This window comes from Cucurbita maxima, unplaced genomic scaffold (genome assembly GCF_002738345.1).
Source record: "Cucurbita maxima cultivar Rimu unplaced genomic scaffold, Cmax_1.0 Cma_Scf00030, whole genome shotgun sequence".
Classification (NCBI taxonomy): Eukaryota; Viridiplantae; Streptophyta; class Magnoliopsida; order Cucurbitales; family Cucurbitaceae; genus Cucurbita; species Cucurbita maxima.
Window position 1 is genome coordinate 1,678,048 of NW_019272046.1, and position 135,958 is coordinate 1,814,005.

Genomic DNA, 135,958 nt, shown 5'->3' on the forward strand with positions numbered 1-135,958 from the left:
GCAGCATACTTTTATTCAGTCTACATGGTATTAAGATCTGCAACCTCAAGTGATTTTAAGGCCACAGACTTCTTTGAGACCAGTTCAATGCTTATATCATTCATCCTTCTCGGGAAATATCTTGAGGTCTTGGCTAAGGGAAAAACATCAGAGGCTATTATGAAGCTTATGAAGTTGGTGCCTGAAACAGCAACCTTGCTTACTTTTGATAATGATGGAAACGTCATTAGGGAAGAAGAAATTGATAGTCGGTTGATACAAAAGAATGATGTAATTAAAGTCATTCCAGGGGCAAAGGTTGCTTCCGATGGAGTTGTTGTTTGGGGACAAAGTCATGTCAGTGAAAGCATGATTACTGGGGAAGCCAAGCCAGTGGCAAAGAGAACGGATGATACGGTGATTGGAGGCACCTTGAATGAGAATGGTGTACTACATGTGAGGGCAACACACGTTGGATCTGAAAGCGCCCTTTCACAGATTGTGCGACTTGTTGAATCGGCTCAGATGGCCAAAGCTCCAGTTCAGAAAATTGCAGATCGTATCTCTAAGTTTTTTGTGCCAATGGTATGCAAGTCTTGCTCCAACTTTTCTTAATGATTTAATGCATTTTCATAGTTTCAATTAGGAAAACCTGCAAGATCTGATCATTGTCTGCGGTTATAGCTTGTGGATTTTGTAGTTTTCCTTTGAAACCATATATGTAAAACAGCGAGTTCAATTCTGATTTCTCTGCAGGTTATAGTCCTTTCATTGACAACATGGCTCGTCTGGTTTCTTACTGGGAAGTATGGTGGCTACCCAAAGTCCTGGATACCTTCTTCCATGGATAGCTGTGAGCTTGCTCTCCAGTTTGGCATTTCAGTTATGGTCATAGCATGCCCTTGTGCTTTGGGCCTGGCAACTCCAACTGCAGTCATGGTTGCAACAGGAGTTGGAGCCTCAAAAGGTGTTTTAATTAAAGGTGGCCAAGCATTAGAGAGTGCTCACAAGGTTATTAAATATTCCAGTCCTGCTTTAACTCTCTTTTGATATATTTTTTCCTTTTTCATTACTGCTTTGAAAATTCTGATTCATTTTGGCTTAATAAAATTGTGCCAAAGATGGGAGGACATGATTCATCATACAAATTTTGGCCAAATTTTGTAACGGCAAAGCCCGCCCACCGCTAGCGGATATTGTTCTCTTTAGGCTTTCATTTTGGGCTTCCCTCGAGGCTTTTAAAATGCGTCTGGTAGGGAGAGGTTTCTATACCTTATAAAGAATGTTTCGTTCTATTCCCCAATTGACATGGGAACTCACAATTCATTTCCCTTCGGGGCCCAGTGTCCTTCCTCGCACTCATTCCCTTCTCTATCGAAGAAGGACCCCCCCAATCCACCCTTCTTTGAGGCCCAACGTCCTTGTTAGCACATTGTCTTGTGTCCACCCGCCTTTGGGGTTCAACCTCCTTGCTGACACATAGTTCGGTGTCTGACTTCGATACCATTTATAATGACCCAAGCCCACTACTAACAAATATTGTTCTTTTTTGGGTTTTCCCTTTCGGGCTTCCTCTCAAAGTTTTTAAAATGCGTCGGTTACAAAAAGGTTTCTACACCCTCATAAAAAATGTTTCGTTCTCCTCCTCAACCGACATGGGATCTCACAAGTTATGAATAATGAATAGGTATGTCCTCTTCCTAGTTTCCATCTTTTCCCAGTAACACAATATAGGCTTAACAGAATGATTTAGTTAGCTTATTTACGTTCTACAAACTCATGAACGTTGATAGTCTTGAGGCCATTTTTCTTCTATGTTCTCTCGAGTATTTTAATATAATGCTGTGAATAATAATAAATTGTAGGTGAATTGCATTGTGTTCGACAAAACTGGAACTCTTACAGTCGGGAAGCCAGTTGTGGTGAACACAAAGCTACTAAAAAATATGGTTCTGAAAGAATTCTATGAACTAGTTGCCGCAACTGAGGTCGACTTGGTTACTTAAAATCTTCCTTCTACCAACGGAAACTATGTCAGAGATTGCATAACTCCACAACTTCTTTATTCTGCATTTGAATCAGGTAAACAGCGAGCATCCATTGGCCAAAGCCATTGTTGAATATGCTAAAAAGTTCAAAGAAGAGGACGATAACCAAACATGGCCTGAAGCACTAGATTTTATTTCCATTACTGGACATGGAGTAAAGGCCATCGTTCAAAACAAAGAAGTAGTTGCAGGCAACAAGAGTCTTATGTTAGATCAGAACATTTTCATACCCGTTGAAGCTGAAGAAATATTAAAAGAAATCGAAGAAATGGCTCAAACTGGAATTTTGGTATCCATTGATCGGAAATTGACCGGGGTTCTTGCCATATCCGATGCACTGAAACCAAGTGCTCGCGATGTCATTTCCATACTCGAAGCCATGAAAGTTAAATCCATCATGGTGACAGGTGATAATTGGGGGACAGCGAAGTCCATAGCCAATGAGGTTGGGATTGATGACATAATTGCATTAGCTAAACCCGACATGAAAGCTGAGGAAGTGAAGAGACTACAGGTACCTACGCTTTCTCCAACAGAAACTTAGTATAAATTATAACCACTTTATATTTGGGTACAACCAGATTCCCTTTTTGCCTTGAAAGTTGAAACTTAGTTGATAGAAGTATGAATTTGTTTATGTAACCGTCCAAGTCCACCGTTAACAAATATTGTCCGCTTTGGCCCGTTACGTATAGTCATTAGCCTCACAGTTTTAAAATGCTTCTATTAGGGACAGGTTTCCACACCCTTATAAGAAATGTTTCTTTCCTCTCTCCAACCGATGTGGGACCTCACAATCCACCCCCCTTAGGAGCTGATCCTCGCTGGCACACCACTCAGTGCCTGACTCTGATACCATTTGTAACCGTCCAAGCCCACCGCTAACAAATATTTTTCGCTTTGGCCCGTTATGTATCACCGTCAATCTCACGATTAAAAGACGTCTATTAGGGAGAGGATTCTACGCCTTTATAAGTAATGTTTCGTTCCTTTCTTCAACCGATGTGAGATCTCATAGTTTAACTAGGTAGATATTTGTTTGGAATATAAGAAATAAGATGCCTATAATATTGAAACTTTGTTGATAGAACGATAAGGCTTGTGGCTTGGTATAATTGAATCAATGCTTGTTTGGAATATAAGATGCTTACATGTAGTAAATAATATTGGTCAAGATTTTGCCACCCACACATCAATTAGAGAGGAGAGAGAGGGGAATGATGCCAATGAGTATGCTAGGTTCTGGTCGTGGAGGGGTGAATTGTAAGATCCCACATTGATTGAGAAGGAGAACGAAACATTCTTTATAAGGGTTTGGAAACTTCTCCTTAGTAGAAGCATTTTAAAAACCTTGAGGAGAGTTCGAAAGAGAAAGTTGAAAGAAGACAATATGTGCTAACGGTGGACTTGGCTGTTACAATGCAAATTGTATGGCTGATTATAGATGATTCTCCCCCACATTTGAGTTTCAATTATAAACTAGCACCAAAGTTTTGCACAAATTTAATAGTATTAATGCTGATTTTCTCCCTTTCTAACACCTTTACTAAGCATGGTTTTGAATTTTGACATCTAGTCTTTGGGTCGTACGGTGGCAATGGTAGGAGACGGGATCAACGACTCGCCAGCGCTTGTGGCTGCAGATGTTGGAATGGCAATTGGTGCAGGCACAGACATTGCAATTGAGGCAGCTGACATAGTCTTGATGAAAAGCAACTTGGAGGATGTCATAACCGCCATCGACCTTTCAAGAAAAACGTTCTCCAGGATCCGTCTGAACTACATTTGGGCACTTGGTTACAATCTCCTCAGCATCCCTATCGCAGCCGGAGTCCTTTTCCCGTCGACTCAGTTTCGGCTACCACCATGGATTGCAGGAGCAGCAATGGCAGCCTCTTCTGTTAGTGTTGTTTGTAGTTCTCTCCTGCTCAAGTATTACAAAAGGCCCAAGAAGCTTGATACCCTTGAGATACAAGGCATTAGAGTTGTGTGATTGAGGTTAAAGGTGAGTAAATCTTCTTGTTTTCTCCCCTTTTCCATGGCTTGCATGAATTGGTGCATGAATTTGTGGTATTCGTATTAGTTTGTGAGATATAATGGATGTTGCTTTGTAGATACCATCGTGAATAGTATGATCAATTGCAAAATAATTGTAGCATTGTAGAATTGTCAATGCCATTCAATGGTTAATTTTGGGTTTTCCTAGGTCTTGCTTCATCTCTCCCGTTCATGATTCTTGGCTGTTGATTTTGATTTCCGAGATATAGCATAGTCTCTGAATTTTTCAATTTTATCTCCGAAGAATTGTTCTATTTAAGATGTCTCAGAATAAGATGCTTGAGAATAAGATATCACATGTTGAATTTTTAATATTCCTATTGAATTTTTCAGTTTTATTTCTTTGAGTATGTCTAGGAATAAGATACTTAAAATACGAGGTCAAAAATAACTATAAATAATATAAAAAAATAATTATAAATAATATTTATGTTGAATTTATTAATTTTATCTCTTTTATATCTGAAAATAGGATACTTTTCAGAATATGACGTCAAACATAGCTATAAATAATATTTATGTTTGAGAGTATATTTAATTCACTAAAATAATAAATAAATATAATAAAAGTTTAATTTTAATTGAATAATTGATTATGATTTTAGTAAATAAGTTCGTTAATTGATACATCGATAAAAATGAATTAAATAAATATATTGTTATTTAATTAATCATAATTGATTATAAATTTAATTTTGATTCTAAATAACTCAGTTTTAAAATTATGATATATAAATAACGAATGAACTCATCCAAATCAGTCCCATTAAATAATTAATTGGTTAAATAGTAATAAGTAAATAGTCATAATGGTTGAAAATAATTTTTTAAACGTAATTTAACTCATCCTAATAAAGTAATTAAATATATTTAAGATACTTGTAGCTAATTAATTAATCATTTTAGTTCATAATTAATTCCACTCATTAAATAAGCTTTTATGGTATAAATGAATTAAATATACAATTATATAAATTATTGGTTTATTTATTCTAATTAATTAAGTATATTATAAAAATACATTTAATATGTACTAAGACTTCCTCTTACTCAGCCATCGAAACAGAAGCGGGTTCCTCAGCTATCGAAAGAGAAAGTATATTATCGAAAGTAAAGTATGAGCGTTTATATTTAAAAGTGGACGGTATTATACAATTGTTGAACTATGTTGTCTCTGTTAAGTGGTAAAGAAGTCGCGAATCTAGAATGTGTAATTATAGTATGATGTTTTTGACGTATGCATTACAAGATAGCTTCCTTTTTTAACTTCCTCGCCCCAATTTTTTCTAGCGTCAGGTGCACTCTCTCTTATTGGTTGAGCGGCCTCAACCTTCTGTTTTAATAAGATGTAAATATAGAAGTGGAACAGTAATAATAGAGATATATACAGGTTGTGTTAGGTTGGGTTAGTGACCCGAACAACCTAAATAGAGTTCACAACTTAACCCTCTATTTTCGAGCTAGGTCGGGTTGAGTTGTCGGTTTTTTTTTTAGTACTAAAAAATACTATTTATTTACAATATATGTTACATTAATTACTAAAATCTCGTAAAAATCAAATATCAAACATACACGACTCACAACTAATTACTAGTGTCGGTTATAAAAGTCAAATATTTTTAATTTTCATATTAATCTTAAGAGTAGGGTAGGGTCGTAACGCTATTTTTGAATTGATCAGGTTGACCGAACCAAAAAATGTCAACCTACTAATCGACTCGAATAATTAAAATATAATGTAACATGAATTGGGTTGTATAGTTTGAAGGGTCAGGTTATAAGATCATACGATGGTAAATAATAAACAAGAAAATAAAAAGGGAAATAAATAGGTTGGCGGGAATGTCCGAGGAAAAGAAAATGCGCACAGAATTCAAAAGCGTACGGAGGCCCAGGCCCAAACACTCACGAACTCCCTCCGCTTGGGCGAAGCGCGGCTGCTTGGCGCGGACGCCATCGGAGCTCTCGAAGACGCCCACATGACAAACCACGGAAGATGAAATTTCAAAGAAATTCAAATCCATAGACTGCCACAGTCTATTCGCAAGTTCAGCCAATTCCCCTAGCGATTATGGCCGCTCCATCCTCCGTTTCCATGACCCTTATTCTTTTTGTTTACTTCTCGTTTCTCCTTCTCGGCCATGCCGCTCATGACTCCGCCTTCAAGAGTATCTCTCTTACCCCTCTTAGTTTCAATGTTCGTTTTATTCTTTTTCAACTTCCTTACGAGATTTTGATGTTTATGGCTGGTTTTCTAGTTGTGGGGGAGGGTATTTCGCTTGTGCTTGTTGGTAATGCTTGATTTTGCGATTGGTTTGCTTTTTTATCCTTCTGGGGGCTTTCTCTTTGAGTTGGGATTTTGAATTGATGCCGGATTTGGGTTTGGTGTTTTTAGTGATTTGAATGTGGATTAGGGTTTGTATTTGCAGTTCGGTTCCTTAATTTTTTTTTTTTTCTTGTTTTGATTGAGTCGATTCGATTGTTGGCAGTTCTTTTAGAGACTAAAGATCGAGGGAAAACAAAGAATTAGTTGTTAGGGTCTATAAGTATGTCAATCGTACGTTATTTTCCTCAATGTGCCGTGGTTTAATCATCAAGACGTCTCTTTCTATGGCAATTTTTCAAAGTGCAGCGAGTGTATTATGTAATTTTACTTAAAAATGACGTGTATGCGAAGTGGGGATTGTCGATATAATGACAATATTTCCTCTAATTGTTATTTTGTGCAAATCGTATCTATTACGTGTTTGCTGATTTAAGGTTCTGATTTGGTATGAAATGGTTTGTGTAGTACAGTTTGATTAATGAAAATCCTGTGCGATAAATATATTGGGTTTATGGCCTTTTGTTGCACTTCTTTAGTTAATGTCAATGGATGTTATCTCAACGTTTCACTGGATAGGTATTGACCTCGGGCACCCAGCTGAAGATGTCTTTCCATCTTCACTTTCTGGAGCCAGTGATATGCAATGTGATCGTGTTTGGATTTCTGGTCTGTCAAGATTAAAACTTGGAAGTTTTGCCAGTGCTTTTCGAGTCACTGCAGTTCCATCTGTTGTTATTCCTGAAAGACAACATGCAAAAATTCAGGTTTGTTTTCACTGGTAAGTGGAGCATAGTCTGATATTCATTACTCACTAGCTTCTTCTAAACCAAACAATACATGAGTTTGGATGCTTCTTACAGTTTTCATTGTCCATGAGCGAGTCTCACGGGATATGTTTCTAAGTCTTTTTGAAACATTGAGTATTAATGCAACTACTAGTGAAAAAATGGAATCTTTTTCTTGTATGCAAACGCTTCTCCAAGACAACACTTCTAATACTTTTCTTCCTAAACCATGCAGGAACAATTCACTTGGATTGTGTCAGTGTGGAGATGATGAGTGGAAAACTTTTCAAAAGGGATTATGGAGCTCTACCATGTCTCCGTATGAAATCAGATATGTTGACGTTAAAGTTCTTAATGTCTCACCTCTAAGTGGTCCTGTCACAATTGCGATTGAAGAAGGTGTTTGTCGCATTGGCTTTTGATCCTCCTCAGTCTTAAGTTAGTCTAGTTTTATGTTAATTTGTTTTCCAACTTCTTGCAGAGTTTCAACAGTGGCGTCTTCTGTGTCTAGCATTGGGATTTATGTTGCTTCTTCTTGCTCCTGTTATCAGCAGCTGGGTTCCTTTTTACTACAGTAGTTCGATGGCCATTGGAATCTTCCTTGTTGTCTTGATTATTCTTTTTCAGGTACTAAAGATTAACAATCATTTTTAAACTCCTAGTATATGCAGGTAGTTTGTTTTAGTGTTTTGTTGTATATTAATTTTTTTTTATGGGAATTTTAGGTAGGGGTAGTGCAAAAAGTAATTGTTTGGCTTTAGAGAAAGATACATTTTTAGTCCCTGAGGTTTGGGTTTGGTTGTATTTGAGTCCATGAGTTTTCAAACTCAACAAATATACCTCTGAGTAAGGTTTGGTTGTATGTGCATATGTGTGCTTGTTTTCTAAATGAATTCTTGATTCTGCCTCTGCAGTTAGTTTCCTCTTTATGTGAATTTACATATTGAATGCACTCGTACTTGATTAACCACTCAAATTTAGTTTATTCATTTCTATATACTCCTTACCTTATGTAATATAATTACGAAGTTTAACATTGGTTGAGGAATTTTAAGACATGGTTGAGATTTATTTTTCAAAGATAACTGCACACAAGTAGTAAATACATTAGGAAGAGAGTGGACAATTTCACCCTACAAGATTTGGATAATGCAAAGTTCACAAGCAAGTATTCATAGATTATAATGATGCAAAGTCTGGGGTCATTTCATATGTTTGTCAATTTGATGGTTGATGAACCCTTCATGCTTGTATCTTATTTAGAAGCTTATATTACTTTCTTCCACTCACGGGTTTGTTAATTTTGTAGGGAATGAAGTTGTTGCCAACTGGAAGGAAGAATGTCTTTTATCTAGCTGTATATGGATCGGTGGTGAGTATGGCATTAAAATTTTGTCCCCTTATTTCAATTAAAGCATTCCTTGACAGTTGTCTCATCGTCTTTTCCAGCTTGGAGCAGGATCCTATCTTGCTCACCACTTTGCAATGTTTGTAAATTCGATTCTTCTCAGTTTCGGACTGAAAGAAGAGATGCATAATCCAGTAAGTCTAAGCTCCTCTTGCTCTTTTTATTACATTTCAAGTGAGATTCTTAACTTTACCTTGTAGAGAGAATGCTTAGAATATATTGGAGTTCCGTTCATCATATCTATATGGTTCTTGTTTTCTTTTCTTTTAAGCTATCATACTTATTATTATTTTTCTATTACGATCTTGTAGTGTTTGAAACCTTGAATCTATTATATAGCAAAAAAGGTATGTGGCACTTGTCTTGGTTCTCATTTTTAGAGGGATCATCTATTCATTTCTATAGAGGGAAAAGAATTGACAGACATTATATCTATCCAATCATATGCATGAGCTAGAAAAAATTGATCTGGGGTTAATATGAATGAACTCCCTTTTGGTCAAAGCCTTATTTCATTGAGATAAAATTTCCTGGATCTTGTATGTATGGCCTCACTGGATGCAGTAAGGAAGCTTCTTGGGGAAGACTTCTATTCATTCTTATTGGAAGGAGCCTTTGCATCTAGGGATAGATGAATTTCCTTTCCAAGGTTATTTTGTATGATTTTGATGCTTCTGTTTCTCCTTTGGGGAATTTCCCCCGTCAAGAGTAGGATGTTAGATATAAGATTGGTCGTGAATGCTGTCTCCAATGACATGGATGTCCTGGCCGTTGCAAGGAGGTTGGCCCCTGGCATGCCCTCAGCATTATTTTAGAAGTTGAGGGTGATATCATTTATTTCTAGTTTTTCCTCAGTTTTACTCTCCTTGTGTTTGAATGTGATTCAAAGGGCAATTTCTCAAGCATATTGTTTCATTTTGTTCAGTTTTTCAGATCCTTGGTTGGGTTGCTTTATTTATCCTTTGTCCTTTAGTGTTCTTTTGTGTAGTATGTATCCTTTAAGCATTAGTCTCTTCTCTTTTTATCACTAAAATGCTTTGTTTCTGGTTTAAAAAAAATGAAAAGAAAAAAGGAATGAGATGCTGCAACACACAAAAGAATGAAAGCGTTTCATTAAATCCATGATCAGCGACCATGATTCCAATCACAGTTTTCTTTTCTTTCTATAGATGTATGCGCTAATTCTTGATCCTTCTTTCTCATATTCTTAAGGTTGCCATCTTTTTACTTCTGGGGATTGTTCTTTCTGGAGCTGCATTGGGGTACTGGATCGTCAGGAAGTTTGTGATCTCAGAGGATGGAGATGTTGATGGTGGTGTGGCCCAGTTTGTAAAATGGGCAATGCGGATTATTGGAGCCACATCTATCTTTCAGGTGTGTCATGCTTATTTTTCCCCCTTTTTTGATAAGATGCTTTTGTGTCTTTGGATATGTGCCATTTTAAAACTTTGAATTATGTAGTTTTCTTTCATTAAATTATTGTGAAGTTGAGTTTTGGTGTACACTTTCCAAATATTTTGTTATGATTGTAGTTCTTTTCATCGGTTCCAGTTGGAGTAACTTCTACAATGCTTGAGTCACTTATCTGCAGTTTAAGTAATTAACTGTTATGTATCTTGAAACTTGAAAATAAAATAGTCAAGTGCTTCTGTGGTTCATTTATTTTACAGAGTTCTCCTGATGCTCCTTTAGCACTTGGCGCCTTTGTTTGTTGTTGGGCGGCCTGCTATCTTATCTCATCTCTGAAGCAGAGTTATACAATGTAAGTCATTTCCTGAAGTGCTGTAGTTTGGTGTGAGTTCAATATAACTTGCCTTTCTACTTCCTTAACATATTTGAAGCAAATATTTTTCAATTAAAGAAGTTTTATTTTTCTGCAACAATCTTAGTAAGTTTTGAACTCTGCTGCATCTATAACAATTAAAAGCTATCAGTGGCGTTATACGTAAGTCATTTTCTGAAGTGACGTGATTCGGTGCGAGTTCTATATTACTTGTCTTTTGTACTTCCTTGACATGTTTAAAGCAAATATTTTTCAATTAAAGAAGTATTCTTTTTCACCAACAATATTAGTATTTTTCTAGTCTGCTGCATCTATGACGATTATACGCTTTCACTTGTCATGCAAAACATTTAAATGTTGGATTTCATCCTAAATGTCATGCAAAACAAGCATGTCTGATGGATCTTGGGAACATTTCATCTCCTTTTGTGCCTTTTATCTTTTCATTAACAGTGGCTTCTTATCACTTCCCTAAAGAACAGGTTAAGTGTGTTCTGCTTTAGTCTAGTAGCTATTGGCAAAGGCTTCGTTAACTCATCTATTTGTACCAATGGTACTGTTTTCCTTATCTATTCATACTCTTGTATTAGTTGCCCTTGTCTGGTTCCCTTCTACCCAGCCTCTAGGTTGTTCTTTCTTTTGTGTGTGTTATGAAATATGGTGTCTGATATTATAAAAATCTACTGCTCAGGCCATCAGACCGCCTAAATTTCTTTCATGTTTGGTAGGAATCGATCATATTCTGAATCTGGCGGCCCTTGGCAAAGGCAGAATAATCAAATTATTGGAAACCGGACTCGTCCTGAATTCCTCAGCCGATCAAGCCCTCAAGACAGGAGATGGAGAGTTTCTGATAGCCACAGACCAGGATGGTCGAATTCACCTGTTCATGGTGCTGTTTGCTTTCATCGCCTCGTCCGTTTTTTTGTACATACGAGTCTTTCATACTCCCAATTGAGGTTCTGCCTCTTACCATTTTCATTGTTTGACGTGTTAATTGCAGCAGGTTTAATTTCACCATCCTCTGGAATGCAAAATCAGGACTACTACTCATCGTTCCACAAGACCCGCAATCGAAAGAAGTTCACGAAGAAAGCGTGGGACGATTTCACTAGAGATTCAACCCGACACGCGTTGGCAGAGTGGGCATCGTCCCCTGAATTCACGGATTGGATCATGGAGCACGCGGATAGAATTCAACTGCTCCCAAGTGAGAGTTCAGATGAAACTGTTGACAGTGAATCTCATTCAACCAACGAGAATGTTGTTGGTAGTGGCAGTAGGTTCAGCTTTCTAAACTGGTATGACTAGGTATCTGTATCTGTATCTGCTAACATAGATAAAGGATAGGATCTAGATTAGGTTCTTTCGAAATTTGATTCGTTGGTTGAACTGGGCGAATTTTCCGAACCCAAGTCTAACAGCTAGAGGTGTCTCATAGATGAGAAGTCGACTTAATCCGACGCTCCATCAGTATGTGACTTGTAGCGTGTCTTGTCGAACAATTTATTTGTCTCGAGTTCTTTGAATTGGACATGACATGCAATTGAGTCGATCCAAGATGCAACCACAACTGAACGTGTTATATGATTCGGGATGATCCATGATTCAGCGCAGTCTACAACTCTGGCTCGACGTGGGAAGGAGGCTCATTCGACACCTCAACATAACTGATGATATTACATTTTTTAGGCATGGAGGTTGAAGTTACATACATTCCAAGTTGAGTTTCGTTACTGTCTGAATATATGGCGACGGATGATGTGTCTCCTCTGATGCCTTTAGGATAGCTGTCATTTTCAAGATATTCACATTGTTATCTTTGTTCCCTTTTAATATCTATTGTTTATAATCTCAAGCAGATTGTTTTGTTGAGACATTTGAAATTTTTATGGGAATGTAAATTTATGAAACTTGGAATATATATAGTTGAAAAGAAAGACATAAACTTCAAAATGTTCTCGTAAATTACGGGTAATACTATATATATATTTAAGCATTGATTTCGAAATCAAAAGTTTCATGGGCTCGAAGAATTAGAATAATCTAGACTATCCAACTCAAACCATAAATGTTAGGTCTAAGAGGGTTTATATGCACTCGAAAACTTGAACTACTCAATTTGGGTTAGAATTTTTTCGATTAATTAAAAAAAAAAAACAAAAAATTTGAGGGCAGATTGACATATTTGATATTAATGTAACCTGTGCAGGATCAACAAGACAACTCAACTTTAAAGTATTCATATGTTATTACATGTTTCAAAAATATTCATGAACTTTTCAAAGTAATATTAAAAGTTTGGAGATAATCAATGAAGCGTGGATAGACGGGTTTCAATCATATATTGATGAAAATAAATTAATTTTTTTTTAGGAACGTAAATAATGTTAATCCTACTCTTAAAACTCATAACCATTTTTTAAACATAGTACTAAAGAATAATAATGAAACTTTTTAAAATTTAAATGTATTTTTGAAACGGGTATGGGTAAAAACCTTTTATAAAAATTTAGAATTTTTTTTTATTAATTTCTGAAAAAAATTAAAATGATATATTTATATAGTAAGGGATTGATTGAAATTGCTTTTCCGTTCCCAGAAAGAGAGAGATAGTGAAGATTGAAAGCGAAGCGATCAGTCATTTTCGAAATCAAAATCCTTCTCTCCTCTCCCATTTCAGTTTGTTCTTCAAAATCTCCGGCGGAAGCTTAACAACTCCATTCCCTTTGCCCCATGCAGCCTTCAGATTTTCTCCTTTTCAGGTTCGTCCTCTGATTCCCCACCTAGGGTTTTAATTCCACCTTCAATCCCATGAGCATCTCTTTTGCGCTGCCATAACAAGATGCACTCGCCCAACAAGAGCCCTTTAGCTTCTCCGACCAGCTCCCGCTCTGTTACTGAGACTGTTAATGGCTCCCATAACTTTGTGATCAAGGGTTATTCTCTCGCCAAGGGGATCGGCGTGGGAAAGCATATTGCCAGCGAGAATTTTACCGTCGGAGGTTATCAGTGGGCCATATACTTCTATCCTGACGGCAAGAATCCTGAGGATAATTCGGCTTATGTGTCAGTGTTTATTGCCTTGGCGAGCGAGGGCACTGATGTGCGTGCCTTGTTTGAACTGACTTTGGTGGACCAGAGTGGTGATGGTAAGCACAAGGTGCATAGTCATTTCGATCGCTCCCTCGAGAGTGGGCCTTATACGCTCAAGTACAGAGGTAGCATGTGGTAAGAGTTCTCTTTGTGAATGCTTGAATTGTTTTCCTTTTTGTTTCCTGCGAATGAATTTAGAACCATGGCTGGCGGTTAGTCTCACGATGCTAGTGCAGTTTTCATTCTTTTTTATATCTTTAGGGGATGATTAACAAGTAAGAAATGGATGTTTTAGATTTTCAGATTGGGAGTATATGGGTAATGATTTTCCCCCTCTTTTATCTCAATATTGATAGCTAAGTGAAGCAATTAGGTTTTTCAACAATTATGATTATTATGTCACATACAGATGTTGTCAAATCACAATGATGAACTGGATAATTGATGGACCCATGGGATGTGCCTTGTTGCATACCCTGCAGTCTATGTGGTAAAGCACCTATCAAATCAACAAAACTATGTTTTTCTTACAAGAAAGAAAGAATTCATTTAACTGATGAAAAGAAACAAATGCTCAAAGATACAATCTCAGTGAGAAAAATAACAAGCAAACTAAGGAGGAGTTATAAAGAGTTACCAATTCATACAAATGTCTAATAAAGAAAAGTAAAAAAAAAATGGTATAGGAAGAGAACACCATTGTGATCCTTTTCATCTAGCTGCCACAAGCCGATTAAATCAATAATTTTACTTGTTTTAAAAACTCATTCGATTGCATTCCATCTACGTTTCATAATTAATGGCTTTAACTGCATTTACTCATAACAAATTATCTCTTGGAGGTAAGGATGATCCAAGAACGGGAAGAATATTGCTCTTAGAGCTATTTGAGAATACGTATCCAAAATTAAATATCCTTATCTATTGCTTTGGATGAAGGTTGGGATAAACCCTGTGCTGTCTTGTCAGTCTTAACTTTAATTCAGGGCTTGCTCAAGTTGCTGTTACTCAAGTTCTTTTTGTGATTTCTTCAATACCTCCACATCAATTATGAATGAATTGAAGTATTTCTTTTGACCAAAGGTTGCTATCATTTAGTCATTATCATGATTGGCTAGATTAGTGTGGTGGAGCTGATTCATTCTAAAGGTTCTTTGGAAGTGGTTTGGTAGGTAGTATTAGTTGCAGCAATCGATCATTTCGGGAGGGTTGGTGGCTCTTTGGTGAAGGGTGGGGCTTGGTCGATCTTTGTATGCTTCACAGGGGTATTCAGAGATGAGGGAGACAAAAGTAAACCAGCCAATATTGCCCCCTCCTGACAGGATAAGAAGTCTACTTCTTCCTCTTTTATTGCCTAGTTGTGATGGCCTCATGCCACAAAACGTTAGGTTTCTGTGCCTCAATTATTTAGCTAACAAAGCCACATTCCGATGTCTCATGTTCTAATCCCCAAACCCTGAACTCCAATGGCCATGAGACCATTGCCTATTTAACTTATTGAGACCCTCTCCCCCATCACCTTTCCCAAAAGAAATCCCATCAGGAAGACTGATTCTTATGTCGTAGGTTGTGAGTAGGGGTATTATTGCCTTTTTACTTCACCTGATCGATGTGTGGCTTCATTATTCAAAGTTACATGTAGGACCGAAAGCCCAACAATTTTAGGGTTTCATCTAGAGCTAGTCAAATGCCTATAAAAGACTTCTTATTCTTTGTATTTTTTAAAACTTAATTTTAATAAAAAAAATCATTTTGCTGTGAGCATCACATCCCCATTTCAAACTCTTGCTTTAAGAATTACATACTCAGAACATTCAAGTTTGGTTGATCCATCGACTTGTGGTGTGCTCTAATCCTAGGCAAGGAACTAGTTTTTCAATCTTGGATAGTTGGTTCTCATGATAATTCACAACTATTCTTCCCCCTGGGGTTAAAACCAAAATGATTTGTAGTTTTTGGTGGTAAGTTAACAGTCCTAGTCACTCTTGGGTGTTTGCTTCTATTCATCAATGGATTCACATCAGTTTTTCCAAAGATCTTCCTCGTGCATTTTAAGGCCCTAATGATGTGTTCTTTTCAAGTAATTGTTGCATCAAGGACAAGGCTATAGATTTTGACTCATTTTTAGATCATTCAACTTACATTGCTCTATCTTGGTGTAAATTCTCCCCTTATTTTAGCGATTATAGTCTTACATCTCTTATAGCCCAATGGAAATGTTTTTTGTAATTCCTTTCGCATGGTTTGCCTTGTTTTTTTAATTTCATCTCATCAATGCGAAATCCTTGTTTCTTTGAAAGTAAACATTTGAGCATTTTGACCACATCCTTCGGAAATATTCTTTCTCCCAAAAAATTGGAAGCTGGCACTTGGGGTTGCCTTGGCTCTTCAGTTCACAGGCTACAATGGATGAGGCCCTTGTCCCTCGTTGTGATTGAGGTAGATTTTTTTGGTGTCTCAGATTCTTATGAATGTGGTGTATTTGGTCAAAGAGAGGAAATTTTTTACAGGTGTAGAGGGGTCTTGGGATGTGGAGTTTGGCTTATTTCAATGCCTCTTTGTGGGCGTTTCTGACTTGTTATTTTTGTAATATTTCTTTTTCTAGTTAACAACTTGAGTTCCCTACTACTAGCTTGTTGTCGTCTTATTCATTTGGTGGCTTGTTTATTTGTCTAGCTTAGTTTTTGTCGGTGTTCTTTCAAACTCATTATGAAAATGGGCTTCCTATTAGCTACTTTAAAGAATTGGAAGCATTTGATATATATGTGTGCAGGTTAGATATTGGTGGTTTGTTGGAAGAAAGTAATTCTGTGGTTTCTCCATATTGGATTCCATCAGAATTGATTAACCACCCTTTTATCTGGTTTTTTTTTTTTTTTTCTAAAGTTGTGGACCAAGTTTTCCCCCCTTCCTATTTAAAGAGTATTGGCTTTTCTAAAGGATTTTTATTATTTGTTGACTGGGGTATAAGGGCGTTGGGATGGGTCTGTTTTTGGTCATAATCAATACCAGAATGACCTATTATTTAAAAAAAAAAAAACTGGAAAAAAGATGTTGAAATTAATTTTTATGAAAATCAAAAAACTGGAAGTACTCACTCTGGAAGTGAGATGGCTGACTGGATTCTATTATGCTTGACAAGTCTTTGACATTTGTTCAAATATGCATCCAAATTGTTCAACAACAATATAATAAGCTTTTATTGTGCTTTATAAGTATCCCATCCATGTCCAACAAGTGTCGTAGTGCTTGATTAGTGTTTGGACTTTAGTTTTATTGGTTATTCACAAACTCTGACATCTTTAACCTATGAGGCTACCAAATGACTAAGTGATTCTTTGACATTTTTGCTCTCGTTGCTGCCTAATATTATGGTGACTGGTGACAAGTTGATTGTATGGGTGGTGAATTCTAGCATATGAACTGCAACTAGCTTTTTTGTTTTCATATTCCAGCCCTTGAGCATCTTAAAAGAAAGTGACTTGACTAGTTATTTAATTTTCTCCATGTACAATTTTACTTGAATAGGATCTGTTTTATGGGTTTTACACTGTTTCCTGAGTTGTAAAGTCTTTAATCTTCTACATAAGCTTCTTCTTCACTTGTCTCTTGGTAACCCTCTTCTTGCTATTGATTTGTGATAACATGCATGACCTTTATAGCCTGAAGTCTGAAATCAAATTTTGAGGTGGCATAAATACATTAAAGATTTTGTGTTTGTGTCGGGCTTTTCACCTTTTCCTTTCTTTCAGTGGAATTGTATGCAAGCTTGTTTTATGGTTTATGTAGTATTAATTATAAATTAATGTATTTTTTGCTTTGGTTTTAGGGGCTACAAGCGCTTCTTCAGAAGGACTTCACTTGAAACATCGGTTTTCCTGAAGGATGATTGCTTGAAAATAAATTGCACTGTTGGTGTTGTTGTGTCTGGAATAGACAGCTCAAGACTACACTCCATTCATGTCCCTGAATCTGATATTGGAGATCATTTTGGCACATTGCTGGAAAATGAGGAGGGTTCAGATGTCACCTTCATTGTCTCTGGGGAAAAGTTTTGTGCTCACAAGCTAGTATTGGCTGCTCGTTCTCCTGTTTTCGAGAATGATTTTGTCAACATGATGGAAGAGGATAATGATGAAATTCTTATAACAGAAATGGAACCTAGGGTTTTTAAGGTGGAGTCTCTAAAGAACTAGTACTTTGTAACTTCCAATATTTAATCTGTTTAACTTGTAGTACGTCCAATTTGCTTCCCACCTGCTGACAGTTTCTTGCATTTCGTCTAAGCAGGCTTTGCTGCATTTCATTTATAGGGATACTCTCCCAGAAGATGATGAATTCTTGGAAGCAAGCTCATCTTCAGTTCCGTCCCTATCTGATTCATTGCCTGCAAAATTGTTGGCTGCTGCTGATAAATATGATTTGCCGAGACTCAGATTGATGTGTGAATCTGTACTCTGCAAGGACATATCCGTGAACTCTGTATCCCATATTCTGGCCCTTGCTGACCTCTATCATGCTGCTGATTTGAAGTCTGTTTGCCTAAAATTTACTGCAGAAAACCTAGTCGGTATGTTTTTTTAGTTGTTTTTCATTGTAGAATTACCATTCTATGGATAGCAATTTCAGCAGCTATTCATATTCCATATCACGGAGTAGAATTATAACATTGTTCTTTCCGGTAACCTTCCTTACATTTGACATGCCTAATATACATATGTTCAGGTGATCTGGTTGAAATTTGTGTATGTCAGCATTTGTCTCTATGAACTAGTCTGCTGAATATTTGTCTTTTAGGTGACATGGGCGACATTTTACGTCTCTAATTCCAGGATTGTGCCAGTGTGCTCAGCTGTTTTATCTTTGTCACATCTTACAATCAGTTGAAGACACTTGTGATTGTTGGTGTGCATCTTCTTGAATAAAATACTACAGATGGTTGCTTGATGAATGAAACCACAGTTTTTTTTTTGTTTGTGTTTTTCTACTTTCTAGAACTCGTTAATAATATAGGATTTGAACTGATGATTGGATTTTAGAATGCAGTGTTGTCCGCCTAAATTTTTGCCTTTTATGTAAGGAAATCACAGGTTACTGCTGGATTTTTGCTTCATAATTAGACTAAGAATCTCAAGAAATTAGGATCTTTGTTCTTTTTCCATGCTAAGACTTAGATTTGTGGATAAACTATTTTCCAAAAGCAAGTATTATAGGCTCCCAGTCCATTATACATACTCCCGGAGGAAGAATTGCAAACATAATCTAGGGTAGTCACATGGCTGTCATATAATTAGAGACTTTATGTAGATAGGGCCATCAGGCTGGTGCGCTATGTGTGGTCTGGGATGCTTACTATGTAATTCTGTTAGACTGTTATCATAATTAGGGAACATCCAAAGACATGGCAGTTTTTGGCAAAGGCGGGTGCGCTATGTGTGGTCGGGGAGAGTTCTTGGGCTTCTCAAACGCGGGATAGGGCTGTAATCTGTTCTTCTTTCAGTTAAGATAGTGGATACCATTATGGCTGTGCTCTTTTCATACTACATGCCCATGATATGCATTGTTTGGAGATATCTTTTTTTCTTTCTTGGATGTCTACAAAGTCTCTTTTTCCATTTCTCATTGTCCAAAGGTTTGATGCAGCCGTAATGCAATCTGATGGGTTTGAGTTTCTCAAAGAAAACTGCCCGCTGCTGCAGTCAGAGCTTTTGAAGACTGTTGCCGGGTGCGAGGATGAGGAGCTTAGCGGAGGAGGAAAGAGTCGAAGCGTGTGGGCGCAATTCTCCGACGGCGGGGATACAAACGACAGGAGCATGAGGCAACAGACATGGGAAAACGGAGAAAGGAGTCGAAGCCTGTGGGTGCAGCATTCTGACGGTGGCGACGCCTGCATCCGGAGTCCAAGGCGAGAAGGCTAACGCATAATTGGTAACTTACTATCGTGGTCTGTATAATAACATTTTATGAAATGATCTCCAGAACTACCGAGTAAAAGAGAATATGTGTAGCCATAGAGAATGTAAAGGGAAATCATCATTGCTCTTGTTACCTGTTGTATGTTGAATCAGAAGATTGGCATTTGTGCTTTTGACTAAATTGGTTTAGCAAGATGTCATAATCTTTGTAATGGAATGTTTGCCTTGACTGAATAAAGCTTTCTTATTCAGGACAAAATTCTTGTTGTTGTGAAATCTACACTTTTTTTGTTTTATTGTCATGTTGTGAAGTTGTAGATCTGACGTTTACGCTATGACGTTGTGAGAACGATGTTAAAAACAATTTTTTTTTTTAAGGCTTTTTCGAGAAACTTTAGTTTAAATGTGTCGATTCATAAAATGCATGGCAATATTTCGCATGAAGATATTGTTGTTGATGATATGGCGACAAGTAAAGACAGTGTGCAAGTATATGTTGCTTCTTGTCTACGAGAGAAAATGTTAAGTGAAAAAGAGGGTGAGAAAGAAATATTGAAAGAAACGTTATTGGCCACTAACCACTCGCTCTTTGGCTGCTCGGGCTCCATGTTTTAAGTTCGTTATTTGAACAATCTCATCTCATCTGCTCCACTAGGAACCTTTTCTCTTCTTTAATCTTATTTACAGCGTTGCTCTTGAACTCTGTATAGATCAAGCTGCTTGTTGTAATGGCTTGGGTGACTCGCACCTTGGATGATGGGGCTTAGCTAACCATAGCCAATTCTTCGTTGTACCAAAAGAGAGATTTGATTTAAATGATGAGGTACAAAATAACGAGAGCACTTAAACTAAATGTATTTACTTTTTCTGTTGAATTATTGCAAGAGATAAAAATGCTCATTGAGAAGCAGGATTCAATGATTGATTCAAATAAAAGCCAATGTTGAACTCGGTGGGAAATAAAAGATCAATGGCCTATACACGAAGCGACGCCCCTTTTTCACTTCTACATCCATCCATGACCTAAAGACAAAAGTGAGGAGCTCGAGAAGATCAAGACTACGATATACAAATAATTTCAAGTTCGCATTACAAAGAAATCGTTTAGATTCAAGAACGAATTCTCTTGAAGAGAGGAAGAACGATACAAACTAAGGCGTCTTAATATGCCACAAGAACTTCAAGGTGGATGACGACTACATATTGTTCTAAGATGACAACAAAACATAATTGCATTTGACGAATTCAATTGCAATTCATGTTCATTAAAGACAAGTCAAGTTTTTTTTTGTGGAATCACTATCCCAAGCCCACTGCTAGCCGATATTGTCCGTTTTTGCCCACTACGTATAGCCATCAGCCTCACGGTTTTTAAAATGCATTTGTTAGGGAGAATTTTTCACATATTTATAAAGAATGATTCGTTATCCTCTCCAACCGATATAGGATCTCATATAAAGCATACTGCAACAATCTGTCACAATAGGATACATTAATCAAGTTGATGTTTCAAATCATTTTGAACTTAAACGAACACTATTTTTCCAAAACAAAATCGAACAATTCCAATAAGAAAAGTAAAACAAAAACATCAAAAGTAAACAAATAAATTATGCATAAGAACCAATGTCTTGTGAACTTGAACGTTCCTTAGTGAATACGTATCGAATTTACCGAATAAATAGGAAGATCAAACCCTACAACTATTTATCTCATTGGTGAATCGAGATAACGCACATGAGATGCAACTCATGTTTTTGGAGCCGTTCAACTTGTTCTCTATATCAATAGTTATAATCTCCGATTTTACCGTAAAACGTGTTATATATTTTTCTAAAAGTTTTAAAAGTAATAGATTCACTCACTTATATATTCTCCCTTTTCATCAATGATTATGTTTCAAACACAATTTAATTATTGTTTTATCCAATCCATTAATCACAAATCTCAATAAGCCAAATAATATTTTTCTATTAAAATTATTATTATTATTATTTAATCCGTTTTGATAAATAAAAAAACACCTCTAAAATATAATAGTTATAGTCTACCACCAGTAAATATTGTCTATTTTGGTCCGCAATTTATCGTCATTAATAAAGAATGTTTCATTCGATCTTACAGTTCACCCCCTTGAAATTCTACCGTCCTCGCTAGCACACTGATCAGTGTCTAGTTTTGATACCATTTGTAACTGTTTAAAATGGAACGAAACATTATTTATAAATTAAATTAAATTATTTAGTTGTACAAAATAATTTATAATATTATTTAGATAATAATTTGAAGCTGAATAAAAAAATAAAATAGAAAAGATAAGGTGTAATTTTCAAGGGAGGTATGCATAATTTGAGATTCCCAAAGCATAAAGTCCCTATTTTTTTTATAAATTATTTTTCATATAATCATAACTCATAAAGTGTTATATTTAATGGTTTTGATTTACCATTGGACCAAATTTCCCACTACTTTTTCTACCTAAAATATTACCCATTGGTTCGTGTATCTCATTTCAACCAAACTATAATCAGATTCAATAATCTCGAACTATCTGCTCTTGACTTAACTTAGCATTTGAGGGTGGTAAAGATCGATATTCGAAGCTTCGACCCTAAGAAAAAGTATATCTTTTAGCAATTGAGTTATACTCATGTTGGTTCATAAAATTAACGAGTTTTGAAAGTTTTTTACTGTTAAAATTCATAGACGAATTCGATTGAATATATGGTAAAAAATGCAGAGCTTATGTAAGTTCGAGGTTAAAAATTTGAATTATGTTCGATATTTTTTAATATATTTAATTTTTAAGTTGTTTTTTTTTCTATAAAAAAAAATTATATTTTAAGAAAAACATCTCCTTAATCTCGGGAATGGGTCCCATGTTCTTTTTCTCTCTCTCAAATTATTATTATTATTATTATTTTTTGTAATTTAGTCGAGAGGGACTAGAAGCTAGATGATGCCATGTGGACTCCACAACATCCACATCTTTTAATCACAGCCGTTCATCTTGATTACATCTTCCAATCAGATGGTAGACTGGTGCCTGGGTCCCACCAATAATTAAATTTTATCTGTATATGCATGGGCAATTAAAAAAAAAAAAATAGAAAAAGGGCAGAAAATCTTTAGAAAATAATTAAATATATTCCATATTAAATTTATTATCAAAATATCTAAAGAAAACATAATAGAAGGATGATAACTTATGGTTAAACGGATCACGACTCCACAATGATATGATATTGTCCATTTTGAGTATAAACTCTCATGATTTTGCTTTGGACTCCCCAAAAAGTCTCCTCTGTATGGAGAGAGTATTCGTTTATTATAAACCTATGATCATTCTCTAAATTAGTAGATGTGGGACTTTTATCAACAGAGTTGAGTTCATTATTTGATACGAGTTCAACGTGTAAAAATATTCCATAACTTATTCTAGTAAACTTATAAATCCGCTAATATAAATTAAATATTTTTTGAAATTAAATAATTTGATAGATAAAAAAATTTAAAAATTAAAATTTATCCATAGGGATAATTTAATGGGAAATTTCATTTTCTCAACCAAATAAAGAAAAAAAAGAAAAAGAAAAAGGCTGACACACCGACCCGCCATCCTTGGAAGGCGGCAAGTTGGATTCCCGTTCCACATTGTTGACAATCTCTGCCCCATCTACCCGCGGGCAGCAGATCAACCAATGGGCCGTCAGCATCCGAGTGGGGGCCTCCTCCACACGCAACATTAATTTTTCATGATTCAAATTCAGTACAATTGAATCGATTTCCTTGAATCCGCAGCCACCACACAAGGAAAGGGTCACCCTTCTTCTTATATTCTCAAATTTTGTTCAATCTGGGAGACCAACACAGAAATAGAGAAGAGGAGGGGTGTTTTTTTCTATCGGAATCTGCCCGCTCCCCGCTTTAATCCAAGAAAAACCAGTGGGAATTTCTTCTGGGGTTTCTTTTTTCCCAATTTGGGAATGCGGGTAGGTTTGGGTTTAGCTTATTTCAACAAATATGTATTGAGTTATTGGCTCTAGCGCCCACACTTCGTGGATAATTATTGTAATCTTAAGCTTGGGTTGAAAAACAGCAACGAAAAAAGAGAAGAAAAACGGATTTTCTGGATGGGTTTCTTGGGTGATTCTATAGAGGAAAGTGGAAGGGGTGGAAGGAGTTCAAGGGTTGGTTTCAAAGCATTGATAAGGAGGAAACAGGTTGATTCTGCCCATTCTTCATCCTCATCAGGGCATCATCAGTTAGCCAGAGAGTTATCTATTCCTCATCTTATTTCAATTGGTACCCATGTTGTTCTTTGTTCTTGTTTTTTGTTCTTTTAATTTTGTTTTGATTTTGGTAGCCATGTCCTCTAACTCCTAGAAACCTTTATTCTGTCTGTGTTTGATGTTGCTCTTGTTGGTATTAGTTCTTGGGATTAAGTTTTTATACTGTTAGTTGTCTCTCTGAAGTTGATGGTGAAGATTGTTTGGTTTTTCCTACTATTTGCCACTCCCCAAAATCTGATGAATATTGATCTTCTGGTAGTTCAGCTGTTCTTGTGCGGATCTCAAGTATATGGGCCTCTTAGCCCGTCTGATATGACCCACGATCGAAATATATCGAAACAAATAAAGGAAAAAAAAGAATTTGAGGGAAGAAAGCTTCTGAACAGAGGAACTTTAAGCACTTAGCTTTTTAATTCTCTTGTTGTTGTGAAAAGAGCATACATCTCTTGTGTATTTACTGTGGAGAAAGCATGACTAGTTTTCCTAAACTTTCTCTTGGAGTTAAAATCGCTAACAATTCTCCTAGATAAATCGTTAACTATTTCCTAAACTTATTCGAGTTAATAACTATTTTTACCGAGTCAAGTTTAATGACTCATAATTTCTGTGTAGGGGTTGGTGCTACTATTGGAGCTGGAGTGTATATTCTTGTTGGAACTGTTGCCAGAGAGCATTCAGGACCAACCCTTGCCATCTCCTTCCTTATTGCTGGAATAGCTGCAGCTCTTTCCGCATTTTGCTATGCGGAGCTTGCAAGTCGTTGCCCGTCTGCTGGAAGTGCGTATCACTATTCATACATATGTGTTGGAGAAGGGTAATTTCATGTGACTTTACTTTGCAGATTATGATTGTTAATGTTAAGTCATTTTTCTGGATTGTGAGTCGAGTGCTTGATTGAGGTTTCGAAGCAGAGAAGTATGTCGTATCACAGTGGAAATGGCTATCAATTTGTTTGTCATTTTTTTTTGGGGACCTGGATGTGTATATTGTATGATGAACTTTCTTGAAACTGATGGGAAATCGCTGATTTTGAATTTCATTGCCCCATCCAGAAAACTTGTTTGCAACTAGACCGATAACTATCGATGTAGTTTAGGATTTTTTTTTATTATACGACTATGTAGTTAATCTTCACATCACGTTTCACCTACCTGTTAGTGATTTTCCATTGCTATTGCTTTTCAGTGTTGCTTGGTTGATTGGTTGGGCTTTGATACTGGAATATACGCTTGGTGGCTCGACTGTTGCACGTGGAATATCTCCAAATTTGGTATTGTCGCCTTCTAACTTTTCACTTGAATTCAATAATAAAATTGAAACAAACTCTTTTTTGTGTCAAGTCATGTGAGATCCCACGTCGTTGGAGAGGGGAACAGAACATTCCTTATAAAGGTGTGGAAGTCTCTCCCCAGTAGATGCGTTTTAAAACTGTGAGACTGTTACATGACGGGCCAAAGCGAACAATAATTGTTAGTGGTGGGTTTGGGCTGTTACAAATGGTATAAGAGCCAGACACCGGACGGTGTGCCAGAGAAGACGTTGGGCCCCAAGGGGGGTGGATTGTGATATCCCACATCGGTTGGAGAGGGGAATGAAGCATTTCTTATAGGGTGTGGAAACCTCTCCCGAGTAGACGCGTTTTAAAACCTTGAGACTGTCACGTAACGTACCGAAGCGAACAATATTTACTAGTAGTGGTTTTGGACTTGGACTGTTACTAGTCATGTTATAGTGCCATGATTTAGAGACAACTTTGAAACTCTGACCCCTTGGTAGTTCTCACTTTATCTGTTTTATCCTTTCACTCCGACAGGCCATGTTGTTTGGTGGAAATGATCATTTGCCTTCCTTTCTAGCTCGGCAAACACTACCTGGACTCAATATTGTTGTTGATCCATGTGCAGCTATCTTAGTTTTGATTGTCACTGCACTTTTATGTATGGGAATCAAGGAGGTATACTAGTGTTTTTTTTCAGAATAATTTCTATCTCATGTATGATAAATAGATATTGTTGTTATTAATTTGTTAATTGTCTTACAGAGTATTGCGGCACAAGCTGTTGTGACAGGTGTAAATATATGTGCATTGATGTTTGTCATTGTTGCTGGCTCGTATATCGGTTTCAAGACGGGATGGGTTGGATATGAACTTCCTACAGGGTACTTCAAATTTTTTACTCTGTACTTTGTTCCTCTATAATTTAGTGTCATCTATGATGTGTATTTATGAATGTCAACTCTGCAACATAACAGGTATTTTCCCTATGGAGTTGATGGGATGCTTGCCGGGTCTGCTACCGTCTTCTTCGCCTATATTGGTTTTGATTCCGTGGCGAGTACTGCTGAAGAGGTAAGCATATTGTGCCAGCATCTGTTATCTCAGGAACTTCTTGAAAAGTAAATTAGAGATCTCCTAATGAAGACCATGTTCTTCCCTGTTCTTTCTTCTTAATTTACTTCTTTAATCCATACAAAAATAACAAATCAATTTGATGAATCTAAATCATTTGTAATTGACACATGGGTAAGATTTATGTGAGATCCCACATCGGTTGGGAAGGAGAACGAAGCATTCTTTATTAGTTGTGGCCTCTCCCTAGCAGACACGTTTTAAAAACCTTGAGGGTAAGCCCGAAAGGGAAAGTCCAAAGAAGACAATATCTGCTAGCGGAAGGCTTGGACTATTACAAATGGTATCAGAGCAAGACACCGAGCGATGTGCCAGCAAGGAGGCTGAACCCCGAAGGAGGTGGACACGAGGCGGTGTGCCAGCAAGGAGGCTGAACCCCGAAGGAGGTGGACACGAGGCGGTGTGCCAGCAAGGAGGATGGGTCCCAAAGGGGGGTGGATTGAGGGGTCCCACATCGATTGGAGAAGGGAACGAGTGCCAACGAGGACGCTAGGCCCTGAAGGGGGGTGGATTGTGAGATCCCACATTAGTTGGGGAAGAGAACGAAACATTTTTTATAAGGGTGTGGAAACCTCTCCCTAGAATACGTGTTTTAAGAACCTTGAGGGTAAGCCCTAAAGAGAAAGCCCAAAGAAGACAATATCTGCTAGCGGTGGGCTTGGGTTGTTACAATTTATGTTCCTTTTCTATTCAATCAACTAATTTCATTTAAGCATACATGAATGTTTATCAACAAATATGCAACAAAGATACTAATTTGTGGCAGCATTGACTTACTATGATTATTTTCAATAGGTGAAAAATCCTCAACGAGATTTGCCACTGGGGATCGCATCTTCATTATCGCTATGCTGTGCCCTGTATATGATGGTCTCGATCGTCATTGTTGGTCTCGTGCCTTATTATGAGATGGATCCTGATACCCCCATTTCCTCTGCATTCTCTCAGCATGGAATGCATTGGGCAGCGTAAGTGTGTACTCGTACGCTTTCATTTTCGAGTTATAGGGGGCGTACCACAAGTTGTGTTGTCCGTAGTTTCCGGGGTAAATTGGGTAGATTGTCTCAGCTGATGATGTTATCTTTATGCTTCCAGGTATGTGGTGAGTGCTGGAGCTGTTACTGCACTCTGCTCAACATTGCTGGGTTCTATTCTCCCTCAGGTACCTATATGAGCTCTTTGAGGTGTCTCTTAACCAGCTCAAAGTTACTTGCTTGCAGTTTTGTTCTATCACCAAATAATCTTGATTGTTCGTGTAGATTACATTTTACGCTTTGCGTCGATGATACAAGGAATAAGACCCCTTGGATGTTATGAATGTTGGAACTCTTATTTGCCTTTCAATTTCTTGGCTCATTGCTCATTGTAGAATATGTATTTTTGTTTATTAATTAGCTTAGATGTTGCGTTGCTTTTTTGGTATATATGAATCCTAATCAAGAAAAAACGTTCTTCTTCTCTCTCTTTCTTTGTGAGATCCCACATCGGTTTGGGAGGAGAACAAAACATTCTTTATAAGGGTGTGGAAACCTCTCCCTAGTAGACGCGTTTTAAAAACCTTGAGGGAAAGCCCAAAGAAGACATTATTTGCTAGCGGTGGGCTTGGGCTGTTACAAATGATATCAGAGCCAGACACTGAGCGATATGCCAGCGAAGAGGCTAAGCTCCGGAGGAGGGTGGACACGAGGCAGTGTGCTAGCAAGGATGCTAGGCTCCGAAGGGAGGTGGATTGTGGGATTCCACATCGATTGGAGAAGGGAATGAGTGCCAGTGAGGATGCTGGGCCCTAAAGGGGGTGGATTGTGGGATTCCACATTGGTTGGGGAGGAGAACGAAGCATTCTTTATAAGAGTGTGGAAACCTCTTCCTAGCATCTTCCTAGCAGACACATTAAAAACCTTGAGGGAAAACCCGAAAGAGGATAATATTTGCTAGGCTTGAGCTCGAGCTTGGGCTTGGGCGGTTACATTTTCTTTCTAACATTTTGCATCTTCTTATACATGAATTCTGTTCTTGACAAGTCTTCTTGGCTTTCCAGCCCCGAATCTTGATGGCAATGGCGAGAGATGGGTTGCTGCCATCTTTCTTCTCGGATGTTAATAAACATACTCAAGTTCCTGTCAAGAGCACCATAGCAAGTGGTGTTGGTGCTGCAAGCCTGGCCTTTTTCATGGATGTTTCAGAGTTAGCAGGAATGGTAAGTTGACTCTATCTAGTTTTTCTCTAGTTTTATAGAATTGATGTTAAAGGTGAAAACGTTCGGTCAAGATGTTCGTAGCCAAAAGAAACCTTCCAATTCAATCTGAGATTTTTTGCTATCTTAAGTCGTCTCACCAAGTTCGACAATGTTCCAATTCGCCGCATCTATCTTTTCCTATTAGCATTGTATATTACGTTTATACCTTGTTGTGTATGCTCGTGAGTAATGTACATTTTGATGTTCTTATTCTCATAAACGTCTTTATTTCATAGAGTTTAGTTATTAAGACGATGAACATGTGATACACAATTGAATTTGACATCTTGATTGGATTGTGAGATTCCACATCGGTTGGAGAGGCGAATGAAACATTCTCTATAAGGATGTGGAAACCTCTCCCTAGCAGACATGTTTTAAAAACCTTGAGGGGAAACCCAAAAAGAAAAGCCTAAAGAGGACAATATCTGCTAGCAGTGGAGCTATCAATTCTTTTTCGTATTGTTTTGATTATGTGGGAGAATTGGTTGAACATGTTTTTCTCTTTGTACAGGTGAGTGTTGGTACCCTTCTTGCATTTACCACAGTGGCTGTATCAGTGTTGATTCTCAGATACATTCCACCCAATGAGGTGCCATTGCCACCATCTCTTCAGGACTCGGTCGACCCACTGTCCCTATCGTACCGTAGGAGTGCCGATGATGTTGATGAAAAAGACCCCGAGATCAGTTCTGCTAAGGACAGTTCTAGACCCTTGCTCGAGAAAGCGGATTCATCAGTTGACATCCCCATGATTGGGAGCTATCTAGCTCGACGTGGCTGTAAGTTTCATAGTCACTCTTACGCATTTTGCTTGTTACAATGAGGTTGATCCACTGTGTTCTTGTGTTTAATTGCTGCAGACGTTCTAAACGAGAAGAATCGACGAAAAGTTGCGGGGTGGATCATCTTGTTAACATGTATAGGGGCTCTACTTCTTACATATGCAGCTACAAACTTGAGGCTTCCAAGGTTCGTTGTTATTACGACTTCTATTTTCTTCGAGTAAGGCGTAGAGATTACTGTTTGTTAACATCTGCAAATGTCTGCTGAATGATTTTGAAACCTATGGAGAAAAGAAGAGCAATGATCCAAATAAGAATAGTAACAACTCAAGCCCATGACAGACATTATCTGTTAGTGATGAGCTTGGACTGTTATAAATAGTATTAGAACCAGACACTGGGCGATGCGCCAGTGAAGGGCTGAGCTCTGAAGGGGGTGGGTGGACATGAAGCGGTATGCCAGCAAAAACGCTGGGCCCCAAAGGGGGTGGATTGGGGAGTCCCACATCGATTGGAGAAGGGAGTGAGTGCTAGCGAGGACGCTGGGTCCTGAAGGGGGTGGATTGAGAGATCCCAAATCGGTTGAGGAGGAAAACGAAGCATTGTTTATAAGGGTGTGGAAACCTCTTCCTAGCAAACACATATTAAAAAGCTTGAGTGGTAGCCCGAAAGGGAAAGCCCAAAGAGGATAATATCTGCTAGCGGTGGGCTTGGGCAGCTTCTAAGATTCACGTTCTTGACATGTTTTTTAGTGGTGGAACTCGTATAATTACGTTAAAACGTTTCTGTTCGTCTTTTAATTGTTTTTGCTCGATGTGTTCGATGTTTCCACCAGCTATGTTCGATACTCAGTTAGCGGAATCGGTATATTGCTTCTGTTATCTGCTTTGGTCGTGCTCTCGTGTATCGACCAAGATGATGCAAGGCACAGCTTTGGGCACTCAGGAGGTGAGACATTACTCTTTCTCTCTCGCTCGCTCGACTCCCGTTTTTGTATTTGCCATTTACTTATTCTTGGCGCTCAAATATCTCGATAACCGATTTAGGATCGAACTACCTATCCTTAAATATAATTGTAGAGACTGCTAACCGAACTCGCCCTCTACCAGGTTAATTAGTTTTTAGTTTCTAGCATCATTGATTCCAAGGAAAGATAGAACAACCCCTGCATATTCTTGTGTTCGAGTCCTACGATAACGAACTTACGCTTGCCTTGTACTGATTTTCGAGTCATATCGTTTCGAGATTCGAGTCTAGAGATGAACAGTGTATATTCTTGGTTAATGTATGAAAACACTGATCCATTGCATTTTCTCCTATTGTCTTCTCAGGTTTCACCTGTCCATTTGTTCCTCTGATACCAATCGTGTGTATTGTCATCAACACCTATTTGCTCATCAATCTCAGGCAACGACCCTTTCATCTTTGCTTGTTCGTTTACATTAATTCGTAGTGTTACTTTCCTTTCTCGATATCGAATCGTAGATATAACTTAACATTCACCCGAATGCTCTCATGTTCATTTCTCTTACCCCAAAATAATGATCCCTTTCTCGTATCCTTTCAGTGCTGGTACATGGGCTCGTGTGTCAATATGGCTACTTATTGGAGTGATCGTTTACGCAGTCTACGGTCGAACCCACAGCTCTCTACGAGATGTAATCTATGTGCCAGCCGCCCGTGCCGAGAAGAGAAACAAGTACTCGAGGGAGGTGGTAGCATGAATCAGTTGGTACAAAGAGTAGAAGGCAAAAACTTTGGTACATTGCTTAGGACTATATTTTTATCCATGGAGATTAATCTATCTCCTTGTAATATAGGGTTGGTTATTGAATTTCCTTCAAACCAAATAATGTAAATATAAAGCACATTTCAATTTTATTTGTCGGTTATTATTCAGTTATCGAGATTTCGGTTTATTTAGTCCTCGAGATTTCAAAAGGAATACCTTATTTTACGAGGTTTAAAAATTAAGTTGACCATCATTGACCAATAAAAAAATCGATGATATTAATGAGGTAGATAATATATGAATTTTTTTAATAGATGTGACCTTTTAAGAACGTCATTAGAGATGTCCACTGGGAAGGGATGGGAAGCCTTATGAGCCTTCCCGTCTTCGCTACCTATTTCATTTCACATTTATTTTTTTTACAGAAATTAGAGAGAATATTAAAAAAAAAAAAAAAAAAAATTGATGGAGGAATTTTTAGAAATAAATGTTTGAAAAAAAAAATCAAATTGAGTTTATTATTAAATTGAAAATAATTTAAAAAATATTGAAAAAATTTGTTTTCACATGTTTTTTTTAATAAAAAAAATTAAAAATTAGAAAATTTGTAAAATAGTATTTATTGATTTAATAAGAAAAATTGTAAAATAGTATTTATTGAAAAAGTTTATTTATGGAAATAAATTAATTTAAGAATATTATACTCAAAAAAATATATTGGTAGGTAATAATGAATCTTCCTTTTCTAAAAGTATTAAATAAATATTTGTTTTATTAATTTCAGTTTGAAAAATACTCGTAAAATTAAAATATCTGTAGATAATTGATGAGGTGTCGATGGACGGTATTGGTTCGGTAAAAGTTCTTTATATAAGTAAAACCATACTTTTAATATTTTATGGGTATTTTTTAAATATAATAGTAATGATCAATTATTTTTAAAAAGAGTATTAATCGAACTTTTAAATTTAAATATATTTCGAAGAATATATATATAAGAGAAGAGGTGGAAATTCTATAAAGGCATACAAGAATAAAAACAAATTAACAATGGTCTCAATGAGTTCTAAAAGTTTTAGAGCTTGTGTTCTTATTCTCTTAGCGTTTCATTTTACTATCCTCATAATACATGCTACAAGAATTGGTGTGTTCGACGGAGATCTGAAGCTTACGGGCTTCGAGAAAGGATCGTAGGTCAACTTTGGGATGCGAGTACCTATTCCTCCCTCTCAGCGAAATCCCACGACAATGTTCCCAATTCCGCTGCTACCACCCTCGTTCACCCTTTCAAAAAATGAATCAAAGCTCGAGTTTGAAAGTACCTTTTCCTCCATCATCGAATTTCCCATCTCCTCCCTTTCCACCTTCAAATCACTCAATCGAAGCTTAACTATGGAGTTAAAGGAGTAACTATTCCTCCTTCAGGCCCGAATCCGACCACATCAGACCCTCCTCCATCACCTCCTTCTGGATCGAGTAAAAGAGCATCGAATTCACGTACTCCTCCTTTACCCTCTTCGTTCACTATTATAATATAAGTGTAAAGGTATAAATACTCTATATATTTAAATATAATTATTATACTTGGAAAATTTTATTGGAATACTTACTAATATATTTGAGATAATTAGGAAATATTAGAAAAATTATAATTTAAATTATTAAAATAAGGATGATTTCTTAAATTTTTTAAAATAATTAAAAAAAATTATCTTTATTCTATTAATAAATAATTCAGATAATTAAGGAATATTTAATACCAATTTTTTTCAACAATACTTTGAACCTTATATGGTTTAAATTTTAAACTCATTTCTTTATAAAATATATTTTAAAATTTTAAAAATTCATTTTTTTATAAGATATATTTTAAAATTTTAGGAGTATTTTTTAAATATAATAATATTTTTTAATTTTTTAACGAAAATATTGATTGAAAATGAACATTAGAATTAAAAAAAAAAAATGCTATATAAAAGAAAGCCATGGAAGAACGAAGAAACAGCAACAATGGTGAGAATGAGTTCTAAAACACTCTCGAAAGCTTGTGTTCTTATTCTCTTACTGTTTCATTTTATTGCTCTCATGATACACGCTACAAGAACTGGTGTGTCTCGAAGGAGATTTGAAACTGGTTGGTTCTAAGAAAGGATCGTAGGTCAACTTCGAGATACGAGTACCTATTTCTCCGTCTCAGTGAAATCCCACAACAACGTTCTCAATTCCACCGCTACCACCCTCATCCACTATTTCAAAAAATGAATCAAAGCCCAACTTTGGAATGTATCCGAAAGTACCTATTCCACTATCTTGGCCGAGTCCAAGGACACCGGATTCCCCATCTCCTCCTCCTCCACCACCTTCATTCTAGTAGCGACGAACACAATGTTTTTTTAAATAACGGAACGTTAGATATATACTCTTAAAGAACTTTCGTCCTTGAAAGTTTCGAACTCTTATACTAATTCGGGGTATTTTTCTCTTATTTCATTCTCACGCTCCCATGTGACTTTCTCAATGTGATGGTTTCGCCACAACACCTTAATGAACCCATGAGATGAAAACATGAGTTCCTCGTTATGAATCGAATGATATATACATATATGTATGTAGATACATTTATATCTATTTCTACATACTCACAGTCGCTACTAACGTCTTATGGTCATCTCTTATGTGTAAATATAACTCTTAAAAGAAAATATCATCTATAGTATAAATGACTTAGACTAACCTATATTCTATTAAATGCAATTACACACCAACCTATACTAAACTATGGTATTAAATGCAATTCAATCTATACTAACCTATACTATTAAATGCAAATATAATTCAACATGTACCAACCTATACTATCAAATTTAAATACAATTCAACCTATACTAATCTATACTATTAAATTTGAAATGCAAATCTATCCTATGAATGTGCCATGATCCCGGAGTTTTGCGATACCTCCGTCAACTTTACAGGAGCGCCTTGTCTTTATCTGAAAAATGTAGTAGCATGAGACTTGAGTATTTTGAGAATACTCAGTAAGTGACCCCCTATCGGAGTTATGCAACAAGAACATGCGAATGCAATGACGAGACCTATCATATCGGTTTATTTTCCTACGGTACTATCCTAACGGGCCAGCATGGACTCACCAGTCGGTTCGCACTACCTCAGAAGGGATTGCAGCTCAATTTCGAGATGTACCTAAAACGAGTACCTAATCCTCTGTCTGAGCGAAATTCCAGCTCATCGTACTCACATCCGCCGCCACCACCCTCGTCTACCATTTTAGAAAATGAATAAAAAATCAACTTTGAGATGTATCCAAAAGGAGTAACTATTCCTCCATTTGGGCTGAATCCCTCCGAGAAGGGATTGCAGCTCAACTTCAGGATGCCCTGGAACGAGTACCTATTCCTCCGTTTGAGTGGAATCCTAGATCATTGTACTTGCCTCCGTTGCCACCACCCTCGTCCACTATTTTAGAAAATGAATCAAAATTCAATTTTATGATGTATTCGAAAGAGTACCTATTCCTCAATCTTAGCTGAATCCCTCTAAGAAGGGATCGCAACTCAACTCTAGGATGCTTATGGAACAAAGTACTTGTTCCTCCATCTGAGCGGAATCCTAGGTCATTGTACTCACCTTTGCCGCCACCACCCTCGTCCACCATTTTAAAAAATGAATCAAAACTCAACTTTGGGATGTATCCGAAATGAGTACCTATTCCTACATTTAGGTCAATTCCCACCTACAAAGGGTTGCAGCTCAACTTCGAGATGCACCTGGAACGTGTACATGTTCCTCCGTCTAAGCGAAATCTTAGATCATCGTACTTACCTTCATTGCCACCACCCTCGTCCACCATTTTAGAAAATGAAACAAAACTCAACTTTGGGATTTATCTGAAAGAGTATCTATTCCTCCATCTTGGCCGAATCCCTCCGAGAATGGATCGTAACTCAACTTCGAGATGCATCTAGAACAAGTACTTGTTCCTCCATCTGAGCGGAATTCCAGGTCATCGTACTCACCTCCGTCCCCACCCTCGTCCACCATTTTAGAAAACTAATCGAAACTCAACTTTGGGATGTATTCGAAAGGAGTACCTATTCCTCCATCTAGGCCGAATCCCTTCGAGAAGGGATCGCAACTCAACTTCGAGATGCACCTAGATTGAGTACTTGTTCCTCCGTCTAACCGGAATACCAAATCATTGTACTTGTTTCTCGAGAAGGAATTGCAGCTCAACTCCAGGATATACTTGGAACGAGTACTTGTTTCTTCGTCTAAGCAGAATCCTGGATCATCGTACTCACCTCCACCGTTGTAATGAACCTAAATTTTTACTTATCTAGAGTCGCTACCGTCATCATCATCTATACTCATATGCGAAATTAAACATTTAAAACTTCATTTTAAAACACTTTCTTCATCATTGTACTCACCTCAAGAAAAGAATAATTTATTTATTGATCTATTTATGTTATTCTCATTTTAATTATATTACAACATTTTTTTTGCACTTAAAATATTTTTTAAGACCGGCAAATTATACCAAATATAAAGTAAGCTTAAAAAGAAGTCTAAAAAATATTTATTATACTCTAACTGGAGGTAAACGGTTAATATTTTGAAAATTACTTTTACCATTAATACCACCTTTACAAAATACTTATAAATTTTTAAAAATAATATTAAAAATTTTGGAGATAATATATGAAATGTAATAAATGGATTTTGTATTTATTGACGGTAATAATATTTTGAATTTTTTTTTTATATTAAAGATAAAGGAAGAAATCTACTTTTTAAATTTGATGAATATATTTTAAATATACTTATTTTATTTTAAGAATATTTTTTTTTAACATTATTGTATTTTTTAAATATTATTAAAATTTTAAAGATTTTTTTTTAAAGGAAACTACAACCATTTTCATCCAATAAAGTATGGAATTGAATAAGAAAATAAATCATTGAATTATCCTATTTGCGTTCCATTTTTCTACCCTGAGGGCACACGCTACAAGGACTAATGTGTTGAATGGGGATCTGAAACTCACTGGCTTAGAGGAGGGAACACAGCTCAACTTCGGGATGCACTTCCAACGAGCACCTGGTCCTCCGTCTGGGTTGAATCCTGGGTCATCGTTCTCACCTCCGCTGCCACCACTCGAGAAAGAATCGCAGCTCAACTTTAGAATGCACTTAGAACGAGTACTTGTTCCTCCGTCTGGGCGAAACCCTGGGCCATCGTACTCACCTCCACCACCACCATTCGAGAAGGGATCGTAGCTCAACTCTGGGATGCATCTAGAATGAATACTTGTTCCTCCGTCTGAGCGGAATCCTGGGACATCATACTCACCCCTACCACCATTCGTTTACTATTATAGCATAAGATTAAAACTACATACTCTATTATAATAGTCGCGCAAAAATGCTATCAAATGTTCTCATCAATAAATAGTCTTGGAGATTTAATAACGTTGGCTATCATGAACTAGGAAGAACTATATCGTATACATTATTTCTTGTGATGTGTTTTAGCTAAATTATAATAGTGTCGTATAATAGTATGATGACGTTATTTAATGACGATATGATGATGGTGATGATGGTGATGATGATGACGACGACTTATGATGTTATGATAATGTAGTCGATGATGATGATGATATAGTGATGATGATGTATGATGTTATTTGATGATGATATGATGACATACATGATAATGATGACATAGTAATGATGATGTATGTTAATATGATGATGTATAATTGTATGATGATGAGATGGATTAGCATGACATTATTCGATATCAAGATGATGTGCATGTATTGAATGTCATGATGTATTCTAAGTAGACACAATCGTAAGTAAATGTAATAGCGAAAAATAAATAAATAAATAAACAATAATAATAAAATAAAATAAAAAAGATTTGGAAGAATCAAATTAAAATACTCCTAGCAAATCAAATGAAAGAAAAAGGAAAAACGGGATAAGCCCGGTAATACTGTCAACAAAATATATTATTAAACTATAGTATCTAATAAATGGTACGTTTAGTAATCATTGTATTGTTAGACATATTTATATCTCAAGAAATCTTAAACCTAAATTCAAAGATTAAGAAATGGTTAAATACTCGATAAAATTTAGGAACTAGAATTTCGGAAAGAATTTGGTGAACATTTTTAATAGGGTGAAGCGCCTTGGCATAACTGAGAACGAATTCGAGGGACGAAAGCAAGCTAATTTGGAGTTAGATAGAACTTCAGCTAAGGTCATCCAAGTAAGTGGTCTTACTATCGATATGGTTATATTTGATGTTGACATATGTCTCATGGTTCTGCACGTGTCATATATATTGATATGTGTGAATTGTTTATGAATCGATATGATTATGGTATAATATGTATATGTTACGAAACATGAATTGTATGATAATACTTACGGTACGATGCGTTCAATGATATGTTGAGATAGAATACGATACGGTTAAGTATAGAAAACGCTATTGTTATGATAGATTGATAAAACGATACAAGAAAGTTATGTGCAAAAAACGTTTTGGCTATGATAGTTTGGTAAAACAATATGATAAGGTTATGTATAGAAAACGTTATTGTTATGATAGTTTGATAAGACGATAAGATAAAGTTATATATAGGAAATGTTATAGTTATGATAGATATAAAACAATACGATAAGGTTATGTATAGAAAACGTTATAGTTATGATAGATTAATAAAACGATACGATAAGGTTATGTATAGAAAACGTTATAGTTATTGTTAAGGATATTTAGTAATAAATTATAGTTTACCATATATATTATATTTGATATTTTATTATAAGGCAAATATCTAATATTTGTTTTATTATCATAGGTATCTTTCCATTTATTGTTATTTCCATTTATTACTATTTCCATATCCTTGTAATTCATTTGATTATAAATAAGATAACTTTCACACCATTTAGGTGTGGTGGATTAATCAAACATTCACATGGTATCAGAGCCCTCTCGGTTTAACAAGCCCGATCCTTTCTTTTCAATGGCTTTTGAATCCTCTAATCTTCTTCTCCACCACCCCTGCTGGTTTTGACGCCGCAGGGGCAGTCTTCATGGCTGCCGTAGTCGGAGCCGATTGATTACTCTTCGGTTCCACCCTATTGACCTCCAAATCACCTTTCGTCATACTCTGTACATACAACCTCACCTTTTCCAACCCAATCGGTTTTCCCCTTGGCCAATATAGTCTCTCTCATTTTCTTCCCAATCAACTTTCATCCTTTACATAAACCCTAACCTAAACCTATCAACCTTTTGCAGAGATTTACCTTCGGAATCTGGATGCCGCACTGGCCTATTCGCCAACCAAGTTGCCGCCGCCATTCCTGCCAAAATTGGCTTCTTCGCCCGATGAGGCGACTCTTCCGACTGCCCTTCTCGCCAAAATTGGCTCCTTCGCCCAATGTGGCGACTCTTCCGGCTTCAACATTGTCTTTGTCCCTTACTCTAGGTTTCCCCTTCTACTTTTTGGGGTTATAAATATTCTCACCAGAGCCAAGGCAGCATCGTCGCTAAGCGACAATCCTTCTTCATGGGTTAGACATATTCTCGCCGAAGCCAAGGCATCATCGCCGCTGAGCGGCGATCCCTCTGCAAATTTTTGATGGCCAAGAACCGGGTTGTTAGCATCTTCATGAAAAGTGTTTCTCAACCTCTTTGAATTTTTAGATTCAAGCTTCACGTTCGTTTAATCCGACGCTTAGCTTGCGGTGGGGTGTTAAGGATATATAGTAATAAATTATAGTTTACCATATATATTATATTTGATATTTTATTATAAGGCAAATATCTAATATTTGCTTTATTATCATAGGTATCTTTCCATTTATTGTTATTTCCATTTATTACTATTTCCATATCCTTGTAATTCATTTGATTATAAATAAGATAACTTTCACACCATTTAGGTGTGGTGGATTAATCAAACATTCACAGTTATAATAAATTGATAAAATGATACAAGAAGATTATGTATATAAAACATTATTGTTATGATAGTTTGACAAAACGATACGATAAGATTATGTATTGAAAACGTTATAGTTATAAAATATTTGATAAAACGATACGATGAGGTTATATATAGAAAACGTTATGATTATGATAGACTGATAAAATGATATGATAAGTTATGAATAGGAAACGATATGGTCATGATCGATTGATGAAACGATATGGTTAGGTTGGATAGAAAAGGATAGGATTAGGATATATTGATATAACGTATGCTATAAAGATGATGGTCATACCTCGCATGACAATCAGGGGTCGGCTGACATTCGAACGTCACTACGGAAAGCTAGCTCGACTATGATAGGTCTAAGGGGGTGTGAACTGCATGTGTGGATCATGCGTAGGGAAGTACTGTACATCCAATGTAGTACGGACTGGAGGCACCCCTATGATGATTTTCAAACATGTCTAAGTCCATGACAATGTTTTAAGATAAAGTTTATGTTTTATGGTAAAATTTTAAATGTTTAATTCCGCATATGAGTATAGATAATGACACGGTTTACTAAGAAAATTTGAAAATATAACATTTTTATTATAAAATTAAGAAGGCGGTAACCGCTTTCATCTAAATAAACCTTTTAATTCTAAAAAAACAACCCCACAATTTAATGGCTAATAAATTAAGAAAATGGAAACTAAATTAAGAAGCACATGTTATATATAAAGGAAGTCATGTAAGAAGGAAAATTACAGCAAAAATGGTCTCAATCAATTCTAAAACGCTTTTAGGAGCTTGTGTTCTTATCCTCTTAGCGTTTCATTTTCTTGCCTCCATGACACACGCTACAAGAATTGGTGTGTTCAACGGGGATCTGAAATTTGCCAGCTTTGAAAAGGTATCGCAACTCAACTTTGAGATGTACCACCTAGAACGGGTACCTGTTCCTCCGTCTGGGCGAAATCCTAGGTCATGGTACTCACCTCCGCCGCCACCACCACTCGAGAAGGGATTCCAGCTCAACTCTAGAATGCAGTTGGAACGAGTACCTGTTCCTCCATCTGGGCGGAATCCCAGATCATCGTTTTTACCTCCGCCACTACCACCCAAGAAGGGATTGCAGCTCAACTCCGAGATGCACCTGGAACGAGTACCTGTTCCTCCGTCTGGGCGGAATCCTAGATCATCGTTCTTACCTCCGCCACTACCACCCAAGAAGGGATTGCAGCTCAACTCCAAGATGCACCTGGAACGAGTACCTGTTCCTCCGTCTGGGCGGAATCTTAGATCATCGTTCTTACCTCCACCACTACCACCCAAGAAGGGATTGCAGCTCAACTCCGAGATGCACCTGGAACGAGTACCTATTCCTCCGTCTGGGCGGAATCCTAGATCATCGTTCTTACCTCCGCCACTACCACCCAAGAAGGGATTGCAGCTCAACTCCGAGATGCATCTGGAACGAGTACCTGTTCCTCCGTCTGGGCAGAATCCTAGATCATCGTTCGTACCTCCGCCACTACCACCCAAGAAGGGATTGCAACTCAACTCCAAGATGCACCTGGAACGAGTACCTGTTCCTCCGTCTGAGCGGAATCCCAGGTCATCGTACTCACCTTTGCCACCACCACTCAAAAAGGGATTGCAACTCAAATACGGGATGCACCTAGAACGAGCACCTGTTCCTCCATCTGGGCAGAATCCCAGATCATCGTTCTTACCTCCGCCGTTACCACCCAAGAAGGGATTGCAGCTCAACTATGGGATGCACCTGGAATGAGTACCTGTTCCTCCATCAAAACGGAATTCCAGGTCATGGTTCTCACCTCCGCCGCCATCGTCTTTGTAAACTCTATTACAATAGAATTGCACAAAAATGCTATCAAATGTTTTCATCAATAAAAAGTCTCTCAACAATGAATAACTAAGGGTTGCCAGTTGAGTTTGATTGTTAGCTTAAACTAATCATTTAATTTAGCGTAGTACGAAGTTGAACACGTAAGAGTTGGGTTGAGCAAGGAGTTTAGAAATAAAGCGGTAATAGCGCAAAAAAATATATAATAAATAAATAAAAATAATTATAAACCATTTATGTTTAAATAATAATAATAATAAATAAATAAATAAGATTACGTACAAAAAAATAAAAAATTTACTCACTCCCCTCCACTGACCTCTCTTCCTATCTCATATTTGAGCGTTACAAGAAATCAAGTTAGAATTAGATAAAGAAAATTGGCCAAAAATACATAAGAACCCTATGAACCAATTTAAAAAATAAAATAGAATAAATAAAATAAAGGAGAGGAGGTGTCGGGCCGAGACAAGATTGTCATTTTAAAGGTGTTTTCAAAACACGTAAGTTCATAGCTGTGTTTTAACATATTTTATGCTAGAATTGAAATAGATTTGAATTCCTCTAACGAATACTCCTATTTAGAAGTTCATGATGATGGTCGGGACAGGTTAAAGAGAACTATCGCTCGCTAATAAGATGAAATACAAGTGCAACGCTTAAGTAATATTTAGAGTTTACATATTAAATTCTAAAGGATTCTCTAAATCCAAACATATATGGTATAGTCTGTCTGTTAAGGATATTTAGTAATAAATTATAGTTTATCATATATATTATATTTGATATTTTATTATAAGGCAAATATCTAATATTTGATTTATTATCATAGGTATCTTTCCATTTATTGTTATTTCCATTTATTACTATTTCCATATTCTTGTAATTCATTTGATTATAAATAAGATAACTTTCATACCAAGTGTGGTGAATTAATCAAACATTCACATGGTATCAGAGCCCTTTCGGTTTAACAACCCTCATCCTTTTTTTTCAATGGCTTTTGAATCCTCTAATCTTCTTCTCCACCACCCCTGTTGGTTTTGACGCCGCAGGGGCAGTCTTCATGGCTGCCGTAGTCGGAGCCGATTGATTACTCTTTGGCTCCACCCTATTGACCTCCAAATCACCTTTCGTCATACTCTGTACATACAACCTCACCTTTTCCAACCAAATCGGTTTTCCCCTTGGCCAATATAGTCTCTCTCATTTTCTTCCCAATCAACCTTCATCCTTCACATAAACCCTAACCTAAACCTATCAACCTTTTGCATTTTCTTCCCAATCAACCTTCATCCTTCACATAAACCCTAACCTAAACCTATCAACCTTTTGGAGAGATTTACCTTCGAAACCTGGGTGCCACACTAGCCTATTCGCCAACCAAGTTCCCGCCGCCCTTCCTGCCAAAATTGGCTTCTTCGCCCGATGAGGCGACTCTTCCAACTGCCCTTCTCGCCAAAATTGGCTCCTTCGCCCAATGTGGCGACTCTTCCGGCTTCAACATTGTCTTTGTCCCTTGCTCTAGGTTTCCCCTTCTACTTCTTGGGGTTAGAAATATTCTCACCAGAGCCAAGGCAGCATCATCGCTAAGCGACAATCCCTCTTCATGGGTTAGACATATTCTCGCCGAAGCCAAGGCAGCATCGCCGCTGAGCGGCGATCCCTCTGCAAATTTTTGATGGCCAAGAACCGGGTTGTTAGCATCTTCATGAAAAGTGTTTCTCAACCTCTTTGAATTTTTCAGATTCAAGGTTCACGTTCGTTTAAATCCGACTCTTTTCATTTATTGTTATTTTCATTTATTACTATTTTCATATCCTTGTAATTTATTTGATTATAAATAAGATAACTTTCACACTATTTAGGTGTGGTGAATTAATCAAACGTTCACACTGTCCAACAAAAAAAAAATTTGTAGCATGATTAAGACATCTTATTTTATAACACTCCATTTAAAAAATTTTAATTTAGTCCTTCGAAATTTAACATTTTTCAATTATACCCCGTTAACATATCTGCATTAGAATTGAATAATAAATTATTATAAATTTAATAATTCATTTCAAGGATAAAATGTATCATTTTAAAATTTAGGGACTAAAAAAAAACTAAACTCGAAGTCAAGGGTAAAAATGTAATTTTTGAAACTGAAGTATTAAATAGAAAAATACTAAGTTTTTTTTTTCTCTTTCGCTCGAGTATTAGTAGAACACATAATTAAAAAAATTTAAAATTAGGAGATCAAATTTTTATCTTTTGGTCCTTGAACTTTCATAAAATAACAATTTAGACTCTAAACATAAATATAATAACGATTTAATCCCTATCGTAAAAATTATTATTAAGATTATAAATCAATAAATTGGTTAGTGAGCCGATGTATTTATAAGCTACAAAGTTTAAATCATTGAAAAATAAAAATCTACATTTAATTTATCGTTAAAAAAAATTTAAAATACAAGAGCTGAATTTTATTATTAAAGTCCGTGGATTAAATGATTATAAAATTAAAATTACATTGATTAAATTGTTGTCAAATTTTTAGTTTATTATTATCCAATTTGACATCTGCAATTCGTTAACAACAAGAGAAATTACACAATCTCCAAGCTCACCCGAAGTAAGCAATTATATTGGCGATTTCTTCGAGAAAATCTTCGATTCGAGCTTCAATTTTCGTTTTCGCGCTTGGTTAGGAGACCAATTTGATTGGAGATTCCCATCTTTCGTGCGCAATGGATTCTGCTACATTAGCCGTGTCATCGTCCGTCATTGTGCGTAGTTCGTCGCTAAAATCGTTTTCGAGTAGAAGTATTCAAGCAGAGTTGTGGTTTGAAAGGAGAAAGTTCTCCAAGATCTTCGCGGTCTATCCTAATGGCTCTGCTTCTAGGGTTGGTACTTTTGAAATTGGTTATGTGATTCTCTTTTTCTTTTCTTTTTTTTTTTTTTTTTTTTTTTTTTTNTTTTTTTTTTTTTTTTTTTTTTTTTTTTTTTTTTTTTTTTTTTGGGAAATTACTTGAAAGTTATTTATTCAATGAATGAATCTGGGGCTGAGTTCATTGCAGTGGAATTTATTATTCATCCATTTTCGTGCATTTGGCTTGGTTGTTTGATGCATATGTAGTATTATTATAATTGGCTCCTTTAAGCTGTGTTTTTCTGATAGAGGCTGAGCATCTTGGTTATAAGTTATTGATCTGTTGGTTATTTTTATTCTGTGGTATAATTCCTTAGCATGAAACTTCTGGACGTAGTTGATTGAAACTTGCAAGAACATTTGTTTTTTATTTTTGATAAGTAGTCCTTTGCCTTCGGAGACATTCGATAAAACTGGAGTGATTTTTTGAAAGTAAAACAATCATTTGTGACAAATTCCCTAGTAAGATTATGTCAATCTGACGTTCTCTTTAATGAAATTTTCTGCAATCAATATTTAATTTCATGAGCATTTGGCAAGGGTAACTTGTGAGATCCCACATTGATTGGAGGAACGAGTACCAGCAGGGCTACGAAGGGGGTGGACTGTGAGATCTCGCATCGGTTGGAGAGGGGATCAAAGTATTTTTATAAGGGTGTGAAAACCTCTCCCTAGCAAACGAGTTTTAAAAACCTTCTGGGGAAGCCCGAAAGGGTAAGCCCAAAGAGGACAATATTTGTTAGCGGTGAGCTTGGGCTGTTACAAATGGTATTAGAGCCAGACACCAGACAGTGAGCCAGCAAGGACTCTGAGCCCCAAAGGGGGTGGACACCGAGCAATGTGCAAGCGAGGACGCTGGGCCTCAAAGGAGGGTGGATTGTGAGATCGCACATCGATTGAAGAGGGAAAAGAGTACCAACAAGGATGCTGGGTCCCAAAGGATGGTGGATTGTGAGATCCCACATCGGTTGGAGAGGGTAACGAAACATTTTTTATAAGGATGTGAAAATCTCTCCCTAGCAAATGCATTTTAGAAACCTTGAGGGAAAACCCGAAAGGGAAATCCCAAAGAGGACAATATTTATTAGCAGTGGGATCGGGCTGTTACATAACTAGACGTCAAACATAAACTCTTTAAATGATTTGCCATTTCTGTCATATGCTGGTCTACATATTTGTAATTGTTTATTGAATCATATGCTTCCAAGTGTATAGTTCTGCATTCATAGTTGCCATAGATTATGGATTTGAGAGTATTGTCAAAATTTCTGGATGTGGCAGGGGGATTCTTCAGGTGCAGATGTTCATAGACGAAGAAGTACTTCTGAAACTCTGTTTTGCTATGATAAGGCTATCCCAGAGGAAAGAATCGAGACGCCAGTTGGAATATCTCTGGCCGAGAAAATGATTGGAGATAATCCTCGATGCACCGAATGCCATGCTAAAGGTGCTGTTCTTTGCACAACTTGCTCCGGTTCGGGTTTGTATGTTGACTCAATATTGGAGAGCCAGGGAATCATTGTGAAAGTTCGTTGCCTGGGTAAATTACATTCCTTATTGAACTATTAGTATTAGCATTACTTTGAATGATTTTGACCTTATCCGATTGTTACATACCTATGTTGGACAATGTATTGTGTTTATTATGTTGAACTTATGCTCTTTTGACTCTCATGGATGTGATGTTTAACTTCAAACGCAGAAAAGAAGAAAATGGGATATGGATATTGTATCTTCCTGTAATCGTTTCGATATATTTTGTTTTCGTAAAAACAAATCGATGCTGGGAAGCTTTCAAAATGATTAGCCATGCTTTTTATGACGTACATTTGATTCAAATATACTTATTGATGAAGGAATTTTTTGTGTTCCATCTCTGTTAGTTGTCTGTATGTTTAGTTATCACAATACTTACTGAAAAGTTTCTGTCCCAACTCTGTAATCATCGTCTTGTAGGTTGTGGTGGAACTGGCAATACCATGTGTTCGGAATGCGGTGGGCTTGGTCACCTGGAATCTAAATGAGTCGCAAAGACTCCTTTCCAATGAATTCTTCTTGAACTATCCCCAGCTCTAATATTTGGACTTTGATCATGCAATGATGAGATATATATTAATCTTGCAATTTAGCAAAGATCTATAGTGTACATTTTTCATTTTAGGCAGTTTGTGGGATGTCCTTATCGAAGTTTGGCAAAATTGTTCTTGATTCAGTTCAAATCATTTCCAGTGTTCCCTTCCCACAGCATTTGTACTTGTAAGTCGAATCGACAAGCCTTTTTTCGAACTAAAAGTTATGGAATGCATGAATTATGAAGTCAGAAATATATGTTCTTCTTTTAGTAGGTATGAAGTTTTATTATGTGCCTGAACAAAAGTTCTTCCCTGAACTTTTTATTGAACTCTTGAACAAAATCCGAAAGAATACAAGATTTGCAGGGAAAGAGAAGAAAAGAAGATCAAAACTGCGATTTTTGTTTCAGTAGATTCCTCGGAAGACATTTATTTTTATCATGCCAGATTTGAGGAATGGTCTAAATCTGCTTCTTTACTTGTTTTCAAGTTTATGGTTTGATTAACTTTGCAATCTCCGCCGAAGGTCTCGAATCTGCTCTGGCACGGTGGAGTCGAACCGAGGATGCTGGGGATTGTCTGCATAAGCCACATAGTAGGCAGAAATACATGCTTGTGGCCACGCCATTCCTATCCGGCACTGCAATTACAGAAGCCATGAACATTGTCATCCAGAAGTAAAATTGCTCTCAGGTATTCGTTAACTTCAATTAAAGTTTAGAATAGTTCTTTTTTTTTTTTTTTTTTTTCCTATAATATCTTAGCTCATTACCAGACAATAGCCTATCAGGAAGGCATATATTGCTAATTCTGTTGCATAGCTCTTGTGTATTACGAGTGCCCAGATGCCACTTATAATGCTGCAGATTGCACCACCAGAAAGCCCGCAGAGAAAGCAGAAAGACACGGTGAGATCGGAGTTTATAACAATTTCCAAATCCGCCCTCTTGAATGCCTCCCAGGTATCATATGAAGCCTCCACTATCCCTTTATTGTAGACACCAACATGGACGAAACCCCACCGGTTTCCACGGCTTCTCAGCATTGAAGCGATCGCCGAGTAGCAGTGTGCACAAGAGAAAAGGAACTCATCTTGTTCTCCTGCTGCCAATCTCATGGCACGGGCAGATCCCTGAATGAAGCTGATAAGGGGGTTGATGGCAGAGCCAAGAGCAATAGTTCCAATCAAATGCTTCATTGTTCTGTAGAAAGCTTCTCGTATGTCATTTTCGCGTCCCCAAGCTAAATTCAAGTACTTTATGCGTGAGATTGTTACTTGCACTATGTTCTTAATGACCTGCAGAGTCCAGGTTAGGCTCAACAGTATCGCTGCTATGAACAATGCTTTAAATCCAGACTTGATAGCAATTGCTCCACCAATGCCGATGACCAAGAAAGAGGCGTAAAGAATGCCAATGACGATCGATCCAATGACCAAGATTTGAGTGTGCGACGGAGGGTATTTAGTAGAAACTGATAAAAGTTGAATCGCATAGTTCAACCGATGATTGATCCAACAGAGATATACCGACAGGCACAGGGAAAAAACTACGAGGATCACTCCTGCTGCTAAACCACCAGCAGATCCAACAATGACAAAGAAAATGCCAGAAGCGAGTAATAGCACGGGGCTGAACCATAAGGCTGTCTTGAAGGCCATTGAAGGGGAGAAGCCAGTGAAGGCCTGCCATGAAAAGGCAATGATTCCAGAGCTGCCAATAGAAGCCAACAATGGCGGATACCACTTCTCTGGGAGAAAATGATGGGTTTTAGAAGCCGACTGAAGTCCCCGAACTGTCAAAACAATCACCAACACAGCAACCAGGCATAAATGGACGTTGAAAACTATGCTAGAAAGCCACCTGAAAATTTTCCATCCCACTGTAGGCTCTATCGAAAGATTCGGTTCTTGAATCTGCAGCAACAGCCAACAAGATTCATTCAAATACATGTAAGTCAACCTCCATACTACATAGATTTTGACATGAATATGAAAATGAAATGCTTTCTTGATGGTGAAAAGAATGATAACAATACCCTGATGGGGGTTGAAGACGAAACTCTTCTTTCTTGAACTTGTTGGGAGTTGTTCTGCAATGCACTTTGTGGTGTGCTGATTTCCATTATTTCGTTGCAGGGAGTTGTTCTGTTATGTTCTTGAAGTTCTTTAATTTGGATTGGTTGAGGAGAAAGTTTCTTGGAAATTCTTGGCTTTCAAGATTCAACCTCAACCAAATTCAATGCTCTGAGATTTAAACTTTCATAGTCTTCTTCTTAAGCTAGTCATTGTATTCTCATGTATTTGTGTGGAAATTATGGTGTAGGTTTATGTCATGCTGATGCGGCGTGATGACGTGGCTGCACGAGGTAATGGTGACGTGGAGCACAGGAGGTCTTCCTGGTTTGTCTTTGCCCTTTTGTTACTGTTCTTGTGATCCACCTCTCTTCATAAAGGAAAAAGGGACTCTGCTTTCTGTGATCTTTTTGTTGTTTTTTGTTCTTGTTTTCAATGAACTCAAAGTTGAACAAGTTATAACTAAAACCTTTTCTTTTCTTGTTCGTTTATTTGAGGTAGCTTGTGAGATAAGATTAGAGAGCTGTGAGGGAGAAACTATGACTGCCAAATCCACAAACGCCAAGTGGCAGTCAGATAGGTGGATTTGCCCTTGAGCGTTTTCTCATGCTATGTCCTAGATATTAATGATAGACCTTCCCCCCAAAAGGGAAATTGAATTGTCGGGTTAAAATATATGTCTTAATCAGTTGAGTTATATAATTTATTTGGACAAATTTAACGTATTTTAGTTCGAGATAAATTAACTTCGATTTTCTTACAAGAATCCCTAACTAAATGCTATAATTCCATATTTACCGACATTTCGTAGAGAAAGAAGGAATTGGAAAATATATGCAAATTTATGAGGTAAGCTTAGCCGTGAGAGAAGGAATTTTCTTGGTTTATAGTGAAGCTCGAGTAGGTAGCCACTCCCTTATTAGGGAATCGTACATGAGACTTCTGCACATCATAAGGCTCCTTTCGATATTACATATCAAGGGGACGTTGACTTAATATTTTTGCCAAATAAATTATGGCTAAGTTAGCGTGATATGGTAGACAATGAGATATATTCGTAAATATGTTGGTCGTCTTATTATTTTATTGGTTAGATAAATAACGTTACTAAATAGAAATATACTTTTCTTTTTGGAAAATATTTTATTATTTTATTTTAAAAAGTCGTTTTCTTGAGTATTTATATAAATGGAAAATATTTTAAAAGGAGAGATTCCATTTAGTCAACCAAACCAAAGATATTATTATTATTGGAAGAATTAGTCAATATTAAATCAACAATTTGATTTTAAATATGCTTGACGTGTAATTATAGATAAATATATTTTTATTTATTTAACGTTAGTTGCCATTTATATGTAAATAAATAATTTATCATTTTAATATATTAAATTGGAAGCTTTTAAGCTTTTAAAATTTACTCTTATAAAGTCAAATATTTGTTTTAAATTAATTCATAGAAAGTTGACTCGTCATTAAATTATTATTTTATTGAAGTACTTAGACAATTAGCATACCATTTGATAGAAATCTTGTCTACGAGGAGGCTGAACTATTCCATTCCTATTGTAGGAGAAGTGGCTCTAGTCTATCTTCAATCAAGTCAGATAGATTCACTCTCACCCTCCTTCGATACACATAATCCATTTTGACCATGGAATCAGATCGTTTTCAGATCGATCACAGATTCTCGTCCTTTTGAGTTTTTTAGAAGAGTTGTTATTTGACGAGCATCGTTCAATAATGAACATGTAATTCACCTTTTTCAAACAATTCTTCAACCTAGGACTTAGGATGACATCACGAAGTATGTAGTCCGTGTTATTAGCGACAAGATCAAGTTGAAGACTTGGGTTAGAATAAAGGCAAGTCACGTAGAGTCACAATCAAGTGAACATGCATGTATGGAAAACAAAAACCCTAATTTTCACATAACTTCAAGATGAATAGAGGTTTTTTTTAAGTCCGTTGAGAGCTAAGGTTTTTTATTTACAAATTTTTCTATTTTTAAACTTACAAACGTTTTAATGGTGTTGATCAAATCTCTGGTGGAGTGATTCGAATTACGAGTTTTGTTTACACATTATTTTAATCATCAAGATTCAAGATAATCCGTTCTAAAACTTTTCATTGGATTGATTATCCATTCTAATCCGTTCTAAATTAGTAAGAAAATATACCAAATAATTTTTTAAAAAAATTATATTTGTAAAAATTAGATCTTGAGGTAACATAAATGGGCCAATTTCTTGTGGAATTGAGGCCCATTTAAATTTAAAGTTCCGAAAGTTGGGCCAGAATTGCAGTTTTGAAGCACAAATGGGCCCATTATTAAATCTCTTATAAAAGCAAGTGAGACCTACATGGTTGATTATTATTTAGTTAAAAGTGTCTTTGAACCCTAACTGAGTCGAGCTCAGGTTAAAACAAATTGTTACCGGTAAATTTGAATTAAGGTGGAAAATATTATATTATTGTGGAGAGTCGTAATTCCTAATACTATTAAAAATATTATAATAAATTTAATAACTAAACATTTAAATTATTTTTTTAAAATAAACTTATAGTAAAATAAATGTTAAATATGAATAAAAGTGATTAAAATAATTTTGCCAAACATTTGAATTTATTTTTAAAATTTAGAAAATCTTAAATTAAGCTTTATTTTAATTTCATATGAATTAATAAATATTTTTAAAAAGCAAGTTTTGAAGTCTATTAATTATTTAGAAAATAGGTTTTTTCTTTTTCCAGCAACGGTCACTCTTCGTGGTCGGCGCCGGGCGGTGTATACTGCTGTAAAGATAGCACCATCCAACGGTAACCTTCTCCACCCCATTTTAAAATCATGATAAATAAACAAATAATAATTATTATTATTATTAAGGATAATCAATAAAAATACATTTCTATTTATCTCAAAAATACTTTTAAATTTTAAAATATAATTAGTTGGAATAAAAATGGTTAATACTCTATTCCAAAAATAATATTATTAACTTTTATCAAAATATTTCAAAAATACTTTTTGGCTTCGAAAAGTATTACAAAAATACTTTAAAATAATTTAAAGATATTAATGAAATAAAATTTGAGTGATATTTTTAAAACAAAATTTCATTTAAAATTAATAATTAAGATATTTTTTAGATTTTGATTTAAAGCTTTTGTAGCCAATTATTTACCACTATTTTGAGTTTTGGTGAAATTTTGATTTCCATGGAAGAATAAACAAACTAATTAATATAATTAATAAACCAGTAACCAATACATAATCATAATTAACCCCCCAAAAAAGAGGTTAAACGACAAATAATAATCGACTAACAACATCATCAGATAATCTGATCGGAAAGCGACGGCAGCCGTCGGAAAAAGTTAGCCGGAACCGACGGCATGTCGTCGCGAAACCTGGGATGGCGGAGGTAATATAATCCAAAGCCCAACAAAAACACCTTAAACGGCACCGCATAGAATAACAGCGATGCCGCCAAGCACAACACCACAAAAATCCCTGTGGCTCTCGGGTCCCTCCAGTTAAACAGCGCCTCCAATCGTTCCCCTTGCGCCGCCACGTCACCCAGCAGCACCTGGGCCCTACCACCCAGCGCCCTCAGCCTGTCGTATCTGATCCGAATTTGGTCCCCAGATCGTGTGGTGGGGAATCCATCGAACTCCTCGTCGAGCTCATCGGCGCTGACGAAGTCCACGTACGACAATCTGGGGTCCATGTTGTGTGAATGCCGGTGCCGGTAACGGAAACGGAGCGTGAGAATTAGAAACGCGTACATGAAGACGGTGGGGAGGATGAGATTGGGGCACAGCACGACGGCGATGAGGAGCACGTGGACGAGGATGGAGGTCGGAGGGTGGATCCACGTGCGAATCCCGTCGAACCAGCGGGCTAGAGAGACGGCGCGTGAGAGACAACCGACGACGCGGAACCAATTGGCTTTGCTTCTTCGCATGCTCCACACGTGTGTGTCCGAGTCGAGCATGTACTGAACCACTTCCTGACCCATGGCCGGTTCGGACCGGGAAAGCCGGGTAGTTACGATTCTCATGGCGGTGTGGCGGAGGATGTCTTGTTGGGCCGGACCCAATGGGCGGATGTAGTGCATTCTTGGGAGCATTGGGGTTGAATAGGACTGGATTAGACTTAGCCACGAGGAGCAGGTGAACCGGACGGCGATTTCGAGGTCTCCCATTTTCTTGGCGCCGGTCGGGAGTAACACCGTAAGGGAGTATGAGGTTGAGTACACCTGATTAGCGTCCAGTGTCGACAGTCGGATTCGGACCTTACCGATCCGTAGGTCTTTTCCGGGTTGTTTCAAACCGGCGTCGTTTTCACGGTTGTATCTGCCGTTATCGAAGACGCCGATCGTGAGGACGGTGCAAGGGTCGTAGACGTCCCACGTGTACTGCTCGTTCCAGCGTGGATTAAAGCGGTCGAGGATTGTGCGGGTTCGGACCCACTTCGGTCCGTATTTGGCGACCACGTAAGCGTCGATAGTGCCACGTGTACCGTCTTTTGTTTTCACTGGGAGGAGATTTGTGGCGCCGCGGATTCCGACTTCGAGGAGTCCGATCGGTGGTTTCGTCAGCTGTTTTGCGGCGGCTCTGACGTCGCTGATCACGTGTGCGGCTTCGTCAAGCACGTGATATCCGCCTTCTAAGCAGATTCGGAGGTGGATTCTCCCGGTGTAAGGGTGGTTTTCGTCTCCAACAAGATTGAACCATCGGGATTTTGTGTCCGTCCAATCGTCGGTCCTTTTCTCGATGCTTGCCATCTGGATTTTCGCCTGGCCCACTGACTGTCCGTTTGTCAGATCTTCTACGGTCACAACCAAAAACGGCTCAAACGGCTCGGCTGCTACGAACACCAAATCCTCGTTCCATGTTGGATTAGCCGAGCCGGGTGAAGCCGAGCCGACTGAGGTTCTTCCCGTTTTGAAAACTTGTGGCCCAAGCTGACCTTTGACATAAAGCTCGAGGTTCCTAGCCTTAGGCTCGGACTTCGAAGCAAACTGCAAATCCTGGGTTTGGATGACCGTTAATCTCAAGTACCACAGCTTCGGAGAGAGGTAAACTTTGGCTCGGGTCTCCGGAATCAACCCCCCGGAGTCCGACTGCCAAGCTTCTTGAAACGCCTCGTCGGCCTGAGTCCCCAACCAAACGGCGAGCATGACGTCATTTCCCGGTGACTTCTCCGATTCTAGAGAGTACCACTGCGGAGCCAGAGGACTGTCCGGTGGGACTCTTTTCGGAACCTCCTGCAGATCAAACGACACCGTTCCCAAACAATTTTCGGTTAACTGATCTTCGTTCTCTTTCTTCTCCTCCGCCCAAACGGAAACTTCCAGAGACGTTGAGTTCAATCCTTCTTTGTCGAATGCGAACACTTGATCCCAATCTTTCTCGCTCTGGCTCTTCGTTTTGATACTGTGAGTTCCGATCACAAGCTTTGCGTAAATGGAGGATCCACCTTCTGTAGATTCACGTTTTGCTTTAACGACGCGTACGTAGAGGAACGGCATTCGATCGACAAGATCGTACGCGCTGCGGCTTCGATCATTCGACAGAGAGCGAAGTTCGAGACCTTTTACGCTTAGATCGCCTCTTTTTTCCGCTTCCGATTTCGCCTTCTGCATCTTCATTGGCTTTTCCGTATGTGCAATTGGCGGATTCTCCACTTCTGCAGGCTTCTCTGGTTCAACAGCAGGGGATTCCTCTGGTTTCGAATTTTCCGGCGGATTTTCACTAGACTTCTCCTCTTCTTTTGGTTCTTCCTTCGGCTTCTCTTCTTCTTTCTTCTCCTCCTCCTTGACTTCCGCTACTTTTCCCTCCTGATTCTCCGGTGGCTTCTCCTCGGCTACTGAAGTAACAGCCTCCGGTTTCTGATCAGATTCAGAAACACCACCAGCAGGTGGATCTTCATCGATATAATAAATTTTTAGCCCTAACTCTCCCTTGATCTGAGAGAACACGCTACGTTTCTCTAAAGGATAATAAACAAGCGTTTCAGATCCAGATTTCGCAAAAGTACTTCCGGCGAGTTTAACCTTACCGAGAAACGTGCTTCTCTTCCCCATCTTCTTATCGTTGTACAAATTGACCTCCAAAATCTCCGACTCCATAGTCTCCGTGTCGTGAACAAGAAACTCATGCTTCTCGTCCCACTGTGGATTCAGATCTCGGAATTTAGTCTTCGTCCGCCTCCGCTGCCCGTCGAAATCCACAATCGCGTAAGCACTAGCCGTTCCTTGACCGTCTTTCGGCATCAAGTTCTTGGCGTTACAGATCTCGACGAAGAGCTTTCGAACGCAATTCTCCGCCATTTTTAACCTCGAACGGATCTGAAACTTCTCGATTCAAGAACAGAGAAAGAAATTTAGAGAGATCAATGAAATTTTGGAAGAGATTCTTTCACTACTTTTTTTCTTCAATACCCAGTGACTTCGCAAAATGGAAAATGAAAGAGTAAAGCCCCCTCTCAAGGGTTTTTAAAAGAAGGGGGGAAAGTTGAGAGGGCGCCTGGGGCCACGTCATGAGTGACACGTAAGACAAATTGCCACGTGGAAGATCATGAAGATTGTGGAGTCCACACAATGAATCGTTACAACGGGGATCGTACCAATTTTCCTTCCTCGCTCATAATGCGACTTTTTGACTGGACTTCTCATTTATGATTACGGTTAAAATTTCCATTCTAATCTCTTTTTTCGTGTATTTTAATCCAACGGATAAAAATAAAATTTTGATTATAAATTTGTTTTTATGTTATAAAAATTTACCATTTAATCCTCGCTATAAAAATTTACAATTTATAGGTCTCGAACGATTCAGACTACTCTAACCCTTAGTAATAAGGGTTAAATTGAGCTGTAATTTTTTTTTCGATTTGGATTAAATTGAAATTCGGTTCGGTTTGCAGATTGACTCTTTTATCGGGTTAATCCGACCCACCAACAAAATAGAGTTCACAATCCAGTCTTACACTTATTTCGAATATGAAAAATAAATTTAATTAAAAAAAAATAGTAAAATAAGAGGGAGGTAAATTAATAATTAAAAGTTTGTTGGTCCAACGTCTCTATGGCTCTGACTTCCTTGTTGCCGGTCTAAATTTAAACGTATTTAAATAAAATAAAATAAAATAATAAATAAATATAAAAGTGAGTTAAAAGTTAAAACTACTCGAAAAGGGAATCTTTTTTTTTTTTTTTTTGGTTTTATCTTAATATTTAATTTAATCTGATTTTTTTTATTTTTTTATTTCGGCTAGACGAAGATTTTGTCAGATGATTTTTTACATTAAAATAATAATAATAAAAAGTTAAAACATTTTATTTTTTTAAAACATAATTTTTAATTTATTAGGACGAATGGATTTATGAATACGTAAAGACTACATTCAAATGAGATGGTTAGAATATGTAAGGTACAATTTTATCTCGAGTGACTGAATCGTAAAAACTTTAAAATTATGTGTGTTTGACTCCTTTGCTCCGAAGATTGAAAAAGGGAGCTAAAAAAAATCCCGATTATAATTCCTTTTTTTACAATCAAGTGGCTCGAATACAATGAAAGAAAATCGAGAAAAAGATTGTCCGCAAACATCTTTCTTTTCACGAGGGTTGAGCTCCTAAACTGAATAATGAATGATTCAATGTGGGTTCAGTATTCGGTTGCAATAATGTTTTTTCAAAAGATGAGTAGTTTAAAACTAGGGCTCTTCGATCTCTGCCCTCAAGATCAATTGTGTCAGCGGACTCTTTCTCGTCCCTCCTCATAAAGAGGGTTCGTACTGTCTCCCGATTTATGGAAGAACCAACTTGCACATTTAAAAGCGACGAAAAGTTTACATTTTGAACTATACTCGAGTTGACTCAGTTTTGTATTTTATTTTTTTAATAATAGATTATAATATAAAATGCAAGTGGTTGTCTTTTTTGTGGTTGTTTGTGAAGTGTTTGGGATGTTTTCTTTTTCTGCCAAAATGAACGTTGCACTGTTAGGTCTGAGTCAGCGCCCCCTCATGAACGTTGGGACCTAATTACTTCCCTTAACATTAATGCACCACGTGTCACTCTGCCTCTCACGTGCCAAAAAAAGCTACTCATCGCACGTGCCATGACTGTGCCTATGCTTGTCTTTCTTCCTGTCGACATTACTCTTCATTGAAATTAGCATCTTAGATTTTCAATCATATCCTTGCATTTTTAAATAAATAATTTTGAAAGAAAATTAAAATACATTTCTTGTAAATCATTAATATTTTTAAAAATAGGATCGAGATTAATCTTTAAATTGTATTTTACAATTTTTTTTTTTAAAAAAAAGGGGTTAGAGACGTCGGTAGAGTCTGCCTAAAAAAGTAAAGGTCGAGCTCTAGGCCGAGTTGGTGGCATACTGAGCGCTTTGTCCTACTCCTACGCCTACCATGAACGACGAATCGTCATGTAGCTGTTGAAGTAATCTAATCGATAAACCAACTCTCAAGAAATGACTTAATTTTCTTCTTGAGAATAAATATAATGTTTGAACAAGTTTCGATTATAAGGAGAGGTGGAAGAAAAGTCTCGGGATTGATTTAGGAGTTTTTGTGCGAGCCAATTGATGCAGACAGTGCATAAAAATGTCTTATCTAGATTGGAACTACATAGTCTCACAATTCCATTGTTTGATTAATTATTTTATTTCCAACAGAAGGAGCGTGAGACTTTCTTGAGGAACCACATCTTTCCAACCCAGTTCATCCGACTTTTGAGAATAAATATTAGACCGATTTCTAGATTAATTATTTTACCTCACTGCTTGCATGCATATGAAATGATTCTGCTAGGGTCATGCCCTAACAATATAAGTTTGTATGCAAGGTCACTCCTTGTATATATATGATGTGATATCCTACTTGGGTCGTGCCCTGAACAGTATGAAAATATTATACGGCACAGTTGTTCTCCTACAGTTAGAATTACCAGTTTAAGATTCATAAATGAAACGATTACAAGGTTACACCTTACCTTCATTTATGAATGATTAAGATACGCTCATATGGACTAGCTAATGTGGTACCAATGATTGAAATAAGCTTAAAAGAGGTAGATATTGTGAATTCAAATATTGAAATAAGCTCAGATGAACTATGTAATTTGAACCCGACCCATTAAGCTAAAAGAAACTAAAAATGTAAACCACTCAAAGGAGTTAGGTCATATCAGGTCATGATCTAACAAAGAATGTCGTCAGTGATTTTTCACTCGAGCTAAGAATGTTGCCCAACATACTTCTGTAGAAAAGTAGGGAAGTTCATATGATTAAAGTATTGGACAAATTCGAACTATCCAACTCAAATACTATAAAGATTGAGCTGAGTTAGATTTTCTGTCAAGTCTGTTTAACCCAACTAACTCAAAAATAGGGTTACAATCCAACCAAACTCTATCAATTATTCTGAACATTAATAATGTTTGACAGGTAACGGAGGTTAATAATAGTTGTTAATGTAACATGTATTATGAATAAATATAATTTTTTTAAAAAGTAATTAGAAAAAAAATTAATCCAACAACGAAACCAAATTGAATGTTTCGAAAATTAAAAATTTGGGACGATATTTTTTGGTCGGGTCAACCTATCTAACCTGAGAATAGGGTTACAACTCAATTCAATTGTATCAATTATTACGAAGATTAATAATATTTAATATTTATAATTGATGATATAAATATTATTTTTTTTATAATGATATAAAAAAAAAAGTTAATTTTATTAGACTGAGCCTATAACAAGGTCTAAGAGAAGTGGCCATGGCACCGCCACGATGTCCTTTTTGCCGCGAACCTAACTTTCTTCCCAGAAGCCAGAGTTTCGATTCCATTCCATGGAAGCTCCTCGACTCCAGCATTTCCTGAAGAAGAAGCGATTCCCATCGTCGTCAATTCCATTTCTTGAAGGATTCATCTCCCGCCGCTGTAATTGTGAACGGAGAGAATAATCGGCCATGGATGTTCGCGATCACTACAAGGTACTGGGCTTGAACAGAAGCGCGACGAAGGAAGAAGTCAAGGAGGCATTCAGGAAGCTGGCGAAGGAATTTCACCCTGATAAGCACTCCCAATCGCCGAAGGCCGTTAGGGACTCCGCTACTTTGAGATTCAAACAGGTTTCGGAAGCGTATGAGATTCTTGGCGATGATTGTAAGCGTGCTGATTATAATATTCGATCTCGTTGTGCTTCTGGTCCATATGTTAATCAACATTATTACTCTTCGTATAATTCCTATGCTAATGCGAGTGGACCTCGATATGGATATGGTTCTTCCTCTGGATTTGCCTCTCGCTCTGGTTCTAATGTCGATGGCTTGTTCACGAATTTTCATATGCTGCTCCGGTTTCTCACCACGCGTGCGTTTCTTCTCAATTTGGCTTTCGCCGGGTATTCATTCGTTACCCTAATATTTTCTTCCAATACGATTTATGTTTTGAATTCTGATAGCAACTTGCTTCGACGCTTACTTTCGCTAGAGAAATGCTCCTCTTTCCATGTCTAAATTTCCGTTTCGGAAACAAGTGTATATCTGTTGAAAGAAAGCGTAAATGTATCTGCACTTCTGCAATCCTGAATCTTGATTTTGCATCCGTTTTTCCAATTAGTTGATTGGATATATTTGTCACCGTTGATTGGCTCTTCACTTTTTCAATTCAAGCTTTTGGATTATATCCTGGTGCTTCTTCATCTACGCTGTTTTCAGCCCAAAATTTATTCCCCGATTCTCCACTTAAGCTTCAGTGTTCGTTATAATTTAGTATGTGAATTTGCTCGATGATGATACTGCAATACTTCATGTAAAACCATTAATTCTTTTAAACGTTTTTGAATTCTTGTATCATTTTTACCCTTCCAGAGATCATATAAACTCCTTCTAAATAGTTGATACCTTAACTAAATTATACACAGAATAGTGTGTATTTGATGGACAACATGTGAATATTCTTAGCTAAACCCCTTGGTTCAATAGTAGCAAGAATTTCTTGGAACATTTGATTTGTGGGGAGGATTTTTGTTCCCTGGATAAGGTTGACAAACCAGTTCTTACTGTCATATGAATCTTCTTTTTCTCCCGAAACAATTGAATCTGAAAGTTGCCCCAAGTAGAAATTTGAGATTGGACAAAAGGTTGGCTGCTCACTAGAGAGGAACGGGACTGAAAACAAAACAAACCAGGGGAACCAAAAATTGGACAATTCTTGAACCGTGACTGAACGTTTCAAAAATTACATTTTTAGCTTTCAAAATTTGGCTTGATTTTTGGTATATGTAAAATGTAGATAATTAAAGAAACGAACTTATTAGTGGAAGTAGTGTTTATAAGCTTAATTTTCAAAACCAAATAAATATAGTTATCAGACGGACCTTATACTATTTTATTTTCTTGCATTAGACATGGTCGTTGGTTTCATAGTCAAGCTGTGAATATGAACTCTGCTGTATGATTTGGTTATTATATGTAAAATTGAGAATAATATATGAGTTTGAGTTTATCTTGGAGCCTTCTTCAACCCCAATTATTCTCTTCCAATGTTTACAATGTCTGAGTTTATTGAGCCTGGGCTCTCTGACTGGGAATTATTACATATTTGTGCAGTGTTTTAGTTGGTGGCATTTTTGCAATTGACACAAGCGGGGAGGCCTTGTGGAAGATGCACAATTCTGGGGTATGTAATTATTTGTTCTCTTCCCACCCTCGCTCCCAATTTACCCCTACCAAAATGGCACATTTCCAGTGATGAAATATCCTGCTCTTTTGCAGATTTTGCGAATCATACTTGTATGTTCTTATTAATAGTTTTGAGCATAGTTATGACTTTGGTCTCTGAACTTTCATACTTGTCTTGACCTTTACGTTTTCAAATATTATGTTTTATTCTCTAAACCTTGCATAAAAAACTTGAATCATACTTGTATGTTATTATTAATAGTTTGTCCCTGAATTTTCATACTTGTCTTGGCCAATATTATGTTTTATTCTCTAAACCTTGCATAAAAAACTCAAATCATACATGTATGCTTATTAATAGTTTTGAGCATAGTTGCGACTTTGGTTCCTGAATTTTCATACTTGTCTTGGCCTTTGTGTTTTCAAATATTATGTTTTATTCTCTAAACCTTGCATAAAAAACTTGAATCGTACTTCAATCATACTTGTATTTCTTATTAATAGTTTTGAGCATTGTTACGACTTTGGTCCTGAATTTTCATACTTGTCTTGGCCTTTACGCTTTCAAATATTATGTTTTATTCTCCAAACCTTGCATAAAAAACTCGAATCATACTTGTATGTTCTTATTAATAGTTTTGAGCATAGCTACGTCTTTGGTCCCTGAATTTTCATAATTGTCTTGACCTTTACGTTTTCAAATATTATGTTTATTCTCTAAACCTTGCATAAAAAACTTGAATCATACTTGTATGTTCTTATTAATAGTTTTGAGCATAGTTACGACTTTGGTCCATGAACTTTCATACTTGTCTTGGCCTTTACACTTTCAAATATTATGTTTTATTCTCTATAACTTGCATAAAAAACTCGAATCATACTTGTATGTTCTTATTAATAGTTTTGAGCATAGCTACGATTTTGGTCCCTGAATTTTCATGCTTGTCTTGGCCTGTACGTTTTCAAATATTATGTTTTATTCTCTAAACCTTGCATAAAAAACTCGAATCATACTTGTATGTTCTTATTAATAGTTTTGAGCATAGTTACGACTTTGGTCCCTGAATTTTCATGCTTTTCTTGGCATTTGCGTTTTCAAATATTATGTTTTATTCCCTAGACCTTGCATAAAAAACTAGCCTTCGTCATTGAACTTTTGATCCTTTGACAAAAAACTTAATTAATTTGGAAACTTAGACACTTGACCTACTATGAGGATTTGAACAATTGTCCATGTAGACACATGTTGATGAGATAATAAAAAGTGTGCCATTGTCCGAATGATTCGTGGAGTAAAACATAATGTTTAAAAGCTTATAAACCAAAATAGAATAAGCACAAATATGTTATTAGTAGACTCTTAAACCGTATAGGCGTTTAAAATTACTTTTAAAACAAAGTATATTATTCATAGATTTTACAAACCGTGACAGAGAACCACGTCAATTAGGGAGAAGAATGAAGCATTCTTTATAAGGGTGTGGAAATCTCTCCCTAGCAGCCACGTTTTAAAAATCTTGAGGGGAAGCCCGAAAAGGAAAACCCAAAGAGAACAATATCAACTAGCGATGAATTTGTGCCGTTACATAACGACTAACTGCTGCGAACTATTCAAGCAATGTTTGTGTTTATTGAATGCTTTCTGTGACTGGAAATGTTTGTTTTCCTTACAGAAATCGTTTGAAGAAGCCATGGCATCAATCGATAAAGCCAAAACACAAGAAGATGCTTAAAGGGCTTGCATTGGAAAGTCATTTCCCTACCACCGGATGGCGTTTTCATGTCTTCTTCCTGTGGGGATCACATTTCTCAATGTAAGTGAAGTTGAAACTGACTGGACTGTACAAAGAATCGGAGAGCTGCATGAAATGTACATATACTAATCTTTTTCTTAACCCCTCCTGCTTCATGTCATTATAGATATATAGATTTTATGAAACTTTTTTTAAGTGTTATCTGCATTTTCATGCGCCTCATGGGGCGCAGTGTTGTCTGGTGTGACAAATTTCGCCACGAATTCGAGCATACTCTAGTGGATAAGGTATCGATTACGATGTATTGCAAGGTAGGGGTTGTATTTTAGAAGAAAAATAAAAACTGTGTTCATTATGGTCTTATATAACGACAATTATTTAAATATGTTTGCATGGTCGGAAAAGCCAAAGGATCTAACGTATCAGTTACTTGAAATGTGTTTGGATAACGTCTTTTTTTTTTGGATTGGGGGATAGGGAGGAGAAGCAGAATGATATTTCTGTAGGATTTGTGTATTAAAAGATGGGCTTTTTGGGACTATTATTGTCTGTCATTTTCAATTTTGTCTCTATTTTTTTTCTTTAAAAAATTATTCTAATTTTCTCTTCATGTATTAATTCTTTTAATCAAACTATACTTTGGAAAAAATGGGTTTATGAGATATTTCATCTAGCCTTGTGTTTTCTTATTTAAAAAAAAAAATTGCAAATATTGAAGATTATTTGATTTTTTCTTTTTTTTTTTTGTTGAATTTTTCGTTTATTTAATCATTTTTCAAAAACGAGTTTCTATCTTTTCTGAGAAATATTTGATTTGGTTTTTATTAGTCAAATTGTAAAAACAAAATATATATATATATATATATATATATATATATATTTGAATAATAAAATTAACAAAATAAGGAAATTTATAAGGCTTCATTTTTAAATCTAAAAGATAAAAAATTAAATATTTATCAAACGAGTTCTTATATAATATATCACAATGGTTTTGGTTTTGTATACGATATATACACGAATGCGTGTATATATTCCGTAAAAATATGTTAGGGATTGGTAAAAATTACTTCGAAATATATTGTTAATTAATTAATTAACAAAATTAACTTTAGTGATTTTACCCTTTTAGACCTGAATTTGTTCTATTTCCCTTTTTCTTTCTTTTTAAACTATACATTAATTACAAAATAATTTTAGGGATACATAAGTAATTTCAAGCCAATTCTGGACTTCAAAATTGAAATTTTTTATACAATATGGTCGTTTATGTAAATTGATTAAATTAGAAGTTTCAAAAATTTTATTATAGTGTCATAATTGTGTTGTTAAAGAGTTTTTTTAATTCTCGACTCCAACCTTTTTGGAGTAAAAAATAATAATAATAATAATAAATAAATTACTTTGGTAGTTATTTAAATTCTAAATTAATAAATATATTATAAACTTTATATTAATATTCCTAAACTTTTAAATTTTTTCAATAATACTCTATTTAACTTTAAACAAAAACAAAATTAACACTCAAAACAAAAAATGCATTAAAAGTTAAAAAATATCCTTATAATTAATATGGTATTTAAAAAATATTCATGAAATTTTAAAATTAGCATCAACACCTCTGCCTTAAGTTAAGTATTTTTTAGTTTTTTTTTAAAATTTATTATTTTAAGTTGATGAATGAATAAAAATCGACAAAAAAAAAAAATTGCTATTTTTTTTTTATCAAGTAGTTCATCGCCTTAATGATCAATGACACGTTCATTATTATCAATAGTTCATAGCACTAAGGATCAACCTAACATGGAAATCAATCAACAACTAATTAGGATAAACGAATGCAACAATTATTTTTCGAACGATCTCAAACAGAATCTATTGCTCTACAAGCCCTCCCTATGATTTCCATGGTCTTCGTTGCATCCGCCGTCAACCGTACATGGGAGCCTTAGACCTGAAAATATAGGTAACACGTGGCTTAAATATTTTACAAAATAACTAGTAAGTTGCCCCACTGTTGGGGTTAGGCATGCAATACACATTCATGACACATATGCAGGTCACATACAACACGCAAAAGCACAAACACAAGCACAAAAGAGAAAAAAAGAACGTGAGGGGGACCTGTCTTCCATTCCTTTACATGGCCTTATGCCCTTGTTTATTTGGGCAGGTGGATGTATTGTACTTCTCCACACATGGTCCATGTATGTAACCGTGGGCCCACCAGGCAGGTTCGCATGCAAACCCCCTGGGCCTGCCTTGGTCGGGTATGCATGACATACGTTATTGGACACCACGAAAAAGGAGGGGTCTGCTTGATATCATAGCGAGCATAATATTGAACGTATGCGTCCGTACCATCATTAACATAACGAGGAAGTAACCCTATGCACATGACACACAACATGCATGAGGTCCCTAAAACTTACCTCCATGGCATTATGCATACAACGTTCCATCCCCTCGCCGCATTACATAGCATGACTTGGTTAAACATCACGTAAATATATCGTAGTACGCCAGTCATCACATTCATGGCATGCAAAGTTCTCATTACAATCATGACATGTCAATCAATTTCATGACATGTCAATCAATTTCATGAGTTCAGGGTAACAATTCATGACAAAAAACATCACATACACACAACAAGAAAACACATGGCAAAGCATACATCAACAACACACATGGTGCATGCAAGGGCCACAGGGCACGCACCGTCATAAATAAATAACTAACGCTAACAGTAAGGTTACTTACCTCCCTGACCTTGACCGAAGTCACTCGCGATATGCTAACTCCAACGCCTAACTACTCCCTATAAAACCACATTATACACTTAGAGCCCCTTCACAGTTAACTTTATGCCCAACCATCAAGATAAGCTCCTATCATAACCTGTTTCTATCAAAGTGGAGTTATACTGACCAGATGGCCGGAACAAGGGTGGGAATGGCTCAGGAAGGGTTGAAAACCTAGGAGCCGAGCCGAGCCGCCGACGGAGCCGACAAGTCGAGAAGGTCACTGGCGACGCTCGGCTTCTGGACGAGGGCTGGTGTCGCTGTTCTTGGGCCGGGATTGATAACGGCCCAGCGTCGGTGTCTGAGCGCGGGCTGCAAGGCACGGGCCGTACGCTGGCTGAGGCGAACTCACGGGACAGTGGAAGAACCGACCCGCGATCCGCCGCTCCGTCTTCCTCACCCGAGGGTCCCGACGAACCCTAATCGCGGAAACAGACTGCTGTCGCCTTTGAGACCGCCGCCGTCCGGTTGTCCTTAACGGTGCGTCTGTCCCTCTTGTTAAGAATACCCCGGTGCTGGTTCGTTCCCACCTAAGAAGCCGCATTTAACTAACAAGCCGCACAGATGGGTTTTTATTGTTTTAGCTTATTGGATTTACGCTGATTTTTGCTTTTCTTGTTCAGCTAAGCAGACCAGTATAACTTATACCGTCACAACTCTATTTTCACGCACTCTCTTCATTATGACATCAGAGGGATCTGAATCAAAGGTATGAATGTTCTTCAACCTCCCTCTCTGAAAAATGTTTCAGGATATTATGAGATGTTTGTGTAAATAAAATGTTCAGAAACTAGAGGATTGTAAGGATAACGACGTGCAGTAAGGGCTAGGCATAGTAGTTTAAAGTAGAAGATGGGTCAATGGAGCCATGTTTGTAAGGTTAGGCATAGGTTGAGTCTCTTTCTTATATTGAGCCCAAAAACGCAATTCTGCCTCTAGTCCATATTCTTGCAATTCACTTCAAATCAACTAGAGGAGAGTGGCTACAATTTCTCAAGCCATTGTAGAATAAGTTGATTTCCAGGGTGAAGTAAAAAGCCTATATGGGTATAAACAAGGCGGTGAATGACATGGAGCATGAAACATGGGTAATTTGACATATTTTATGTATGTTAGAAGAAAGAAAGGGGCGCGAAGGTAGCAGTTGAATGGTTAGTTTGTTGGACAAGCGTAACTCGACACTTACGCCCATGGAAGTAATGTGTGCTTGAGTATTGAAAGAAGGTAGTGAGATTCTTATTGTTGGTAGGGGCGATGGATAGTCGGAACCTTTGACCATTGTAGACAACGGTGATCTTCCTAATAATGAGTTTGTTGTAATTTTTTATGCTTAGTATTACTCCCGTTGGATTTGTGGCTGTCCACTTGCTTTAGTCTTTATTACGTGCAGTACAAATTTTTTGCGGTAGTCTAACAAAATTTCATGAATCAAGAGTCTTAAGGGAAATTATTTCTAGTATAATTGGAAATTAACAAAATTTCCAATTATACTAGAAATAATTAATTTCCTGTTTGAGAATTTATGATTAAGGTCTAAAGTTTCTTTGGTTTGGACATTTGGTAAGTTTAATATGGTATTCCTTCCCTCTCCAATTCATTTTATAATTGTATCTCTATGTAATTAATGCCGATTGGATTGGGTTTTCTGAGCTCTGGGATCACTTTCCTCTCTTTTTTATATTTGTCTTGTCTATATCAGTGAGAAGTTACGACCTTACTCGAACATGATTTATTCTATAGGTTGTAAACATCGTTGAGAAGTTTTTTTTTTTTTTTTTTCTTTTCTTAATAGACTATTCTTAATCTGTGGAATATATGACTACTTGGATAAGGATCCAAGAGCCTTTTACACTATATTCAATACTCATGGTTAACTAATGATTGTTGTTGGATTGATACCTTTAGTAAGTTTTTCTTTGAAGGAAGAAGGAAGTCCGGGATTGCCGCTTCCCTTTATCTCTTAGTGTGGCACATTGTGTGTTACATTGTGTGTTACAACCTATTTATGCATGTAACGTCCATGTTCAGGATAAAACAGCCAGTAATAAACTTTTGGATGATTTGAAGTACAATGTTGAAGTGGCAGAAAACGTTGCTAAAGAGGCGCAGGTGTGATATCATCTATAGTTTTCACATCACATCACATCTCATCTCATCTACCTCTCCCTCTCTCAATGAAGTTTAAATTTGAATTTCCTCTGTGATTTAACACTAAATCCAATTATTTCCTGTTAGCGTTTGCCAATATCGGAGGCAACACCATTGTATGAGCAACTGCTGACGGTGTATCCCACTGCTGTGAGTTTCTTACATATTTCAATATCTTTTTTTTGTCTATTGTCACTTAGAGTATCTCCATTTTGAAACTTAAATCTTGCTTATTGTTGAGCTTGTGAGCAGCAATAGAGTAACTATTTCATAGGCTTAGTTAATGCTGGTTAGTACTTCTCATATTTTGCATATGATGATTATTCTGTTGACATTTTGTATTCCTTTAAAAATTCAAGGAACAACGAATTATTGATAATTAAATAGATTTGAGAGTAATCAACTTTAATATCAACAATTGTAACTTGCAACAATACCAAATTACTAATTTTGCTTCTATCGGAATAATTATTTTTGAAACCAAGAATGGTGTATACGACAGAGTGGGGCAAGGTTGGGTATCCACTTCCTCTAAATTCAAATAAGAATCTATTATAATGAAGATCTCTAACTGGCTTGAATTAGGAAAAGGAAATAATTTTAAGAAGGATCTAGACAAGGACTGCCATATGGCAGGAAGGAAGTACACTAACTCTTCATTTTCTATTGCCTGCCTAGCGACTCAGCACGTAAGCATCTTTGCCCATCGTGCTTTGGAATGATTGCAAATTGGTAGGTTGTAATAGGGGAAAGAAGTTTTAAAGGATCACTATAGGATGATGGATGACAGAGAATGTTTCTTACCATAGTCTTAGATAGAAATTGGTTAGTATGGTCAAGACGTTGTAGTTTAAAAGGATATTTATAGACTTCATAATGTGGATAGAATCATGGAACATGAACATCGTTGATTTAGTTTTGCCTGTCTCTAAGTTTGGATTGAAGAAGTGAGTACTATGTCATATTAATGAAAAGCTCATGATTTTCCTGTTATTGAGGATGCATAAATCTACCAATACTATGGTTCATGTTCTTTGTGTCTGTCTATGCGTATATGTTTTCCTACTTGATTACCTCATCTATTAGTTTCTCAGCTTATTGTCTCACACATGCACGGGTAAAAGTAGTTTTTTCTTTTTAGTTGGATGTAGCTTTATATATTTTAGATTCTATCTTTATACTATCCACTTTTCTTCAGGCTAAATATTGGAAGCAATATGTGGAGGCACACATGATTATTAATAATGATGATGCTACAAAACAGATATTTAGTCGGTGCTTATTGACCTGTCTTCACATTCCTCTTTGGTATGATCTTTGTTTCACCTATTAGTTATTTATGCATGATCCACAAGAACCTCACCTACAGGCAACATATAAAGTGTTACATTACTTGAAAGGGACTTTAGGAAAAAGAATCTTATTTAAAATAGAACAATTTCCTTGGCACCGATGCTGACTATGCTAAATTAATAGTAAACAGAAGATCTATGATGGGGCATTGTACTTTTGTCAGAGGTAATTTAGTGACATGAAATGGTAAAAAGAAAAATGTGGTGGCTAGATCATATGTTGAATCGGAGTTTCGTGCTATTGCGCAAGAGCCATGTGAGCTCTTATGATTGAAGAAAATTCTTGATGATTTATAGATTAAGGGAAAAGGTTCAATATAGTTGTATTGCAACAACAAATCATCTCTTACCATTGCACATAATCCTATCCAATATGATAGGACAAAGAATATTGAAATTGATCAACATTTTATCAATGAGAAATTGGAGAATGGAATAGTATATATTAGTTATGTATCCTCACAACATCAATTGGGAGATTTACTAACGAAAGGACTTTATTAGCTCAATGTTTCATGAGTTCGGATTCAAGCTGGGAATGGATGATATCTATTCCTACACTTGAGGGGGAGTGTTCAAGGAATAACCTTAATTTAAAGAATATTTGTGTAAGTCCTAGCCTTAATTTAAGGAATATTTATGTAATCCCATTAAATAAGATAATTAGTTAACCTCTCTTTTTTTCTGTAGTGTTACCTAATATCTAGGATCTATTTTTCTGTATTGTTACCTAGTATTTAAGGATTTAGTTAGCCTTTCTAGATGAGTAAGGCACTTATATTTAAGGGAGTAATAATAATTTACACTTGCAACACATCCAAAATTTTATTGAGAAGCCTGAAGGTAAATTTAAAAAATTTGGAATTTTAGGCGACGGCTATTCTTAAAATTGGCCTTTTGTTGTTTTCAGAGCTGCTTTTGAGAACCATTTTTGGTGACTGATAAACGTAATGCTTATTGTGCACGTGAAATTGTTATGTAATCTCACAATTTCACAAGGGCAAACTATGAAAAAATGAAAAAAAAAAAACCAAAAATGGTTTTCTAAGTATGTTTTTCACTGAATTTTTGGCTACATTTTTAACCATGCTGTCATGGTCAAATTTTTCTGAAAGAGTATACAGCATGTTTATCTTTGCACGTGTTGACGCTGTTAATAGTCTGGAACTGATTGTGTTAATTTTTTTTATCTAAAGGAACTAACTGTCCTGGGTAATTGTTCTGGTTAATTTTATCTATATACTATGGTTAATTAAAAATATATGGATTTTGGATGGACAAATGCTATACTTAGATAGCTAAATATCATAAATAACTGTGCCGATTTGTTTAATTGTTTATTACTGTGGGTTTAAGTTGCCTGTTTTGTCCCCATAAATCCATTTAAACAGTTAAACGGTACATACGCATGATTTAGATTTTAATCATTTTTACTGAGTGAAGTTTGGTAGCTTGAATACATTGGTGTTCCTTTTTTCATGTTCATGGCCTTTTTAGTGGAAAGACCTTTTGTTTCTGTCAGCTTCCTTTTAGTGGCTAAATTGAAGAATTTACTTCTGCTACTTTCGTTATTCAGGCGTTGCTACATCCGATTCATTAAGAAGGTCAATGAAAGGAAAGGAATGGAAGGCCAGGAGGAAACCAGAAAAGCTTTTGATTTTATGCTTAGTTATCTTGGTGATCATCTACACTTGATATTTTTTTTACCTTCTCTTTAAAGCTCTGCTGGTTTCACATTATGCTTTCAATTATATCTTAGTTCTCTAACAGAACCCAGTAGAACCAAATAGAACTAGAATATTGTTGAAATGTAAAAAGTAAAACAGAACAAAAACCTAAAAGTAATTTGAGGTTAATGGACCTTACATCTTGAAATCACTCGAGCCTTAACCTGTCGAACAATTGCCAACTTTCCTCTTCTCCCGCTCACTCTATTTATAATCAACTCCTAATGAGAATAATTGATGGACAATGGTAAATTTAAGTTTATATCAATACTTAACTCTCCTCTTCACTTGTGAGTTCAGAAATTAATTGAATATTAATTGGGGAGGAAATGATTATAGGGTTCAAACATGTGACCTATTTGGATACCAAAACGAACTTCTACTATTTCTTCCTTATTTAAATACAATATTAAAAAACTAACCAAAAAAGTAAAACTGATAATATAATAAAAACCCGTCAAACTTTAGGCCTCAAATATTATAAATTAAACAGAAAAAGATAATTTTTGAGTTGATAGTTAAGAATGTCCTAACTTTGACATTAATTTTAACCATTACGAATGCGTCAGATTATAACTGTAACTACTGCATTTGCTACTAGGTGTTGACATATCATCTGGCCCCGTGTGGATGGAATACATTGCCTTCTTGAAGTCACTTCCGGTTTGTTGGACTCTTTATATCATATATTTCTTATCACCTTTTAATAATGAGTTTGGTGGTTCGTTAATATTATAGATAATCGTTGTTCAGTTCGTGCCACCATTATAGGCTCTAAGCTCACAGGAGGAGTCACAGCGTATGACTGCTATGCGGAAGGTCTACCAGAGAGCTATTATCACTCCTACCCATCACATTGAGCAACTATGGAGGGATTATGAAAATTTTGAGAATTCTGTCAGCCGTCAACTGGCAAGTAACCTTCATCTTTGGTTTTAGTCATGTTTTCTTTCGTTGATCTCAGCAGCAAATGTGCTGGATTCATGGACTTATGTTCCAGATGAATGAAAAACTAACTACATTCGCGCATGTGTATGTTAAATCTATATATATATATATGTATGTATGTATGTATATGTATGTATATGTATGTATGTATGTATGTATGTTTTCTTTGTGTAATAAAGACAATTGGTGTTATTTTCTGGAGCAGGCAAAGGGACTAATATCTGAATATCAACCAAAATTTAATAGTGCTCGGGCAGTCTATAGGGAGAGGAAGAAGTACGTGGATGAGATTGATGACAACATGCTTGCTGTACCACCAACTGGCTCCCCGAAGGCAATTTTTTTCCTCCTTTCTATGATATGTGATTGGTGGCCATATATTTCTGTTGTTCAAGCATGTGACTGATACATGTGATTGTGCGTTTAAGGAAGCTGTAACTATCTTATTTTCTTATTGGGGAGTTTTCCTATCTCTTCGTGGCTCCTTTTTTCTTGTATTAGTACAATAGTCTAAAATTTAATGTCATCATTGCCCTGAAAAGCTTTGCATCATATCTCGTTAGCTAACTCTTCTTTGAAAGACTAAATTCGAAGCCTTTTCAAGATCCCTGCATATTTTCCAAAATTTTTGTGGAATCATGTCTGCCCTTCTCGTACATAAAAACTTTTACAGTCTAAATGCACGTAACTTATGATGCTTGATTGTTAGATACTAGATATTCCCCTCAGAGAATTTCAAATACATGGTAAATTGATTATGTTGTTTGTGATCATTGGGTGGTAATGTAGTGTTAAAAGTATTGCTTACTTCGCTTTGTTCTTTGGAAATCGGTGACACATACACTGGCAAGGCTGTATTATTGAAGCATCCTACTATGAGATAATCCAAGTGTTTAAAATTTGATCTCACAGGAAGAGCTGCAATGGATGTCATGGAAAAGGCTAATAGCATTTGAAAAGTAAGAATCTACCATGGGTGTCAGTTACTTTGGTTTGCATTGAAAATATTTTGTCACTCTTTTATTTGTGTCGTTTGGGATGTACCATACTGTTAAGATATATTTATGCACTATTTATATTCTGTTATATATTGATTCTGTTTTAGGCTGTTTGTGCTCTGCTATAGCTTTATTCTCTAGTATATTTGTATTTGTGTGAACCTATGAATGATATAGAGATGTACATGTAAGTGTACAAGGTTAACCTAAGTAGGAAAATGTAAAAAGAAAATAAAAGACAACCCAACTAATATTTTTATTAAATTACAATTGTATTAATATAAGAATTCCAACACTTCCCTGAAGTTAGAGCATATACATTTATCATGCCCAACTTGTTAGAGAGGTCATCTTTTTGTGCTCCATTTAATGTCTTTTTGAAGATATTCTATGGATACAAAACCTTATTGTATCATTTCATCTACAAAATGACAGTCGACCTCAAAATTCAGAGGAAATCCCCAGAGGATACACCAAACCTTATTAACATTTTGTGTCTAAATGTATCTTCTGGTATTGTTGTTGATCTATTGCACTGGGATCTTGAATTATAATTTCTCTTACATATTTGATCTAATTTCAGAGGAAATCCCCAGAGGATAGACAGTACATCATCGAACAAGCGGATTATATTCACATACGAGCAGGTAGCTAATGATTCAAAATTATTATGATGCATATGGGTACTAAATTTGTATACTGATTTATGGGTTATCAAAGACATTCATCAATAGTGATTCTGTGGTTCAGTTCGTTGATTTTGCAGTATTTATTGTTTCTTTAACATTATTGAAATGGGGTCTCGCTAAAGGCAATATCCGATCCACTTCCCATCATATCAATAGCCATTTTCATGGCCAATCCTCAGTTAGCTGAGTCTGCTTCATAATTTCTTCTAGCCTAACCGGTTTCTACTCACCTCTTCAGCCCTAATTGTAGGGTCAAGCCCATTCAAAAACGTATTTTCTAGAACATCCTCCGACAGTTCTGCAACGGCGTTGAGTATGTCTGAAATTTCATCTGAAATTCAGCCACGATTCCTTCTTGCATAATTGACAAAAATCTCACGAATAAACTTCCCTTTTGTGATGGCCAGAATCTAGCAAACCACATGGTTTTTAGATCCTCCCAGGACTTAAACTTCCTTCAATTATTGACCAAGGGTACCAGTCAACTACGTGCTGCTCAAAATTAAGGATCGATACTATGATTTTATTTCTATCACTCAATTGGTGCATTTCAAAATATCTCTCAGTCTGGAATAACTAGGAATCAGGATTAATCCTAGAGAAAATTGACATCTCTAACTTCTTGAACTTAATTCACTCGCTGTTGCCTTCTTCCTTCTTCGAATGAGATGATTCCCCTTCCTTAGCGACTCTGCCGAAGAAATGCTGCAGGTGTTTTCCCATGCTCTAAACCGCTTCTTTAATCTCTCCTATTTCTTTCTCAATACCTTTCATCCTTTCTTCAATCAGTTCCTAGGCCATTTTTTGTGTTTGCCTCAAGATGATCTAATACCACTATGTTAGGCATCTAACAGAAAATCACTCGTAAAACGCATACAAAATAAACAAACAAGATAATAAAGAGGAAACCAACAGTGTTCTATTTATAGTTCAATAAATAGTGGGTTATGCAACTGATTGGATTGATATGACAAGGAAAAACAGTCACCAAGAACATTCCCAGCTATTTGAGAGAGCTGGTCTTCTCCTCCTCAAGACTGAAACAGTCTACAAAATTCTACACTAACTGTTACATGTCAGACCCCTAATAACCATCCACCCCCCAACCCAGTGCAACAGAATGCACAATCCCTGTTGTCCCACTCTTAACTGTTTCTCATCTTTTTCCCATTTTACCGTTTCTTGACTATGTATGTATAATGGAGGCCTCACACACTCATTCGCAAAGGGGTCAGTTATGCTAGTTTAGCAAGTCTTCAGGTCAGAGGTTTCCGGAAGCATCCCATATTGCAAACGAAAAAAAGAAAAAAAAGGTAGAGAGAATGATCCAACCTAGTTTTAGTATAAGCACTTTATGTGCTTCTAGCGTAAGCTGCTCTTTGTTTGATGTTATCCGTACTCTTCAGATATATATTCATCTTGGCATAACCATTTATTGATAATGTTCAAATGATTGATTTCTTCTTTCTACTTGGATCTTTTCAGTGTCTTATGTACCTGTACCATTATCCTGATGTATGGTATGATTATGCTATGTGGCATGCAAATAATGGATCAATAGATGCTGCAATTAAAGTATTTCAGCGAGCTTTGAAGGCTCTTCCTGGTAAGTTAATTATTTTTCTTTTCTATAGATATTTTTTTCCCATTGCCTTCTTGTTTATTATTTAATAAAAAACTGGGTTTACTCATATAACAAGGTAGTGTTTTTCAAGCATATATGTTAGTTTCTTGCTTTCTTTCTTCTTCTCTGCATATATGGTGTACATCAAACTAGTCATCTCGTGAAGTGTATTAGTATTTTCTTAATGGATTATCTCAAGTAGCTCGAACATTTTGATTTTGTTTCCTGTATTTATACTCCTAGTTTCATTTCTCCTCTTTACTCCTCCAATCACCTTTTCTCTTATTTTACATACAGGCTCAGATATGCTCAAATATGCTTATGCAGAGCTAGAAGAATCTCGTGGATCACTTCAGGCATTGAATCTTGGTTTCCTTGAACATTTTGTATATCAAGTTTGTCTATTTGTTTAACTCTAAATTCTTTATTGTAGTCGGCAAAGAAGATATATGAAAGCATTTTGGGCGATGGGATTAATGCGACTGCACTGACACATATTCAAGTGAGTTTGACATTTTTGCTTGTGAATGCTTCCACATACGTGCATGGTGTCATGATCATACATGTCTAAGGCGTATTGCTCATGGTCGCATGCTTACACAACCTATTTAGTCATATTTTCATTGTATGTTTTAACTTTCATATGTTTATTTCATTTTCTTATGCTTTTGTAACCTTATGATTCTTTGCAATTTTTGATGTGCAAGCTTATCATGAACAATTTGCCTCATAATGTACTATAACGGGGTATGACTAGTTGTAAACCCTTTCTTACTTGGTTGTATGCTTTCAATGTTGTCCCTTGTTGCGAGCATATAACATTTGAGAAACTTTCTAAACTATATTCCAAAACTTTCTCTAACCTCATTTCTTAAAATTATTTTTCTAAACCCGGATGGAGGTTACAAAATAGGGCTGTTATGCCATTAGTGATCCAGATTCGAGTTAGTTGACTTGATTATAGGAAAAGAAAGGGCCACACGATAGTTGACTCCTAAAATTGGAATCAGTAATCATGCATGTGACCAAGTAGTTAGGAAAGTCCCATGTTGGCAGATTGAATGAGACCAAGTAGTTAGGAAAGTCCCATGTTGACAGATTAAATGAGATCAGAGAGTAAATGTTCTATTTGAGAGAAGTCTTTGACAGCGTTCAGTATTTGAAATCTCGCTTGGATGAGATTGCTGTTAAAGTCGATAAGATTGACACAATTGCTAGCTTTAGATGAGATGCTCATCCAGGAGTTGATGATGAGGGTCAAGACCCTGAAAGCCGAAGCTGTGAGACCAGGTAGCTTTGAGCTTGGGGACAGCTTGAGTGCTCTAGCCTAGATGTAATAGTGTGTGGAAGAGTTAGGCAACTCCCGAAATGCAATAGTTTGGATGGTCACAAACCTTTCTGAAGATTTTAGAGTTGCCCCGATGCTGTGAGGACAAAGGCGAATCTATCATGAGAGCGGTGGGAAATCAAGTTCGACTAGGTGTGGTCCAGTTCAACTAAGTGAAACTGCTTGAACCTAAGCCCTCTTGTAGGGCTCGTGATGCCAAAACATTGGAGAATTTCATTTTTTATTTGGAACAATACTTAGAGGGTCACAAGAGTACAATTACGGAGGAATCAAAAGTTACCTTAGCAACACACCGAACTATGGTGGAGGTCTTGGTATGTCGACATTCAAAATTGATACATGAGAAGGACTTAAGCAAGAATTGTGTTCTTTGTTTTTCCCAATGAATGTTGAAATTTTGGCAAGAAGCAAATTACAAGAGTTGGAACACATTGGAAAAATTCAAGAACAAGGGTAGTTTGTTGGGTTAATGCTAAAAATTTGAGATGTCAAAAATAGAAGAGATCCTCGCTAAGCCACGATGTGGGTTCAGAAACTTTTTGTGAAGTGGAAAGGGATCTCTGATGCTTTGATTAGTTGGGAGCAAGTCAAAGATCTGAAATCAATTGCAATCTAGCTCACAGAGTTGTCATGCTTGTCCAAATTGTGTTGCCCATGGCCACATGTCCATGACAACCCGTTTACTCATATTTTCATTGTATGTCTTTATTTTTGTATGTTCATTTCATTTTCTTAATACTTTTGTAAGCGTTTGACTTCTCACCATTTATGATGTGCATGCCTTTTAGGCAATTAGCCTCACAATGTACTATAGGGGTATGCCTACTTGCCAATCATTTATACTCAAGTACTATCAATGTTGCCATTGAACCTTATTTCTTGCTAGCTTATAATATTTTCTTTCTAAAATGATTTCCAAAACTTTATCTTACCTGATTTTCTAAAACCACTCTCTAAAATGGGGGTGGAGGTTGCAAGATAGAGCTGTTGTGCTACTGGCAATCCGAATTCGAGTTGGCTGCATGCTCGAAGGTGATAATAAGTATCACACAATCTCTTTGTGAGACATTCTATTGCGAGACGTGGCTTTGAATAGATGGTTCACACTTCACGAGGACTTGCAAAATGTTGAATGCTTTAGATGCATGGTTTTGTGGGAAAATGAAAATCATATTATGTTCCCTTTTTTCGTGGAATATGAAAGTCTAAACCTATTTAAAGTGGCAAATCTTTAGTGTTTGAGGGAATGAATTCCAGCTTTGAAATGTTTGTACGAGTATACTATTAATGTTATGGATCATGTTGGATTTTAGGTTGGGGTGGGATCTTATTATTAAACAAGGATTTCAAAAGTTCTGATCTCCTGTCACTAGCAGAAACGGGAAAGAAATCAAATTATTTCATTTTCAGCACCCAGACTTTTTTGCTCTATGGTTTGCTATGCATATGTATTGTATGCCTTGCTATTGAGGATTCTATGGGAAGTATACCTGACTTGTTGCTTGTGATGCAGTTTATCCGTTTCCTTAGAAGAAACGAAGGAGTTGAGGCTGCTCGCAAGCACTTTTTGGATGCTCGCAAGTTCCCAAATTGCACATATCATGTTTATGTTGCTTATGCTATGATGGCCTTTTGTCTCGACAAGGATCCCAAGGTCTCTCTCTTTCCACTTTGGTAATGCTATTCTAGATCTGATCAGTTACTCTACTTAAGATAAGGAATTGAATGTCGTTCTTACACTTCTAAAGTTGCCATTTGTGCTAAAAGCAATGTAGTTGCTTCTATTTTCATGTGAGGTCAAGATGTGGATTATATGCTCTTAATGCTCTGCTCATCGATGTTTTGAATAAACCAATTTATTTTTGCTCCTATGGCCATGATTAATTAAAGACGTGTTGCATTTAACTAAGCAAGAATATGTGCATCATCTTATTTACTTGTCTTCAACGATGCTGCAGATTGCACACAATATTTTTGAAGATGGAATGAAACGGTTTATGAATGAAGCCACGTATATTCTTGAGTGAGTTTGTCCATCTCTGATATTTAGAACTGTGAACTGTCACTAAGTCCAGACCTTATGGTGACAATTATTAAGAATTTCAACGAGTTAACTATTTTTATCTGCATTTCTTGAGAGTACCAATACATTTTTCAGAGTACCCTTTGTCCTTCTTCAATAAAGCTATAAGGCTGTAACTCTTTGGTGGTATGGTATCTGCTTGATTTAGGAGTTTGGAAGGTTAGAAATAGGATTATATCTAGTGGGGATAGAACAGTCTTCTAAAAACTCTAAAAATGTTCCAGCAGGGCGCTTTTCCTGAGGTATTCTTCAAAATCCCACCATTTTCTAATCAAATTTTTGGAAAATCTCTGGTTTCTTTGATTCTATTATCTTTTTTTGAATAATATTTTATTTTATTTCTTATATAAAAGAATTGTAAACATTTTTGCATTTTATGCCTGAAAAAAAAGCTTCACCCTTTTTTTCTTAAGTCATAAAACTATTGCGCTTTTGAAAAGAACTACTAGGATCGGAGAGATATTGAGGATGTGGGATAGCTTAATTTGGTGGGTCTCGATTGGCTGCCAACAACCAGAACTTAATATCCTGTATTTTGTTTACAGATCAGCATAACTTTTAATCCTCTCTTTTATGTCTTACAAAAAATTGGTGCCAATTGATATGTGTGTAATTTGACAGATATGCAGATTTCCTTGCTCGATTGAATGATGACAGGAATATTCGGGCTTTATTTGAGCGCGCTTTAAGTACCTTGCCTCTAGAGGAATCCACTGAGGTAGCTGAAATTTGTGTGTTAGTTTTATTTATACTTCCGATAGCTTGCCACGTTACAAAAGATCAACATTTTAGCCTCAACAAAGTGATAGTGCTTTTTCTACTGTGCTGTATAGTAATTTGTTATCCAAAATGAGCAACAATGGATTTAAGTTTCCTTGTTTTCTTTGCTTAGCCACCTTGTCTCATTGTCCAGTTTTATAGCAAACTCATATTGGTACATTAACCTTTGAACATGTCGTTGGTACATCAAATTGTGTGGTGCATATCGATTTCTTAACATAATGCTGATGCCTTGGGTTACGACTTAAGTTATTTCTCCTTGTTTCCTATATAAAAAAATTATTTTATTGACTCTTGTAGTCTTTAACTGTACCATTGAAAAGCAGTAGAGTTTGTAGCCGATGCATATGTATTAACATGCTTTAAGTTGTTTTTCTAGTCCTAATTTTACATTGTACGTTCACACCCTTGATCATGGTTGCAGTCCCAAAACCGTTCTCTTTTTTAAAGAACTCAAGTATTTGTTATTATTTTAAATTTACTGACTCCTTTTTTGGCTGCTAATTCATGGGTAAATTTGAAAATTTCATCCAAATTATGAGATTTTTTTCTCTCTATACAGTTTTTTTTTCTCATAATACTTATTATGCATTTTCATTATTGATTGTTGCGGTAAGAATGGCCTTAATTTAAGAAATATTTGTGTAATTCATGTCCTTAAGTGAAGAGATATTTGTGTAATCTCAAGGGAAGTAGTTGACCTTAATTTTTTGAATGTTTATTTATTATCTAAGGATTTAGTTAGATTTATTTTCATGTATTGTTATCCGGTATTTAGGATTTATTTAGTCTTTTTGTATTATAAAAGGAATATGTACCTCTCTAAGTTATTCTACTTGTTCTTATCTCCAGGTTTGGAAACGGTTTGTCCATTTTGAGCAAACTTATGGAGACCTAGCTAGCATGCTGAAGGTACTACTTTTATTTTCTTGTTTGTTTTTTTTTTTCTCTATAGAAGTGAATTAGTCTGTTCATGGAGACCTAGAGAGCAATAAGATGTCTTTTTAGGATATTTCTCGACCACAAAGGGGTATAAATGTTACAACCCTACATCTAGGAATTCTTACACTTTACTTAAGCTGACATTCACCAAACATAAACCGTTCTTCTTTAAGACCTCCCTTCAGGGGGAAGCATAGAGATTGAAGAGGGTCCTTAGGAAACTATTGAATCTTAGACACACTAAATAACTAGCCCACATAACAAATTATTGAGTCTATGCTTGCTACTAATTCTAATTATGTGCTTACCCCTACTATTGTAGAATATGAGTCTACCCCTACTCGAGTAGAGTTACCAACTCAACCATATGCTCCACCTACATTGCCTAATTCGTTGTTCTCTCAAGTATATGCTAGAAGGAAAGACATTTTAGAACTGATACAAGTCAAAACATCCGTTCATATTCTTCAGTCATTGATAAACAATTGACTTTACTCAAAATGAGGATGTGTTAAGTTTCATTGTGAGTCTAAATTCAATTGCCATATCTGACACTATTTCTGAAATTTTATCCAAAAGAGAATGGCAGGATGCTATGTGAGAAGAAATGCAGTCTCTAGAAAGGAATAACATGTGGGAGGTTGTGGATAGACCAAAAGAAAAAAGTATAGTTTTGTGTACGTGGCTTTCACAATAAAGTACAAGGTCGATGGAATGTTGGAAAGGTATAAGGTAAGGTTAGTAGCTTAGGGATACAGTCAAACCTACAGTATAGATTACCAAGAGACATTTAGTTGTGAGGATGAGCCCCATAAGAATATTATAAGGTAAAGTTAGTAGCTATGGGATACAGTCAAACTTACGTTATAGATTACAAGGAGACATTTAGTTGCGAAACGGGAAAATGCCATAAGAATGGATACCAAACTCCAAATTGGTTGAGGGGAAAAGCTTAGAATATGGATTTGAATGGAACAGTGAAGGCCTTCCTTTCCATCCATCGTGAAAGGTTGGATTTGTGAGGATTCCGATGAGTTGCTGGTTATCTCGCAAATTCAACCACTGGGTCGGTGAGCAGGTCAACATTCGACCCGAGGCCACTTTCTATTTGGTGTACTCTCACCCAGGCTTTTTGTATTTAAAAGTTAGTACTTGGTTCAAATTTATGCAAAGTGGGAAATTTAAAAGAAAATTAACTTTGACATGGGGAGAATATCTCATCTCCCATTTTTCTTTTCTCCTATTTATTAATACATTTTCTTGTTACCTATATATTTATATATATACAAAGCCAATAGGGTCTACCTGACAAGAAAACAAAGGATAGGCACTAATATTTGAAGTATTAATGTTTCAAGGAAAGTATTTCTTTAACGGAAACAAATATCTCACCATTTACAACCTTGGTAGTTGAACCATGTATTGAATTTCATTTGTGATCACTTTTAGACGGTGCCAAGCTTTGTGAGAGAAAATGAATTGTTGTTTTTATCATCACCTCATATGAACAATGAGAATGTTGTTGTCCCACCTCTTCATATATTTGTAACCTTGTATAGGTTGAGAAAAGAAGAAAGGAGGCTCTTTCTCAAATGGGTGAAGATGGAGCGTCAACACTGGAAAGTTCATTGCAAGATATTGTATCCCGGTATAGTTTTATGGATCTCTGGCCATGCACATCTAGTGATCTGGATAATTTGGCCAGACAAGAGGTAATCACAATTCAGTTCATTGCAGTTTGTATGATTTGCTAGAGATGCCTTTGATCATAAAAGCAGGCCCTGTTGGGAGTGTGTTATCTCCCTTTATCAGACCCGTTTGTTTATTACACTGCAAAAACATGGATAGTACATGTTGAATATAAACTTTATTCCTTGTAAGCTTTTTATATGACTGGCTCTACTTCCATTCCTTCAGTGGCTCGCTAAGAACATGAGTAAGAACTCAGAAAAATCTATTCTGCCTAGTGGAGCTGGTTTTTTAGGTAATTGAAATGTTCTTTGTAAAAATATTTTGGTCATCTCTGTTTCTGCTGGGTAAGCTCTGTTCTTTTTGGTTCAGATACTGGTTCTGCTGGTCTTCTGAGTCATTCAAATCCATCTACAAAGGTTGTTTATCCAGATACCTCTCAGATGGTTATTTATGACCCAAGCCAAAAATTAGGTACTTGCGAAACTCTGTTTTCTTATCCTGAATGTTAAGCAATATGGATCTAATCTAGTTCTATTATAATCTATCTTATATGACTGCCTTAATTGGTGGTTTCATATTTTCGGAGTCGGATGATTTATTTATTTATTTTAGTACCAACCATTTCATTCTTATAAATTAGTCTGACTAATCTTATATAATATTTAGTAGTTCCCAAAATATTTTGGATTGTGATAAAAAATTTGTTTGGTATCTATTTGTAATCCATCTAACACTAACACTTAAGAGAGTTATTCAATAGGGAGAAGGTTATTAGCTGCTTGGATTGATAATAACATGAGCAATGATGACACTCCCAGCTTTTTGAGAGAGCTGATTCTCTCGTTTTAGAAAATTTGTCCACATAATGCCCTACCTCACTGCAAACCCTTTCTAAACCTCCCATGCCCTGCCTTTCCGTACAAACGGACAATATCAAAGGGTCAGCACCTCGACCATTTTTCTTTCTAAAATAAAATGAGTATGGACAACTGGAGGCCTCACTAAAATTTCTAAACCAGTTTTACCTACGACTCTTGGAAAGAACATTATCAGTTTATCATCGCTAGTAATTCTATAAAATATCCTTTTGTGACCGTCTTTTGTCTTAACGATATTAAGTGCCAAGTACTGGGACTCTACTAGTTCCCTGCTCATTTTTTGATGGAATGGTTATTAATAATAATAATTTTTTATTGTTATGTTACGAGGAACTATAAGGAAAAAAATGAGTGAAAATGGCCCAAATTGAATACTTCGCAGTTAGGTAAGTAGAAGTCAGAGTCAGATATTCTTAGTTTGGTGATACCATTAGATAAACTTGGGAAAATTCATTTAATCATATGCCTTACAGAGGTTTGACATAGTAAGCGTATATCTATATCTATATATATATATAATATTAAGTTGAGCTGATGAACATGTTTGGCGGATTAAGACATTAGGTATGTAATGAATGATGTTTACTGAAATACTAGAACACTCCGTGAAAAAAATATTTTTCGTTGGATTTTATGAGTAACTCCAAATATCCTGCTAAAAATAGGCAATTCCATGTTCAAACGTCAATACCAATTGATTATTTGATTTGATTTTACCAAACTTGCTCTTCATTTGGTGGTGGTGACAGGAATTCTTCCAACTGCAACAGCTTCAGGACTTCCTGCTAATCCTATCACCTTATCAAATCCTGCTTCCGTTGTGAGTGGAGGACCAACTAATGTATTTGACGAAATACTAAAAGCAACACCAGCTGCATTAATAGCATTTCTTGCTAACTTACCTGCCGTTGATGGTAACCTTTCTTATTATGTCTTCTTTTGAAGGCAATTAAATGCTTCAAGATTGTTTAATTGTGAATGATTGTTTCAAGTCTTTTATTTTTATTTTACTATTATTATTATTTGTGAAATAAGAAAAAAGAGATAGGCAGTGTTCACTCGAACGTTAATAGCCTTATTTTATGAACTCTTTCTACAAGAGGCTGGGAACTTGGTGGTCTAATCATCCAGGCATGTCATGATATCTACTGTTATTTCCTGATTTCTGTTCATGTCAGTTACCTGTTGCGTACTATACCGGCCGGTGATCTTTGCATTTTTGGCATGTTCATACTTGAACTGCATCTTAAACAATAACCACCGTTGATCTCCTGAAATTTTCAGGTCCGACCCCAGATGTTGATATTGTACTATCAGTTTGTCTAGAGAGTGACATACCTACAGTTCCTTCGGTCAAATCAGGGGCAACACCAGCACAAGGCTCGGCTGGTCCTGTTCCTACCACTAGTGATTCTTGTACAAGCAAGTCTCATGCATTTTCAAATTCCTCCCTAAAGCATACCAGAGATAGACAATCAGCAAAGAGAAAAGATTATGACAGTATGTCCTTTATTTTCTCTGTTTACAGTTTCCGTTGGTTTATGCTACCCTTAACCTTTACATAACATGCTTATTTGAGCAAATATTATCTATTCGGTACAACGTGGCTGAAATCCCTTTATAGGCCATGACATTCTACTTTTCGTCAAACCATTCACTTTCTGTTACCTTTTATCGTGTCAAATTGTTCTAACATTTGTAATTTAACTTAATTCGATTATCAAAATAATGTGATCAATTATGTCTCTTCTAAGTGATTGGACTGTTAGACTATTTTAGGATTAGCTAGCAGTTACCATATTTTTCTATTAGGTTCCTACAGTTTGAAACTGTCAGATATATAAATGAATTTGTATCGAATTCCAGTGGATGCATTAACGATTGATGATGTATTAAACTAGCACTCATGATATGGCTAGCATAATCTTTTGTATTGGATTCTATTAAACTAGCACTCATAGATATAGTGAATTTAGTCATTAGCTTCAAAAACATGATTAGTATTCAAATAAATAAAAAATGAAACAGTAATACCAGCATAGGAATTCGTTGTTCTGATATTATCTCAAATCACTATTAAAGATCGAAAAGTTAGGTGAATTTTCTCACATTTTTAGGCTTTCCCTCAAGGTTTTTATAAAACACGTCTGCTAGGGAGAGGTTTTCACATCCTTATAAAATGTGTTTCATTCTACTCCAACCGATGTGGGATCTCACTGACTAATTTGATCAAACAATGTATATATATTTTTTTTAATCTAACACTTCCTTTAGACTATTCTTTTATTCCATTTGAATTGTGAAGTTTACCTATTGTGTTAGTTGGGTTTGGATTTGGGCCGAGTTCGAGTCTCCCTTTTCCATATTTTACATAATCTTTTGTTAAGATTAGCATTGATCTTGTTATAACTAGACGTGGTGTTTGTTGATTGGTTGATAGGACAAGAGGATAATGAAAGTACAACAGTCCAGAGTCAGCCATTGCCTAAAGATTTCTTCAGGATAAGGCAAATCCAGAAAGCTCGAGGTGCTACTTCTTCCCAAACAGGTTCTGCTTCCTATGGTAGTGCTATTTCTGGTGATCTATCTGGTAGCACTGGTTGAGTTCATATAATTTTATTTTTAAATATTTGCATTTAGTTGATAATAGATACTCTAATATTCCATTAAAGTTATGTTTTAGAGAAGCTAGAAGAATCATCAATTGGCTTCACCATCTTATGCTTGCTACATTCATAGCTTCTATAATTATTCTTTTCCTGAGAAAGCCCTGTGTTTAGAATGATGAATGCACTGGAGTTGATTTTAGATTAGAGTTCATAGAAGTTTTCTTCTTTTTTCCCTTTTACGTCTCGTATTCGACCGTTCTATGCGTTAATTTCTTGCTAGACAAGGTTTTCATGAAGCCAAAAGCTAGAATTTTATTTACAAGAGTGGATAGTTCTGGGGTCGGCATTCTACAAATTACTTTGTTCATTAAGCACGATGGCATTATTGTTTTTGCTCGAAGGTCGAGTTCGGCTTGAAGACGTTCCTCATTGTGTGAGAACATGCAATAGAAATTCGTCATGTTTATTACTCGAAAAATGTTGGTGTTTGAACCAAACTGAACAATGTAATATCTAGTTCGAAAATAATTTGAATGGTTTGAGTCTTAACTTACTTTCATGTATTGAAGTGGTTTGAATGTCGGATCCCTTTATTGGAGTGGCTTGTTTGTATTTTGGATAAATAGGATTTTTAAAAAATAATTAAAAAGAAAAAGAAATAGATTGTAAACTTTATTCGGGTTGTTCATATTACTAACTCAACCAACCCAAAATTTAGTGTACGCTCACTACACGATCTCATCTCACTTTCTTTGGTTGAATATGGAAAAATTTTGAGCCTTTCGGTTTCGAGTACGGGTTTAGAATGCTTAGGTCTGTGTAGTTTGGTTACGAGTTTTGGTTTCAGTTTTGTTTATCGATATGAAAATTTTCTTTTACCATCTTCTGTTAGGAGTGTATACGAGTTGGGTTAGGTTGGTGATCGAGTAACCTAAATAGAGTTTCCAACCCTCTATTTTCGGGTACATTGGGTTATCGGGTTGAATCTTATTTCTCCCCGTGATACATGTTACATTGATAAGTTCAAATATTAAATATTTACCGAACACAATGCATAACTAACCTCGATTACAAACATTAAATATATTTAATCTTTTTAAAATTAGAGTTGGGTGTATACTCATTTTTTGGTTAGTCGAGTTGACCCGACCAAAATAAGTCAACTCGTAAGCTGAAACACAATTTTTTAAAAATTCAATCCAATCCAACTCAACTTTTGTGCTTTGAGTTGGATAGTTTGAGTTGGTTCGGTAATTAAGTCATATGAATACCTCTATTTTCTCCAAAGATTTGTTTGTCAATATAAACATAACGTAATATTACGATTAAAATATATCAAGTTAGAAATTTTAATTTCTCTTGAAAAATTAGAATTCAATGGGTACACTCCAATGTCTTTAGCGCAACTAAAAAAAAAAAAAAGGCTTAAATGAAAGGAGCGCCCTCTCTCGGCTGGATGTTGGTCCAGCCTACTACAAGAATCCCGTGTTTCATTATTCATATTTCCTGTCTTGGGAATAGTTGAGATATTCATTATGAATCGCCCTACCTATAGTAGCATCCACCTTTTTTTCGGTAGTTCAAAACTAGAATTGGCACAATATCGTAAAAAAAAAAAAAAAAAAAAGATTAGGCCTCAATTTCTAGTCGTGGTTAAGTCGACCCATTGAACTTGCTAAACTTGCCTTAGCCAGATCGATTTGGACCTAAGCCAACGACAAATGGATGATCTTTGTAATTAATATTAGTGATGCATTATGACTGGTAAATATTTTATATTTGAATTTAATGACATTTTAATTATTAATATAACATTGAAGTATGATTTTCTTAAAATAATTAAAAAATAAAAAAAACTCAGCTCAACCCAACCGAATTTTAATTGTTAATGTAACATGTACTAGATTAAGTTTGGTCGGGTTGCGAACTCCATTATATTTAGATGGTTCTTAAAGATTCTCGAGCTCAACTCTTAAAAAAAAAATAAAAAAACGTATTTTAATGGAAAATAAATAGAGTAAAAAGAAAAAGAAAATTTGGTTTTTAATGGAAAATAACCAAATGGACAAATAATATCAACTCTGTCTCTCTGTTTTTCTCTAATCCTAATGGCGGAGTTGGCTTTGCTGACAATTTCCATCAAAACAGAAAGCGGCAAAAGCCCAGCAGCGCCATAGCCATACCGCATTCTATCTGGTTTCTTCTCCAATTTCGTTTTCTCTTTCCGATTCCTCGTTTCAGGTATTGGATTAATCTTAGTTTTTCGTTTGATTTCAGAATCGGGGTTCGCCTTGTCTGTTCTTACGTTTTTTTTAGCTTGATTTTGTTAATTTTGTGCTTTTCGCTTAATCTGGCAGATATTATTGATTGCGATAGAAGCGTGCGATAACGGGGAGATAGATATGGAAATTGGTTTTCGTGTTAGGAAATTTGTAGCCGTTTCGATTAGAATTTACTGCCGATCAGTTCGTAATTATCCATTTCTCTTTGGTTTGCTGTGTCTTTTGATTCTTCTGTATAGATCATGCCCTTTTTTGTTTTCCATTTTGGTGTCTGCGTCCCCTGTTTTGATTTGCACGGCTGTTCTTCTTGGAACTCTTCTGAGTTTTGGGAAACCTAATATTCCTGAAATCGAAACGGAGGAGGTAGCTTCTTTGAAATCTGGAATTTTGGATAATGCTACTGTTCTTACTAAGGAGGATGATAGTTTTACTGTAGAGAGACTTGATGGAATTAAAGTAGGGAATTCTTATGTGGAAAGTTCTGAAGAAGATAGGAAAACAAGTAAGCTTGATGAACATGCTGATTTTCTTGACTTTGTTCCGGTGATCCACGAGCGCGATTTCGAAATTCAATTCGAGAGGGGAGGAGTTGAGGAGTTCGAGAAGAACGGAGTTGAGGAATTCGGGAAGAACGAAGTTGAGGAGTTCGGGAAGAAAGAAGTTGAGGAGTTAAAGAAGGGTGAAGAGAGGGAATTGCCTATTGGCTTGGAGTTGGAGGAGAGGAGAGAAATTTTCAAAAGGGATTTCGATATTAAAAGTTCGGCAACAGATGGTGAAAAAGCTGTTGAGGACCAGCTTTTGGCGGCCGAAAGCTTAAGAAATGAGATTATTGAAGTCGAAGATCGTAACATCTCAAGAGAACCTGTTCATACAAGAGATAATCTGAACTTATCACTCAATGATAAAGATGATAGTGATGAAAATGATTATGGTTCTTCGGGTTCTGAGTCTGATAGAGCGGAAAGTTCCTCACCCGATGCCTCAATGGCTGATATCATACCGTTGCTGGATGAGTTACACCCGCTCTTGGACTTGGAAACTCTGCTACCTGCACAACGGTCGAATGAGGAGTCTGATGCTTCTTCAGAACAGTCTCGTAAAAGTGACGGTGAATGTGTGATATCGGATGATGAGGCTGAAAACCAGGGAGAAGAAGGCAGTGCTGTTGAGCATGACGATAATGACGACGACGACGACGAGGGGATGGATGAAGAGAAGGAGGATGAGAGCAAATCCGCTATCAAGTGGACTGAGGATGATCAAAAGAATCTTATGGATTTGGGAAGTTTAGAGCTAGAAAGGAATCAGCGTTTGGAGAATCTCATAGCAAGGAGAAAAGCAAGAAACAATGTGAGAATGTTGGCTGTGAAGAATTTGATAGACTTGGATGGTTTCGATATTCCTGTAAACGTACCACCCATATCTACAGCTAAACGCAACCCGTTCGATCTCCCTTATGATTCATATAACAATATAGGATTACAACCAATTCCGGGGTCTGCTCCATCCATTTTGTTGCCAAGACGTAACCCGTTCGATCTCCCATATGACCCTAACGATGAAAAACCAGACCTCAAGAGTGACGAATTTGAACATAAAGATATATTCCGAAGACATGAAAGTTTCACCGTGGGTGATTCAAGCTTTGCAGTTCCCAAGCTAGAGCAGCAAAATATTAGATGGAAACCGTATTTCATACCTGAAAAAACAGCTGCCGAAGGAACGAGCTACGCTCGATTAGAAAGACAATTCAGTGAAGTCAGTGAATCAAAATTGAGTTCTGTTTCTGATACTGAATCAATGAGTTCCATTGCAGATCAGGATGACAAGAAGCCTGATGAATCACAATCTTTTCTGGAAACAGCAGCAGTTTCCTACCTTGACCCAATGGCCAGTGAACTTGGAAACGGGTCGTGGGAGGATATCAGCTCTGAAGATTACATACAAGAACATAGAGATGTTCATCATGAAGTGATCGAGATAACTTTGGGATCTACCGAGAGTCGTTTCAAAAGCCAATCTGGATCATCGGAAACTGGAGCTGCAGATACCCCAGTGGAGATTAATGCTACTGAAATTCACTCCAAAAGTGTATTAATTGAAACAGATTACAGCAGCAATTCTAGTCTGTCTTCATTATTAGATGAAGTAAATGAAACACCATCTCAGGCAAAAAAAGATGAGGCGAGACTGAGTAGCTCTCGTGTAAAGGAATCTAGTGTCGAGACTACTAGCACATCATTGCCGACTGCCCTTGAAGAAGATGCAAACTTCAAGATTGCCTGTGACGTGCTGGATGACAATCACAATAAGGAGTCTCTTTATGATTCGAGCCCTTCAGCGGAAGGCAAGTTCTCTTTTTTGCCTATTTCTTCTGATGTGTATGAAGAAATTCCCTGTTTTGCTGATGCACGTGGCCCCTTTTCAGGTAAGGACTCCGAGGTACCTTCCGAAATCGAACAGGATGCCACTTCCAGTTTGAAAGATATGCATGATGCCTCCTCAGAGTTACATGCAGTTGATAAAAATGAACAAGAGTCGAGAGAAGATTCCGAAGTTACCGTTCATTTGGCTACCAACACAACGAGTCATGTGGACCTCGATCACTTGGTTGGGATGGCAGATCCGATAGCTACTTCTCGTGACCATTTGCCTACCAATGCAACTATTCTTGTATCGCAGGAACAAAGTAAACCTACAGCGATGGAAGAACAAGTCTTATTGATATCATCAAGTTCAACATTACCATCTGAATTGGAGCAAGTGAAGGAGTGTTCAATGAATGAGAAAGAAGATGTTAGGTTTGAACAGGATTTTGTTCGGGCCTTGAGTGTCGAATCACACAAAGAGAGTGCCCTGCAAGATCTGGATATTAAAATTGCCTCTTCAGGTTCTAGTTCTCCGAATGTGACTCGTGAAGTTATGTCGTCTGTTACTCAATTCGAGCAGTCGTGGTCAGACAAGCCAATGGTTGAACCTGTTATTGGTCACAGCGATGGTTTTGAGGTAATCAATTGCATACTTTTTTTTAAGTTGGCAGTTCTCTTCTTTCGATTACGACAATCATCTTGAAAAGTTCCAAACATATGAAAGAATTATTATATTTGCTGCGGCCTGTGGATAATCCTGTTTGCATGGTCTGGTGTTCATTAGATCAAACATACCAACTGCAACTTTCCATTTTAGCTTAATAACGACCCAAGCCCACCGCTAGCAAGTATTGTCCTCTTTAGGCTTTCCCTTCTGGGCTTCCCCTCAAGGTTTTAAAATGCATTTACTAGGGAGAGGTTTCCACATTCTTATAAAAAATGTTTCGTTCCCCCCTCCAACCAATGTGGGATCTTACAATCCACCCCCCTTCGGGGTCCAGTGTCCTCACCGGTACTCATTCCCTTCTCCAATTGATGTGGGACCCCCCAATCCACCCTCCTTCGGGGTCAGTGTTCTCGCTAGTACACTGCCTCGTGTCCACCCCCTTTCAGGATTCATCCTACTCGCTGGCACATCGCCTGGTGTATGACTATTCTTCTAGGATTTATAAGGAAAGATAATTGTAATATGAATTTAGTGATTTAAAATGACGATATCAAGCTGATATTTTGCAGGAACGAGGTTCTTTATCGACGGATTCTGCTGCTGAAGTAAACTCTGAAAACGTAGCACCAAAAGTTCATCAAGACATTTCAACAGCTCTGTCTCTTGTAGCATCTGATTCCTCATCATCTTCATCCGACCACGCCTTCAGACCACCCTATGCTGCAAGGGATAAAAAAGATGGCATTGTTGATCAAGTTGTATTTGAGGATCATGGGGAGGTCACAAAGCATTTGGACTATCCAACAGAAGTATATGATTCTCATTTTTCGGAAAAGACAATTAGGGAAGAGGTCGATGAAATAGCAGATATTGATGAAGGGTTGCTATTAGAATTGGACGAAGTTGGGGATTTCAGCGTCAAAGAAGTCGGAGAACCAGTCCATAATGAAAAGGTAATACCAGAGGAAGCTCAAGCAGAGAGACCAACCGAAGCTAAATCAGATATACCAATTCTCGAAGCAAGAACTCTTGATGATATCAACTTCGCTTTTAGGCAACTCCATGAAGGAGTAGACATGGAGGACGTCGTTCTTCCCAGTGCAATAGAAAGCCAAGTCGAGAAAGGAGCGATATCCGAAACAAGCTCAAATTTGGAAGTCGTTGAAGCAAGATCTCTTGGAGATATTCATGTTCCTTTGGCACAAGTATCAGAGAATAACATAGTTGAATCAAGTTCTAGTTCCGAACCCGCAGAAACTGAACCGAATTCTAGTTCCAATCCTACCGAAACTAAATCGGATGCACCAGTATTTGAAGGAGTAGATGTGGAGGACGTTGTTCTTCCCAGTGCAGTTGAAAACCAAGCTAAAAACGAAGCCAAACCCGAAACGAGTTCAGATTTGGAAGCCGTCAAAGCAAAATCTCCGGGAGACAATCATGTTGCATTGATGCAAGCCTCAGGGAAAACCATGAGTGAACTTCCAACAAGTTCTATGTCAAATGAACCATCAAAGGAATCCGAACGAGCCCGAGCAGATTCTATTATTGCAAATGCCCCACCAAGCACGACGGATGCCAAAAAACCGAAGTCGATGCCGGTAACCCAGTAGATCGAAACGTGACTGCTACCAAAACCAAAGACTAGAAGGAAGGCAAAGTCTGGATTGAGGTAATTGGGGGGGGTTTCTTATTTCAGGATTTTTCATTTTTCTTGTTTGGATTCGTTTTCCAGTTTGGTTGCCTTATCCTGTTGTGTTTTTGCTGTGCAATGTTTTGAAAGTTAGTTGTGGCTTGAGTTCTTGAAATTTTACAAGTTTCCTTTGAGAATTTGAAGTTTGAGGGAGAAAAAAAGGTGGTTTTTTCCTTTCTTTTATCCTTTGTTTAAATCTGTACGTAAAAGTTTTGTTGAATTCTTTTATGAATTGTTTGAATTTGATGTTTATTGAGTATCCTGAGTTAGCCATGGAATTCCATGGATATCATCACATTCTCTGGTAATGAATATGTAACGGATTGAAGAAGAAAAAAAAAGTCGAGAAAACGGCACTCACAGGAAATCTCGAGATGAAAGAAAGGAAAAACAGAAAGGACATTGTGTGAACAAGTACCAGAGAATCACTCTTACCTTTTTCTGTAGTCGATGACCAAGTTTTTTTTTGCAATTTTATATAGGTTAGATACATGTTGAGAATCATTTAAACTAAACATGATCGATCTTGTTTGTAGAGAGATTCAGATCTCAAACAAACGTTCTTACTTTAAGAGATTCGATCAAAAGGTGCTCAAAATCTCTTACCGTAAGATATTCGATTAACAAGGTGCTCTGAATTTCTTACCTTAAGATATTCGATCAACAAGGTACTCTATCTACTCTGAATCTCTTACCTTAAGATATTCAAGATACTCTGCTCTGAATCTTACTGTTCCTATTCCTTATTAACCTATTTTCTTGCATAAAAATTAAAAAATTAACTTTAAAGAGATTTTAATTCTTTTTAAAATTTTTATTGATAGTATAAAAATTAAATTTAAACTTTTGAAAATATATAAAATAAAATAAAATAAGGTAATAAAAGTAGAAAGGGTAAAGTGGTATTTTTAACCTTTGTAATTTCAGCTCGAAAGGCAAAGAAAAAAAGTGTAAACGTGACTAAAATATAATGGGCCGAACAGTTATGGCCCATACGGGTTAGATCCCTGAACAAGCTACCGATCAGGTACGGTCAATCTCACGTTTTAAATCATACCAGATCCCGACACGTCGTACACTCATTACTTTTTTGTCGCTTGTGAGGGTGGGGCCCGCCAATTATGCTTCGGGAAACATATTCCAACCGTCCGATTGCGTCCCAGTATTAAGTCATCCAACGGCTGTGAGAAATCCAAACAAAATAAAATAAAATAAATAAAACCCGAAAAATATTTTTGCTTGGGATAGAAAAGCTCGAACTCAAAAAAAAAATAAAAAGAAAAAAAAAATGAAAAAAAATGAAAAGAACTCTGTCTAGGACAAAAAGAGGGACTCTCCGCATGTTCAAACGGAGGGTTTTTGGAGATTTGCAGCACGTAAAAACCTCCGCGAATTAGGTAAGATTTTGAGATTTGTTTCATCTTGTGGGCTCTAGATTCTCGTTTCTTGTTTTCCTTTGATCTTTGAATTGTTTCGCATTTTTGGCTTTGATCTGACCGAATTTCCATGTTTTCTCTGTTTCAAAAGTAGGGTTTTCACTATCTTCTGGTTTCATTCTGATTTTGGGTTTCTTGGATCACCTTTTTCTTCTGTTTTTGTGTTTCTTTTTGCTTGTTTGTTAGGAAGAAGAGCATTGACTGGAATAAAAGAAAGTGGAGCTGTTTCTTGATTTCTCTTTTTTGCGTTTTTATTTTTCTTTTTCTCTTGTTAGTGTCAAGTAGCTAAAAGCTTGCTTGTTCCTTTTGGTTTATTGTTGAAGGAAAAATACGAGGAAATCCCAGCTGTAAAGGGGTTTCAAAATGATTCTGACCGTTTGGAGCTGAAGAATAATTACAAAAATTTTGTGGGCTAAGAGCTTGGCTACGCTACAGAAGAATTTATCTAAAGGTTTTGGCCTTGTTTTTCAAGTTAAAACCTGCCAAGAACCGTTTGGAACTTCTCCTTAGCTGATTGATCAGAGTCAAGTCAACCCAAAAATACTGATTTTCACTTGAATGTTGCGGGAACCTTTTTCTCCTCTTGTATTCGATATAGATTGATTTGAGATCGTTTATTCAAACTCAGCTTCTTCTATATTAATTCTCTCGCATTGGTAAGTAAATAAGCTATACAATTGTTGAGTAATACAACCTTCTTTCAAAAAAGTAATTTTCGTTACTCTAGTGGGACTGGGCTTGCCTATCTTCTATTTGCTGCATAGTAATTGTTTATTGGGGGTTTTCAGATTTCAAGCTATTTAATTATGCTCATCGACTACAGGGAGGATATTTTGGGAGAATGATATCCAGAAAGCTTTTGATTGGGAATTGTTCCTTTTAGTTTGTATTTTTGGAACTACTGTACAGAGAGTTTTACTGTGGAAGCTTCTGTTTTTAAGAGATTTTATTTCTGTAGCTTGAGAGAGTTTCAATGGAACAACCTCTAGGTCAGGATTCGATTCCTGTTGCTGGGTCATTAGACAAATCTAAGGTATTGAATGTAAGACCATTGCGTCAACTAGTTCCGGTATTCCCATCAGCGTCAAATGTGTCATCTTTTTCAACTCCTCAAGGTGCTGCCCCATTTGTATGTGCTGGGCCTTCTGGTCCTTTTCCACCGGGGGTTGCTCCATTCTATCCCTTCTTCTTTTCACCAAATGAACAAAGTCAACAAACACCGGGTGGAACAACAAATACTAATGCATCTTTTGGCCTTAATAGTCCTATATCAACTGCCGTTCCTATATCTTCATTCAGGACACCAACTGAGGGTACTTCAGCACAAAATACTGGCTCCTCTAGAAAAAATTCCAGACGTCGTGCCCAGTTACAAGATGGATATAGTGATGGTCAAAATGATAATTCTCAATATTATGGCATAGGCGCTAATGATGGACAAGATTCCAGTAAAGCAGGGAGGAAGAATAAGTCGAAGAAGAAGACAAGGAATGGTCAGGACATTAATTTTATGTCAGATGTTGATATTGATGCAATGCTTAATGATATGGTTTCAACATACAACCTTTCGGTGTTAGATTCAAATAGACAAGCTCATGGTAGCATTGAAGCAGTTTCATGTGTACTCATGGTATTTGATCTGCTAAGGAGGAAGATTTCGCAAGTTGAAGAGTCAAAGGAATCAACTCCTGGAAATATAAGGCGTCCAGATCTTAAAGCAGGTGCATTTCTGATGACCAAAGGGGTTCGAACAAATAGCAATAAAAGAGTTGGAACTGTTCCTGGTGTGGAAATTGGTGATATCTTCTTTTTCAGGATGGAATTGTGCCTGGTTGGGTTGCATGCTCCATCCATGGCTGGGATTGATTACATGGGTTTAAAGGTCAGTCAAGATGAAGAACCAGTTGCAGTAAGCATTGTCTCATCTGGTGGGTATGAGGATGATACAAATGATGCAGATGTGTTAATCTACAGTGGCCAGGGTGGAGTGAACAGAAAGGATAAGGAATCAACAGATCAAAAGCTTGAAAGGGGTAATCTTGCACTAGAGAAGAGCTTGCATCGTGGAAATGAGGTTAGAGTAGTTCGAGGGGTAAGAGATTTTAGTAACCCAACAGGGAAGATCTATGTTTATGATGGTCTTTATAAAATCCAAGAGTCTTGGGTAGAGAAAGGGAAATCTGGCTGCAATGTATTTAAATACAAACTAGTGCGATTACCTGGACAGCGGGAAGCATTCTTGACTTGGAAATTAGTCCAACAATGGAAGGATGGGAATGCATCCCGAATTGGGGTTATAATACCAGATCTGGCTTCTGGCGCAGAAAGTCTTCCTGTTTCACTTGTGAATGATGTTGACGATGAGAAGGGCCCTGCATATTTTACGTATTATGCTGGTCTCAAATATTTAAAACCTGTATGCTCTACAGAGCCTTCAGCTGGCTGTAACTGTATTGGTGGATGCCTTCCAGGCAATCTCAATTGCCCTTGCATGCAGAAAAATGGTGGATATCTCCCCTATAGTTCTAATGGGGTTCTTGCGAGTCAGCAATCTATGATATATGAATGTGGCGCCTCATGTCAATGCCCTCCCAATTGCAGGAATCGTGTGTCCCAAGGAGGTCTCAAATTTCGTCTGGAGGTATTCAGAACTAAAGGTAAAGGCTGGGGGCTTAGGTCTTGGGATCCCATTCGGGCTGGAGCATATATTTGCCAATATGCTGGGGAAGTGATCGATTGTTCGAAGGAAAAGGACTCAGTTGGGGACAATGAAGACAGTTACGTCTTTGATGCTAAACGGTGCTGTCCAAATCTTGAAGTTTTGTCTGGTGATTCTGATGGGCCTCCAAGACTTCCATTTCCTCTAGTTATTAGTGCAAAAAATGTTGGCAATGTTGCTCGTTTTATGAACCATAGTTGCTCTCCAAATGTATACTGGAAGCCAATTTTACGTGAAAATAAGGGTGAGCATGATGTCCATATTGCTTTTCATGCAATCAGGCATGTACCTCCCATGATGGAGTTGACGTATGATTATGGAATTGTCCCACCTGAAAGTGCTAATGGAAGGAAGATCAATTGCCTATGTGAGTCCTTAAAATGCCGAGGCTATTTTTGTTAGTGCTTTGTCGAAAGATGTATTTGAGCAGGGAGGAATCGCTTGGCTTGTGCTTCTTGAAATGAGGTTAGAGCTCTCAACTCATAGTTTGCTACTTGCTTGTGGATGTATTGTCTGATTTCTTGCCCGTTCCCTCTTTTGTTCTTTATATTATTGAATTATGAAAATGTTAAACGAAGGCTGACATATGATTTATAGTAACAATTTACTTTAGCCTTTTAAATGGGGGAGGGGCAGCTAAAGTTATATTTTACTTGGTTTGTTGAGTTAGCTTGGGCAAACTTACTTGCTGTTACTTGTTGTTAGAGGATCAGTGAGAATATTTGCTAAAACCATCGCACCTAAATGGTAGTAAAAGTTCTCTATTTATAATCTTTTACGGAATCAAGTAAATTACAAAGGAAATGGAAAGAGTAATAAATGGATACAAGATATTTAGCCTTCTATTACGGTTTAACATCGATATCATATTTGACCCTTTATTATAGACAAATATCTTTATGATATTTAGCCTTCCATTACGGTTTACCAAAGGTATCATATCATATTTGACCTTTTCTTATAGGCAAATATCTTGTATCCATTTATTGCTCTTTCCATTTCCTTTGTAATTTATTTGATTCTGGAAATGATTATAAATAGAGAACTTTCACCCTATTTAGATGCGGTGACTTAAGCAAATATTCTTATGGTATCAAAGCTCCTTCGGTTTAGCAACCTCTATCCTTTCTTCTCAATGGCTTCTAAATCCTCTTTGATGCCACCATTAATGGCTTTGATGCCACAGGGGCAGTCGCTATGGCTACCGCAATCGGCTCTGCCTGCGTATTCATGGCTACTTGTAGGTTCAAGAATGATTTATTAATTCCTTGTTTATCTTTTTATGCTTTGCTTGCCTCATTCTCATTCCTTGTTCTTGTAGATAGCAATGCTATGTTTTGGATTGAACATTTCACATTTCACATTTTGTAATGGTGGGGTCTATTCAGCGCAACTCCAGTAGTGAGCGCTTGGATATCTAGAAATACCCTTAAAGGTTCTAGGTTCGAGTCCGAAGTTGCCTTGGGGGTGAGTCATTCCAAAATTAGTAGGGGTGATGATGGTGCAGAGTTTGAAATTAGTCAAATATAGCTAGCAACATTTGAAGTATCAAATGGAAAATCGTGTTCGTTTTGTTTTCATCACCGTGCCTTATTGTCCTCTTTGATGCCCAGATGAAATCAAGAAATAACAGACACTTCAAAATATGCAGCCTCGAGGCACTTGGTTTGTAGTCTCGTTGCTGCAGCAGTATCGACCAAGCTCTCTCGCAGATGCCCGAAATTTCCCCCTCTTGTTGTAAGGTGTAACATACATATTAAGAAGGATGTAGCTGCTCATTTGTTTTTGCCTTAAGAAGGTAGATATTGTAGTCCTGTTTATGATGTATAGCTGCATCTTGTCCATGTGAATTAGATAGATTATTATGCCTATTAGCGCTTGCGATAGATGCTCTTCTTGAATGTGGAAAGAAAATGACAGGTTTCTGTTCATTGTTCATTGTCCTGTTGTAGATTATATCGAATACCCACCCACTTGATTATCTTGTCCAATTTCCATCCTGAAGGGAAATTCTTTCAAATTTATGATCTGTTTTGGTTTCTGGTTTAAAAAAAAGTTATTTGCATTGAAGATGAAATTGTGATCAACTTGGAACATTACTTAGTTACTTGGATCTTATGAAGATGACATGATTCATATGTTGTGATATATGAGGAGGATATAGCTTTCTATTTTAGCCTCTACTCATTTTGATTTGGTGTGGTCAAATTGAGTGTTTGATGAATATCCATCGTTTATCGATGAGGTTGTTCGATTTGGTCATGGTGCATGCAACCTAATTTGAACATGATATTTCACTACACATTTAAATGTAATCTTTTGAGCATTATTGATTAACGTATGAATCATAGTGAGAAATTTGAATCTTCTCCCTCGTCGAACTTGAAAAACGAAGTAATCTTAGTATTTAATGATCCCGAATAGATTTTTTATACAGTGTATCGATTTTTAAAGTGTCTCTCTAATTCTCTCTCAATATATATAAATGTCTTGATATCATCTTATTCTCTCAATTATCATGGTATAATGTTTGCAATTAGAATTGGCAGCCAAATTTAGGCTACACAACTCGACCAACTCTATCTCCATACTTCACAAACTCGAACTTCTAATTTTAAACCAACTAAGGGTGTGCATGAACTGTCTTAGATTTGGTTGGGTTGGTGACCCCGAGCAATTTGAATAGATTAGGTTGGATTGGGTCTTAGGGTTGTTCTTTTTTTCATATAATTATTTTTAAAAATTCTACTAATCCACAATATATGTTACGTTATAACTAAAATCTCATAAAATTTATATATCAAGTTTTCACAAATCACAATGCATCAAGGTAACAAACGATAAGTATTTTTAATTTTTTTTAAAGTAGGGTAGGGTTGGACTGCAACTCTATTTTCGAGAACAAAAAAAATGTCAACCCACAAACCGATCCGAATTTATCAGCCATCCAACTAGAATCGAAAAAAATCTAACCCAACCTAACTTTTATAGTTTAGGTTAGGTAGTCTTGGTTAGATTATCGAGTCATATAATCACCCCTAAAATCACTACTGGACCTCTTAAAATCTTTATTCAAACAATTATAGATTTATTCATTGGATAAAAATACACCGAATAATTACTAAATATTGTAACGGGACAAACCAATTTTGTTTATCTAATTGTCCACTTGTCTTCGATATGTGTTTATCTCAAGTTTAATTCTACTCATGAAAATTTTATAACCATGATTAAAAATGTTAGACATTGAAACTCAAATTTATATATTATTGAGTTAATAAAACAAATTTGCAATTTACGGGTTAACTTATTAAGACATATTTGACTAAAACGTTCAAGGTTTGAATCTCAGAATCATGACAATATGAACATTCAACGATAATTGATATTTACTTATTCTCTAGTGATTACTGTTCAGATTCTCGTACCTCATTTCAACATGAGCATAAAAAAAAGCCTATGTCTCATATGATAATGCATAAATGATAATCGAGTTAGATATCTAATAAGATAATGTTTTTTTATTGGGTCAACCCGACCAACTAAAAGATAAGGTTATAACTTGATCCTATCTTACTCTTAAGATTATTATGAAAATTAAAAATATTTGACATTTTTAATCGATATTAATGATACGTTTTGACTTGTGAATGTTTGATATCTAATATTTATGAGATTTTCGATCTGACATGCTTTGTAAATAAGATTTTTTTAACTAATTTTTTTTTTTTAAAACAAAGAACAATTCGATAACTTGACCCAACCTAACGGATTGGGAGTTCTATTCATATTGTTTAGGTCAACCATCCAATCCAAACCAACCCGAACACATCTTCAAATGGATTAAATTGTAAAGTGACAACCATTTTTGTCCAAAGATATAAAATTTTTAACTAAAAATGTAAAATAATATTAAAGAAATTTTAACTAAAGATCCAAATCCAAATCCCAACGGAAAGCGGTGCAAGACGAAGCATCAAAACGAAATTGCCCTCTGGCTTTGTCTTCATTTACACCTCTCTCTCTCTCTCTCTGTATCTCTCGCTCTCTCCCTGTCTCTCCTTTTCTCTCTCTCTCCCTCTCCCTCTCCCTGTCATGAGGGGTTGCGAGGCGAAAACCTCGCAATAACCAAGGGAACTGTTAGAGAGAGAGAAAAGGGAAGAACAAGAAAAGAAAAGAAAAGAATCAGAGAAGGGAGAGAGGAGACGAGGGGAGAATTTTTTTGTTTTTTTTTGTTTGTTTCTTTCATTTTTTATTTATTTATTTCATTGGAAGATCGATCTGGGTTTCAAATTTTTCTAGGGCTGATTGATTTTGAACTATTGCTGTTGGAGATTGAGAGGAAATTTGGAAACATTTTGGATTTTTCTTCTCTTTTTGTTTAGATTTGCTTGTTTAATGTGGGTGTCCGTGAACCGTTACCACGAACACCCGGAGATTTTGTGTTTCCCCTCAGAAAAACGAGATTTCTATTAGAAATGGACCAAGAATCGAGCTGGGATGGCTCTCCCTCTAATGCCATTCATATTGCTCCTCACAAACCTACTCAAAGGAGGCTCTACCATGTCTGGAAAGGAAACAATGTAAATTTCTCTATTCCCTTAATCTCAATGCCTTCAAGTTCTTTGAATCTTATGAAACCGTTGGGTTTTATGTTTATATATTATAAGGATCTTCTTTGATGATCATGATATATCCTCAATTCATTGAATTCAGCTGTTTGAACTTGTTTTAAATAATTTTTTCCCAGAAATTGTAACCGCTCAAGCCCACCGCTAGCAGATATTATCCTTTTTAGGTTTCCCTTCAAGGGCTTCCCCTCACGGTGATATGTAACAGGTCAAAGCAGACAATATCTGTTAGCGGTGGGTTTAGGTTGTTACAAATGGTATTAGAGCCAGACCCCGGGCAATGTGTCAACGAAGACGCTGGCCCCCAAGGGGAGTGGATTGTGAGATCCCACATCGGTTGGAGAGGGGAACAAAACATTCCTTATAAGAGTGTGGAAACTTCTTCCTAGTAGACGCATTTTAAAACCTTGAGAGAAAGTTCAAAGAGGACAATATTTGCTAACGGTGGGCTTGAGCTGTTACAAATGGTATCACCAAGTAGTGTGCCAGTGAGGACGTTGGGCCCTAAGAGGGGTGAATTGTGAGATTCCACATCGGTTGGACAGACGAACAAAACATTTCTTAAGAGGGTGTGGAAACCTCTCCTTAGTAGACGCGTTTTAAAACCTTGAGGTGAAGCTCGAAGGAGAATGCCTAAATAGGATAATATTTGCTAACGGTACACTTGAGTTGTTATAGTAATTTACCTGGTCGAGGTCAATAAACGCATTCATTAGCTCTCTACCCATTTTTTCTCTTAATTTTTCTGTAATCATTTGATCTTTTTAGTCTTTGAATCTAAGTTTAATGCATATCTAGTGTAATCTTGGGATTTCCTCAATTCTTTGGATTCAACTGTTTTAACCTTTCTTTCTTATATTAAATAATATATTGTCTCTCTTGTTTTTCTCCTTAATTTTAGTTCTTTGTCCTTTCTCTTGATAATATAATGAGATATACAGGCATATTTTGGTAGTTTTCAATGTTATTGGAAGGAGTTATTATAATGAGTGTATTGTTTGATAATAGAAAGGACTCTTCATTGCTGTATCCTACAAGTTTTTACTGTTTAAGGAGTTGATGATTCTGGTTTTGATGCATATTCTTTTGTCTGCTAGAAATTCTTATGTGGAGGGAGATTAGTTTTCGGTCAAGATGGGACGTCGCTCTTCTTAACGTCATTTTTAATCGGCGGTCCTGCAATAACATTTTGTATAAGAATGCTAGTTGCAGTCCATAGTGATCATCAAGCTTTTCACTTCCCAGTACTGATTGGAGGATTGGTTCTTACAGTTTTGGTTTGTGATAGGCAGAATTTTCCTTGTTTTATTTATCTTTGCAAGAACATATGGACTAAACCTGATCGGTAAGTTGTTCGTGCAGGATTTTATTTTTCTGTTCTTGACTTCTGGTCGAGATCCCGGGATCATTCCAAGAAACTCATTGCCACCTGACGCAGATGAAGCAGACTTGACAACCCCTTCTATGGAGTGGGTTAATCACAGGATGCCTAATTTAAAAATACCCCGAATAAAGGATATAACGATCAACGGATACTCAGTGAAAGTGAAGTTTTGTGAGACTTGCCTTTTGTACCGTCCACCACGGGCTTCGCATTGCTCCATCTGCAACAATTGTGTTCAGAAGTTCGATCACCACTGTCCGTGGGTAGGTCAGTGTATTGGGCTGGTAAGTTACATGAATTAACCATTGAAACTTTGCTGATTCTTTAAAGAATTTTATATTAACATGTTTGTTTGCAATGATTTGTAGTAGTAATTCCCTTTTGTTGACTGAATGTGGGAGATCCTTTATAAGGGTGTGGAAACCTCTCCCTAGCATACGAGTTTTAAAAACCTTGAGGGAAAGCCCAAAGAGGACAATATCTGCTAGCGGTGGGCTTGAGCCGTTACAAATGGTATCATAGCCAGACACAGAGCGATGTGTCAGAGAGGTGGCTGAGCCTTGAAGGGGGTGGACATGAGGTGGTGTGCCAGCAAGGACGCTGGGCCCCCAAGGGGGGTGGATTGTGAGATCCCACATCGATTGGAGAGAGGAACGAGTGCCAACGAGGACATTCGGCTCTGAAGGGGATGAATTGTAAGATCCTACGTCGGTTGGGGAGGAGAACGAAACACCATTTATAAGGGTATGAAAATCTCTCCCTAGCAGACACGTTTTAAGAACAAAGATGACATTATTTGCTAATGGTGGGGCTGGGAAGCTTTGGTTATTTGGCATTTGATTTTGATATCATTCTTCAGTGTCTCTAGATTACTTTCTGTTACTTTCTGCTACTTGAACGTGAGAGCACATCAAACAGCAGATTGAACGTGCTTGGTTGAATATATTTCAATTAACCATGTCTTTGTTTTCATTTCGTTGCAGCGTAATTATCGATTTTTCATAATGTTCATATCAACGTCTACCATTTTGTGTATATACGTCTTTACATTTTCGTGGATCACCATTGTTCGACAAACTGGCAGTTACTGGAGTGTTATCTCAAGTGATATCTTGTCAGTTATCCTTGTCGTCTACTGCTTTGTATCTGTCTGGTTCGTAGGCGGGCTGACGGTTTTCCATATTTATCTAATGTGTACCAATCAGGTAGAGCTTTATATTTTTACACGTAGCATCGGTATTTACAGTTTTCTGGCATTTGAATACGTGATCCATGATGAATTGACTCTCATGTAAACACTTGAACTTCCTCTTTTCTTCTTGACCCGGCTCACTTGCTTTTGAAGCTGGAATACCTTTTTAAGTGATTTGAAGCTGGAATACCTTTTTCAAAATAGAATAGAGGAGTCCCCTCGATGACAGTTTTCTACAGTTTTCTGGCATTTGTATACGTTATCTATGATGAATTGACTCTCATGTTAACTATTGAACTCCTCTTTTTTGTCCTTCTCGACCCTGCTCACTTGCCTTTGAAGCTGGAATACCTTTCTCGAAATAGAATAAAGGAGTCCCCTCAAGGATACAGTTTTCTATCATTTGAATAGGTGATCCATGATGAATTGACTCTCATGTAAACACTTGAGCTTCTCTTTTCTTTGCTTCTTGATCCGGCTCACCTACCTTTGAAGTTGGAATACCTTTCTCGAAAAGGACTCGACAAAGCATGCTTGGCATTGAATCAAATATTAATATAAACTCTTTTTGTGGGGATTGACTGTGATATCTAAAAGCATACTTGTATGTAACAAACTATCTTTTTGTTGCGATGACTGCTGATCTTTTGCAGACGACCTATGAAAATTTTCGTTACCGTTACGATAAGAAGGTCAATCCGTATACAAAAGGGCTTGTGGGAAACCTGAAGGATGTGTTCTGGTCTAAGATCCCTCCTTCAATGATTGATTTCCGAGCATGGGTAGCAGAAGACGAGGATGCGAGCCTACAATACAGTACTTCAGGAACTGAGAGAGGCTTCATGATATCAAAGGATAAATTTGACATGGAAATGGACATGATGTTTCCAAAGGAAGGTAGCATGAAGCTTCCTAATATGTTGCAAAATTTGGACTACGCTGATGTCAATGATGATTTGAAGAAAAAGGATGGCGTAGATCGAAATATTGCCTATGCGTTCCCTTCTATGCAAGAACGGGCCTTACAAAATTCAATGCTAAGCGATTTGAAGGATAAGAGAACTCAGTAGTAGCACTGTAATCCAATCTCATTACCACCAACATTCTTGGAGACAAAAGGTACTGCTTCTTGCTTCTCCTGCAAAGTTTCCCGTTTTATGAAAACTTTCTCACGTTTGTTGTCCCGATTAGATGAAACACTGCCATGTTTATTCGTAGTGTTCTAAGTCTAAATTTGCTAGGAGCTTATACGAGTTGGGTTGGAGAAATCTTTTGGACCAATCTGAAATTTCGGGTTAGTTGGGTCAGTGGCCCAAGCAACTCGAATAGAGTCACAACCCAACCCAACCCTCTATTTTTTATGAAAATTTTCTCGTGTTCGTTGTCCCGGTCAGATGAAACACCACCATGTTTATTCATAGTGTTCTAAATCTAAATTTGCTAGGAGCTTACACGAGTTGGGTTGGAGAATCTTTTGGACCAACCCGAAATTTCAGGTTGGTTGGGTCAGTGACCTGGGCAACCCGAATAGAGTCACAACCCAACCCAACTCAACCCTCTATTTTTTATGAAATCTTTCTCGTGTTCGTTGTCCTGGTCAGATGAAACACCACCATCATGTTTATTCATAGTGTTCTAAATCTAAATTTTCTAGGAGCTTACTTGAGTTGGGTTGAAGAAATCTTTTGGACCAACTTGAAATTTTGGGTTGGTTGGGTTGGTGGCCCGAGAAACCCGAAGAGAGTCACAACCCAACCCAAACCCTCTATTTTTTATGTAAACTTTCTCGTGTTCGTTGTCCCAGTTAGATGAAACACCATCATGTTTATTCAGTGTTCTAAACCTAAATTTGCTAGGAGCTTACACGAGTTGGGTTGAAGAAATCTTTTGGACCAATCCGAAATTTTTGGTTGGTTGGGTCAGTGACTTGGGCACCCGGAATAGAGTCACCACCCAACCCAACCCTCTATTTTTGGGTTGGGTTGTTGGGTATAAAACATTCACAATTCACAATATATTACTAACATTGATTACAAACGCCAAATATTTTTAATCTTTATAATATTTTAAGAGTCGAATAGGGCAAGGTAAGGTTGGCTTGTAATTCTATTTGTGGGCTGGTCAAGTTGACCTGACCATAACAATGTCAACTCGTAACCTCAATTGGGTAGTTCGGGTTGGTTGGGTTCTTAGATCATATGAACCTCTTGAAAATTTGCCACCATATTCTACAAAAGAAATCAACTTTTTTCATGTTGTATGAAGTTCACGTACTTTTTTCTCAGGTCTTGTGGAGATATTTCCTCCAAAATGATAACGATAGCAGACGACGGATTGAGTATGGATGTCGATGTCGACTTGTTTTGAATAGGGATTAACTCGAAAACAGATTTGGGAGTGGATTTCATGAGGAAATGATTTGTAAGTAATGTGTGTAGAATCAGCTTCATTTTCCTCTTCATTTCTATGTTGTCCTAAATCTACACTAAGAATTGACTCAGTCCCAAGAGAATTTGAAAATACTTGTACCTTTACAATAGTTTATTGAGCTCAACATTGTGATTTGTGTAACATATATATATATATTTTTTATACCTAAAATACAACATTTCGTTGTATAAAGATTTGAAATACGAGCATATTTGATAGACGATCGAGCTAAAATTTTAAATAATCATAAGATTTTAATAAAATTTTTGGGGTTAAATTATAAATCCGATACCATAATTTAGAAAAAATTAAAATTTTGACTATATGAACCAAATTTTTATCTTAAATCAAATATTTGATTTTTCCTTTTTAGGTTTTTTTAGTTGAAATAGTTTATGGGTTTTTTTTTTTTTTCAAACTTAATAAAGATTCAAATGTTTTCCAAAAAAAAAAAAAATACGAAGATTATTTTTAAAAAATAGCAAAATAATAATAATAATCTTTAAAATACAAAATTTAAAACTAAATAATTATTAAAATAAAATGAATTTGAGATGTAACATAAATTAATTTTTTTTTTCCCTAAAAGAAATGCACTTGGTCCCAATTATGAGTATTCATATAACTCGATAACGTGATCAACCAGACTATCTAATATAACTTATAAAAAGTTGGAATGGGTTAGATATTTTTCGATTTAGATTTAGTTGAACTTTAGAAAAATAAAAAATTCAATTTGATGCTATTAGTTGCCATTTTTTTGGTGAGTCAACCTGACCCAACTCTACCATTTGTAATTCATGTTAGTGATGTATTTGAAACTTGTAAATATTTAATATTTGAACGAGTATAACTTTTTTAAACAATTAAAAAAAAAACACAATCTCACAACCCAACCAAACCCAACCCAAAATATTTTTGATGCTAAGATTACCAATTCAACTAACCCAAAATTTCGAATCCGTTCTAAAGATTTTATCAACCTAACCCAACCCATATACACTCTAAGTCCCAACATGTGATCTATACCTTGTTTTTTTAATATAAATTAAAAAAAGATAAAGAAAATAAAGACTTAGAAACCAAATTTGGTAAATCATTTCCATAAAAAAAAAAAAAAAAAAAAAAAATATATATATATATATATATATATATATATATATATATATATATATATATGTATGTATATAGATAAGATAATAGAAATGGGCCCAACAGCTCGGCCCAACATATCGGCCCAACAGTTCGGCCTAATGTTCGGCCTATATGAATATACCACCGGAAAGAAGCCCACGTCCGCGCAGTGAAATGACAACCACACGCTTCAAATAAAATTTTAAAAAATAAAAATAAAAAGAAATAGGAACCACAAAATTATTTGCTGACGTGTATTATCACTGCGAAAGAGTAATCCGATAAACCAATTATGAAACGCCACGTGTCAATATCATTTAGCAAAATCTTGGAATTCATTGGATGAAAAGTATTATATCACTATCCTCACATGCATATATCAGAGCCTCTATTTCTAACTCTCCACTGAGAGCTCTCATTCTTCCTCTGTAATCCTCCATCCGCCATCGTAGGCCCTCCAAGGAAGCTTCCTCTTCCATGGCCGCCGCCGCCGAAATGGCTCTTGTGAAGCCGATGTCGAAGTTCTGCAGCAGGAGGTCTGAATTCGGAAGCCCTAGAACGAGAGCAATTCCATTCTCTTATTCCAGATTCACCTCCATTAAAATGTCTGCAACTACTTCTCAATCGCCTCCGAAGCCCTCGAAGAATGCCAACAAGGCTGTGGTTAAGGAGACGCTTCTGACGCCGAGGTTCTACACTACCGATTTCGACGAGATGGAGACTCTCTTCAACACTGAAATCAACAAGAACTTGAACCAGGCAGAGTTTGAGGCTTTGCTCCAGGAGTTCAAGACTGATTATAATCAGACGCATTTTGTGAGGAACAAAGAGTTCAAGGAAGCTGCTGATAAAATGGAAGGTGCTCTCAGGCAAATCTTTGTGGAGTTTCTTGAGAGGTCTTGCACTGCTGAGTTTTCGGGGTTTCTGCTCTACAAGGAGCTGGGAAGGAGGCTTAAGGTATTGGTTATGAACTTTAAGAATGGATTGTTTCTGTGCTTTTGAAGTTGATTTTGGGAGTGATGTGGAAAATTGTTTCAAAATTCCTGCTTATAACTGTACTATTTGTTTTGACAGGATGGTCTTTCTGTGAATTGTGGTATTTTTAAGTACTTTATCCTTGAAAATACGCCATAGTTTGCGTTGAAAAGAGTTTTCAAAACAAATGCAGTGGAGACTATAGAGCTATTGTTTAGAATTTAAGTAGATAATGATTTTGTTTTTGGTTTTCTGCTTTTAGAAATTAGGTTTATTTCTATCCTTTTTCTTGGTTTTCTAATCTGCTTTCGTAACTTTTTTTAAAAAAAAATTATAGCTAGTTTGTTATTTTAAAAAATTGAAAATCAACCTTTAAGGATCTTTTTTTCCTTTTGAAATTTGACTAAGATCTTACCATTGTTTAATAAATAATGAACAAATTGAAGTATGGAGGTTTTATAGAGATAATTCTAAAATGTAAGAAGCCAAAAATCTAGAGACAGAAATTAAGTTGGACTTCGAGTTAGACCAACATTGTATTACAGCAACCAAACTTTAGTTTTCATGTAAGAGAATAGATGGTATGTCATTTGACTGTATAGTTTGTTCTATATTGTTGAATTCTACTGCAGAATGGCTTCTGCGGTTCCAAATCATAAGCTGATTTTCACTATGAAATCATATGTTATCTATCATATTTCCTTAAACTTGAGCAATGTGTAAGGAAAATAATCTTCCTTCTATCTCACTTGGCCAATTTTTTTTGTGTTCCAGAAAACTAATCCAGTGGTGGCAGAGATTTTCTCCCTGATGTCAAGGGATGAAGCCAGGCATGCTGGGTATGTACTGATTTTATATTTTATAGCCTCTAAACCATACCGTAAGCTTCCTTTATTGATATGTAAGGACACTGCAAATATCACATATTAAGCCTCTTGAACTTCCACAACCATTTGATTTTTGAAAAATAAGTCTATAAATACTAGGATTTTTTTTGTTTTGTTATTTACTTTTTATGTATGATTTCTAAAACCAAGTAAAGTTTTTCTTGTTTTTTGGAATTTGGCTAAATATTAAATGTTTTCTTAAGAAAGATGAACTCATGTAGAGAAATTATGACAAAACAAGCACAGGTTTCAATAACGAAATGGTTATTAAATTAACACTTGTGTTAGTTTAATTTTCAAATTTTGTTCTTCAACTTTTAAATATTAAATTTTAGTCATTAAAAATTGCATAAATATTTTAGCTTTTGATGCTAATATTTCCAGGGTTGAATATAGATATGTATACATTTGACATCCAAATACTTGGTTAGTAGATGTGTCATTTGTCTAGGTAGAAAGATCTACTAATTAGAAATAACGTTGCACAAGTCTTTGCTAAGAAATAGCTAAACCGGTTTGTTTTTACATATAGTTCAGAACTAAAACTATGTTTGAAAATATAGGACTAAAATGTTATAAACACGAAAGTTTAGATATTAAAATAAGTGTCTAAACAATATGTTAAGTAAATACGAAAGCCAAATTTCAGATCAGCATTACAGTGAAATTGTTTTAAGTTTGTTCATCTTATAACTTAATTACAGGTTTTTGAACAAGGGTTTATCTGATTTCAACTTGGCATTGGACTTGGGATTCCTGACAAAGGCTAGAAAATACACATTTTTCAAGCCCAAGTTCATCTTCTATGCAACATACTTGTCTGAGAAGATTGGATACTGGAGATACATAACCATTTACAGACATCTCAAGGCCAACCCTGAGTTCCAATGCTATCCCATTTTCAAGTACTTTGAGAACTGGTGCCAGGATGAGAACAGGCATGGTGATTTCTTCTCTGCATTGCTCAAGGCACAGCCTCAGTTCCTCAATGATTGGAAAGCTAAGCTCTGGTCCCGGTTCTTCTGCTTATCGGTAATTCACCATTATTCGTCCTTCCCAAAATTTTAGTAGAATTCTACACTTGACTGCAACTAATGGAAAGAATAATGTTTTTGTGACAATCTGTTCTTCAATGCCATGCTTATCTACTAATCCTTTTATTTGTTCCTGAAACCAAAAAAAATACCTTGTTTTCAAGAAGTGAAAAACTAAGTAAAAAAGGTTTAGTTATGAGTAGTTTTTATAAGTTTAATGTCAATATGAATCTTTTGTTACTGAAATTTGGATATGTTGAAATTGACCCAAGCGTTTTCCTTTTCCCTCTGGATGAAATATTTTGCAGGTGTATGTGACAATGTATCTCAATGATTGCCAAAGAACAGCATTCTATGAAGGAATTGGCCTCAACACTAAAGAATTTGACATGCATGTTATCATTGAGGTATCTACATAGTTCATTCATATGCCATGTTTGAGAAATACTCTGATCTTCAAACAATAATTCAATGAAACTGTTAAATCCACTTCTAGCTATAAAAAAATGTCTATCTGCCTAGTTAGATGAACAATATAGGGCTGAACTGTTTGTGAACCAAACTCATATTACTTCTGTTCCAGACCAACCGCACAACGGCGAGAATTTTCCCAGCCGTACCGGACGTGGAGAATCCCGAGTTCAAGAGGAAACTGGACAGGATGGTTGAGATCAATGAGAAGCTGCTTGCTGTTGGAGAAACCAATGAGGGTTCTCTAGTGAAGAACTTGAAGAGGATCCCACTTGTTGCAGCATTGGTGTCTGAGATATTGGCTGCATATTTGATGCCTCCGATTGAGTCTGGATCTGTTGATTTTGCAGAGTTTGAGCCTAAACTTGTGTACTAAATTTTTGTAATTAGCTCATACTCCACTCATCTTTTTAGTATGGTTCAGTTTGAATGAGTGTAATATGTTGTCATGTAATGTTTGTAAAAATATCATCACAAACATTGAGTAACGAAGTGGTCCTAGTTTATAATGTTAATCACCCTCTGTGTTCTGCTTCAGCTTATTTTGGTTTCTTAACTTCTAAGCATTCTTTTCCAGTACTAAATTTTGTATATGAACAATTGCAATCCTTATTAATCTTATTAAGTTCAATCGATGGTTAGGATTTAAACAAAGTTCAATCAATGGTTGGGATTTGGACAAAAAAGAAAAATAATAATTTCAACTTTGGTGGATTGAAGTCTATTAGAGGTGTTCATATAACCGTGTTCATATAACCCAACCAACCTGAACTACCTAACCACAAACCAACCACAACCCATAAAAGTTGGGTTGGATTAGTTTAGAAAACAAAAAATTTGAGTTCGATTGACATTTTTTTCTTACTAATAATTAAATTCAATTATAAGACGATATTGTTCAAAATATTACAAACGAAGAAACTAGTTTGAAATACAATCATAAAATAAAATATAAAAGACTCCAAAAGATAAAAATGGACTGACGCTCCGAAACGACTTTCTCTGTGACCGCACAACTTTCAAACGATTCTCCACCTCGACCAGCAGTACAAACACCTAAAAAAGAAAGAGAAAAGGGACGAGTATAAAAATACTCACTAAACAACCTATTTGTAGGCTCTCATTGCATCTTTAACCTAGTAAGCATCCAGGGCTTTACTCTAGGCTCTAGGAAGTTCAGACCTAGGTTCCAATGCTATCTAAGCAACTGGGTACCCCAACATTTTGAGCGTGTCTTTGGACGGAAGCGTACCCCTAGGGTATGTACCAGTTTTCCAATCTTTCTTTTCTATGACTTAGGTGGCTTGTTGCTTATGCAATGAATGACTAGTGTTCTAAATTGAGACGTGACCTCATAAGCTACGAATCATTATAGCTAGATTTGAATCTGAACATCATCCATGAGGTTAGCTGACGAACCCTCACACAAGACCATAAAGTAGCCAAAGTTTGGGGGAAGCGATCCCCCATGTGCCAGTCAGCTACTAGGTTAACCTACGTGGTCCCACGCTCCCTCAATCAGGAACGGGTTTATAGCACAAGGGTCCTGTTCATGAGACCCTTGGCCATTTTCACATTTCGCGCTACCCTAATTGGTGATGCCTTGCTCCACGGTACTACTACTAGAGTAGAGTCTCGACGGTACAAGTAGAAAGGGTAGTAGACAAACTTATGATACTATTCACACTGTTATAGCCTGATGAGCTACCTTGGTCGTCCTTGGTTTTTGTGGAGACCTACGAGATTCTTAGGGGCTTCTAGGCGATTTAAATCTCATCTTTCGTTTCCAGAACATTTGGGGTTAGCTCCTCGAGTCAAACCAATCTCTAGGTGCACATAGGTCTAAACCTTTGATTGGTCACAATCCTGGAGTGCAAGGTATAATGGAAATGTACTAACCTGAGTCAACATGTAAACTGCACTAGCGCCATAATCTCAATTAAGTTCTCTCAGGCATGTTTTGCTAGGGAGATACTCTTATTAATCACCTAAGCATATAATCCATGGTTTAAACTTTAACTTAGTCATATCTGGGTTTGAGAAGATCTATTGGGTTTCTAAGGCGGCTAGGGTGACTATGTGGCTTAACGTGGACTTCTGACTCCATACTATTTTGTTTGAATTCCTCGAGTCTTTTTTAGTCTGGGAACTAGTGTCTAGACCCTTTGACCGTCGCTCACACTCCTAAGGTGATCAGTCTATTGAAGATGTCTTAACCTAGGTCACTGTTTAGCCAACCTAACTCTAACACCCTAGCCATGTGCAGATAAACACGCTCTTCAGGGAGAACACACAGGCAAACATTTGGAGCTAACACACATAGAAGCAAACAAGTTCAACAGGGAAATAACACCCATCAATCACGTGCTCGGAGAACACATAGTCAAACATTTGGAGCTAGCACACACATAGAAGCAAACAAGTTCAACAGGGAGATAACGTCCATCAATCACGTGCTCGGAGAACATTTAGTCAAACATTTAGAACTAGCACACACATAGAAGCAAGCAAGTTCAACCGGGAAATTACGTCCATTGATCACGTGGAAGCACATATGACAATAGCCCATCATCCTTTCAAAAACAAATGTTTTTTTAGGTGTATTATTATCCTAAACAAAACCTTGAAATTACCCACGCAAAGGCAAAAGATTTTCTTGGGAAGAAAGAAATTGAAGAGTTGAGAGAAGTACAAAGCTCGGTCGTCTTCTTCATAAGCTCCACTTTTCCATTTCCTGCTCCACAGATTACCGATTGAAAGTCGCTCTCGATTAGGGCAAAGAACCAGAAACAATGAGCAGCATAGGCACTGGTTACGATCTCTCCGTCACCACATTCTCCCCCGATGGCCGTGTTTTCCAGATCGAGTACGCCGCAAAGGCCGTCGACAACAGTGGGTATGTCTTTCTTTTTTTTCTCTTCCCCTTCTTTCTTCCATAGACTTTCCCTGAGGTAGTTAGGGATTTCGCGATTTCCTTTTTATGTGAGCTGGGTCTGGAATTCGTTTGCAGGACTGTTATTGGAATCAAATGCGAAGATGGAGTCGTTATGGTAAGTTTTAGAACGCTTTTGAGTGTGTTTCCTCTTGTTTGTGGATTGTGGTGGAGTGTCTCTCACGTGCGAATCTGATGGGGGTGTTATTGATTCAGGGCGTGGAAAAGCTAATTACCTCGAAGATGATGCTTCCTGGTTCTAATAGAAGAATTCACGCCGTTCATCGTCATTCTGGCATGGTATTTCCCTTGTCTTTTCTCCATCACTGCTTTGAATTCAAGTGGTCTTGTATGAGGGTTTTGATTTTTTTTTTAAAGCCTTTATTATATAATGGTCGTAGATTACTGATTAAGGAGAGTGCCTTGACTGGGTGGAGACTTGCATATGAATAATGGAATAGAAAAGTTCATTTTCTTGGATCTTCTCATGTTCAAGTGTTTGAGGTTTAACATATAGCAAGAAGTGAACTGTAAAGCTACATGGGCTTGCATTCTCATCTTTTTCTTATTGATGTACTTCGTCATTCAATAACAGGCTGTGGCAGGATTAGCAGCAGATGGAAGGCAAATAGTTGCTCGAGCAAAGTCTGAAGCAACCAACTATGAAAGGTTGGGACTCTTCTATTTTAGACAGTCTCCAATAACCCACACCTCCCACTCTATACATAATGAAATTTGTTGTTCTGTAAGAATGCATAATGGATATGAATGTTTTCGGTGATGATACCTCGATTTAATTCAGTTTTCTGCTAATGTTTGAATATGATTCCTGAGTCCTGACTTGATAAATATATTTTAAATAGAGGTTTACAGTTAACAAGTCTTCTACGATTAAGATACGACATGACAGATGAACAGTATTAGACAAAGTGACGATGATTGAATTATTGAACTGTCACATGCAAATGAATTGTTTTTTCTAGAAACTACATGCCTTCATGAACTTCTAGCCCTTCATACACATTAATCATACATAGGTACAGTGAGATATTATACTGATGGGAGAAAATAATGGTGTCTAGAGCACTTTAAAAGTGAAGGCATACAGGCCATATGATCATGAGAAAAGTTATCAATTAATCTAATGCTTTTTCTGAGGTTATCTGAGATGTATTGTTGTTTTTGCATTATCCTATTGAATGCTTATCTTGTTTTGTTATGGACTCCTTATATAGTGTTTATGGTGAACCAATCCCTGTAAAGGAACTAGCTGATCGTGTTGCCAGTTATGTGCATCTCTGTACACTCTACTGGTGGCTCAGGTTTGTCACGATTTCAATAAGACCTATAGTAATTTGAAATTGCTTCCTTCTTTCTCCTTAAATAGAATTAAAGTTAATGTTGCAGACCTTTTGGATGTGGCGTTATTCTTGGGGGTTATGATAGAGATGGACCACAATTGTACATGGTTGAACCATCCGGTGTTTCTTATGTGAGTTTATGCATTGACATGTTGCAGACTTGTGATATTCAGTTTTAACTTTAATGCTGTTTTGTTCACAGCACTTGCAAACTACTTATGCACATCTATCACTGCTATGAACTTACATTTTTTGTGGGTTTTTCCAGAGGTACTATGGCGCTGCAATTGGAAAGGGCAGGCAGGCTGCAAAAACGTAAGATTAAAGATTTACTTGTCATGATTCTCTTGTGGGGGGATTGACTAGACACTCCTCTGTTGCTATCTAATTGAATTTAATGAGAATGAGTTTTCAAAAATGTGGATGCATGGCTACCTAAAGATGTTTCTGTAGGAGATTCATGTAAGCTTTCTATGACTGATATGTGAATGCTCATTACTCATAATCTTGGAAAATAATATTCATATCAGGGACTTTAGTTATTGAACCTTCTCGCTACATAGCGAATTTATTGACTAATTTATGGTGGATAATGTAATCAATATTAAACTTCCAGAACAATGATTTGGTTGTACATGACCTTTCTGTCCATAGTGGTGCAAGAAACTATAGAAATTGAATTATTTATCTCTTAGCATGACTTCACTGATGGAGGAAAATAGTTGATACAAGTCCATGGGCAATAGAAAATCTTTCATCCACTGTTTTTTCGTGCAAGCCTAACTCTTAATTTTAACAGTCTCAGCGTCGATGGAGCTTTTTTGTTTTTTTATGTATCATATAACTATTCTATTAAAAAAAGGAAGGTTGTGGGGGTATATTAAGAAGCCTTAGACTATGTTTGGGAGTCATGTCCAAAGCACCCTCCACTCAAAATCATGTTTGGAAGTAATTTAAAAGTGTTCAAAGCGAACATTCTCATGTTTGTATTCAAACAATTATTTAGAAATACTCAATAAACGAGAACTTGTGTAATTTTTCAGCCGAAGTGCTCAAGTGGAAGGTAAGAACTTTGATTAATATAGAACCAATAAGTACTTTTTACTTAAGTGCTTATAGTTAAAAAGGACTTTTGTTAAAGAATGGGCACTTTCTAATACACCCCTTATTCATAATAGCTCACAACCTTCGAATATATCCATCAATATAACATCTCACTAACAAATTGTCTGTTATCTTTATTCATGATAATTCAAGTAATATTCCTGATGTACTAGAATGCTATGACAGGGAAATTGAAAAGTTGAAGCTCTCTGAAATGACATGTCGGCAAGGGGTCATTGAAGTAGCCAAGATGTGAGTAGCTTCTGAGTTGTTGGGCTTTGCTAAAACAAGTGATCTTGTAGTTTGTCCGAGCAAATGCTTGATTAGAATCTAACTTTTGGTTGCTCTTTTTGGCGAGCAGTATTTATGGAGTACATGATGAGGCAAAGGACAAGGACTTCGAGTTGGAAATGAGTTGGATCTGTGATGAATCCAACCGCCAACATCAGAAGGTACTACTAATGTTATAGAAGAAAATAAATTGCAATTGTTCTTTTCAAAATTTTGTTACATGATATGTCGTGATATTAGTATACTAATTCTGTTCTTCATATCAACATCGATTATGGGTAGCTGAATATTAGCGGTACTTAAATTTGATTGTGGAAAGCTGCATCTAAATTCTGAACCGATTACCGTAAACTTAGTTTTCCTTTGGATCTTCTGGAAGTTGTGACAGAAATCTACGGTTCATGAATTTTTTCAGTGGTACATAATTCCTGTGGAAAAAATAGGATGGTATAGCTGCCTACTACTATTGATATTAAATCACGTTACGATTTAACACGAACAATGTAGTTGAAAGTAGTATTAGTATAGTATGAACATACTATAGCAATAGCTAGTATCCAATTCACGTTGCCCTGAAATACTTTAGTATTAGGGAAGTGGCTCTCTGGAAAGATAGTTCAACCACATGCTTCTTCTATTTTCAGGTCCCGGAGGATCTTCTAGGGGAAGCAAAGGCAGCAGCTAAAGCTGCCCTGGAAGAGATGGATGCTGATTAAGGAAGTTAGATATTTTTAGGTGTTCTTACTTGTACTGCAATTGCTTTATTTAGTTTCAAGCGTCTGGTTAGAGCACCCTGTAAGAATTTTCCAAGGATTCAGGAACAGATAAACTTATTGTGATTTCCATACTGCTTTATTGTACTGTTCTTAATCAAATTGGGAATTTTAATACGACCAAGAGTTGTGAATGATTTGCAAATGCAGCAGTTTGATTTACTAAAGCTAGATAAACTAGGGCTTTTGGAACTTTTCTTCCATGCTACAAAATCTATACTTAAATTGGGCTCTTAAAACACATGTTCATGATTCATAAGATTGTTTATTTTTTAATTAATTGTGTAAAAGAAAATATATTGGACTGTTATCTGTAGTGGGTTTTGTGATGGAGTGTGCGGTATTCACTCCCAACACCAAGTGAGTCAAGCTAATTTGTATTTGCGTCATTTACCGTCGGACAACTAATGAGTTTGAAAGTAAGAATAAGAAAAGATTTAAAATCGAACGTTTATATAACTATGAGCAAAAGGCAACACTTAAATTAAATAACATATAACTTTTTGAGTAGGGAGACTTTGACAGATTTTACCTGAAAAATCATATACTTCAAAATTCATGATTTTTTTGTAGACGATTCTAATTAATTAATTTTGAAAATGAGCTCAAACATGCTCCAAGTTTGTGTGATGATAAATTTCAGCACAGGTTGCAAATCTTTGGTAAACTTTATTAATTACACCAAAAAGTATACAACAAACCAAGGAAAAACTAAAAGGAAGTAGAATGAGGAGTCCTAAGAAGCCTATCCATTATCAGAAATTACAAATTCCTTCAGAATGTTAATACTCTCCAACATCATAAACATCCAAACTCTTCTTCCTAGTGGCAACCAAAAACACATATACAAATCTACCCTTCACACCAAACGCAATACTAAAATCTACTTTACATATGCACTTACATGGAAACATCATGGTGTTCAGCTTGGTCACACAGTTATAAATCAGTGTCGACCACGATCGTAGCTGCACTTGTCCACATCGACCAACGGTAATCAGAGGTTATGAGCAGTGCAATCTTGTTAGGTGCATCTAGATCAATGTCTTTTACAGAGTCGATGAACTCCAGCTCGAAAACGAACACAGATAACAAGCTGACTGAAACATTCCTTCCTAGTAGCCAGCATTGAGTCGAAAGTTCGAACTTCAGGAATGTAATCGAGCCATTAACTTACCTGAACCATCTGGTCTTCTTCCAACCAAAAATGCATAATCACAGTTGGAAGAGATGGATGTCAACAATGGAGTAGAAATTTACACCATAGCTAATAAAAGCGTCCTAGCCTGATGTATCGATTTCCTTTCCCGGATCATCATCGTGGATATTTCTCCGCAACCTTCTTAACCAGATGTCATAGTCCATTGGATATGGAGTTCCACAAAGACTATCGACGTAGTCAGCAAATGCTTTCAGTACTGTCGACATATCACCAAGCTTATGCTGAATTGACCTCCTTGACCAAGAGGTCTCTCGCCACAATAGCACCCCCTCAACGGAATCCAGGTCGGGAAAAGCACCACCAGAGGCATAATAAAGCATATAAACTAGGCTCTCAGCATCTGATGCCGAGCAGAGCTTCCCCTCCTGTAGAGCAAGAGTGGATGAGAAGTGAAGATTCAAAGCAGGGCGGTCCCTGTCTTCAAGAATCGCATGTCCCCAGCCGATAAGAACAAAATAAGGTTGTCTCACACCCGATCTCACACAAATCACATTCTCTGGTCGGATGTCTCCATGTCGGATTCCAGCTGAAGCAGCAGTTGAGAGTGCAGACAAGCAGTCATGGCAACACCTTAATGTTTCTTCAGGACTAAATCTACCACCATTTACCATGTCTGCTACAGTTTCACCAACTGGGCTGGTCACAAGAATAGGCGTGCCACACCATGGGTGGTCGCAGTTCTGACCCGAGCTGGGTCTATGACACCGACCGGGATGAATGATCCTCCCAGATGCACTCAATTGTGGTAGATACTTGCTAGATAGACCTTTCTGTTTCATTACAGTCAGCACCCTGGTCTGCCTCTGTACTTGATACCACCAGTTCATATCTTCCCATGCTTCGAGCTGGGAAATTCGAGATCCGACGTAAAGAAACAGACTCTTTCCAGGTTCTTCAACAGGAGAAGCAATATAAAATTGAAGCTCACCAGAAGTCAGGAGTTCATTAATCTGATAACCCTTTTGCCAGTTCGAATCCTCCAACCACAATATGGATCCTACTTCCAACTTTACTATCTCTTCCGACTTAACTTCGATCGAATCTTCCTGAACTTCAACAATTTCAGGGGAAACACTTCGCCGTTGGAACCTAAACATACCATTCCCATTCGATCTGACGTCACCCAACTGCCTCTCTGCTCTTCTCGTTTGCAAACGAGAACTATGCTCGGCAGCTAGATCCTCAATTGAGTGTGTCGGAACTCCAGCAAATTGCATTATACAATGGAAGGTTGCAAAAAGTATTTGTAAGGCCCCAATATTTCCCCAGTTTGCATTTCCAAGCTCATTCCAGATCCTATCAATTTGAGAAACTGATATTGTAGCATATCGTTTTATCCATTCAGCAGCACATTCATACGCATTATTTGGATCGCACTCCAATCTACTTAAATCTCCTTCAACTTTTATTACTCCTCCATACTGTGAATTGACAAGAAGAACAAAAACGGAGTTTAAACTCGGTGAATAGTTCGATTTTTTCAAGCTTCTTGACAACAGCATGCGGATAGCATAAAAAAGGGCCTTGCCTAAGACAGATGAAGAAGGATAACTCTCATGGTCCACAGCGAGGTTTCCGATATCAGGACTCAGTACAGCAAGCGTAAGAATTTGGCCCCACTTCCCATGGGGATGTCGAGGGTTCTTCAACAGTATGCCAGTGGCCGAAAGACCTTCCAGCTTCCCTGTAGCAATGGCCTTCTCAGCATGGTAAAATTTTAAATTATCCCTGTACAAACAAGCAACGGTGAAAGGCAGGGACTGATCATGACTCCCCCAAAATGCCTCCCACAAACCTTTCACACATGCATGAAGAAAATCCTCAACAGCAAGATAAGCAGTTGCTTCCACGCCATCAGAGGCCGAAGCACAAGTAGCACTCGGCATACGAACCAGCTGCTGAAATGAAATACCTTCTAGTGCATAGTCAAACTTCTGTAAATCTATCAACTCAAACGGAACATCGAAAACAGGCTTTTTGGTTTTAGAATTCTCTAACACTTCTTCAAACCAATCCTCGAGTTTGGCCGTAAAGATTTCACTGTCCAAGAATTTGTAAAGAAACTCGTTCCGGTTTCTAGACTTACTTCCAGATGATACACTGGACCTTTTCGTTCCAGAACCCACGGATTCCTGGTCTGGTGATACACCTGTCGGAAGATGTCGATCAATTAGCCTCAAGCTGGTTAGCAAAACATTTTATAAATTTCAACAAAGCCAATGTGATCACTAAGCTTTGATGTGCAACTAAAGCTCACTCACTGCCTAAAAATGTGATTCAGAATTCTCAAATTTGGCCAGTTCCTTTCTCTCTCAAAAGATAACTAACTTATAGAAATTTTGATTTTTGTTCTTCTCCCATGTGAAGTATTTGGCTAGATAGGAAGAGTGAAATTATCATAGTGGTGGAGAGGTCTTGGAAAGAGGTTTAGGAGATTTGGACTTAACACCTTTTTATCACTCAAGTTTCTGTAATTATCAGCTAGGTTTTATTCATCACGGAAGAAACGGAAGAAAGGGCTCACTAAGCCGAGATCACTAACTCATACTAATAGAATAGAAAAGAACCGTCTTTTCTGTATACTTTTCCTGGTTCCATTACTACCGCAGGTTTTACACAATCAATCGGATCATATCGATATCCCTTCAACACAATATAGGTCATCGAAAGGATCTCGGAGACCCACTAAAGCAAGAATGCTCACACTAACCTGTCAATTTTGGATCCAATTCAGAATTTTCTTTGAGAGGTATTGGGAAGGAATTAGAAGGTAATAATATCAGTGGATAGAAGAAAAGGTTATTGGATTGAAGTTCATACATGACCAGCTGGTGTTTGGACTCCTTTTCCAAGCTAGTCATTTTATGCCCTTGTACAATCTTTTATTTAGCTTAATGAAACCACGTTTTTGGTGACTTGCCCAAAAAATATTAATGCCATTTTATTTAATAAAAAAATTTAAAATCAATTTCAATATCAGCATGAACAAGAAAGTTGATTAAAACTAATAGGCTTAAATTTCATAAAAAAAAAACAATCACACTATAAACCTACTTATATGTATACTTCTCCAAATAAAAGTCCAGAAGGAGATTCCAAATGATCACTTGTAAAGTAATCCAAAATTGTGTTTCAAACGCCCTGTTAGATACCGATTTGGTTTTTTAAATTTTTTTGATAAGAAACCGAATCTTCGTTGAATAAATTAAAGAATACAAAGGCATACAAAAAACTTGATTTTGTTACGGAAAGAATTCAGATATTTCTTTAAAAGTGAAAACCACAGAAAATAAACGATAAGAAAATAAGCACGATTTTCAAAACAAAATAGTTATCAAACGACACTCAATATTAAGTCATAGCTTGCACTATCAAGCCAAGTGTCCTGGTCATGCTTGTCCAAGGGCATGTTGCCCACGACTGCATGCCCATTACATGCCGAATCCCTTGCCTTGTACTACTTTATCGCCTTCCTTTACTACTTTCATGTTGTATAATTTCTTTCTTGCTTTTCCTAAGAGTATAACGTTTCGGCAAAATCATGTTTACGCCTGGTAGACATGAAATGCCCCAAAATGTACTATAGGGGATGAGATTAGTTGTCAAATTCTCCCTGCCCGAAAAGTTATATATTCTTTAAGCCGTTGTTGTTGTCTTTTGCTTGCATACTATATAACACTGCTTTCAATCTCTCTCTTAACCTTGCTTTCAAACTCTCTTTCTAAATCTCTCTACCCCTTTTCTAAAACCTTCTTCTCAAATCGGGGCTAGAGGCTTGAGCATACGTTGCCCGGCCATAGGCGACGCGATCCGAAGTTGGCTTGACTCACTCCGTGTTGAAAGTGAGTGTCGCACAATCACCAAATCTGCTGCCAAGAAAAAGGCGATTGTGACACCAAGCATAATATGCACGAAAGAGCACCTCAGCAACAGAGATGAATGCACGTACGAGCATACATCCCAGAGAATTGACAAGATATTAAAATGGTTACCCAGACACCAACAATCGCTCAAAATTCCCCTTTGACACACTGCCTTCACTCCTTACCATTGTAATCAGAAGGCGAATGGCAGTTCTCAATGCTATAAAACGCAACCTGCTTCAATTTCAAGAGGTTGTTTCCTATTGGGAAGAAATTTTTTTACAATTCTCAGCAGTTAATTTCACTTCCAATTAATCAAACCACAATCAGAAACACCACACCAATCACCACGATTATGAATCAACAATTCAACAAGACTTCCAAAATGAAAGAACGAACCAAAATAACCTAAACTCAGAAACCCTAAATCATCTACCAAAAAGAAACCCCCGAATTTTCATCTCAATTCTAAACTCAGTTCGTCAACTCCATATAAAAATTTCCTAAAAGAGTAAACAACAAGAGAAATGAAATACAGAAAAAACCACAAGAACTCCTCACTCACCAGCATGAGCACCGGAATAGAAATCCGGTGAAATTGATAGAGAAATTCGGAGTTAGAGAGAGAATCCTGACCTTCCATTGACGAAATATGAAGTTGGGAGTCGAGGACCATTGACCACGAACCCCCTTAATTCCAAAATGAAATTCAAAATCCACACGCTGATTGATTTCACCCTGGTCTTCGAGTACGATCCCGGCGAAATTCTCTCTGCCTTTTTGGGGGGTCCTCAGTTGTTGGCCATCATTGAACGAACACGAATTTCCACTTCCAAATTCTCTTTGCTTCCGGCGTCTGGTGTCAACCCAGAGGATCCGACCCGATCCGACCCGAATATACCCGACTCGACCCATGATTGTTGGACAAGTAGTTTAAGCCTTTTCTTGGTTGCCTTTGTTGTTGGTTGGTCGGTTAAAGTGTATTGGTGTCTTGTGTTTGGTCATATGTTTTTTCTTTTGGTTGGCAAAATTGTCTGTCATTCATCGATTCAAGTTAAACCGGAATGGTTCGTAATTATATTTAACTTAATCTCTCGAGCTAGTGAAAGCGTGAAATCCCATGGTTCAAGTCTCGAAACAAGTCTTCAAGAGAATTAATCATCTACTTACCATATATGGGAATGAGTGAATTTTATATCGTAAAATTATGTTTCCAACGTCCTATTTGGTTAAGTTCTCAAAATGAAAATTATACCCAACCCGACCCATGTTTGTGACCTGCATGCTAGGAGTATAACTTGTGAACCTCATAATATGACACATGCCTAGGTTATGCCTTAAGTATTTATGATGGACGCTTAGAGCTAGAACCATAAACTTATGAACCTAAGATATTGTTTTGGAGTCTGAGCTAAGCCGAGTAGGCCAGACTCCAGAATTTGCATAACCATCCCCAAGCCTATCATGCCACTCAACTCAGACCCACTTTATGCCCCAAGTCACCTCAAACATCAAGATGCACGGGTACAATGTGATCATATATTTTTCTCTTCTTCGGTAGGATGTTTTGCTTAACAGGAGTCATGACCTATACTATGTCGTCGGGGATGAAGAGATTGTTGGGGGCCAACATATGCCAAATATAGAATTTGAATCATGATCTGAATCCCGGATATGGTGCACGTGTGTTGCCTTAGAAGTGAAATCATGATATGCCTTTAGTTAGGTTATAGAGTGTAGTACACTAGCATCCATCATTGACATGATTACGAGCCTATAAATAGCTACTTATTTATCCGTTTTCATACTCACTCTAGCTTTTACATATATTTTCAGGTAATGACTAAAAGCTAGTGGAGGACGGGAATAGATCTAAAGTGGATGCCATAGAGAACCAAACCTAGGGTTGAGAGCCTCTACTAGTTTTGTGTTAGTTTTGTCTAGTTGTTTTGTATTCCGTTCCCGTGTGTATTTAAACTCAAAACTATTTTGTATATTGTCTAAATACAACAAGGAAGGATTGATCTCTAAGGTTGGATGGTGCATGATAGGAATATGTGTTGAGGACTATTGAGAAGAGTCTGACATCGGCTAATTAAGGGAAAGATCATAAGTTTGTAAGGAATACTATCTTCATTCGTATGAGACCTTTCGTGCCATGGGAGTTGTCTGTGATTCCTAACATGGTATCAGAGTCATGCCTTTAAGTACTTGACCATGTCAATAGAATTCTCAAGTGTCGAATAAAGATATTGTGAGCCTCTATGATGTAGTCAAAAGTGACTGAAGTATAGAACAAATGATGTAGTTTGTTCCCTTTGTTTGAGGGCTCTAGAGAAGGAATCGAGCCTCATTAAAGAGAGATTGTTCGAGAGTTCCAGAGACCTTAGAGGAGGCTCTATGGTGTACTTTGTTCCCTTTATTCGAGGGCTCTAGAGAAGGAATCGAGCCTCATTAAGGAGAGATTGTTCGAGGGCTCCAGAGACCTTAGAAGAGGCTCTATGATGTACTTTGTTCCCTTTGTTCAAGGGGTGGATTGTTGAAGATTGTTCAGAGAAGTCCTACATTGGCTAATTGAGGAGAAGATCATAGGTTTATAAAGGAATACTATCTTCGTTGGTATGAGACCGTTTGAAAAATTAAAAGCAAAACTGTGAGAGCTTATGCTTAAAGTGGATAATATTATACCACTGTATGGATTCGTGATTCCTAATAATAAGGCTTCCTCTACCTAAGGCCTCAATCTCTTGAATGCATGACAAGCACCAATTCAAAGAACTAATAGCATAATTGAGCACTCGACTGAAGCCACGTACTTAAAATTGTAAGTCGAGTCTTACGATTATCCTTCTCTTTTTAAAGTGATTTTAGGAGTTTGATCTATTAAACATATATGGTTATGACTAATTTGAAATTAGATAATTAAGACGATCAACTCTACTAACTCAAAAGGTTCTTGTCCCACGTCCAGACACGAAAAATAATAGTGTTGTTCATATGTTCTAAATTATTCCACTTTTTTTGTATAAACATTTTTTTATAAGAGTGAGGAAACCTCTCCCTAATAGACGCGCTTTAACACTATAAGGATGACGATGATACGTAATGGGCTGAAACGGACAATATCTGCTAGTGGTGGATTGTGAGATCCCACATCGATTTGAAAGGGAAACGAAACATTTCTTATTTTTAAAACCATGAGACTGACGAGGATACGTAACGGGCTGAAGCGAACCATATATGCTAGCAGTGGGATTGGGCATAGTTGTAGTCGCGTGCTACGCACATTTCGTTGTTTTATACTTCGTAAAATTTTTGTCTTTGTTTTATAAATGTGATCGCACATTTCGTTGTTTTATACTTCGTAAAATTTTTGTCTTTGTTTTATAAATGTGATCGAATCTCGAGCATATTGATATCTTTGTTAGACGAACACGACTTTCCACAATGGTATGATATTGTCCACTTTAAGCATAAGCTCTCATGGCTTTGCTTTGGGCTTCCCAAAAGGCCTCATACCAATGGAGAGTGTATTCTTAGATTATAAACCCATGACCATTCTCTAAATTAACCGATGTGGGACTTTCATCATCCAACACCTCCCCTCGAACAAAGCACGCCTCCCCTTAATCGAGGCTCGACTCCTTTGGAGTCTTAGTCATTTTTGACTGCCTTCGTACCTTCGAGGAGGCTTGACTCCTTTTGGAGTCCTTTGTTCGACATTTAAGGATTTGCCAATCTATTGACACGGCTAAGTTTAGGGCATGGCTCTGATACCATGTTAGACGAACACGACTCTCCACAATGGTATGATATTGTCCACTTTGAGCATAAGCTCTCATGGCTTGATTTGTCAATCTATTGGCACGGCTAAGTTTAGGGCATGGCTCTGATACCATGTTAGACGAACACGACTCTCCACTTTGAGCAGTAATGCACCGGATCCCATCAGAACTCCGCAGTTAAGCGTGCTTGGGCGAGAGTAGTACTAAGTTGGTGTGAGGCCTTTTGGGAAGCCCAAAGCAAAGCCATGAGAGCTTATGTTCAAAGTGGACAATATCATACCATTGTGGAGAGTCGTGTTCGTCTAACAATCTTTACTACTTTNCCAAAAAAAAAAAAAAACAACAAAACTTCTAAAATTCTCGCAAAAATGATAATTTTTACAACTATTAACTTTTTTTATAAATTAATGTGTAATATATATATATGTAGGTTGTAAATATCAAATTTAATTTTATACTATAAATCACTTAATTTTAGAGTTTTTTTAAATATTTAAAAAAAAAATTGATCATACATTTTAAAATTAAAAGATAAAAATTGAAATTTATAAATTTGTAATTCAAACCTTTCTCGAACTATTTTAAAAATAAATAAAAGAGATGGAAAAGCTGGGTCAGATTAACGGCTAGTTTTGTTGGCGTTCAGATTTTCCAGCTCATCTCAACGTCTCAACTTATCTGTCGGCAAAATTTGACCGTTACTTTCTTTTTTTTTTTTTTTTTTTTTTCAAATTTCATCTTTAAATTCAAAATTTTTATTATTAATTAATACAAGCTCAGTGAACAAAATCCTGCCTAAAGTTTTAAGTTTTTGATTTACTAACTTTAGGGTTAATAGGGTTACTAATTAAGATAAAATACTTAAAATAATCTTAAGATCCCCTAAATAGATAACTTTAAATGTTGTTTTCGGACTAAGAGAAAGGCAGATGCTACTTGAAGTCGAAGGTTGACTTTTGAGAATTTGACCGAAGGAGCACGAGAGGTGGAAATGCCCCAAGCCCAAGCACCAACACATGTAGACGAAAACCAAGGGTCGAGCCCCAACATGGCACTCCCCCAATACAGCCTACAACCACGTTTAAAAAATCATACCAGACAGATAGTGCATGTAGTTGGATGATGAAAGTCTCACATGGGCTAATTTAGGAAATGATCATGGGTTTATAAGTGAGGAATACTAACTTCATTGGTTTGAGGTCTTTCGGGAAGCCCAAAACAAAGCCATGAGAGCTTATGCTCAAAGTGGACAATATCATACCATTGTGGAGAGTCGTGTTTGAGGCCTTTTGGGAAGCCCAAAACAAAGCCATGAGAGCTTATGCTCAAAGTGAACAATATCATACCATTGTCGAGAGTGGTGTTTGAGGTCTTTTGGGAAGCCCAAAGCAAAGCCATGAGAGCTTATGCTCAAAGTGGACAATATCATACCATTGTGGAGAGTCGTGTTTGAGGCCTTTTGGGAAGCCCAAAGCAAAGCCATGAGAGCTTATGCTAAAAGTGGACAATATCATACCATTGTGGAGAGTCGTGTTTGAGGCCTTTTGGGAAGCCCAAAGCAAAGCCATGAGAGCTTATGCTCAAAGTGGACAATATCATACCATTGTGGAGAGTGGTGTTTGAGGTCTTTTGGGAAGCCCAAAACAAAGCCATGAGAGCTTATGCTCAAAGTGGACAATATCATATCGAATGTCTGCACTTGAACGTTCTACCCACTTCTTTATAATAGAGGAGTAACGGTCTACCCACACCCTAACGGAATGGTTATTCGACTCGAGCTCTACCTCTTATTGTATCCACACGTGCCGGAATAGGCCTATTAGCCACCTAGAAAATGAAAGTCAAATGAGATGTGATCACAGGAAGGACCCTAGAGGTGACGTTGGTTGACCTAGACATAAATGACGTCAACATCATCCTAGGAATGGACTTAGCCGGCAAAAAAAGTGACTTTCAAACCCCATCAAGAGAAAACTTCAAGTATAAAGAAGAGTATTCCACCTAGACATAAATGACGTTATATTTATCTTTTCCCAATTAAAAAAAAGAAAAAAAAAATCCGTAATTCTCGCTATAATTTGAGAATAACCTACCAATTTTTTGTCCAAGATTTTTTTAAATTATTATTTTATATTTTTGAATTTGAAATTAAAGGGGTCAGTGAAGCTCACGTGGGAAGAGAAGATGAGCCCACCCATTTTCTTGAGGACAAAAATGTAATTATTTTTCAAATTTAATTAATGATTTAAAAAATTGATCTATGAACTTAATGGTTTGCATTTATTTAATCTCCCTAAAATTGTTAATTGCATTTATTAATTTTCTATTTTGATTTTAATTTAAATAAACATATAGTTTAAATAATTTAAATTAATTATTTTCCCTAATTTATATAAAAAAGAGAGGAAAAAAAAAAGTATATTTTAAAAGGTATTTATATGACTTAAGAACGGATCACTTCAGACTACCCAAATTCAACTGGGTTAGATTTTATTTCGATTTGGATTGAGTTGAATTTTTTAGAAAGCTAAAAATTTAAGTTGATTCTCGGGTTGATATTTTTTTGTTGGATCAGTCCAACCAATCCAATCATCTAAAAAATAGAGTTACAATTCAATCCTATCCTACTCTACTTTTAAGATTATTATGAAAATTAAGAATATTTGACGTTTGTAATAGATGTTATTGATGCGATATAACTCGTAAATGCTTAATATTTGAGTTTTATAAGATTTTAGTTATTAATGTATCTGGATAAATAAGACTTTTTAAATAATTAAAAAAAGAATATCAGACAATTCAACCCGAAACTAGAGGGTTGGGTTCGGTTTTATTCAAGTTGTTCGAGTCACCAACCCAACCAACTTAAAATTTTAGATTTGTCGAAAAGATTTTTTCAACTTAACTCACGTACACCTCTAATCAGTACAATAACTTATGACTTTTATGAGGAAGAGAATCATTGAGGTATTATTTGATGGAATTAATTAATAATAATTTAAAATATATAAAAATGAAATTAAAATAGCCAAAAAAATAATAGAGTAGGTGACTAGGTAATACTAAAGGATGAGGCCAATAATTTATTACTATTATTATTATTATTATTATTATTATTATTATTAATATTAATAATATTATTATTACTTTTTACTTAGTTACCATATTGTGTTAAATTATTATATTTATTGAATCAAATTATAATGTTTTATTCAGAGTTAAAAATAATAAATATATATATATTATTTATTTCCACCAATAAAAATAAACAATATTTAATTTATAATCCATAAATAAATATTCAAACGCTCCTCTCTAAATCTTCCTCCTGTTGATCAATCATTCATTTCAAGGGGAAAGAAAGCTCTCTGCTTTCTCAACTCTCATCGTCTGTGTACACTCAATCTCTCTGTTTGGGGTTCCTTGGGCGAACCAGAGCTGCAGGGATTCTTCAGAGGTAGTATTTTTTCTCATCTGGATTTTCTTTTCTGTCACTTCAACATGAATCTTTTTGATTTGTTTCTGAGTTCTTGTGTTTTGTGACTTTGAATGATGTTTTCGCTCTCAATCTCAGTTCGATCGGGTAGTTTTCGATCTCTCGACTTGCCTTTTTTCTTTTTGAAGGATGAGAGCTTTGTTCTTGTTACTTACTGTGAATGTGCAAATGGGGATGGGGGATTTTGAGAGAATTAGGGTTTTTCTTGGTTGTTCTTGCCGTCGATTGGAATGTTTCCACAAGTGTTTTGTTCTTCCGATGCTGTAGTTTAAGCGTTCGAAGTTAGTCTTAGCAATTAGGGCACTTCTTTCATAAATTTCAGCCCCGAAATCTTTCTTTATCACTGTGTTTTTCCCCTTTATAAACTTCTCTTTTGGGGTTTTAGCAACGGGAAGTATTTTTTTTGACACAAAATGCTCTTTCCTGATGTTTGATTTTGGAGCTCTAATTGTTTCATTCTTGCACCATTTCTTGTTAACTCTCAATTCATAAAATAATTTTGCATAAATCAGTGGTCGATTGTTTTTAATTCCAAAGGTTGTTGGCTGTGTTTATTTGTTAGTGTTAAGTAACGATTTTCCTTCTGTTCTTCACTCAGATGATGCAATCCTTGTAAAATATGCTACTATCTAGATCATTTAAAGGTTTAAGACCTGGAAGATTAACAATTTGGTTTTTGGTTTTAGAGTCTTAATGTTGAAATCAACTTTTATTCATATGACATCAGGGTTTTATACTGATAAATGTTTGTGTTTCCGTGAGACAGTGGCAATATCTAAGAGTTAATCCATAAAACTGGATGCCCATCTTAGTTGTAATTTCTCTTGCTTCTACCCATATTTGGCATGTACACCATGAGTGGCAAAACATATTTTGGTGCTATTCTTATTTTATGTTTCTGCATAGGGATGGATGTAGAATGCTCGAGTACAAAGGTGGCATAATCTCTTAGTGTTAGACAACATTTATGCAGATTAATTAATCTGGTCATGTTGCTCGGTCGATCCCTTTTAGACTTGTTCTGTCAGTTCATCAGTGTCCTTGATATTGTGCATCCTAACTGCATAGGTGTATTAGAGAAACTTATGGCCACAAGATATGTATGTTTCTCTTATAATTTGTCAAAAACTTGACTAGAGCTTCAATAAGCATTCTATTGATATTCTTGTTTCAACTCTGGAACAGATTTAATTATCTATGGCTATTGTACTGCCTGTTAAAGTTTATGAAAGGGTTTGATGCTAGTTATTCATTTTCCTCTTGCAAAGCAAAATGGATTTAGTGCAGATACCCTATTCTTATGTTCTTTATGTATCTCAATTTAAATACCTTTTAGCCATTACCCAGATCTCACTTTATTCTGTACACTTACTTCCAATTCTATTTGCAGGTTCTTCTTTGCCTCTGGATTACGTACTCCGCGAAGTTGAAGTTTTTCACTGTTGATTGTTGAATAAAGTTATTCAAGTTAGCAGTTGCGTAGAAGTGCTTTGTTTTTCCCCCATTGGATATGGTAATTTTTTGCCTATCAGACGTTATATTTTGTTTCGGTGTGATACTAGAAATCGGTATGCCCGGCACCACACCCCCCCAAGTGGTGGAGGTATTCTTGTTGAATGAAGTTATTCAATTTAGCAGTTGCATACACGTGCTTTGTGTCCCCCCATTAGATATGGTATTGGTATGTGCCACTCCCCCTCCCAGATGAGGTATTTTTATGTAGATATATGCCTGAGCACGAAGTCTTTTTGGGAGGGTTAAGGGAACCTTATGCTTAGAGTTGAGAGACCATGCTTCCAGAGATTTAGAGCTCTGTATTTTACTCTTTGAATGAATAGGCATTCCCTTTATCTTTGGTTTCAGTGGTTGCAGGAGTCGGAGCAATAATTAGGATGTACATTTTTCACATCTTTATCCCTTGGTTTGGATGCCTAGTTGTATGAATTGTTTTGATGTAGAAGGCGACGAATTAAGATACAAACAATCAGTCATGCCGTGATGCTTAAATATTTTTATTTTGACATTCTAGGTCATATCACATGAAAAATAGTTTCTCATTTCATCTAATGATATTCCCTATTAACGGTGCATTTCTTTCAATTTGTTTCAGGCCACCAATGAAAACCTTCCACCGAATGTTATAAAGCAATTGGCAAAAGAGTTGAAGAGCCTCGACGAATCCCCTCCTGAAGGCATAAAAGTAGGCGTCAACGATGATGACTTCTCGACAATATATGCTGACATTGAAGGCCCAGGCATGTCATTTATCACTCCATCGCTGAAATTTATCTCTTTGAGCTGGACTTTACTCTTATTACTGAATTATGATTGTTGCCATTGCAGTGGGAACTCCCTATGAGAATGGCCTCTTCCGTATGAAGTTGATATTGTCTCGTGACTTCCCGTGTTCTCCTCCCAAAGGTTTGCTCTGATAATGATTGGATTAAATTTATGACATTAAACGGCTTTTGGCCTATAGTCGCAAATCCAGATCGGCTAATTGTTCTTAGCACTTGCTCCATTAGAAATTTCTCAATTTTGAAATGTATTGAAGCTCTGGGTAGTAAAAAAAAAAAAAAGTGGGATGCTGTATTTCCAGGATTGGATTTTATATTCGAATGAACCCAGTAGTTGTTCATCTTGTGGACAAGATTTATCTGAGGATTTAGTTCATGTAATTAGTTGATAAATTAAAAGAAATTTTCTCCACTTCGGGAAGTTCTTGCATCTTGATCTCCTCAATGGCATCTATCTCTTTAACTTTTTTTTATTCTTTGTAGGTTACTTCCTTACTAAGATCTTTCATCCAAACATTGCAACCAATGGTGAGATTTGTGTCAACACTTTGAAGAAAGATTGGAATCCAAGCCTTGGGCTGCGGCATGTCCTAATAGTAAAATCTCCTTCTTTCCTGATATTTTCTTAATTGGTTGGAGAGATCAGTTTTAAAAATCCCTTAATATATTGATTTCATTGTGGTTTTGTTCCAGAATCTCTGTAATGATGGGTGTTTTGTGGAACAGGTTGTTAGATGTCTACTGATTGAACCATTTCCAGAATCAGCTTTGAATGAACAAGCTGGCAAGATGCTGCTTGAAAATTATGATGAATATGCCAGACATGCCAGGTGAGTCAGGCCCCCCTCCAAATTATCTGGTTTTTGTAGGCTTATATGAAATGTTGGAATGGCTAATGTTTTTTTAGATAGACCTCTGTCGACTTTATTGGTGTCGACCCAAAATCACTATTTAATCTATAAGAGTGAGCTCAGGTCGACTTTTGAAAGAGTGAAAAGTCCTTTCTAAGTATTCACGACGTTAGTTTGTACAACCAAAAGTAAGTTTGAAAGCTGTAAAAGCTTGGAAGACACACGTTCTTTTCCTACTCGTATCGAATAGTACATGTTGAGCCAAATCTTCTTCCGATAAAACCTACCTTATTTAGATTGAGAAAATCATATAGTTTTATAAAACGGTGTGCAATGGCTTGAATCCATAGTCAATCCTATTTACGATAGGAGCAGTTAACAATTGAATCCAATTTTTCCCATTGGTTATGTTTTCTAAATGTAACGATCCAGATCCACCGCTAGCAGATATTGTCCTCTTTGGGCTTTCCCTTTCGGGCTTCCCCTCAAGGCTTTAAAACGCGTCTACTAGGGGAAGGTTTTCACACAAATGGTGGTTTGTTCTCCTCTCCAACCAATGTGAGACATCACAATCCACCCCCCTCTGGGCCCACCATCCTCGCTGGCACTCTTTCCTTCCTCCGATCGATGTGAGACCGCCCCCAAATTCCAAATCCCCACCCCCCTTTGGGGCCAACGTCCTTACTGGCACACCGCCTTGTGTCTTTTCCCCGTTGTAACGGCCCAAATCCATTGTTAGCAGATATTGTCTTCTTTGGGCTTTCCCTTTCGGACTTCCCCTCAAGGCTTTAAAAAGTGTCTCCTAGGGAAGGTTTTCACACCTTTATAAATAGTGGTTTGTTCTCCTCCCCAACCAAATATATCACACTAAAAGTACATCTACTCTTGAAAAGTCATCCCAAATTCGTCCGAACTGTAAAAGTATCCATATGCTTGTGTCTTCATCTCCATTGCTCTGTTCTATCAGTCCTAAAGAATTTTATTTCCCAGTAAAAATAGTATCTGCATCTTTTCAAACATGATGATGATATAGTCATCAAGCTCGAGACATGTAGCGAACTTTCTGCTTGCTTTTTTCCAGTCTCTATACCGGAATCCATGCAAAGCCAAGACCGAAGTTCAAGTCGGGAGCCATCTCCGAGTCCACAACTGCGCTAAATGTCGACCCAACAAATGCGTCTGCGCTTAATACAGATCTCAAAAACACATCTGCTGCTGTACTGTCATCGGCATGTCCAACTGCAAATTCTAATAATGCAGTTAGAGGAGGGCAGGAGCAGCAGTCGAACACTACAACACCACCAGCCTTAGAGTCGGGAGTCGGGGGCTCCAGCGTGGCTGCACCAGCAGCAGCAGTGGTGAAAAAACAAGATGGACCCTTGAAGATGCAGGGTGACAAGAAGAAAATAGATGCAAGAAAGAAAAGCTTGAAGAGATTGTGATGTTTTAATGAATATGAGTGAATGAATGAGACTGTCTATTAATGCCAGAATTTAAGGTTAGCTCTCTTTCTTGTTCGATAATACACAGCAGAGCACTTAGAGGAGAGAATTGAGAACTGAAAGTTAAAAATGCTGTGGAATTTGTAATGAAGAACACACTTGAATCACTGATGTAGTTGGATTCTTATTCAAGATTTTATTTCCCCTTTTGAACATTGCCATTTATACTATGGACCAGTCCAAAATTCAATCTATTATAATGGTCCAATCAAGTTGAGTTTCAAATCAAATAATTAAGTTACCTTTCGGGTCCAAATCAAGTTGGTTTCTTAAGAAGCTTTTTGATATTTTAATAGTTAGTATCAACACGAACTCCCATTTTAACATACGATGTAATTCGTTAAGAACATCTGTGAAAAATTATGAACTACTCCGGATCATTCATGTCTGTTGGACAAAAGTAGTATATTAAAAGTACATCTCGTAACTTGGCTAAATAATCCAATCACATTAGAGGTTGGCAAAGAAAAAGAAAACGGAAAGAAAGAAAGGAGAGATGAGGAACAGCGAGGACACTTTTCTTGTCACATGATACATTCAAATTGAAAACGTCACAAATAAAGCAGAGACAACTATTTTCCTACTAGGGATTTTGTATAAAACAAAATCCCAATTTTTTAACTGACGATGAAGACTGTGGACGGGAATCAAAGGGAAAATCAGGAGAATCCAATTATAAAGTAGACCAACCCTCTTTTTTTTTTTTTTTTTTTTTTTTTTTTTTTTNTTTTTTTTTTTTTTTTTTTTTTTTTTTTTTTTTTTTTTTTTTTGCTTTTTGAGTAGAATTATTATCTTTGAATTCTGGTGATAGTAGAAGGGGGGCATGATTCTCACTTGGCCATCATGACCTTGACGAATTCGTCGTAGTTAATCTGGCCATCGCCATCCACATCGGCTTCTCTGATCATCTCATCGACCTCCTCCTCGGTCAGTTTCTCGCCGAGATTGGTCATCACATGGCGGAGCTCAGCAGCGGAGATGAAGCCATTCTGGTCCTTATCGAAGACTCGGAATGCCTCTTTCAACTCCTCCTCAGAATCCGTATCCTTCATCTTCCTAGCCATGAGGTTTAGGAATTCGGGAAAGTCGATTGTTCCATTGCCATCAGCATCGACCTCATTAATCATGTCCTGAAGCTCCGCTTCGGTTGGATTCTGACCTAGTGACCTCATAACAGTACCAAGCTCCTTGGTTGTTATACAACCTGCAAAATCGATATGAAGGCAAAGGAAAAATGAGTGAATTGAATTGGCCACATCCTTATGATACATTGACATCCATCGTAATTAAATTTTTCACTCAGAATCAGAATCAGAATCATCACAAGGGAAAACTGAGCTTCCACGTTTAAACGAAGTCATACAAAACTAGAAATCAATACTGAATCCGCAAAAGGATGCACAGATCCAACACGAACGAACACGCGAAACGAATCGCAGAAAATAAAATAATAAATTCTTAAAAAAACCGAAACGAATAAAAAAAATCCGTGTAAATAAAAAATAAACACATAGCATAGCAAGGAGAAAATCCAACGAAAAACAGAGCAATGCCGAAGGAAGAAATGGAAACAAGAGATCCGGCACACTGACGAACACGACAACGAAAAGCGGTGCAGAATCAAATAAAAATCAACCAAAAGATAATCGAATAGAATCAGAACGAACCGTCGCCATCCTTGTCGAATAAGCTGAAGGCCTCCTTGAACTCAGAGATCTGATCGTCGGTAAGTTGATCCGCCATTGCTGATCACTCGAGAAGAAAATCGTATGCAGAAGACTTTATCTACGAGAAAATGATTCAGAAAAACTCTGAAACAAGGAAATCTAGAGAGAAGATCGGCGGTCACCGGCCGGAGAAGAAAAACAAAGAACAAGAAGAAGAGAGCAAACTCTGTATAAGTGTAAGGACGGAGAGAATTAGTTGGAGTTTTATACGAGCGCTCCACCTCTGCTTTAAATGCTCTGAATCTGGACTTTTCTTTTTCCTATTTACCAATTTACCCTTATTATGTTCTAGTAATTACCAGTTCCCCATTCTTGACCTTTTTTTCACTCTTCCTTTGTCAGGCACTTGGACTGCAAATTTACCATACTGCCCTCTCTTTAAAAGATTTCTTTAATTCATTATCTTAATATTTATTAATATTTTAGTAATTAAAAAGGTCTCAATCAGTTAATTTATTTATTTTATTTAAATAGTCTCACATCTTATTCCAATTATGTCAATATGCAATTTGTAAGTCTCAATTATTTTAAAATTATATAAAAATAATAACAGAAATAAGTAAATTAAATAATGATCTAATTATTTGATTTGGAATATCTTTGCAAAAGCCATTATTACAAAAATTGAAAATACAAAGTAATATATCAAAACCCCACTAGGTTTTATTTTTACTGCCACACCCTTCAACTTCTAGAAGGAATCTTTTAAAAACTAAATAAAATTATTTTATTAGAAAAGCTTTACTAATTAATGTGAGAAAATTTTGTTAAAAAATGAAGAAACAATTTCCAAAAAATAAAAGAGAATTTTAAAAAAGAAAATGAAAGGGTATTTTAGGTATTTGAACTTGCCAAAAACGAAATTGGAATTTTACTGAACACAGGAGCCAAACTCTCCAGGGGTAAAATAGTAAAATAACAGAGAAAGGCTCTGAAAAATAGAAAAAGAAGAGCGTCAGACAGAATCACGTATTTAAACGGATCAGAATCGGAGAAGACCTGTCTTATCATGCTGCCACGTAGCAAAAAAGGTAGCCAATTAAATCATGACACGTAGAGATAGAAATGATCATACTGTAGAAGCGGCCGTCGGGGATCCTGCTCTCTTCCCACCGCCAAACGGTAAAACCGAAGCGAAACCGTTCTTTTACTCGGTAAAAAAGGGGGGAAGTGAAAAGAAATTACCGGAGGGCAGTGAAATCCGGAACGTGGGGGTAAAATTTCTCTCTCTTAACTTTATAATTATTAAAAGAATAAAAAGAAAAGTCAACGGAAAGCGAGAGAGAGAGAGAGAGAGAGAGAGAGCAAACGCGGTTACGCGGTTTGGACGCTACGCGGTCATTTGGTTTCACTTTTGACTGCCACGTCATACGAACGAGTCAGACTCGGCTTTGTCTATTCTTAGGTGGGCCCCACTACCCTTTGTATTTATTTATTTTGAATATTCTTTTTAACCGACCTCTAGCCTTTAAAAATATCTAATATTGGCTTCTAGAATAATCCTATAATATATATATATATATATATATATATATATAT

General features: G+C 36.7%; 17 protein-coding genes and 1 long non-coding RNA gene across 31 annotated transcripts in view; 13 read left to right on the forward strand and 5 right to left on the reverse strand.

Moving 5' to 3' along the window:
* The window catches only part of LOC111465915 (probable copper-transporting ATPase HMA5), a 5,864-nt gene extending 1,640 nt beyond the window's left edge, over nt 1-4,224 (forward strand). Inside the window, exons 2-6 of one of the 2 annotated variants that reach the window (XM_023110382.1) lie at nt 1-564; nt 736-990; nt 1,845-1,967; nt 2,062-2,541; nt 3,604-4,224. The exon at nt 1-564 is cut by the window's left edge and continues 816 nt beyond it. In XM_023110382.1, the coding sequence (XP_022966150.1) occupies nt 1-564; nt 736-990; nt 1,845-1,967; nt 2,062-2,541; nt 3,604-4,020 (1,839 nt within the window). In that variant the 3' untranslated portion in view covers nt 4,021-4,224. The remainder of the gene's footprint in view (nt 565-735; nt 991-1,844; nt 1,968-2,061; nt 2,542-3,603) is intronic. The other variant, XM_023110383.1, reaches the window with a different exon arrangement.
* A 1,733-nt stretch (nt 4,225-5,957) lies between these two features.
* On the forward strand, nt 5,958-12,291 carry LOC111465994. 5 transcript variants are annotated; one of them, XM_023110518.1, is made up of 11 exons: nt 5,958-6,253; nt 6,988-7,189; nt 7,432-7,595; nt 7,678-7,823; nt 8,506-8,568; nt 8,646-8,738; nt 9,817-9,978; nt 10,275-10,366; nt 11,116-11,279; nt 11,391-11,688; nt 11,829-12,291. In XM_023110518.1, coding segments are annotated over exons 1-11 (1,482 nt in total). In that variant the 5' UTR covers nt 5,958-6,156; the 3' UTR covers nt 11,830-12,291. The 5 variants fall into 5 exon arrangements, with proteins under 5 accessions (XP_022966286.1, XP_022966284.1, XP_022966285.1 ...); XM_023110516.1 differs by having other exon boundaries at nt 11,391-12,290; XM_023110517.1 differs by having other exon boundaries at nt 11,394-12,290.
* Nucleotides 12,292-12,966: 675 nt separating this feature from the next.
* On the forward strand, nt 12,967-19,657 carry LOC111466014 (BTB/POZ and MATH domain-containing protein 4). Of its 2 annotated transcripts, none has more exons than XM_023110557.1 (4): nt 12,967-13,618; nt 17,313-17,658; nt 17,774-18,053; nt 19,127-19,657. In XM_023110557.1, the coding sequence occupies exons 1-4, from the start codon at nt 13,233-13,235 to the stop codon at nt 19,399-19,401; spliced, it is 1,287 nt and encodes a 428-aa protein (XP_022966325.1). In that variant the 5' UTR covers nt 12,967-13,232; the 3' UTR covers nt 19,402-19,657. The 2 variants fall into 2 exon arrangements, with proteins under 2 accessions (XP_022966325.1, XP_022966326.1); XM_023110558.1 differs by lacking the exon at nt 19,127-19,657 and adding an exon at nt 18,281-19,118.
* Nucleotides 19,658-23,188: 3,531 nt separating this feature from the next.
* LOC111465955 (cationic amino acid transporter 2, vacuolar-like) lies at nt 23,189-31,013 on the forward strand. The gene is made up of 14 exons (XM_023110455.1): nt 23,189-23,703; nt 24,303-24,504; nt 24,876-24,960; nt 25,504-25,644; nt 25,732-25,850; nt 25,944-26,040; nt 26,896-27,068; nt 27,196-27,262; nt 28,139-28,297; nt 28,851-29,118; nt 29,200-29,308; nt 29,957-30,069; nt 30,453-30,528; nt 30,689-31,013. Exons 1-14 carry the CDS (start codon nt 23,532-23,534, stop codon nt 30,843-30,845), a joined length of 1,938 nt encoding a protein of 645 aa, XP_022966223.1. The 5' UTR covers nt 23,189-23,531; the 3' UTR covers nt 30,846-31,013.
* Nucleotides 31,014-43,311: 12,298 nt separating this feature from the next.
* Nucleotides 43,312-46,014, forward strand: LOC111466115. Its single transcript, XM_023110701.1, has 3 exons — nt 43,312-43,644; nt 44,952-45,210; nt 45,627-46,014. Exons 1-3 carry the CDS (start codon nt 43,489-43,491, stop codon nt 45,692-45,694), a joined length of 483 nt encoding a protein of 160 aa, XP_022966469.1. The 5' UTR covers nt 43,312-43,488; the 3' UTR covers nt 45,695-46,014.
* Nucleotides 46,015-46,031: 17 nt separating this feature from the next.
* On the reverse strand, nt 46,032-47,567 carry LOC111466175 (protein PNS1-like; the record flags this gene model as incomplete). Its single annotated transcript, XM_023110755.1, has 2 exons — nt 46,032-46,382; nt 46,515-47,567. Coding segments are annotated over 2 exons (1,191 nt in total), but the record flags the coding sequence as incomplete, so codon positions are not given.
* A 3,477-nt stretch (nt 47,568-51,044) lies between these two features.
* On the reverse strand, nt 51,045-54,283 carry LOC111465913 (protein QUIRKY). The gene has a single exon (XM_023110380.1). The coding sequence runs from the start codon at nt 54,152-54,154 to the stop codon at nt 51,152-51,154; it is 3,003 nt and encodes a 1,000-aa protein (XP_022966148.1). The 5' UTR covers nt 54,155-54,283; the 3' UTR covers nt 51,045-51,151.
* Nucleotides 54,284-57,615: 3,332 nt separating this feature from the next.
* Nucleotides 57,616-61,660, forward strand: LOC111466112 (chaperone protein dnaJ 72). 2 transcript variants are annotated; one of them, XR_002714315.1, is made up of 4 exons: nt 57,616-58,256; nt 59,467-59,536; nt 61,212-61,408; nt 61,525-61,660. XR_002714315.1 is itself a non-coding variant. In XM_023110697.1 (3 exons), the coding sequence occupies exons 1-3, from the start codon at nt 57,823-57,825 to the stop codon at nt 61,269-61,271; spliced, it is 564 nt and encodes a 187-aa protein (XP_022966465.1). In that variant the 5' UTR covers nt 57,616-57,822; the 3' UTR covers nt 61,272-61,660. The 2 variants fall into 2 exon arrangements, 1 of the variants encoding a protein (XP_022966465.1); XM_023110697.1 differs by having other exon boundaries at nt 61,212-61,660.
* Nucleotides 61,661-63,039: 1,379 nt separating this feature from the next.
* On the reverse strand, nt 63,040-64,321 carry LOC111466156. Its single transcript, XR_002714335.1, has 3 exons — nt 64,224-64,321; nt 64,056-64,113; nt 63,040-63,246 (listed from the first exon to the last, which is right to left on the reverse strand). It is a non-coding gene; the product is annotated as an uncharacterized LOC111466156 (long non-coding RNA).
* A 119-nt stretch (nt 64,322-64,440) lies between these two features.
* Nucleotides 64,441-84,442, forward strand: LOC111465940 (cleavage stimulation factor subunit 77). 2 transcript variants are annotated; one of them, XM_023110420.1, is made up of 24 exons: nt 64,441-64,576; nt 64,720-64,805; nt 66,125-66,205; nt 66,332-66,394; nt 67,443-67,552; nt 69,173-69,273; nt 69,925-69,986; nt 70,095-70,235; nt 70,477-70,605; nt 71,184-71,230; nt 71,853-71,916; nt 73,444-73,564; nt 73,880-73,938; nt 74,016-74,084; nt 76,444-76,584; nt 76,889-76,953; nt 77,635-77,731; nt 78,646-78,705; nt 80,295-80,447; nt 80,653-80,719; nt 80,797-80,898; nt 82,055-82,219; nt 82,590-82,805; nt 83,746-84,442. In XM_023110420.1, exons 2-24 carry the CDS (start codon nt 64,779-64,781, stop codon nt 83,907-83,909), a joined length of 2,304 nt encoding a protein of 767 aa, XP_022966188.1. In that variant the 5' UTR covers nt 64,441-64,576; nt 64,720-64,778; the 3' UTR covers nt 83,910-84,442. The 2 variants fall into 2 exon arrangements, with proteins under 2 accessions (XP_022966188.1, XP_022966187.1); XM_023110419.1 differs by having other exon boundaries at nt 64,452-64,614; nt 83,746-83,909.
* A 1,545-nt stretch (nt 84,443-85,987) lies between these two features.
* LOC111465908 lies at nt 85,988-91,214 on the forward strand. Of its 2 annotated transcripts, XM_023110374.1 has the most exons (5): nt 85,988-86,155; nt 86,272-88,543; nt 88,625-89,202; nt 89,802-90,526; nt 90,602-91,214. In XM_023110374.1, exons 2-5 carry the CDS (start codon nt 86,317-86,319, stop codon nt 90,840-90,842), a joined length of 3,771 nt encoding a protein of 1,256 aa, XP_022966142.1. In that variant the 5' UTR covers nt 85,988-86,155; nt 86,272-86,316; the 3' UTR covers nt 90,843-91,214. The 2 variants fall into 2 exon arrangements, with proteins under 2 accessions (XP_022966142.1, XP_022966141.1); XM_023110373.1 differs by having other exon boundaries at nt 89,802-91,214.
* Nucleotides 91,215-92,184: 970 nt separating this feature from the next.
* Nucleotides 92,185-97,093, forward strand: LOC111465944 (histone-lysine N-methyltransferase, H3 lysine-9 specific SUVH1-like). Of its 2 annotated transcripts, none has more exons than XM_023110429.1 (4): nt 92,185-92,319; nt 92,682-93,014; nt 93,147-95,542; nt 96,691-97,093. In XM_023110429.1, the coding sequence occupies exon 3, from the start codon at nt 93,332-93,334 to the stop codon at nt 95,477-95,479; it is 2,148 nt and encodes a 715-aa protein (XP_022966197.1). In that variant the 5' UTR covers nt 92,185-92,319; nt 92,682-93,014; nt 93,147-93,331; the 3' UTR covers nt 95,480-95,542; nt 96,691-97,093. The 2 variants fall into 2 exon arrangements, with proteins under 2 accessions (XP_022966197.1, XP_022966198.1); XM_023110430.1 differs by having other exon boundaries at nt 93,182-95,542.
* A 1,926-nt stretch (nt 97,094-99,019) lies between these two features.
* Nucleotides 99,020-104,915, forward strand: LOC111466029 (probable protein S-acyltransferase 1). Of its 2 annotated transcripts, none has more exons than XM_023110587.1 (6): nt 99,020-99,660; nt 100,806-100,985; nt 101,071-101,376; nt 102,076-102,297; nt 102,977-103,403; nt 104,570-104,915. In XM_023110587.1, the coding sequence occupies exons 1-5, from the start codon at nt 99,556-99,558 to the stop codon at nt 103,352-103,354; spliced, it is 1,191 nt and encodes a 396-aa protein (XP_022966355.1). In that variant the 5' UTR covers nt 99,020-99,555; the 3' UTR covers nt 103,355-103,403; nt 104,570-104,915. The 2 variants fall into 2 exon arrangements, with proteins under 2 accessions (XP_022966355.1, XP_022966354.1); XM_023110586.1 differs by having other exon boundaries at nt 99,021-99,660; nt 102,938-103,403.
* A 1,319-nt stretch (nt 104,916-106,234) lies between these two features.
* LOC111466024 (magnesium-protoporphyrin IX monomethyl ester [oxidative] cyclase, chloroplastic-like) lies at nt 106,235-109,757 on the forward strand. The gene is made up of 5 exons (XM_023110575.1): nt 106,235-106,805; nt 107,598-107,662; nt 108,415-108,742; nt 109,053-109,151; nt 109,328-109,757. Exons 1-5 carry the CDS (start codon nt 106,326-106,328, stop codon nt 109,589-109,591), a joined length of 1,236 nt encoding a protein of 411 aa, XP_022966343.1. The 5' UTR covers nt 106,235-106,325; the 3' UTR covers nt 109,592-109,757.
* Nucleotides 109,758-111,834: 2,077 nt separating this feature from the next.
* Nucleotides 111,835-115,778, forward strand: LOC111466093 (proteasome subunit alpha type-3-like). The gene is made up of 10 exons (XM_023110674.1): nt 111,835-112,111; nt 112,226-112,265; nt 112,364-112,447; nt 112,743-112,816; nt 113,383-113,469; nt 113,555-113,639; nt 113,777-113,823; nt 114,799-114,864; nt 114,974-115,064; nt 115,548-115,778. Exons 1-10 carry the CDS (start codon nt 112,008-112,010, stop codon nt 115,617-115,619), a joined length of 750 nt encoding a protein of 249 aa, XP_022966442.1. The 5' UTR covers nt 111,835-112,007; the 3' UTR covers nt 115,620-115,778.
* A 523-nt stretch (nt 115,779-116,301) lies between these two features.
* LOC111465945 lies at nt 116,302-121,614 on the reverse strand. The gene is made up of 2 exons (XM_023110431.1): nt 121,398-121,614; nt 116,302-119,047 (listed from the first exon to the last, which is right to left on the reverse strand). Exons 1-2 carry the CDS (start codon nt 121,435-121,437, stop codon nt 116,958-116,960), a joined length of 2,130 nt encoding a protein of 709 aa, XP_022966199.1. The 5' UTR covers nt 121,438-121,614; the 3' UTR covers nt 116,302-116,957.
* A 6,244-nt stretch (nt 121,615-127,858) lies between these two features.
* Nucleotides 127,859-132,860, forward strand: LOC111466083 (ubiquitin-conjugating enzyme E2 22-like). Its single transcript, XM_023110661.1, has 7 exons — nt 127,859-128,003; nt 129,433-129,555; nt 130,153-130,297; nt 130,386-130,463; nt 130,823-130,935; nt 131,066-131,169; nt 132,272-132,860. The coding sequence occupies exons 2-7, from the start codon at nt 129,553-129,555 to the stop codon at nt 132,630-132,632; spliced, it is 804 nt and encodes a 267-aa protein (XP_022966429.1). The 5' UTR covers nt 127,859-128,003; nt 129,433-129,552; the 3' UTR covers nt 132,633-132,860.
* A 260-nt stretch (nt 132,861-133,120) lies between these two features.
* On the reverse strand, nt 133,121-134,610 carry LOC111466118 (calmodulin). 3 transcript variants are annotated; one of them, XR_002714317.1, is made up of 3 exons: nt 134,360-134,610; nt 133,463-133,896; nt 133,121-133,398 (listed from the first exon to the last, which is right to left on the reverse strand). XR_002714317.1 is itself a non-coding variant. In XM_023110705.1 (2 exons), the coding sequence occupies exons 1-2, from the start codon at nt 134,433-134,435 to the stop codon at nt 133,523-133,525; spliced, it is 450 nt and encodes a 149-aa protein (XP_022966473.1). In that variant the 5' UTR covers nt 134,436-134,610; the 3' UTR covers nt 133,121-133,522. The 3 variants fall into 3 exon arrangements, 1 of the variants encoding a protein (XP_022966473.1); XR_002714316.1 differs by having other exon boundaries at nt 133,121-133,401; XM_023110705.1 differs by having other exon boundaries at nt 133,121-133,896.
* Nucleotides 134,611-135,958: the final 1,348 nt, after the last annotated feature.

What these genes read in the sequence shown, in the direction of transcription:
- LOC111465994 (XM_023110516.1), top strand. Translation starts at nt 6,157, where the DNA reads ATGGCCGCTCCATCCTCCGTTTCCATGACCCTTATTCTTTTTGTTTAC. An exon ending in TCATGACTCCGCCTTCAAGA is followed by an intron (nt 6,254 to 6,987) that starts GTATCTCTCTTA and finishes TTCACTGGATAG; the next exon opens with GTATTGACCTCGGGCACCCA. An exon ending in GTCGAATTCACCTGTTCATG is followed by an intron (nt 11,280 to 11,390) that starts GTGCTGTTTGCT and finishes TGTTAATTGCAG; the next exon opens with CAGGTTTAATTTCACCATCC.
- LOC111466014 (XM_023110557.1), top strand. Translation starts at nt 13,233, where the DNA reads ATGCACTCGCCCAACAAGAGCCCTTTAGCTTCTCCGACCAGCTCCCGC. An exon ending in AAGTACAGAGGTAGCATGTG is followed by an intron (nt 13,619 to 17,312) that starts GTAAGAGTTCTC and finishes CTTTGGTTTTAG; the next exon opens with GGGCTACAAGCGCTTCTTCA. An exon ending in TGGAACCTAGGGTTTTTAAG is followed by an intron (nt 17,659 to 17,773) that starts GTGGAGTCTCTA and finishes TCGTCTAAGCAG; the next exon opens with GCTTTGCTGCATTTCATTTA.
- LOC111465955 (XM_023110455.1), top strand. Translation starts at nt 23,532, where the DNA reads ATGGGTTTCTTGGGTGATTCTATAGAGGAAAGTGGAAGGGGTGGAAGG. An exon ending in TGGCGAGTACTGCTGAAGAG is followed by an intron (nt 26,041 to 26,895) that starts GTAAGCATATTG and finishes TATTTTCAATAG; the next exon opens with GTGAAAAATCCTCAACGAGA. An exon ending in TATTTGCTCATCAATCTCAG is followed by an intron (nt 30,529 to 30,688) that starts GCAACGACCCTT and finishes GTATCCTTTCAG; the next exon opens with TGCTGGTACATGGGCTCGTG.
- LOC111466115 (XM_023110701.1), top strand. Translation starts at nt 43,489, where the DNA reads ATGGATTCTGCTACATTAGCCGTGTCATCGTCCGTCATTGTGCGTAGT. An exon ending in CTAATGGCTCTGCTTCTAGG is followed by an intron (nt 43,645 to 44,951) that starts GTTGGTACTTTT and finishes TGGATGTGGCAG; the next exon opens with GGGGATTCTTCAGGTGCAGA. An exon ending in TGTGAAAGTTCGTTGCCTGG is followed by an intron (nt 45,211 to 45,626) that starts GTAAATTACATT and finishes ATCGTCTTGTAG; the next exon opens with GTTGTGGTGGAACTGGCAAT.
- LOC111465913 (XM_023110380.1), bottom strand. Translation starts at nt 54,154, where the DNA reads ATGGCGGAGAATTGCGTTCGAAAGCTCTTCGTCGAGATCTGTAACGCC.
- LOC111466112 (XM_023110697.1), top strand. Translation starts at nt 57,823, where the DNA reads ATGGATGTTCGCGATCACTACAAGGTACTGGGCTTGAACAGAAGCGCG. An exon ending in CTCAATTTGGCTTTCGCCGG is followed by an intron (nt 58,257 to 59,466) that starts GTATTCATTCGT and finishes ATATTTGTGCAG; the next exon opens with TGTTTTAGTTGGTGGCATTT. An exon ending in GGAAGATGCACAATTCTGGG is followed by an intron (nt 59,537 to 61,211) that starts GTATGTAATTAT and finishes TTTTCCTTACAG; the next exon opens with AAATCGTTTGAAGAAGCCAT.
- LOC111465940 (XM_023110420.1), top strand. Translation starts at nt 64,779, where the DNA reads ATGACATCAGAGGGATCTGAATCAAAG. An exon ending in TGACGGTGTATCCCACTGCT is followed by an intron (nt 66,395 to 67,442) that starts GTGAGTTTCTTA and finishes ACTTTTCTTCAG; the next exon opens with GCTAAATATTGGAAGCAATA. An exon ending in GAAGCCACGTATATTCTTGA is followed by an intron (nt 76,954 to 77,634) that starts GTGAGTTTGTCC and finishes GTAATTTGACAG; the next exon opens with ATATGCAGATTTCCTTGCTC.
- LOC111465908 (XM_023110373.1), top strand. Translation starts at nt 86,317, where the DNA reads ATGGAAATTGGTTTTCGTGTTAGGAAATTTGTAGCCGTTTCGATTAGA. An exon ending in TTCGAGCCCTTCAGCGGAAG is followed by an intron (nt 88,544 to 88,624) that starts GCAAGTTCTCTT and finishes GCCCCTTTTCAG; the next exon opens with GTAAGGACTCCGAGGTACCT. An exon ending in GTCACAGCGATGGTTTTGAG is followed by an intron (nt 89,203 to 89,801) that starts GTAATCAATTGC and finishes GATATTTTGCAG; the next exon opens with GAACGAGGTTCTTTATCGAC.
- LOC111465944 (XM_023110429.1), top strand. Translation starts at nt 93,332, where the DNA reads ATGGAACAACCTCTAGGTCAGGATTCGATTCCTGTTGCTGGGTCATTA.
- LOC111466029 (XM_023110586.1), top strand. Translation starts at nt 99,556, where the DNA reads ATGGACCAAGAATCGAGCTGGGATGGCTCTCCCTCTAATGCCATTCAT. An exon ending in GATTGGTTCTTACAGTTTTG is followed by an intron (nt 100,986 to 101,070) that starts GTTTGTGATAGG and finishes TTGTTCGTGCAG; the next exon opens with GATTTTATTTTTCTGTTCTT. An exon ending in TAGGTCAGTGTATTGGGCTG is followed by an intron (nt 101,377 to 102,075) that starts GTAAGTTACATG and finishes ATTTCGTTGCAG; the next exon opens with CGTAATTATCGATTTTTCAT.
- LOC111466024 (XM_023110575.1), top strand. Translation starts at nt 106,326, where the DNA reads ATGGCCGCCGCCGCCGAAATGGCTCTTGTGAAGCCGATGTCGAAGTTC. An exon ending in AGCTGGGAAGGAGGCTTAAG is followed by an intron (nt 106,806 to 107,597) that starts GTATTGGTTATG and finishes TTTGTGTTCCAG; the next exon opens with AAAACTAATCCAGTGGTGGC. An exon ending in GATGAAGCCAGGCATGCTGG is followed by an intron (nt 107,663 to 108,414) that starts GTATGTACTGAT and finishes ACTTAATTACAG; the next exon opens with GTTTTTGAACAAGGGTTTAT.
- LOC111466093 (XM_023110674.1), top strand. Translation starts at nt 112,008, where the DNA reads ATGAGCAGCATAGGCACTGGTTACGATCTCTCCGTCACCACATTCTCC. An exon ending in GCGAAGATGGAGTCGTTATG is followed by an intron (nt 112,266 to 112,363) that starts GTAAGTTTTAGA and finishes TTATTGATTCAG; the next exon opens with GGCGTGGAAAAGCTAATTAC. An exon ending in GGCAGGCAGGCTGCAAAAAC is followed by an intron (nt 113,824 to 114,798) that starts GTAAGATTAAAG and finishes ATGCTATGACAG; the next exon opens with GGAAATTGAAAAGTTGAAGC.
- LOC111465945 (XM_023110431.1), bottom strand. Translation starts at nt 121,437, where the DNA reads ATGGTCCTCGACTCCCAACTTCATATTTCGTCAATGGAAG. An exon ending in TCATATTTCGTCAATGGAAG is followed by an intron (nt 119,048 to 121,397) that starts GTCAGGATTCTC and finishes ATCTTCCGACAG; the next exon opens with GTGTATCACCAGACCAGGAA.
- LOC111466083 (XM_023110661.1), top strand. An exon ending in CCCGTGTTCTCCTCCCAAAG is followed by an intron (nt 130,464 to 130,822) that starts GTTTGCTCTGAT and finishes TATTCTTTGTAG; the next exon opens with GTTACTTCCTTACTAAGATC. An exon ending in GGCTGCGGCATGTCCTAATA is followed by an intron (nt 130,936 to 131,065) that starts GTAAAATCTCCT and finishes TTTGTGGAACAG; the next exon opens with GTTGTTAGATGTCTACTGAT.
- LOC111466118 (XM_023110705.1), bottom strand. Translation starts at nt 134,435, where the DNA reads ATGGCGGATCAACTTACCGACGATCAGATCTCTGAGTTCAAGGAGGCC. An exon ending in ATTCGACAAGGATGGCGACG is followed by an intron (nt 133,897 to 134,359) that starts GTTCGTTCTGAT and finishes TCGATTTTGCAG; the next exon opens with GTTGTATAACAACCAAGGAG.